Genomic DNA, 111,334 nt, shown 5'->3' with positions numbered 1-111,334 from the left:
GCTTTGGTTTTGATTATTAAGCAGTACATGTAATCCTAACTCCATGACCCATAAATGGATCTCTAAAGGGCAAGTTGTCATTGGACTGGCACCATAAACATGAGAACTTTTGAAGTTTTTGGAAGGAAAAGCCTGTTTCCAGGGGCAGATGGTGCCTGAAAATTCTCCACAGTGCAAAGTGTCCCACTAGTGCTGACACCTTTGTATGGGGCAGTGATGGGATGAAGAGACAACATGGGGATATGGAGTCAAAGCCACTGCTAAATCCAAGTGTCCACCAGTCCTCAGTCACCCACTCTCCAGTTCTACAACCCCACCAAGAGACTCAATTCTGACAATGGGATTTCAAAATTTGCAAACCTGAAGTCTTCTTTTATTTCCTCTGTGAGCTGTTAAGGTCAATGTTTCATGGAAGGCTGTGGAGACTTTTCTCCTAAAGTTGAATGCAAACCTGTGCTCCAGTGTGGAAGAGGGTGAAAAGCTGGAGTGTGATACAGAGGAATGATGTGTTCCTCATTATTCAGAAAATTGAAGGGCAAAAATCCCCTTTGTTAATATTTGCAGTGCCAGGGGGAGAAAGATCAGGTCCCCTGGGTGATGGCTGCTATGTGACACAAGAGCAGGACTTGCTATTTACTTAGAAAATAAATACTTCTGCAGTTCCCAGTGGGAGTGATCTGTATTCAGCCTGGGGCTCTGTTAAGAGATAAGATTTGACCCAGCCTGAGCCTCCTGAGGTCCTCCTGCCTTTGCATACCCCAGCATGGCTGCTCTGTAATCCTCCTGCTGCTGGGAACTGCATTTTTCCCATAAGAAACGCTTCATTCTTGTTGCCATCCAGGAGCTCAAATTATGACCCCATCCCCAAGGTTTGGGGCTTGGCAAGAAGCCAGTGATCTCTGAGTAGTTCTTTTGCACCTCTCTGTGCACATACACCCCCACATATTCCTGTGAACCTCATGCCACCTTCCTTAAGAACTGTTGCAATGCTGTGGTGAAAACGAAGACGAAAAAATTTATTTTTTTTTCCCCTCCCCTGCTCAGGGAGCAGCTCCTAGCAGAATGAAATGCTAACGAGTGCCTTTGCCTTTCCTTCCTGCTGTGTCTTACACTGAATTAGACCTGAAAAGCAGTATCACCAAGCTTGAAGTTCAATTTATCAGTGCAGTCAGGATTGATTTGTTACACTACCTATTCTGGGGAAATGAATGTCTCCATCGCGCTCCCTTCCAGTGCAGGCAGACCTTTGTTTTGCTCACATCAGCCATGTAATGTAGGAAGCTGACATTCCACAGATAAAGGAAAAAAACCTACAAAATCCTGACTAATTCTACCCAGGCTGGCAGTGCCAGAGAGTGATGCCACTCGTGAAGGACACCCTTGGCATTGTGGTGGCTGCAGATACCAGGCAGAAGTGCTCTCCACCTGGGCTTATCTGCTACTTTTTTGTTACTGAGTAAGTGTTTAATGCCATAAGTGTCCTAGAAAATTATTCTAGGGTGAATTACATGTCCCCATTATCACTATTAATGTTCTAGCTGGACCATTGTGTTGATCCTTGGAACTCAAATCCACAGTAAGAGTCAGGTTGAAAACGAACTTGTTTTTTGTACAAATTTTCAGCTGTTGTGTGAGACAAGAAAAATGGACTTTGCTACCGCTGTTGAGGAGGAAAATTTTCACTCATAACCCAGCACAGGGGATCTCCATTAAGAGAGCAGCAATTATAAATCCAGTTTTCTCTTGCAGGACATTTTGATGGAATATTTGCAATGAACCATATACAAATGTGGGAATTGTGTTTTCAGATTCGAAAGACCCAAAATGTGATTGCTATCAAGTATTACAATTTTAAATGACCCTTTTTTTTCCCCCTAACTTGTCATGCACACATCAAATGTGGAGGGAAGGGTTAAGAGCTAAGCACCCTGCAGAACCATGCAGAGCCCTTCATGCTCCTGGAAATGTGGCTACAAGAAGGATGTCTATAGCTGGTGCTCGTTAAGCGAGGTGAAATGAAAGAGGTAGTTGCTCTAAAGTAGCTTTTTTTCTTCAGGTAAAAGCAGGATTTCTTTCTCATAAATATGCTGCAGCTAGACATAAATGACTTATTGCTTGAAAGCAGCTCTGCACTGCTGAAGAGCTGGAGCATAAGAGTGAGAAATTTGGTCTTAAGCTAGCCTGAGTGGGTGCTTTCAGCCTGGCTGCTGGCAGCAGCAGTGCTGCTTTTTGCCTGGGCTGAGGCTGCTGGGGGCTCCTGGAGCCTGTGCAGCTCCATGCTGAGCTTCCAGAGGATGCAGGAGTGGGATTATGTCTGTGGTTGGCCCATTACCACAGTTTGCCCTTTCCATAGCTCCCTTCAAAACCAAAGTGTTAGTTTGGAATACTGCTCCAGCTGCAGGGGCCATGCTTGCTCTGTGAGTCTTTGGGTACAGCTCCCCCCCCCATTAATGGAGTGGGTGCTTTTTGTGCTCCTTTGGAACACCCACCCTTGTCGACCCTTCTCTGCAACTTGGGTGTTTATTGTAATTTACTGTGTTTCCTTTTAAAATTAAAAAAGAAAACAGTATCGACATCACCCACTCTTCCTAGCTGCTTCTTGATCTCAGAGCTCAGCAGTCATAACCCTAGTCTTAAAAATTGTCTCCTCCTGAAGTCTCCTACCCTTAGAGCATAGGAATGCCTGTAGCAAAAGACTAACACAGATGGCTGAGGTGTTCCCCTGATCCTCTGGCCAACATTAACTCCAGCTGTCCATCAGCCCCAGCTCTGCAAACTGATGTCTGCAGTCCTGCAGGAACTGGCTCTTGTGGGCCACATGTCCCAGGAGAGGGGTGGCACAGACCATTGGAGCTCTCATTTTATCTTGGAGCCATTGCTTGTCTCAGAGCCCTTTTCTGAAACCCAGGTACTGTCCATGCTGGATGCATCCCTTGTGCACAACTTCTACCTTTCAGTGAGGCTGGGGAAATGTCAGCCTGATGTTAAGATGCTCATCCTCAGGGACTCTGACTGCTGGCCTCCCAGCACTCACCAGGCAGATCCAGACAGGAGGAATAACCCTGAGCATCTCCAAAATAGTTTGGTCTGAAGGGCTCATTATTTTTGAACTGCTGAGTTGAACATTACTGAGAACTCAATTTCCATTTCAGCTTGCTTTTCTACTTTGTGCAGGGCAGAGCGTGGGAGCAAGGCTTGGGCACTTCACAGCCTTCCCCATATGGATCAATATTTTCCAATGTGCACAAGTTTTCCAAGAGTTTAAACCGCTGAGTTTTGCAGAACTTTAATTGTATCAAATGCAAAAAAGAAAGAGATACTCTATCAAACCAACACATAGCTAAGCACATAAAGAATTTAGGGGATGAATTACCAGAAAATAATTCATATGCTGCAGGAATAAACTGCTGAGTCCAGTAGAAGGAACTCCCATTTATTCTTCATTTTTATATTTATTTTTATGGTTTACAAGGACTTGGAAATACAAAATGGCAAGGGAAGTTTGGTGGTAAGGCCATGTGGAGGTGCCATTCCTCAACACTATTTTTTAAATTATGAAAAACGTTGCTTTAAATCTGTAGAACATCAAAGAACTTCTGTCAGTTCTGACCACCTGATGGAGCTGAAGGAAGCTGAGAAGTCCACATTACTTTGCTGAATTAAGGAGCCAGAACCTGAGCTAGATATACAGACACAGCTGTCACTGCAGAGCTTACTGTGACAGGAAATAAGCTCTTCCTGATGCAAGGCAGACATTCTTCCTTTCTCAAATTATTTAGAGGCAACAGACCTTCTGGTGGCCCATGCTGCTACATATGCCTGAAAGTTAAGACCAGCTGAGAATATTTCTTCTCAATGACCTGGCATATAGAATTGTAGAATAATCTTTGTTGGAAAGGACTTTTAAAGGTCATCCAACCCAACCCTTCTGCAGTAAGCAGGGATATTTTCAACTAGACCAGATTACTTAGAGCCTCATCCAGCCTGGCTTTGAATGTTTCCAGGGACAGGTCATCTGTCACCTCTCTGGGCAACACGTTCCAGTGATTCACCAATTCACCATCTTCATTGGAAAAAAATGTCTTCCTTATATCTAGTCTAAATCTTACCCTCATTCAGTTTGAAGCCATTCCCCCTTGTCTTACCACTACTGCTCACATAAAAAATCCCTCTCCAGGTTTCTTGTGTGCCCCCTTAAGGAACTGGAAGGTTCTCTTAGATCTCCATGGACCAGGCTGAACAACCCCAGGTTTCCCAGCCTGTCTTTGTAGGAGAAGTGCTCCAGCTCTCTGAGCATCTTCATGGCCTGCTCTGGACTCACTCTGACAGGTCCACATCCATCTTTTGTTGGGAGTCCCAGAGCTGGTTCTGTGACGGTGTTCACAGGGGTCTTAGGATGAGGGAAGAGATGAGGATCTGACTCCCCTGTTACAGAAGGTTTGATTTATTATTTTCTGATATATATTACATTAAAACTATACTAAAATAATAGAGGAAATAGTTTCTCAGAAGGCTAGCTAAGCTAAGAATAGAAAGGAAAGAATGATAACAAAGGCAGCTGCCTCAGACTCTCTGTCCGAGCCAGCTGGGCTGTGATTGGCCATTAGTTACAAACAAACACATGAGACCAATCAAAGATGCACCTGTTGCATTCCACAGCAGCAGATAATCAATGTTTACATTTTGTTCCTGAGGCCTCTCAGCTTCTCAGGAAGAAAAAATCCTAAAGAAAGGATTTTCATGAAAAGATGTCTGCGACATGGTTCCATAGTCCAGGTGGAATCACACAAGAGCAGAGTCTCACAAGTAGAGGGAGAGAATCCCTTCCCTGGACTTGGTGGCTTTGGTTCCTTTGATGCAGCCCAGGATGTGGTTGGCAATATACGAAGAGCTGCCTTTGGTTCACAAAGCCCAGAGAGAAGTTCTCCTGATTGCTGGTAAAGCTGCTTTCCTCAGAGGCTGTGCTGGGTGTTGTGCCCTTCCCAGGCTGTGTCCAGGGGCTGAGCTGGCTGCTTTGCAGGGCTGAATGGCAGGGTGAAGGCCCTGCAGCATCAGCTGAGGCTGTCTGCCTGCTCTTTGTGTGAAGCCAGTGTTTTCCTTTGGTGAATAACCCTGGGTATTGCTGAAGTGAGGGATGAGGCTGCTCTGATGTTAACAGGAGGTGGCTGCAGTGGGATCAACCCCTTCTGCATTGCTTGGGAAGCAGGGTGGAAGAACTCCATGGATGAGCAGGCTGTGGCTGGAGGGTGGGCACACAGGGTCTCCATCAGTAGCCCAGCTCTTGGTGGCTGCCCAGAATATCCTCACCTGCCCTATTCCTCCCAAACGGAGACCTCTGGACTGTGAAAGGATAGCCAGCCTGGGACCCAAGCCCTTCCTTGCATTCAGCACACGGAGGAGGGTAATTAAAGGAGTCATCCTTCCAAGTCAGGCTTTTTGTACAGCTCTTCAAACCTAGAAACCACTCCTTTTTCTCCTGGCACTAGGCTCAGCTTGCTGAAACAAAGATTAAAAGCCTGGATTCCACTAAAGATTCTTCAGTGGCAGCCCAAACAAGCTCCCTGGAGAAGATGAACTATCTCCTGCACTGTTTGAGCTTGAGCTTTAGCAAAATGGACTGATGAGGAAAACATAGGTAGTACTGCAAAGATGAATTTGATAAAGGTGGGCAGAGCACAGTGGAGGCATGAAAGGCTGGTTAAGTGTTTGCTTTTATGTATAGCTCAGTTCTAGGTCTTTAGACAAGACTTAATCTTTTCTATAAACAAATAACACATCCATTTACATGAATAATCCACATTTCTTATGCAAATCATTTGCCTGCTGCTATTTCTACTGAGAATAATATTCGGTATAATTACCACATTTATTTAGTGAATCTATTTACACAGGATAGCTCTCTGTCCATGAACGCTCTTCAACAGAGAAGCCCAAAGAGCAACAGGGGAGGCCAAGCTGCCAGTCATGTGTGCCCTGTGCTTTCTATTTTTGTTCCCATGAAGCATTCTGGGAGCGTTTGAGATGTCTGGGAGAGAGCAGAAGGATGCCAGCATCCTGCCTCCATCCCAGGGAGAGCACCTGCTGCTAATGGAAGGCAGCTCTCCCCTGCTCACCAGCCTGCTGCTTGAGCTCCAGCTAACTATAATGAGGCAAGGCACTTTGAATAATAACTTTCCTTTGGGTATAAGGCTATCTTAATTTTTTGTGTGTTTAAGTTGGTAATTGCCACAGAGTTTGAAAATCTTCCAGGTTTTACCACTCCTAATTATGTTCTCATGCATATGCATCCCCTGCTTGTGTGCTCATTACTGCGAGGAGATCAGAACCCCGAACGTTGGAGCAGTTCCCTCCAATTATCTTCCAGATGCAGAAGTTACTGTGAAATGCCTCTCCTGCATGGGATGGCCCAAGGTGTTTGGAGAACATCTTGCTTTCCAGAGCACATTTTGCTCTGGGTGGTAAAATCAAGATGGGTTTCATCCCTCACGTGTCTCACCCAGACTGCTCCTACCTGGGATGTCCCCTTGCTTGTAGCACCAGCCACTGAAATACTTGTTCAGGGGAAGTTATTAAGGTGTCCTAATGGAAAATATTTCAAGTTTCTAGGGCCCTGATTGCCTCTTTACTTGCTCTGTTTGCATCTATTGATCGTTCTGGTTCAACAAGACCCTCTGGGACTAACAAACACTAACAGGTTTGAATGCATTCATGAGGTTCTATGCAGGGAAAGAAAAATAATGCTGTTGGGCCTCTGACTTGTTCTTGCTCAATAACAGCAAAACAAATGTGTGCAATTAAACATTACTTTGTTTTCTAAACAGCAGCCTTGAAATTTTGTCCTCCTAGTGGGGGAATCAAGCTGCTGCTTTGCTGTCTGACCAACAGCAATGATTTGGTGATGGAAAAGGAGATGTTAATCCACCTGAGCACGTTCAGGGTAGAATACCATTCCCTTGTAGGTAGGCAGGATTTCTAGCACCGTGTGTGTTTTTGCGTAGGAGATCACAGTGGATCCTGTGAAAAGATCAACGTGGAGCAAGCACAGCCATTGACATCACTAAGTCTTTTTGTACAGAGTAAATGTACAAAAGTTAACAAATAGTTAACTGCTTGTTAACTGTTTGTCAGGGAGCTGTGGGGTTTGTAGTTGTCAGCCCCTTGGAACTTTTGTACCGTGAGAGAGGGAGGTTGCCTGATCAAATAGAAATCCCTGTCTTTATGCTTAAAGGATTGGATTGTGTATGAAGAAATGTCTATTCCTAGACACCTCACCTAAATAATTGGATTAAAATCTTAAGAATTAAGGTGATGTGTGGCTCCCTGTCTCCAGTTTTTGTATCCCCCAGGAGAAGGGCAAGATAAACAGGAGTTTTTTTCTGTGAAAAATTTTATAGGGGGAAGAGGGTAAAACTTTCCACCCAGCTGTGAAAACCCTCCTTCCCCAGAAGTGCCTGGTGCAATACTGCATATTGCCAGCTGTGTTAATAGATGCCTAGATCCCAGTTGGCATTGGGCCACGCTTACATATCCCAGAAATAGAGATTTAATTCTGAAGTCTGCTTAACACCTGCACACAAAAGGACAGAGGCATTAAAGGTGCTTTAAGGACAAAGCTTTATTTTAGCTAATGTGTTCTCTCACCCATCACATGACTTGTTCTTTATTCTGTTGAGTGTCACCTGTCCAAACCACAATTATGGGCTTCAATGTGTCTGAGAGACACAGTCCTGCAGCTGGCTAAAAGGGACTGATTTAGCACATTCAGAGCAACAAAAGGGTTTGGTCTGAATTCTGGCAGGGTTCTCTGCTTTTAGAGATGGATGTGGGGGTGGTGGGGGGGGGTGTGCATGTGTGTGAATGCACACAGGAGCACAGGTGAGCAGCTCTGCTTACCCTGGAAGCCTCGGCAGCACTGGGAACATGGGTATTACCAGAGCTGAGAGCTGCAGGGTGCCCAGGACCTCACAGGTTCAGCTGCTGCTGTTAAAGGTTCACCTGCCCTGTGCTCTGCTTATTGACTGTGTGCTGCAACCTGGCCCATAAAACCCTCTCTCTGCTGCCTTTGGTCTCAAATACTCCTTTGTGGCCATTTGCAGTGCCTGCCACTGGTGGTGGTGCAGTGACCTGGAGCTAGGCAGGCTACCCCACCAAAACACTGAATAAAACAGGTTGTGGCATCAGCAGCCATTGCTTATCCAGGAGCTTTTCCCAGAAAATAGGAGCATCAGGAGAGACTAACAAGCACCAGAGATATCTGGGGACAGACAGGATCCAGAAAGCCTTACTGTAGCAATAAAGCCCAGAGGCAGGGCAGGTCAAGGGAACTGTTCTTTGCTAAAATGTCCCTCAGTCAGACACTGAAGTCAACGTGTCCCCCATCAAATTTCCTGTTGCTCTTCCCCTTGTTCCCACACCTGCTTGAATTGGCATCACTGGGCACCTGGAAATGCTGTGAGTAAAGGCTGCATCTAGTCCAGAAAAACCTGTGCTCCAGCAAATGGAGACGAGGACTGGGGATCATGGGAATGAAACACAAGTACAAGTGGGTGCCCATTTGATTGCAGTTGCTGGGAATGGAAAATACCTTGAGGTAATCAAGAATTCCCCCAGACTTCCTCCAATTTCACTACAGAGAAGTGTTTGCAGTTGTTCCAGTGGTGAGGGAGCTCAGTGCTGCCTCATCCATCAGTGCCACAGACAGTAGCCTGGAGGTGGGAGCCTGACTTGTAGGAGCTGCAGGCAAATGTCTGGGTGTGTGCTCTTGCCCATCGACTTGGGAAGCAGCTTCTGTTGCTGCAGCTGACTTGATGAGAGTTTCAATTAACAAATGCTATTAAAGCAGCTCTCCTCTTTATTTTATTTTTTTTTTATGCATGGCATTTCCTGACAGCTTAAACGTTTAATTAACTGGAGATGCCGTCGTGGAAAGTTTGCTGGAGAAGAATGCTTGCGGTTTAATTAAAAGGAAAAAAAATCCTTCAGAGGTACTGGAAGAGATCTGCTTGCAACACTGATAGTGGCAAAAAGCCTGCAGGAAATCCTGCACTTCCCTTTCTAAGTGCAGCAGTAGGTGAGGAGGTGCACAGCAACATCATCACCCTAGAGGAGAAGGTGAGTGCTTCACAGCTTCACATTTGACCCTCCCACTTAAGCTGCAGATGTAGGACAAGCTACAATTCTGTTACCTCAGCAAGGGAGAGGAGACAGCCAATAAAAAGTTTTGGTTTTGTTTTTTTAATACTTTAACTTACAATTCTCCTGGTATTAGGCCAAAGCTCTCTCTCTCTAACATTTTTGGTGTTCTCCAAGGGCACACAGAGAGAACATTTTTCATATAAGCAATGGTCTGATTTTTTTGGCTTCTGTTACAGCACAAAGGCAGATCTTTCCTGCCACAAAAAATGTGGAATACTGTTCACATTATCTTCAACAGCCATCATGAACGCTGTTTTTTGAGATGGCAGAGCACTGCCTGAGGTGGCAGAGAGCCTTGGCTGCCCTCACAATGCTGAGGGCTGTGTGAGATTTAGCTGTGGGTAGGAACCATCAGCTCAGCACACACTTGCACCCATGCAGCAGCTTTCCACAGGGCCACAGCACGGCGGTGTCAAGTGCTGCAGAGCTGGGGACCCCCATGGCAAAGCAACAACCTCCTTGCTCCTGTGCAAGGGACTTCTGCCCTCCCTCTCCTCACACTGACCAGATGACCTGGAGGCATTTTGAACAGTTACAGGTCGGAAAAGGGAACTTTGTTCCTGTATTAAATATAAACCTGGAAGTCCCTGACATGACTGTTCACATCTGAAGCACAGCTCCACCCACAGAGGGGTATCAAATGGTTCTGAGTCATCTCTGGGAGCAGGCTGGGGCTCTGGGGTGCTGCTGGGCCAGGGCACGTGCTGGCTTGTTGTCCTGGAGCTTCTTCTGCACCCAGGCTGGCACCTCTGCTGCTGGTGACGAGGGACAGCTGGGCTCCTGCTGAAACAGGCCAGTGCTCAGCACCTGCCAGAACAGCAATTTGGGAGCACAGCAGCACACCTTCTGCCAGGTGGGGAGAGAAACCTCTGAATGAGCTTCTTCCCCTGAGCCTGGAGGATGCACCACTGAATGAAATCCAGCCCCCTGTGTAACCACCTATCACCATGCTGACCCTTTCAAATGCTGATGTCTTATTTTTTTGCAGAGTCTTTCTGATATATGTGCTACTGCAGGCAGCACCTCATCATGGGGAGATGGTGCACTGCCATGAACAGCACTGAGTGCTGCGCCACACCAAGCTGAACCAGACTCCTGGTTAAAGCTACCCCATGTTGAACCAGACTCTTGGTTAAAGCTACCCCTGCCTGATCCAGATCCTCCCCTGGCAGGGGAGCTCTGTCCTAGAAGCCCCTTTCAATCCAGAGCTCAGTGGAGCTCCCCCATCTCACAATAGCCTCCCATGTTCAGCTGAGACTCCTCAGTATCCTCAAGTTGGGGGTGGATTTTGATCCTTTCCTCTGATCACTTCTCGACTCTGTTGGAGCCCCTCTCAACTTTCTGAGAAAAAACTGCAAAGTATTTGTGATCCTTTTGGAAAAGAAGCATTCTGTGAATGGAATCTCAGATGTGAACTGAACTCAAACCCAAGAGTATTCCTAGTAAAAACTGCACTGAAGCAGTGTCCAGCTGGTTTGTAGACCCAGTGAGGTTAGATTCCCTTCAAATATGCTTTACACATGTCCTTGAAACAGCAAAGAAAGCCACTTTCCCCTCCCACCCATCCCTCAAAGGACCTGAAGGGCCACTGTCTGAAGCTGTGATTGTGAAGAGTCCCCCTCCCACTCAGAAATCATGTCCAAAATATTTTTCCTTTCACAAAGCAATCATTTTCATCAGCTTTACAACGCTGATACCAACAAATGCCAGCCACCCATTTCCCAGATTGTTTTTCTGTCTCTGGCTGTACTGCCTGTAAATTTTCTTGTGTTGGAAACAGGTTATACGTTATGGACCTCACTCGTGAAGCAGCTGAGATTGGCAGATAAAAAAAATTAGAGAAACGGGAAAGATATGGGTCAATAATACAACAGAAGACTTTTTTATTAATATTATTTTTTATACAAGTCTCTGAACCTCCAGATTTGTATTCTTGTTTAAATAGCTGTTTCCATCATCTGCATGACATATTATCTGTCCCAGCACACAGGCACACCGTCAGGAGGAAAATCCTTCCTTGAGAACGACGCATTGCCAGAGCTCCTGGGGTCTCCTGCCTCCAGAGGGACAGCTGCACAGAGCTGGGATTTGCAGTGTCCCCCCCTGGATGGAATGGTGGCAGTGCCAGCAGGGAATCATTGGCCCTTTGCCGGGATAACAGCGAGTTATCCATCACGGCACCGAGCCCTGCCAGTGAAGCTTTCCCTCAGCAGAGGGAGTTGTTTCTCAAGGTAATAAGAAAAGCATTATCTGATTGCATTTTTGTCAGGTATGTCCTATTTATTACCTTACCTGTAATCTAATTTGTAATGTATTTCCTTGATATTTTCTATACTTCCCCTCTGTATTTTGTAATAGCTTCCCCTGAAAGCCTGACCTACAAAAAAGACAAGGTTTTTAATCCAGCTTTGAATGATAACACCCTCCAGGTGCCTTTATCTGGAAAAACTCTCCTTGCACAGAGGGAGGTCTGGTAGGAAAAACTCAGCACCCTCTGAAAATGTGTTGGGGGAGCACTGTTTATTTACCAGCAGCCAAGGTCACTTTGTCCCAGGCAGGAAAATACTTGTGGCTATTTTCTACTTGTGGCAAGGTGATCTTTTTGGTCAGAAAGCCATTCCTGATCCAAAGGAGGGATGTGAGAGGTAGCAACCAGTCTGTCCCAACAGCAGGAAGGCAAGAAAACAACTATAAGCCATGTAAAAGCGATCACTGATGTGCCTCAGCTGCTGAAAGCTGCTCAGGTGTTTTACCTTGGCTGTCAGGAAGGAGCATAAGGCAGCACTTTGGAGAGAGCAGCACCTGTGGGTCCCAGCTAGGTTGGGCAGAGATGCCTCATGGTGGCAGAGGTGCAGTGTGATGCTCCAGCCACCCTGAATTTGGGGCTAAGGAAGGTTAATTGGCATGAGAAATGATGCACGGCGTGGGAACAGGTTGCGTTTCCAGGTTGGTGTGGGCTTCCCATGTGGCATCAGGTTGGTGGCTCACCAGGGCATGAGAGCTTTCTGCCCTCTTCCCACCTGGTTAGTTCTTCTCTTGCTTGGCTGTAAAGCAAAGTTCAAATTCACTGCCTGATGGACCTGGATTTCCTGCTTCTGGTAAAGGTGTTTCAAAGTCATACAGCTTTAAAACAAAGAAAGAGAAATGTCCCTTTTTGTAGATGCTAATGAAATTTTTATCTGGGCATCTTTCTGTGAATGTTGGGCCTGAGAGGCATGGATTATGTTAGGGTGAAGGGCTTATTGAGCCCTGGAAATAAATCAGAGGAGGACAGAGGATGAAGATCGCAAATGATAAATTAGCAAGTGACAGAAAACAACTGCAGGAAATAATAAAGCCAGGAGAAGTGTGTGGGGAAATGCATAGGAGAGGTTGTTTACAACATGTGCATTGGACTTTCCAGCATTTGACATCTTATCTCTATTTCATTCCATATGTTACTTTATGCATGGATTCCTGTTTTTATGGGGTTTGTTCTATAGTTTTTGCACTAACATGAATGACTCACATCTGCTCCAATACTTAATTTATTCTCTAATGTCTTCTGCAAAGGTTTGCTCAGCTCATGTAATACTTGTCAGTGGCGAGATCGGAGGAGCAGCTTCAGGCAGGTGAGCAGGGATAGCTGGGTGAGACAGCTCTTTTCTGTAGTTGTGTTAGGTGTTTTTTTCACCTGTAATTCCCACTTTGGCTGCCCTGTGTGGGCAGGCCTGCTGTGCTGGGGCTGTGTATGGAGTGAGCAGGGAACACCCCATGGGACAGGGATGACAGCTGAGGGCCGTCCTTGCAGGACCACGGCCCGGCACTAAGCTGCTGCCGGAATACCAACAGCTGATGATTATGATTTTATTTTTTAAGTGTTCTTGACAGCTCTGGAGACACACATCTTCTCTTCCAAATCCAGTAATTAAATTCCACCTACCTGAATTCCCCCTGCTGTTTCAATTGGTTAAATTAATCTTCCCATCATGTCTGAGCCTCCTCTGTGTGTTGTTGAACGGTGGCCTCCTCTCGCCCCGGAGTCGGGCGGGGACGGGCACCGGGACCGACCCGGGCCAAACTCGCCCAGCCCCGCGCATCCCTTGGCGTGCAAGCGGCCCGGGCTCGCTCAGGGAGGCAGGGCAGAGGGACGGGCGTCCCCGGTTACACACGGACACCCCCGCACCCCTCGCTGTCCCCGTCCCCGGGGCTGCCTCCCCGCCGGCGCGGAGCGAGCAGAGCGGCAGCTCCCCGGGGACCAGCCCGGCTGCCTGCGCGCTGCACCTCTCCCGGCGAGCGGCTCCGGCTCCAGCCCCCCTCCTCCCGGCGCCTCCTCCTCCTCCCGTTCCTCCTCCCCTCCCCTCCCCTGCAGAGCATGCACAGCCCGGGACTCGCATCGCCGGCTCTGAGGCGGGCGGGCGAGACCGGGCTGCCCGCCAGCCCCGCTGCCGCTGCCCCCCGAGCCGCCCGCGGCTCCCCCTCAGCGCCTCACGCTGCCCCCGCCGGACTTTTCGCTCCTGCCGAGGATGAGGCGGCCGACGCGGCGGCTGGCGCTGTCTCTGCTGGGGGTGCTATGGCTCGCCGCCCTCCTCCTCTTCTTCTTCGGGGCGCGGAGGAAGTTGGAGGCGCCGGAGCCCGAGGGACACACGCCGGAGGTGAGGAAGGGGCGGCGGGGCCGCGGCTGCTCCGGCGGGACCTGGGCGCGATGCCGCCGCCCGGGGAAGAAGTTCCCGGCGGTTTTCGGGACCCCCACCCCATCGCGTTCCCCTTCAAGTTTGGTACCGGACCTTTACAGGGGGGCACTGGGGCCCTTTCCGTAACCCCTGGGCTTGGTTTTCCCCCTCTCCTCCCTCCGCTCGGTCTCGGACAGCGGCAGCCCCAGCCGCGACCCCCCGGCCCCGCTTCACCGGGGGTGCCCCGGCGGTACCGGCCCTTTGTCCCGTCGCCAACTTGGAGCATCCCATGGGGAGCGAGGGGAGCGATGCTCCCCAGGGGAACCAGACGCGTGGTTCGTGTCACGGCTGGGGGACCGGCGGCTCCTTTCCCCCTGGGTCACGCCGTGCTCCCGGGCTCTGCCCTGGAGGAGAAGGGCTCGGTCCTGCCCGGGCTGACAGGACCGGAGGGGAGCACACTTGCATGGTCCGCGTTCGGCGTACGCGGGCTGGGCGAGCCCGGTTAAAGCGGGAGGCGTTCGGGGCTGGAAGAGCAGGATCGGGCAGTGCTGCTGCCCTGGGAGCCCCGGCCGGGCTGTGACGAGGGTGCCCGTGCATTCAGTCGCGGCTTTCCGTGTGGTGTCAGCGTGCCCGGAGTGACAGCACGGCAGAGATGCGAGGAGCATCTCCTGCACGCAGGGAACGAATGAATCGGAGGAGTTTCGCTGCCCAAAGGAAGAGCAGGCGAGCTGCGAGAGCTTCGGCTGAACGAGGTCCCGGCTCCTCTCCGGCTCCCGTGTCCTCTCCTCCTCGCTGAGAGCGGCTGGGGCTTAGCTGAGGGTTAACTTTCCAAAGGACATGGATTAGATGCTGCTTAGTTGTACTGTTGTAAATCTTGAATTAATTAATCCGGGTTAGAAGCCCAGCTCCTGAAAATACTCCGAGATTGGGGTTATTGTGGCAGTGGAAGAGTGTGAGCCCTTACCCCCTTTTTCTTTGCACCAGTGACACCCAGCAATGTTTGGCCCGCAAAATGTGACAACTTTACATGTTTGCCTCATCTTTGGAGAGTCTCATATATGTGTCTGTCACCTCAGCAACTGAATTAACGACCTGATTGGAGAAAAAAAAAAAGTCAGAACTCATAAAGCTTACTTTGATTTTTTCATCCTGAGGAATTATTGGTTTTCCATGTTTTTTCAAATAAAAATGATTGAGGAGGTTTCTTCAGGCTTTTGTAAATCTTTCAATCCTAGAAGAAGGGAATGAATCTATGTGACTTCAGGCCCCAAAAAGACATAATTATCTATACGTTTATTTATTTATTTAAGCTGGGGAAGGCAATAAATAAGTTACTGAAAGCAGAGTGAGGAGATGAGGGCTTTCTTAACTAGAACTGTGTTTTGGTATCGGAGCTGTATTGGTAAAGATTGCAAAAAAAAAAACCTCCCCTGTTTGACAGGGGCTACTATAATCTCCTTGAAATGAACCTTGCTTCTCCCTTAGCACCAGCTGCCGCCGAATCGCTGCCATTTTGCAGCCCATTTTGACTTTCTGCTCCCATTCAAGGCTCCCCCAGCTCGGGGTGTAGGTTGCTGATGCTGTTACAGGCTGGTCTTGGCTCCCGCAGCAGGTGAAGGGAACTTCTACCGCACAGGATCTGTCCCCACATTTTGAAGCTGCCACTGCCAAGTTGCCATAACTCCAGCAATCTGACTGCTTAAATTGCCTCTCCTTCATTTCTTCTGAATTTTCCATCCAAACAGTTGCATCTCCATTGAGATTCATAAAGTGCAGATTTTTTTTTTATTTTTTTTAATGCATTGAATTTTTTGGCTTTGCAAACTCCTTTGGAACAGTATGACTTATAAGCTGCTTATGAGCATGGGGATGTGGTGTCCCTTCAGTTAACACTTCTGACTGGGCTACCAGAGGCAGGAATGCTGTGCTCCAGAGAGGAGCCTGGTGCTGTGTCCTTTTGCCCTGGCCACTGGGACTGGCTGCTACTGATGAAAACTTGAGCAGTCCAGGGTTGTCCTCCCAAATTCCTCGGGAAACCAGAGGAGGTGATGGATTGCTAACAGCAGCTCAAACATCGTAAGACAGCTACAGAGGGGAAATGGAGCAAATCCACATAAACTTTCCTGGCAGCATTTTCCAAGCTGTTGCCTCCCCCCTCCTCTCCCAGTTGAGCTGTGTTCTGTGGACATGGGCACACCGTGCATCATGCCTTGTGCAGGTTTAACCTTTAGACCTTTCCAGTTAAGCTCCAGCTGGCATTGCTGCCCGTGCCTGTCCCCAGCAGGGCTCCCAGCACACATCCATGCAGGATGGCAGTGCCCGAGCTCCCTGGCTGGCTGTGGCACTTTGGGGGCTTGCTGAGAGCTCACAGAGCTGCTGCCCTTGGCTCCTTGGATGCCCATCAATCACTGTTATTTTGGTCTGCACCCTGCCCTCTGCTTTACCCCAAATCCCGAGCCAGGTCCAGGCTGCAACTTCCCAAAGGAAAGCTTGTGATGTTTTTCTTGCAGTCCTGTGCTGGGGTGGGTAGGGTCTCCAAGGGGCAGGACCTTGGTGTGAGGGGTGCAGTGCAGTGTTAGAGTCCTTGCTTTGCCCAAAACATGCTGCTGGCTTGGCATCTTAAGGACCTAGTTGTTATAGGTAAAAGTTAAGTTAAATTAGGGTATAGTTCAATTATATTGTATTAATTATGTTATATTAATTGTATTATGTTATGGGGGGGGGGCTTATTGGAATGTTCTAGGAGAAGGGTCTTAACTTTCACCTATAACATGGTGAAGGCAGGCGTTCAGGGAAGGTCTTGCACCAGTAGCTGAGCTTCCCTGAGCTGCTCATGCCCAACGAGGTGGGTGCAGCAGTCTGTTGTAATTAACTTGGCTTCAGCTTGCCCTGTAATTTTTTTCCCTTGTATTCCCCTGCAGTCCATCTCTGTGGATCTCTTGCTGCTGCCCAGTGGCAGGTAGGCAGGCAGAGGGCCCCCCCTTCTTGCCAGCCCTTGTTTCCCTCAATCCCTGCCACCTCCTTTCCCTCCTCCTCCTCCTCCTCCTCCTCCCTGCTGCCTGCAGCTGCTGGTGGTGCATGCCAGGGCAGCAGCAGCAGGTTGGGGCTGGATTTTAGGGTGTGGGACTCCCTCCTGGCTGGGGGGGTGTAGCAACCTTGCAGGGCTGGTAGGGTATGGAAGAACAAAACTGGCCGTGTTTAGGACCATGAAGTTGTTCCTGGGATAAGTTCATCAGTCCCTCCAGTGCTGTTTTGACTCTGTTACTTGGGGTTTGGGGGTTGTTTTTTCTCTCTTTTCCAAGGGGCAGATCAAGCCCTGTTAGAACACTCGCCTTTTGCTGCCCTTTGTGCAGTCCTGTGATTTGGCTGGGAGAAGGAGCTGTGGCAGGGTGCCTGCCCCTGCCAGGGAGCTTTACCAGCCCAGCCTGCAGGGAAGCCCAGCCTGATGGATGGGGCTGTGAGGACACGGGGCTGCCCCGGGTCATGGATCAGCTGGGACTCGTTGAGCCTCCCTCCTCCCCAGCCTTTTGGCGGAGGGTTTCCAAGCACTTTGCAAGCTTTAATTAGTTCCAGCCTGTCTCCTTGTCCCGGCAGTTTTCCAGCTGGATAAACCAGGACCCAGAGAGGCTAATTGAACTTTGTACCCTTCTGTCTCTGGTGGACTCCAGAGGAATTGGAATAATTTTATCCTCTTGGAAAATGAGGCTGCCAGTGACCCACCTGAGGTCCCCCAGGGAGGCCGTGGTGGGGCTTGGCATGAGCTCCAGTGCTCATGGCCCCATGTTGCTGCCCGGCATCTCCCCTGCCTCCCTCTGATCCATCCCCCTGCTCTGCTTTTGGGGGGGACATATAAACTAATAACTTAATTACATTAAGGAATAATGAGGGGAACTGATACGCGGGATTAATTACAAGCAAAATCCCAAATTAATTGTGAGGAGTGCTTGTAGCTGGCTCTGCGGCGATGCTTTGCTGGTGTGCTGGCTCCTGTGTCCTGTGCCAGGCTGTGGCTGGGGATGCTGTGAGGGAGCAGGAGATGAGCAGGTGAGTGATAAACCCTTGGTCATCTCTTTTTCTGCACCTGTATCAGACCACAGTGGCTGAGTGGCAGAGCCCTGCAGCAGGGAGGGATTTTGGGGGTCTGGGCTCCCACACTCAGGGCCAGCAATGTGTGTAGGAGGGGAAGGACTAAAAAAAAAATCTAGTTTTTGTTTGGTTTGGGATTTTATTTCCCTTCATTCCTTCCTGCATGCTAGCTTACTCCCTCTGATGAATGGCTGAAGCACAGCTGACAGCCTCTGGAGGGAAAGCGGGTCTGTGACGGGCTTGACTGCAGGAGAAAAGCTACAGAGGAAAAGTTTCCTTTATTAAAAAGAATGACCTGTTCTACTTGACTTGTACTAGTGTTTGCAATGCAACATCTCCTTTCTGAGTGTGCTCAAAGGCAGCTGGGGAACGGCTCCTGGGAAATGTGGAGAAGCTCAGCAGCCTCACTGCCTGCCCCACTGCTCAGCACCCTGCAGGGTCAGAGCTCAGTGCAAAGGGACCTTGCCCGCTTTGTGCTTGTGTGCCTTGCACCAGCCTGTGCTTCCTTCTGCATCATCGCCATCTAGAAAGCCTCAGCACCTGGAGCTCAGCTGACAGTCTCCAGATATTAAATTCCTGTCAGTTTTATAGCAGCAGAGCCACTTAACAGATTAAAATAACTGTGTATCCTGCAAAAATTCAGATCTTGACAATTAAGGGATTGAAGTGGCAAGGCTGTTGGGAACAAAAAAAAACCCCAAAAAACAGGCAGAGTGTTTAATACCCAGGAAGCTTGTATTGACTGAGGCTTGGCTGGGGACATGGATAGGTCCAGGATGTGAGAGAAGAGGAAACTTATTTCCTGCTTTGTTGGTGAAATCCCACTCTGAAATCTCTAGGAGCAAAACCAGGCTTTCTAGGATGTGCGGAGCTTTGCTTTTGAAGGAGCTGTGATGGAATCCAGTTCCTCTCTCTCTTGCTTGTGTGTTTAGTGCTGGATAAAACAGAAAGCCATGCCCAGGCAGCCCTCATCTGTGGGATCAGGCAAGACAGGTCTGGTGGAGCAGGGGTGAGGTGAGGAATTCTCCTCAGTGGCCAAACCAGCTGTGGACAAATGGTGAGCAGCCTGCCTGGTGCACCCCGATTAATTAACCTGCCTGCTGTGCATTACAGCGCTCCCTGGGATACCTGTGGAACAAAAACCAGTCAATGAAAACCCTCCCAATTTTTCACTGGTAATTGCAATGAATGAATTTTGCCTCCATTACGTTGTGGTGGAGCTCTGTGTTGCAGCTGTGACTGGTGGAGGTATAAATATTGATTGAACAAGACCTGTTTGCTTTGCAAAAGAGTGAACATTTGAATGTACAGGTGCCTTTCTTAGCTTGGTTCTTTTAAAAGAAGTATCAGGGAGGGAAGGAAAGGAGGCAAGGATTCTGCTTCTCTTCTGGTAAGAGTATAAATAAATTTCTGTGCAGGTGGTACGTGTTTTGTTGACAAGAACTGTTGAGCACCAGAAGAAGAAAAATACTTTTTATTGTGCTCTGAAAGGATAGAAGGAGTTGGAAGAGTCCTGCTGCTTCACTCTGAAGGGGTGTTGGAGGTGGTGATGCTCTGAGGGTGGGTTGGGCTCAGGAGTGTCATGGTTTCTCTTGTAAATTGCTTCTCCTGCCAAGGTCCCTGTAGAGCACCCTGCACATGGAATTGCTGCAGGCTGCAGCATCCCTCTTCAGCTGCTGTGACATGGTGTGGCATCATCCTTTCCTAGGTAACAGAGAAGGGCTCAACCCTTGCTGATGGGTTTTTATGAGGACTCAGCTCTGGCTCACAGCCTGGAGCCTTTGGTGACCTTTAGGGCTAGGCTTGACAAAAGTTTTAGTTTTGAGCAGGGAGGTCTCCAAAATCAGCTCTGTGTCTGGATGCCAAGGCTTCAGAGACACAGAACATATGTTGAAGTGTCTCTGTGCTTGAGAAAGATGTTGACTATCAGGGAAGATGTTTGGTCCTATTTATCCTTTCACCACCTCAGATATGCACAGAGTTGGATTGTTTACTCAAAAACTCACTGTTTTCTCCTCTCTCTTCCCTTCCTTGATAAGAAGGCATCATCCTGATTTATTCTGATGGGCTCATGGCCCAGGGCCTGTCTTGGCTGGGTTTATTGCTTGCTTCTGCTGAGGCATCTCTTGTCCCTGGCTCTGCAATGTGACCTGTGCCTCCCCACAGGCTGGGCACTCTGCACATGGCATGGCTGCAGGGTGAGAGCTATAAATGGGAATGCTGTGCCTGGGGAAGGCAGGTCCAGGGAGCATTTTATGGTGCTGTGACTGGAGATTTTTTGTGCCTCCTGAAGCTGAGAGGTTGGTTGTTTGTGTGGAGGGCACGCTGCTGAGCTGCTGTGGCTCCTCAGGTGTGAGCTTGGCGAGCTCCAGCATGGGAAGGGCACTGCTGGGAGATTCAGCCTTGCAAATAAAACTGTCTTGTGATCCCTCATGAATGCAGGTGCAGCGTTATTGTCCCAAGCTGACAAATCCCTGGGAAGCTGAATATTGGTGTTTTGTGTGCCCACTGTTTTCCTTGGGCCCATGCATGTGTGTGTTCTGTATGCACATCTCACAAAGACGCCACTTTGGTACCTCTGGCTGTGCTGCTCCGTGCTGTAATCTCTTTGCCAGTGGGGAAAGCGAGCCTGGAAGAAGTTGTGGAAACTCAGAAGCAGCTTACTCTGCCTGGGAGAGTCTCATCTGTGAGGGCAGGCCGGCATTTGGTGCAGTAAAACCAATTAAGGGGAATGTATCTGCGAGAAAGCAGGAGTAGGGTCTGTTTAAGGAAGACGTTTGCGTGAAGGAGTAATTACGTGCAGCCTAACGACAAAGGGTGCAGCGATTGACTATTAATTGGAGGAGCAGGAGCGGGAGATTGCTGGCATTAGCTCTGTGTTTCTTGCTGGCTTCCTCCTGTTTAAAGAAGGAAGGGGTGAGGAGCAGATGATGGGGGGGAGTTTGCTCTCAATCCACTTTGCCATGCAATGAAAAAGCCATTTCTCCCCCTTTCTCTTGCAGCAAAATGTTCGGATTTTGCCAGCGACGCTTAGTGCAGTTGCTTACTAAGCTGCAATTAAATTGATTTCCCACCCTCTTTACCCTTTTTGGTTCCAGAATCTCAGCAGGAATCAGTGTTACAGGAAGAGTAAGCCAAAGAGGAGATCTTGCTCCCCATCTCCTGCTCATCTAAGTCAGTATTACTCCACTCTTCCTACATATTTCCAGAGGAGCTGGGAAAGTGAGGCTGCCTAGGTGTAGGGTTTCCCATAGAGCTGCTGCTGGGGTGGGAAGGGCAGCTCTAGGTCGGGCTGGATCAGTCTATAGGGTACCTGGAAGGCCTCCTGCTGTGGGATGGGCCCTGGGTGTCCTGGGAGAGCCTGGGGCTCTGGGTGCCAGTGGCACAGAGTTGCTGGGAGAAGCAGGAGGAAGATTTCTTGTCTTTAACGTGTGCCTTGGGTGAAAATGATCAGTGGTGAGAGGTTCAGCAGGAGTTCACCCCTTTGTTCATGGAGGTAGCATTAGTTGTACTAATGGTTTGCCTCAGTCCTGCTGTTTGGAAACCCCTTGAGCACCTTGGTTAACCCTTTGTGCAGCCCGAGGGAGTGAGAGGTGGGATGATCCTTTGTGGGTCACTGGAGAGGTGTTTGAATATAGGACGATGTGCCAGTGTCACTTTTCCACGGGGGGACAAGGTGACATGCTGGATGCTGTACTGTCCCCAGTCAGCAGGTGCACAGATGGGTGGTGGTACTGGGAGGGTGTGGCAGGGCTTGTGTCCCCTGGCCAAACCCTGCCTTGCCACACACAGGAAGAAATTAGTGATGATTTACTGCACAGCAGCTCGAGCTCCAGCTTTGTGATATTATTTGGAGGAGCAAGTGAGCTAATGATTGCATCTCATCTCGGAAAGTACTGCGGGAAGTGCAGTGCCAGGAGAGAATTGATTCAGAAGCAAAACAGGTTCATTTTCAGATCAGGCTGAAAGACAAGGGAAAGAGAGATTCTCCTTTTTTTTTTTTTTTCTATTTTTTTTAAACTTTTGTTTTTTCCCCTCAATCCCTAGTGAGACTGAGGGTCTTAGCCTTTCCCTCTTTGGTTTTCTTGTGGAAACATCAGCAATAAACCTGATTGGAAAGTGATACGAGGAGAGCAGGGTTCATGCGGTGCAAAAACAAATGAGCTATGAAATCACCCTCTATTCTCCAAACATTATTCACAGAGCCAGGGAAATTGAGACGGATGATTCTTTTTCTTTTGAAGCCACTGAAGGAGCAAGTCCAAAGGATGTGATTTGGCCCATGCCAGGAGAGAAAGGCTGCTTTGTCCTGGCTTTCCAAATAGCTTTGCCTGCATTTAGACACACACCATTTCCTCCTCAAGGACCACCGTCGGCATCTGCCAGTTACAGCCACACCTCATAACCCATTATGGAGACACGTGGCTCGCAAATAAGACATGAATATGTTCAGTGGTGCCTTGGCTGCAGCCCCCCCCCGGGCTGGATGGAGTTCCTGCACATCTTTTCTTGCTTGTGCATTGAATTTTTAGTTGCTTGTTGTTAGGTGAGATGGAGAAAAGATGAGAGGGAGGAGTACAGGTGTGAGCAGACTTGCTTTCAACGGCTGGCTTAGTTCTTCTTACAAAACGGTGATTTAAAAAGAATATATTTTTATTTAAATGAAGTTTTTTTCATCTGGGTCTAGGTAATCTACTTTACCCAGTGGGTTGATTCAGGATCGTTGAGGATGGAATCCTATCCTCTGATATCCTTTGGGATCTGCCTTGGGGGATGCTTGGCATGCAGCCCTTTGCACTTTGACCTTGCCCAGATGAAATGCGAAACTCGGGGTCTGGTTGGGGTGGTAGCCACGTGGTTTTTCCAGTGAGGTGGACAGTGGGAAGGCACTGCTGGAGCTGGTGTATGGGAGCCAAGCTGGGAAGGAGACTTGTGTAGCATGGTCCTGCCTTCCACAGGAATGGAGCAGGGAGGAATCGTGGCATCCATAATGCCCATTGCATTTTCCTGGTGCCACAATACAGTGTAATTTGGAGAGAGGCAGACTCAAACATGCATTACCCAGCCATCTGCTGCTGCCGCTGGGATCCAAATGGATGAATATACACATAGTGCTTGGATTAAACCGTGTACGATGTGTAGGCTGCATATGGTTTGCTCTCGCTGGCACAGCAAAACACTTTGTGAAGAACGTCCTGTCCTGCCCTCCCATCCTGCAGGAAGATCTCTGCTTTAAGTCTCTTCAGAGAAAAAATAACCAACCCCTTGGGGATGTGCCCTCAGCCCAGCCGTGTGCTGGCAGCCTTGTCTGCTGGCCATGGCATGGGAGGAGCTCATTTTGGGGTGCAGACCCCTTGCAGAGGTGATGTGTGAAGGGCTTGGTCACAGGAGCATTAGGAACGGTGAGAAAGTGAGATATCTGAAAAGTGAAATTAGATTTGCAAGTGGTGAGAAAGGGAATTGAATGATGAGAGCAGTGTTACGTTGCCTGGTGACGTGGCCTTTGTTACTGCACCTGGGCAGGGATGTGCCTCTTCAGCAGGGACCCCCTGGATGCACCAGGAAGCGAAAATCAGACATAAAATATAAACACAATCTGCCTTGAGAGGTGAGAGTGAGCTCCAGCAGGCATCTGAATGCTGGGGAAGGTCGTTCAGATGCTGTTCTTCAGCAAGGTGAGGACACCGTCCCTCCTGAAGGCAATGTCAGCAAAGGAAAGGCAGTTTCAGTTTGGCTTTGCAGGCAGAAGCTCTGCTTTCATGGAGGAACAGCAGGAAATGCTGTTGGTGCTTTAGGGCACCAGCTGCTGGGAGGTGGAGGGCAATCAGCTTTCCCCAAGAGGCACAAGGGGTGTTCTGGAAAATGGCATTTCCTTGCTCTTGGTGCCTTCCTGCATCCTTGGGACCACAGCTCCTGCTGCCATCATCTGTGAATGAGAGAGAAGTTTCATTCACAGAGTGAAGCACATCTCAGCTGTGTAACCAAACCTTTGCACATCTTCTGTTTACCCAGAGCATCGTGCTGGGACAGCAGCCATGCCACTGGGGCAGAGCTGGTGCAGCAGCAGGTACAGGCCCAGCACGGGGATTTGCCCATGTGATAGCTGGAAATTAACTCATTAAATAAAGTAATTTGCACCTTTTAATCTCAGTGATTCCTGTGTGTGGGCACCTGTATTTAGGAGAAGAGCTTATTCTGCTTCAATTAATTTTATATCAACATAAGCTGAATAAATAAAGGTGTGTATGGAAGGCCAGGTAGCTAATTCCCTTCCCTCTGGTGCACAGGCTGCACTGAGATAACCTGGAAGAGGGAGCTCCTGGCAATGCAGATGTTAGTCCAGCCAAAAGAGCCAAACAGTCCTGAGCTTCTATGTGTAAATATCAACTGGGATCAACTATTTTTTGCTGCTGATCTCCTCATATTGATCTTGGTTTGTGCACTGGCACCAGTTGTGTGTGTGTGTGGCTTTGGGCAACCCAGCATTTCTCTGAATGCAGGCTTGGCTCTCAGGATGTTCTCCCCATCTTCAGGCAGAATCAGCAGCCATTACTGCATCTGAGAGATAAAGCAGATAAATTTGCACTTTTTCCCCTTGTTTCCAGAAGCTGTGTTTCAAGTCTGTAGGCCAGGAGTGGCTGTATTTCACAGGTGTTTCATTACAGTAGGATGTCATTGATGACTGGCTATTTTTGCCTCAAAATCACAGGGAACTTTCCAGAATTGTATTAATCCAATGAAAGAGTAAAAACTTCCTAAGTGTAAAAGCTGGGGACATTTCTTCTTTGAGAACAAACTAATGCTTGACCTAAAAAGTGTGATTTATCTCAAGTCCTGAGGCGCAGCTAAACTCATGCCATGCTCAGGATTTCCTCTCCTCCCCCAGTAATGCTTTCCCAGTGCATCAGAGAGGTACAGGAGATTAATTTGCTCAAGCTCCTAATGTTTGCCCCATGTTACAAGGACCCAAATTCCACAAGAGGCTGGCTTTCACTGAGGGAGGCTCTCAAACCACCCAGTTCATCCCAGTGTGTGCTTAAGGGCTTTTGCCCTGTGGGATTTTGTAGGAGGACACAGTGTGGGTAATGTGGAATGTAATCTCATCCCCCAATAAGTTGCAGCTGGACCAATTACTAAAGATTAGGAGCAGGCCTGATCTTAACAGGCCACACCTGTAGCCAGTAAGAACAGTGGTATAAAAGAGTGGACTGGTGGGAACTAGAGGCAGAGGAATGAGAGAAGTCAGATGGCTGCTGCAAGGACCAGGAACAATCATTGCTCAGAGGAGCTGCCTATGAGAAACATTGAGGAGGTATGAAACTCTGATATGGAATCCTTGCACTACAATGATAAAAGAACTCTTGATATATAAGACAACCTATAAATGATAATAGAACTGTTGTAATATACAAGACAACAGGATTTGGTTTGGAGAGAATGTTCAGGGAAGGCAGCGCTCGCTTTTCTGTGAGCAGGGCTGATTTCAGTCCCGTGAGGAGCACAGGGAAGTTTGATAACCCAGCAGCATGGTTCAGTGCCTTCCCTTGTGCTGCCTGGCTGTGTTCTTGCAAGGAGCCACAGTGTGATTACAAGGGCTGTTAAACGCCCTTAATATTCACGCTGCTGGAGGGAGTATTACTCCTGCCAGCTCTGCTGTCTGCTGCTGTTTGCAGTAGCATTGCATTGATGATTAAATCACCAATGCCACAGTGAGTAGTGTGTGAAGCCCCTCCAGCCAGGAGATGCAAAGGCAGAGTTAAATCCCTCCTATTTGTCCACTTCTTTTATTTTTTTGCTGTCTCTTAACAACATTTTTTTTAAGCAAACAAAGCACAGCGGAACAGTTTGGAGCTGTGAAACAACATGGGAAATGAGCCCCTTGCAGAGAGGTTAAGAGAACAGGGCACGGGAGCTGTGAGGGGAAGGAGCTGGAGGGCTCAGGGCAGCCCATGCTTGATGCAGCAGTGCTTTGCATGCTTCTCCTCCTCCTCTCTTCAGGCATAGGTGGCAGAAGCAGCAAACTGAGTAATACATATTTGTGTGTATACACTGGTACGGACTTGGGGTGCAGCAGAGCAGGGGGTGCTATGATTGTGGTGTGGGGAGGCTTTTGGAACTGAAGCTAGGGGCTGTTTTTTGTGAGAGAGCCGTGTTGCATCCTAACCTCTTCTGGGTGGGGAGCTGCTCCTGCTTGCTGTTGGGTTTGGAGAGTGTTTTTACCCCATCATGCCTGAGCCACTGCCACAGCTCCCGTGTTTCCATGTCTGGCACTGGGATGCAGCTATTACTCCAGCAAAGCTGTGTAGGGGGGACACAGCATGGGTAAATGAAGGTAATGTAGAATGTAATCTTATCCCCCAATGAGTTGCAGCTGGAGCCTATTACTGAAGATTAGGAGCAGGCTGGATGATAACAGGCAACACCTGTACCCAGTAAGAACTAGTGGCACAAAAGAGTGGATTGGTGAGAACTGGAGTCAGAGAAGTCAGATGGCTGCTGTAAGGACCAGGAACAGTCAGTGCTTAGAGGAGTTGCCTACAACAAATATCGAGGAAGGTATGAAACTCTGGCAATATGGAATCCTTGCATTATAACGATAATAGAACTCTTGCACTACTTAAAACAACAAAGCCGTGTCCCTCATGTGCAGCCTCAGCTGCCTCAGACCATCTTCAGTATGCCAGGTATTTGAGGGAAAAGAGCCAAAAGCAGATTCTTGGCACCCTGTTCTACTTGTTGATCTCTTCAGCACTCCTCTCTGTCCCCCAGGGCTCTGTTCATGCTTCCTTGTGTGCCCTCCTGCTCAGCCATAGGCATCTCCAACAGCTGTTTTATCTTGGAGGTGTCCCCACACTTCCTGCTTGGCCCAAAATGTGCAGTGTCCATCCAGCCATGAGAAGACTTGGATTTTCCTTATGGGGCCAGGGGCCTGGAAACTTCAGTGGTTGTTTGGGAAAGAAGTGCCGAGCATCCTGAGATGCTGGGCACTTCCCCAATGCTGGCTCCCGGTGGCACTGCAGCATCCCCCCTTTTTGTGCTCAGGTATTGCTGTGGAGGAGGCTGGCACCTCCACAAATGCCGTGTTTGCCTGGCCTGCCCTGCAGGGTGTGTGTGAGGAGGCCTGACAGGGCGGCCATTAGCGGAGCTGTCGGGCAATCGCTGCCGTCGGTTCGAGTTAGGGAGAGCAGGCCCGGGGACGCCTGGCTGGGCGCCGGCAGGAGCTGCGCTCAGGGCCTCCATTGATTTCTGAGCTTGTCACGCTGTTCATTAGGGGAGGGAGAGCAAACGAGGTGCTTAGCAGAAGTGCTCCAAGTCGATCCTGATGGAGTATGTTTCTCTGCTGCCTGGTTAGGGGGGAAAAAAAAAATAAATTCTTGCCTAAGTCTCTTCTGCTTGTAGAGTGTTCCAGGAGTGTCTGGCAGGATCTCCCCTGGCACTGCCCTGTCCTTGCAGACTTTGTGCACTCCCTCTCAGTGCAGCAAGTTGTGCTGCTGGTGCTTTTGCTTGTGGGATGATTTTGTTCCCTGTCCCTCCCTCTTGTCCTTCCAGGTTCCCACAGCTGGGTCTCTGTTGCGTGCTGAGCTTGTCGTGTCTCTTTTTCATGCTGGAGCTGCATTGATCGAGGCAGTAAATCAGCTGGCTGGTGCTGTGGATATAAATGATGGATGTAATGAACCAAGGGGGAGAAGAGGGGAAAAAAAAAAGGAGGGGAAACAGAAGGAAAAATTGGGAAGAAAACAGCATATTCAACAATGGATGGGCTATGAGATGAAAATCTACCACGGCCAAGGCCTCTCAGCACAGCAGTGTCTGGAGGTGCTGCAAGAGGACCTGCTGGGGGAAGAAAAGGGGGTTCTTGTGCATGCGGAGCTGTGCTGGCACCCCAGCTTGCCCCCACACTTGCTGACATCAGCTAATGGATGGTGGAGATAAGGATGGAAACTGGTATCTGCTGTGTGGGCTGGATAGAGGGCACCAAATGGAGCTAAATCAGAGGCCAATTTATAGTCCTGCTGGCTGCAGCTGCAGGGAAGGTTTGAGATACTATTGTTTGAATGTCTCTGCAGCTCTTAAGGTTGCAACCCTTCATTTGCTTTCTGCCTTAGCTGAGTTTCTTTTTTTTTTTTTTTTTTTTTTTTTGAGTTTTAAAGCACTTTCCTGCTGGTGAAAGGCTGAAAGCCCCCAAGGCTGAAGCCTTCTACTGATTTCAGCAGATTCTAGGTCTTTGAGCTGGCAGTGCTCTGTCTCCCTGAGTTTTGGGGATGTAGAAGGAGGTTTGGAGCTGAGTCAGTGGCATCTCCACCTGTGGGTTGTTATCCAGCTGAAGAGAGCCTGGCAGCTCCCTGTGGGCCACAAACCAGATGTTGTGTGACAGTGATTTAAAGTCTCCGTCATTTAGAGACAAATCAGTGATAATGAGTCTCTTTTTATAGAGAGGGACTTTGAGGCACGGGAAGATTTAATGGCAGACGCTCTGTAAAATTAGCTACTTAGCTAACTTTAGCAAAATCTTAGCCAAATTAACTAAAAATGAGCTAAATTCAGCGAAAATCATTGGAGAATTGTCAGTCTGGATGGAGGGAAAGCAGAAATTGAATGGGAAATTGAGGCTTTAGTAGCACTGATGAAGTTGTAACACCAGTTGGTCGTTCAGGAACGGGCCCCTGCCTTGGGGATGCTGCTGAGTTTTGGGTGTCTCATTTGGAGAGATCCTGGGTTGGAAAAAATTAAGGTGGATGATGAGAAGTTAGTTGCAGGGAGATGAGAGCAATTGTCTTGTGGACCTCACTGCTGCCAGGCTTTTGTGGCTTGGAGCACTTGGTGGCTGGCAGCAGGAGGGTTTGATGCCTTCAGCCACAGCTTTTGTGAGAGCAAAAAAAGATGGGGGAAAAAAGCGTCTCATGACTCAGGATGGTATCCTGAGGGCAGAAAAATGGGGCAAAGCATCACTCCTAGGGGAGCTGTGTGCAGCTGTCAGTGCAGAGAGGTCTGCACCTTCCTGCCCTGTGTTGGAGGCAAGGTGCTTGGTTGGATGGGTCAGGAATGATTGATTTTCTGAGGCTGGGTGTGGAGAAAAAACAGGGCTATTGTAGTCTTGTGCCCTTGGAAGTGAAATACGAGGAAGGAGAGCTGAAGAAAAGCCTCTGAAGTGGCTGAAGGAGGAGGTGAAAGAGAGTAAGATGAAATCCAATTCTGTGAGCCTGGCTGTTGGCCAGGAGGACGTGGTGAACTTCTGCTGTGTGCCTCGGGATCTGTCAGGACCAGGAGCACTTAGGAGCTATTTTTCCTCCAGCAGAGCTACATCTTTCTGCAGATGTTAAGTTGACAGAAACAAGATGGATTGTTGCAGAAGTATAAAGGGCTTGGATGTACATTTTTCCTTTTATCCCAATTTATGTTTGACATAGTTGTAAGCCCCATGGAGAATTATCCCTGGTAGAGGATCTGGTGATGTGCTGGTGGCTTTCTGGCTTTTGGCTTTTCCCAGAGACAATTCCAGTGGACCAGCCAAGGGTGTCAGTGATCCTGGCCAGCAGTGGTGAAGCCAGTCCATGGGGTCCCCATCTCCTCCTCCATGAGCTAGAAAGCTTATGGATCAGCAGAGACTGGATCAGTGGTTTTGTGGGCTGTGCTTGAGCTGGCTCTTCTCTGCCCAACTTTTTTCAGCCCTTAGAGCTGGCAGAGTTGTTTTATCCCAGTAATTTTTTCCAAGTGGTGCAGAGTCAGGAAGGCACGTGTGGAAGCATCCCTGTCTGCAGCAGTGGGGCTGGGGACCACAAAGTGGGACCTAAGGCAAAGCCCAGAGCCTGCACTCCTGGGAGGGATGAGAAGGGAATGCAGAGCTGTGCAGGGGTTTGCTCAGCATTCCCAGTTGGCTTCTGGGACAGGAATTACTGTGAGGTTTTCAGGAAATATGTAGAGGCAGAAATATAAGTAATCTCTCAGTTTGCAGACTGTTCTGATAAACTGATATCTTCAGGAGTGACAAACAGGTCATGCCGTTTTTGGGCTTCCTCCAGAAAAAAAACAACCCCTAAATCCCAAAAACCACCACCCTGCCATTTAACGTGGTGGGTAGTGCAAGGAAGAAGTACATCTCTCTGTTTCATGCACTTCCATCAAATATGTTATCAGGATGTTATTGTTTAGTTTAGGAATTTATTTCTCCTCTCTGGAAACCTGTACTGGCTGGGCAGTTTCAGTTCAATAGCCCTGTGCTGGGCAGGGTGGGCTTGTGTCCCATCCTAACCTTGATCTCAGTTTTCCTCCTGCAGCTCCAGTGTGCCCAGCAGAATGTGGGGCAGCTGGGACAGCTCTCACAAGCCAGCGTAGCTTTTTTGGGTTTGTGGGTAATAATGAGCTGCCATGGGAAATAGCAGCTTCTTTTAAAGCAATCTTCTCTACCAAAGTCCCCTTGAATTTAATGAAGACTTAGGAAGTTGTTCCTGCAATTTTGATGCTGGCATATAGATATCCATAAAAGAGCCCTCCCGTAAATGGAACAGAGAGGAAACCATTCATTTCAGCGTCTGTGCATTTATGGATTGATTTTTACAGAATCCTATTAGTTTCACTGCCAGTAAATGGCATGAGGACTCTATTTCAAACCAGACAATGTCAGGGTATAGAGGTGGGCATTAAATATCATCCCACCTGTTGCTGTTCAGCTATGCTGCTTGTGTCTGAGCAGAATATAATGGCAGGGGCCAGGAATGCCAAGTCGATCTCTTCCAGCTCTTTGTTTTGTAAAATCATTAGGAGCCACAGTAAGGTTAGAGGCTGGTATTACTCTGGTTCAACAGCCCATTAAATAGATCTGATCAGTTTTGTGCAATGCTTTCTTAAAAACAAAGGAATAAATACTCTCCTGTAGCTGTTTGTGGTGCTGCTTTTGAGAAAAAAAATGATTTATAATGCTCCTCTTAAATAGACAAGTTAGGTACAATGAAAAAGACCCCCAACCCCATAAACCACAGACTACTACTCTGCCCCAAAATGCAGACAATTTCTAGATTTATTTTTTCCTCCCCCTCTGTCAGGTAGAGGACAGAACATCCTCTCCCAACCCAGAGGGCTGCTGACAGCCCAGCTCTACCTGCCCATTTTGCACTCTTCCTTCACGTGGTGTTTGAGCTGCTGACAGCCAGATGGTTTCATAAACAGCCACCTCTCTCTGGGCCAAGGGTAGCTCACCTTCCAGTGTCATTACCCAGCTCTCAGATTATTACAAATGAAAACATGCTATTAGTGTAATTTCCATTTCCCCCCTCCCTCTTTAAGCTCTCTGCTTTGTGCATCCCACTTGATTTTTGGCGGTGTGATGCTTTGATTTTTGTTGGTGGGTGGTTTTCCTCTTTGATTTCGATTCCAGCTGCATTTAGTTTGCAGAATGTGGGGACTTTGCAATTAAAACCAAAACTGAGCCACACACGTTGAAGCAAGGCAGGAAAAGCACGAGGCTGACGCTTTGAGTGTGGCACAGCAAGTGGGGGGCATTGCTTAGCCGTGGCCATGCCAATCTCCTGCTTGGGCAAAGCCAATCTGTGATGCCTTACTGGACTGCTTGGAAAAGGCAAAGTAATGTGGAAGTCATACATGTACATATCCATATGTGTATTTTCCTATATATAGGTTTTCTGCAGCTGAGAGGGAAGGGGTTGTTGCCAAGATCAGTGGTGTAGCCTCAGATGCCATGTGCTATTTAGGGAGTTGATGCTGCTGGTTCTCAGCCATCTGATCACAGCACAAAAATGTGCTTTGGAGTTGTTTCTCCTGTTTTACCTCTGTGGGCTGACCAGGTCACCCCTGTGCTGCTGCTGTTGCAGTGGAGACTCAGAGGCTGTCACTTCAGAAAGAGAAAAGGACCTTTTTGAGGGTCAGAAAGAAGAGAAGTATGTTAATAAAAGAGCCTGACCCTGAGCTGATCCTCTCCCTGGCTGTTGGGCTGCTGCTCACATCCTTGGTTTGTATCTTGCAGGCTGTGGAAGTAGAGAGCTGTGAGGATGGACACTGGTGCCCCAAATCCCTGCTGTGCCCCTGCCCATGGCAGGCACCTGCCAGCACAGCCTTGCCAGGAGAGTTTTCCTGCCTCGCTGTTGGGAAATGGTTTCTAGGGTTGGAAAAGGCTCTTTCCTCCCTGGGCAGCCTTGGGCTGCTCCACTGGAGCTTGGCTGCTCTGCCCTGGGGCTGCTGAGACTTGTGGGGAGCCAGCTCAGCTCTGAGCTCCCAAAAGTGCTGCAGATGCTTCACAAGTGATGCAAAAGCTTGCCCTTTTTGAGATGTGTAATTTCTGAGTGCAGCAGATGCTGGGAGCCGTGTTTGGTGTGGGTTTGTGCCAGGGCACCTTTAAATTGCAGGGCTGAGTTCCTGGCAATAATAGGATTTGGCTGTAACATCTGTAGCCTGAATTTCATCCTGTCCCAAGGCTTCTGAGACTAGCTGGAGCTGGATTTTAAAAATTTAATTTAATTTTATTCTTTTATGCTTGAATTGGACCGAACCCAAAGAGCTGCCACATACACCTGCAGCTCTGGGATAGCCCAGCATCTGGGCTGACAGCTTATAGCATATTCCCAGTGGGTTCACATCCCATGGGGAATTTCAGGGTCTCTGTGGGCCAAGCAGTCGCTGTTCCACACTTCAGCTGTCCCATCAGGACATGGAGAAAGGATGGGGAGGGCTGGGGGTACAGAGCAGGACACCCCGCACTCAGGTCACTGCTCAGTACTTCCCTTCCTCAGTGGGAAGCCTGGGAATGTGGCCTAGAAGCATGGCACCAGCTCACTTTGCTTCACCCAGCCTGATGGTGAAAAGCATCTCCCTGGGTAAGGCTATAATGAAAGTTCTGCTCAAAACAGGGCTAAAATCCCATTTCTTTTGCCCTTTAATTATTTAATTTATTTTCTATATTTAACGTGCTTGCTCTTTGTGAGTCAACTGAATTTTCATGCCTTTTTTTTTTTTTTTCCTCAAATATTTATCTGTGTTGGCGGAGGGAACATTTTAAAATGAGCTTCTCAGAACTTACCCTGGATGCGCTAGTGTCTCTTCTGGCTGCTTCTGCCATGGAGTGGTTACCTGCTTCACATTTCCCACATTTCCCCTGCTGCTTCCAGCGCAGATAAAATGTTAAAGCAAAACACAACGAAGAATTTTAATTTTATTCCTCATCTTCACCACTTGGGAAGTAAAAGGCTGGTGGGCTTAGCCTGGTGCTGGCAGCTGAGCCCTGCTCCAGCAGTGCTGGCTGCCCATTCCTGTTTGGCATTGCTGGAGCTGGGCAGGAGTGAGGGATAAGCCACAGCGAGCCTGCTGGAGCTCAGCTGTGACATGTGAAATAGCACAGCCCCTGCCAAATGCCCTGTGGAGGGGAAAACCATCTTGTCCTGCTCTACCAGGATCCTGGTGCCTTTTAGCAGCCTGGATTGGTATTTTAGAACGAGGAGGCTTTTGCTGCTTTTCTTTTTGTAGTCCCATTTGAGTAGGGAGGTGGAGGATGGGGTTGTTGAACAGCCTTTCCTGGATAACTTGTGAGGACAAGCAGGGTGCTGCCATGTGAATTAACAACAAATCCTGCCTGCTTTTGCTCCCTGCCATCTTGGAGAGCTGGAAATGGTGCAGGGGGGGACACAAGGTGATGGCTTCTCTGCAAGAAGCAGCCTCAGGATGCTCAGTCTGGGATGGAGGACAGGGGTTGTGCTGGAGGTCCCTAAAGTCATTAATGGCAGACAAATGGTGGATAGGAAATAGCTCCCATCTCTTTCTGGACAAAATCTGGGATTGTCAAAGGAAGCTGGCAGGGACAAGTTCAGTGTGCTGGGACACAAGCAGCTTGTGGAACCCCCTACAACTGGATTTTCTAGGTGCTGAAAGTCTGGCTGGGTCCAGCAGTGGCTGGACAAGATGCACGGGGAAAAGGTCTGGACAAGAGTTAAATGAGATCTTCTTTTTCCCCTGTTCCTCTGAGCACCACCTTCCTCAGCTCAGCAGTTTTAGAGCTGGGTGGATCCAGCTGAGCCCCTGCCAGTGCAGGCAGCTGGGCAGATGTTTGTGTGCCTATCTAGGACAGGGAGGAGGAGGCTGCATCCCTGCTGGGGCTGCTGTGCATCCTGCTCAGGAGCCCAAAGCAGAGCTTCCCAGGGCCAGAGCACAGCACAGACCATTAGTCTTGCTGAGTACAGCTGTGATTGTGCTTAGCACTGCCTTCCTATCTCTCCTGGCTGCACCACAGAGCACTTTGCAATGATTAATTCAGCATGAAACTCTTAAGTGAGCATTATTGCCCCGTGTTAAAGCAGACATAAAGGTTGCTGGCAGAGCAGGAGCAGAAACTCTCTGCCTTACAGATGTTCACCAGCCTGGCTGTCTGCAGCCACCAGTACATCCCACTGGCCTTCTTTTGTCTCAGCACATTTTTAGGTCCATTTTGTTGCCCTTGAGATATTGTTCCTTTTGCAGCAAAAAAAAAAAAAAAAAAAAAAGGGTGGAGGGGGGATGAATTCAGATGCTGAGCCGTACCCAGTAGTTTGGGATTAAAACTCTTTTTGACTGCATAGATGAAAAGTCTTGGCTTGTGTAACCAGTTATTTCTGGTGCATCTCTCCAGGCATCTGCCTTGCTGTGGGCAGCAGCAGCAGCATATGCTGCTGGCTGCACAGGGACCGGTGCTGTCACCATCTGTGTGCAGGCTTGCTGGGGCAGTGGCAGGCATTGCTGCTGGGGCTCTGTGCCCCTGCCTTGCCTTCTCTCCCCAGGGCTGTGCATGGGCCAGGGCAGGTCATCGAGCTCAGAGCTGGGAGCCTGTGGTGCCGTGTCCAGAGCTCTTCACGTCTCATGAGCTTTTTCTTCTTCGGGCTCTAGCGAGGGTATAAAGATTATGAAAGCTCTCCGCTGGAGCTTTGTGCTCTGAAGATGCTTTTACAACAGTAAATCAAGTATAAAAGCAGCCAGGTGGGGTTTTTTGTAGTGCTGGTTGAGATGCCTTATGCACAGCTGATAGGACCTCTGCACTGGCTGCTGTGTTTTTGGGCAAGATCATGGAATAGCATGTCTGCTGCTTGGCACATCTTCTCCATCCACATGGTTTCTGCTCTTCCCTGAGGTGGTGTGGCTTTTGCTTGCTCCAGCATGCCTCTCAAAGCCTCAGTGTACCCCCAGGCATCTTCTCCCTCATGTTTGAAGACTGACTGGTGCTAAGGGCTGGGGAAGTGAGGGGAGATAGAGACAGGCCTGGAGCTGGAAGAGAAGAGCTGCTGGAGTGTGTGGGAGAGGGTAAGGATGGAAAAAGGTCTGTGAGAAAAAACAAGCCCAGTGGATGCCTAAGAGAAGCATTAAGAGAAGCAGCATCACCAACCTGGTATTTGCCTTGTGCTTTCAGGACCATCCAGAAAACAGAAGGTTGTGTTTCATTTCTGGTTACACAGGCCCAGAAGGAGTGGTGTGAGACACTTCCCTCCAGTGGCATGAGCCTCCTTTGCAATTTCTACTCCCTTGGTTTCCACCAGGAAGCTCAGCTAAGGAGGCATGGCTCCTCAGCAAGGAGATTCCCTTCCATCAGACACTATATATCTAAACCTGCATGCATTAACCAGGTCTCAGCCATATCCCTCCTTTCCTTGCCTGCTTGGCCAGAGTTTGCCAGCATCTTGTTTCCCTCTGGCTGGAAAGACTGGCTTCTCATTTCCTTGCAGCTCCTGCCAGCAGCAAACACGACCTGATTTGTATTATCCCGTGTCTGATCCCACCTAATCCTTAATGCAGCTCTGCAGGCAAGGGCAGCGTGGTGCTGCTGCAGCAAGAGGGATCAAAGGCATGTGGGCTGGGATGTGGCCCAGATGGGTGATGGGACTGCCTAAATGTGGGTCCAGCCTCTGCTCTCCTCTCCTTGTGTCACACAGGGGACTCTCCTCCCTTCCCACAATTTTCTGAGGGCAGGGAGCTTTGCCTTCAGCAGATAGTGCCCAGCTGCTGGTGGAGCTGATGTGTCCACCCAGCATGAGATGCTCCCTGTGGAAGAGAGCGTGGGGCTGTTCCAGAGCTGACTCTTTGGGTTCAGATGTCCTGGAGGTGTTGCCTATCAGCTTGTTTGTGGTGTTGGGTGTGCAAGCCTTGTGTGGTGACCCCTCTGTGCTGCCCAGGCCACTAAGTGGGACATGTGTTGTCTTGCAACCTGGCCATGCTGCAACAAGCTGGACTGTGCCCATGACCATTGCCACTGTCCAAGCCTGATGCTGCCAAAGCATGAAAACCCAGGAGATTCAGGGCAGCTTATTTCTGCCTGGATTTGAGCTTTGCTGCTGGCTTGTAGTGTGATTGCTCTGCTTGCCCACGTGCATCTTGTGACAGAATGTCATCCACAGGACTGCCCTGGTGGCTGCATGGGGGTTTGAGGATTTGAGACACTGAGATACATGGCAGGGCTTGCTGCCCCCACAGTGTGTGGAATTGTGGAGCTTAATGTGTGTATGCCATGAGCCACACTGCCTGGGTGGAGGAAATCCCTTCCTGTATCAGACAAGGGGACTGGTCCAAGCCCAAGCAGGAGATGCTCACCAGGACTTCCACACTGAGTTTTTGTGACTGAGGACTTCAAAAATGCTCTTTTCCTTATTGCAGTCAAACATGTGTTTGTATGTGAGAGAGATGCCAAATGCAGATTGGGTTTTTTTAATGATGATAACAGCAAAACTCAGTGCTGGTTCCTGGTTTCCCTCCAGATCCCCATGCTCTTGGATATTTTGAGTTTGCTGCATCAGGAGACTTAGTATGGGTTTGGCTTTTAGGCTTAGCATGGGTTTGGCTTTTAGGCTTAGCATGGGTTTGGTTTTTGTGATGCCTGTGCTGCAGCTTCCGTGCCCAGACGTGGCTCTGCTCAGGGTTTTCCCATGCAAGCAGCAGAGCTGTGCTGCTGGAGGATGGCCAGAGCCTGGAGATCTGCCTGGCCAGGCCACACCAGCCATGTCCTGCTTCTGTTTTTGCCCATCCCCAGCCAAGCCTGCATCAATCCCAGGCACAGCACTCGAGGCTCCTGCAGCGCCTGTGCTCACAGCTGGCCAGGACCCACAGCCCTTCCCCAGCAGGCTGGATTATTTTCAAACTTGACATCCCTTCCTAGGGTGCATTTCTCACTAGCCAGCACTGTTGTTTTTTTTTTTTTTTTATTTCCATTACTGAGCTGAGATAGAGGAAGGCTGGGCTGACACATGTGCTCTAAATTATGCTGCTGTATCTCCAGTGCTGTCAGTCATGGTACACCCAGGCCGAGGATCTTGCAGGCACTCCAGCAGCAGGTACCCGAGGATCAAAGGTTTAGATCCGTCCTTGCTGTCACAAATGTTTTATATCTGCTTTCTCCTTGAGGGGAGTTGGGGGGAGGATGGGCTGGTACATCTGAGGAGTACACACACCCTGGAGCATCGTTGCTGTGACCTGAGCTTCATCTCCCTGCACCTGTGTGTTGAGGACCAGCTCTGGGCTACAGAAACACCTTCCTCTGCAAAATGTGTGTGTTGAGATGAGGACATGGGTCACCAGTGCTTAATGACAGGGGCATGGTGTCTGACAGGAGGGCACTGGCGGGTCCTGAGCTCCAGCTGAGCCCTGAGAGTTTGCCCCATAGGTCAGCGCCCCACAGCCTCTGCTGCCCCTGCATCCTCCTGCATCATGTGTGTTAGGGCAGCTCTCATGTCTCCCAATGATGCTTTTAAATCTGTTGGGGAAGTCTTGCTTTGTCCAGGAATTTCTGCACTGCTGCCACCATAGCTGCTTGGTATGCTTTGGGCTGGGCTGCAGCACATCACTGCACAGAGGGCAGGAAGGCTCTCTGCAAGGGCCCTGGGCATTTTGGTTAGTCACCAGCAAGGGTTTTCCTCTGCTCTTCCCACTCTGCCAGAGGTGAGAGGTGGGAAAAGGGAGAAGAAGCCCTGGTACTGTACTGGAGCTGCTCAGCACAGCCGTGCTCCTGCCCAGTGGGAGCCCTGTGACTGAACTGCAGGAGCAGGGAAGCTGAGGCGTGGCTGCAGGGAGCCCAGGGCTTTTCCACAACCAGAAATCAAGTGCAGAAAGGGAGAGTTTGGTCTAACAGCATTTCTTGTCCTTGCTGAGGTCCTTCCTTGGAGCAGGTTGTGCCTTGGTGCTGTCTTGGTACATCTCTGCTCCCCAAAGCAGTTAGCTGTCAGAGGGAGGGGGAAAGGTGAAGCTGGTGGCTTCTTAAAGGCAGCTAAAGCCATGCATGCAACTGTCCTGTGTGTTTGCAATTATTGTATTTTTGTTAATACCTATTTTTATGATCTATGTGGTTTTTTATAACCTTTCCCTCCCTTGGAGACACTTCACATTCACATGCTGCTGTTACCATCACTCCTGTTGCTGCCTGCCTTGGGAGGGTGGCTGCTCAGGGAAGGATACTAGCATTAGTTTCTAAAGCTGTGTAAAGATCCTCATGGAAGCAATTACCAGATGGATTACCCCTGGCTTTGCTGCTGTGAAAAGGCCATGTTGGGTCGAGGATGCTGACTATATTAACAGCACATCCCTTCCTTCTTGGGAGGAGTGCTTGGGATTAACCTCCTGATTTTTAAAGGGCTGGGTTCAGAGCAGGACATTCAGAGCAGGGATCTGCCTGGCTGGCTCCTTTATTCTTCCCTCCCTGTTCCCTTTTCCCTTTCCTTTGCCCTGATGTGCCCTGTCCCAGGCTGTCCTCTGGCACGTGGGAGCCACAGCTCCATGGGGAAGGGGAGGACCTTCCCTGACCTCTGAGGTGCTCCAGCTCTGTGGTTTGGTGGGAGTTTTGGCTGTTCTGCGGGAGGAGGAGCAGAGCTCAGCTGGAGACTGAGCACAGCTATGGGCTCCTAAGTACTAAATCATCTGCTGCTCCTGCTGAAGCTGGGAAGGCTGGTTCGACCTTCATGGCTGGGAAGCAGCTCATGTCTGTCCTGAAAGGCACAGGAGGAAAACAAAACACTGTCCATGTAGGAACTCCCTTTTGCCACTTTATTTACCCACCATCGCTCTGGGCTCTTCTCAGTATATTTGACCTCTGGTGATGCTGGGAATGTGGTGAACGTGGCTGGTGTGGCGCCATGGCCCCAAAGATGCTCTTTGGCATCTCCTGGCACCCTGGTGAGCCCAGAGAGGGTTGCTGAGGGGATCCCCTTCGGCAGGGGGCAAAGGCATTTTTGGGAATTAGCAGGTGGAGAACAATGAGAGGGGCCAAGGGTGCTGTGGGCATCCCAGTGCTGATGGGAGTGGCAGTGGGAGTACTGGTGAGGGGCTGCTCCCATCAGCTCAGGGGACTTGGCTTGGGAATTGATTCTCAACTTTTCCACTTATTTTGGGTTTTTAAAACCTGAAATCTTAAAAAATGAGAATCTCAGTGAAAGCAGAGATTCTTAAAACTTATTTTGTCTGGTTTGCCATCCAGAATTGCCATTTGTAAACCCCTATAGAGGGATTCACGGGTGCCAGTGGACTTGGACTGGCATTGCTCATCCTTTTCTTGGGTCTGTGGGAAAACCCAAAGACCGTTTTCAGGTAGAAACCTGGGGAGACTGATGCAGCCCAAGCACAAGCAGCTGAACTGAGAAGCCCTGCAGCATCCCAGGAGAGCTGTGGGCAGGCGTGGGAGGAAATGACCAAAAATCCTCTCCATCCTTCTGCTTGACTCTCAGTACAGACAGAGCTGGGTCTCCTCTTTTGTCCAGTCAGCAGCTTGGTTTGTGCTGACCTCCTAAATATTCAGCTCATTATACACTCGAACGTATAAATAAAACAGAAGCAGGCAGCAATATTCTCCAGGAGGATATAATCGGCTTCCTTTCCTTTTTAATTACGCAGGATTTGTCTCCATGTGTCAGGCTATCCTATGGGCTAATTTATAATTCTAAAGAGTTAAGATCTGTGTTCTTTATGTAGTGAGACTGTTATGAACACACCTGATTTTGGGGGTCCAAGATGAAGGAGCATCTTTCTAGGTGTAAATGCGAGGAATTTTGTTGCTGGATGTTGTTTTTAGAGGTCAGTGGCGTGGATCCTGCATTCCTTTCCATTGTCACAGAGTGGAATGAGGTTTTTCACTATGCTGGAGATGGTGAGGGTCACCATGGGAATTCCTGGGGTCTCTTTGGGTGTGATGCTTCTGCTGGCATGCTTTGTCCCTCTGTAGGGACATGGTGGCCTGGTGCTACAGCCAGCAGGTAGGAGCATTGTCCATGTATGGAGCTCTGGCTGCCTGTGGGAGATGTGAATATATTTTAACCTGGCACCATTGCCAGTGCAGCAGTTGCTTGCTGATAAGTGTGGTGTGAACTCCGAGCTGACTTGTTTTCTCCTAAGGGAAGCCCTTGAAACAAAATTTGGCTTTTCATCAAAGCAATGAATCTGTCATCTTTCCCTCTGTGCAGCTCGGAGTCCCCTGCTCCTGATTTGCAAATAAATTCCCCATTTTGGTGCCTGTCCTGGCCATCCATTTTAAAATTAAGGCTTTGGTGCCCTTACTGGAAAAAGCATCAGTAATTCTCCAGCGGCTTTTCATGCTGTTGTATTTGGCTGGAGACTTCAACAGATTTAAGCCTCTGGAGGGTGTTTCAGACCATGTATATTGTTTGCCACAGATACAGGCGAGAAGATAAACAGATTGCTGATTCGATCTGTGATTGCCTTAATGGTGGCCCAGATTCCTTAGCCTTGGGTCAGCTGCTTGCACTGACTCAGGGACCAACAACCTGAGCTGACGTCTGAGTGTAGGGACGACAGGAGGAGGATGCTGAAGAGCCTTCTCCAAGGCCTTGAGGGGGATGTTTCCATCCAGGCTGAAGTTGCAGCTGTACTTTGTGAGGGTCAAGTCTTCTTCCAGTTCTTGAAGGTCACATCTTCCTTGGCCCCTTTCTGGCCTTTGTCACTCCTGTTGCCTGATGTAGCAGGTGCCTTGCTTGTGTAAATGTGTGTGTGCATCACCAGGCTCTGCCCACGCAGGAGGTGTGAGCAGCAAGGGCAGAAAAGGTGGGGACAGTGTGGTCTTGGCCTCAGGGCCAGGTGAGAAAGTGGGACGCTGAAAGGTCCTCAAGGACTTGTGCTCCCTGCTGAGCCAGCAGAGGAGCAGGAGATGCTCCATCCTTTGAAGATGGAGCAGAATGCCTGTGGATGTGCATGAGCAGGAGAGGGTCAGTGGCAATGAGAAGCTTGATGGTGAATGTTCAAAGCTTCTCCAGGGACCCCAGCTGGAGGGCAGGCTTTGCTGGAGAAGTGCTTTGCTTTAATTAGGTATCTGTATTAATATTTTATTTGATTTTTCTTTTGTTTTGTTCTTACTTCCTCCAAAGTGGGGTCAGAACAGACTCAGATCAGAAGCTTTTCCTTGAGAGACAAAAAAAAAATCATCTCCAAGCAGGGGGAGGTGCTGGTCCTCCTTGGAGCAGGGTGGGATCCTGGATCTGCTGTGTGTCCCCATGGGGTCACGGAGGAGCTGCCACCAAGGTGCTCATCATGTTGTGCCCAGGGACCAGTGCAGGAGGAAGAGGAGTTTCACAGCCCTCAAATAAATGATCTGGAGCTAAAATATCCATGGGTCAGAAAAGTAATTAGGGCAGATCATGGTCAGGGCCCAGAGCTGCCTCCATTCCCAGTGTGTGGTTTGTGTCAGCACAAAGCAGGGCCACTGAGCCAGTGAAGCACTTAAGCAAGTACTTAGCTTCAAGCATGTAAACAGGGGTTTGTCTTGGTTCCTACAAATGCCTGGAGTCACTTAAGTTTGTATTTAAGTGCTTGATTGGCTCAGGGATTGTGCAGTTTGGGGAAGGAGGGTAAGAGGAGAGAGGCGACTTCCAGGGTTGGTGTGAATCTGGTGCTGAGCAGTAGCTGATGCACTGAGGATGTGATGCAGGATGAGTACAAAGCCTGTTTTCCAAAGACCCAGAGCCTGCTTTTGGCACCACCACCTCCTCTTTGGATGGGACAGAGGCTGGCTGTGGTGCTGCCTGTCTCCCCCTTGTATCGTGGGGCTGAGGCCCTTGGGATGCACAGCACTGCTCACTCAGGGCTAAGCTGAGGCACTGGGCTCTGGGGTTGAGAAAAGTACACCAAAACTTGACTCAAGGATCTTGTACCTCAGTGCTCCATCTGGGTTATTCGAGGATGAGGACAAAGGCAGTCTGACACTGTCCCACTTCTTTTCCCTCTGATGCTGCTGACCCTCTTAAGTGCACGTGCTGGCACCGGGGGACGAGGAGGGATGAGCCCTATCCTGTTTGAAGTACTATAATCCTTTCAGATGGCATTAGCGCCTGGGCCAGCAGCAGCTCTATAATTAAACCTCCTGTTTGCAGGGCCCCTGCGCTTCAGTGAGACTCCTAAATCTCATTTGTATAATGCCTGGTTGCAGCTCCTGCTGAAAGATTGCCCTCTGCCTCCAGTGCCCCCGAGCCTGCTGAGCACAAGGATGTCCTCGCTGGCAGAGGAGTGACAGAGCATGACTGGGCAGCAGCAGAGTGCTGCATGGCATCTGAGTTTCCAGAGCTTTCACCTGCTTATTGGACCTTGTGATAGGCTGATGCAATTTTTTATTTTCCCCCCAACCTCCTGTTTTTTAATGCCTGAGTCCCAGGGAATAGGCTCAGTGGCAAGTGCTCAGTCAGGTATTTTGTAGGGATGAGATTTTCCAGGGCAAGCTGGGTTTGAGGGGAATCGAGGTAGAGGCACATTTGGCTGCTGCCAGACTCCTTTGGGGTCATCTTTACACCTGCACAAGCAAAACCCTTTTTGTGGCCAAATGGTTTCCCTGGAAAACCCTGTCAGCTCTGCCAGCCCCCTGGGCTGGCTTGGGTTTGCTGCCTGCTGAAATGCCATTTGTGGCATTCACATTCTGTGAAAAAATGCCTTCGCACAGGGTTTTGCTCCTGGGAAGCTGAAAGGCAGAGAGAGGAAAAGAAAAGAGAAAAGAAAAACAATTCTTATCTCATTTGCTTCTCCTGTGTTGTGCTCATGTAGAATGTGTTTGGAAATTGTTTACCACAGGTGATTGCTTGATTGGATTCTGGTGTGAGTTGTTTTCACTCTTTGGCCAGTTGGGGCCAAGCTGTGTCGGGACTCTGGAAAGAGTCGCGAGTTTTCATTATCTCTTTAGCATTCAGTAAGTATCTTTTCTGTTTTCTTTAGTATAGTATAGTATTATTTAATATAGTATCATAAAATAATAAATTAGCCTTCTGATAAAATGGAGTCAGACGCATCATTCTCTCCCCTCGTCGGTGGCCCTGCATTTGCAATAACCATGCTCATGGCACTGGTCTGATTCACTCTGGTCTGAAGGCAGAACTCAGCAGCCCCAAAAGGAAAACAGCTTTTATTTTAGCAAAGGCTTAAGTTCTCTATGTTAAAACAGTGCCACAAAAGAAGAAAGTGAGTCAGAGTCTCCCTTTGGCTCGCACTGCCCACTCCTTGTCTTGCTGGGCAGCTGGAGGCCGGCCCTGGGGCCCGGTGTGACCTGCCCGTCCCTGTCCCTGCTGGCTCCTCTGGGGAGGCTTTTCACCTGACATGCCCTTGCAGTGCTGGCTGCCTCTGGGTGCCCAAAGTGCTGCCACAGCTGCCCTTTCCCTTTCCCTGCCAGTGTCCAGCCTGGCCTGGCCTCCTGTGCCCTGACAGGGGACACCACGGCCCCACAGCAGCAGCCGCCGCTGCTTGTTCCTCCTTCCCGCTCCAGCAATCCCTGCTGTACTGTAATCACACAATTATTATGCCGTTAAAATGTCATATTCGCAGAAATCCACATAAACAAGGCATTAGCAGTTGCCAGGAAATTGTAGTTTTACTGCTAATGACCCATTTTCCCCCTGCAGCACCACTTGGTTTTTTTTTTCTTAAATATTATTTTTTCCTTTCTTTGTTTCTTTGGGATTTTTTTTTTGTTTTGTTTTGTTTCTGAGCTGTGATTTAAGAGGCAGATGACAAATTACATCTTTGCAGTGAGAGGCTTTTAATCTTTAATGTACAGTTACAGTGAAAAGCTGCCTCTGTGCCTGCTCTGGGCTCTGTGCCCTTAGCCAACAAGGGTGATGGGTGGTTTTGGAGGAGGTGCCTTTAGTGGGTTATTTTTTGGGGGGTGCTTTAGTGAAATGGCAGAGAAAGCTCTTGGTGACCCCTGCTCTTGGCTGGGTGCTGGTGTGAGATGGAAGCTTCTCTCCACAATAAGTTTTGTCAGTGTCTTTTTTGGGTGTCCCTGTCCTTGAGCACCCCTGGGGGAGTCCCCAGTGTGGTGGTGTTGGAAGAGGCAACACTTGTTTGCCAAGAGCAGACAGCGCCTCCTTGGATGTATTTTTCTTCTCTTTCCTTCTGCTCATTGAGTCCCTCGAACTCTTTTAAGCGTTGACTGTGTTTCCTATAATTAATACCAGTCATTAAACTGCAGTGTTGAAAGAGAAATTACCTAATTCCAAGAAAAAAAAAATGAAAATTTATTACTAGTACGTGAGAGAAAATGAATAGGAAACTTGGAGAGATGAGCCCTGTGGAAGATAAATAGAAAGGCAAGTGGAATATTGACTTGATCCTTTTCTAGTGCAGGGTAATTTGGCCTCTAAAGTGAGTTAGATCATAATAAATTAAATTTAGATTTCTGCACATCAGTTAAATAACTCCCAAGACAGAATTCTGGTGTGAGGAAGAGGTGATTATACATTGTGGAAATATTATAATGAAGACCTTATCTGGTAACCTGTAACCAATGTGCTGTCCCTGGGTAAGCAAAGGGGATTTCTCCTGGTGCTTTAACTCTCATTCCCTGTCTTGGATCAGGTGCAGGTGAGAAACAGGTGAGTCCCTGTGTGCAGGTTGGTGAGGTCTCCTGCCTCCTGCTGCTTGCAGAGCTGGGAGCTTTTCATGCTTTCCTCTCCTGCTTTGAGCAGCTGTGTTTTGCAGAGGTCAGTGTGCACCTGTGTCCGAGCTGAGCATTCTGCTCCAATTTCAGTTACCCTTTCAGGGAGGCTTGGGATGGAAAGAACACCCAGAAGATTTAGGCAGGTGATGCAGATCAAAAGCAAATGAACAACCCCCAGTATCTACCTCTGGCTGAAAAAGTGAACCCAGTCCCTGGTCTTGTTTTGTGGCCAGATAGGGATTAAAATAAGTGTTTAATCTCTGGCATCTAGTTACTGTAGATCTCAGGTGTGTATTTAATTACCCAATATTTATTATCCATCCCACTGGTAGCTTTCCTCAGCTCAAAAAGGAGAACCTGTGTGAATCAAGGTGGGCTGGTGTCTTTCAGGTGGAGATTGCACAGGAGTATTAATTAGTCACTGCAGAGTGAACAAGGAATGCAACCCTGGAATGCAAGGTATATCCTGGGCAGGATGAGAGGTGGGGTATGGCACTGGTATTTGTCCATTTCCTGCTGGGACCCCACCCCCGGTAACAGCACATGAGTGGAGTTAGATGGAAAATGCCATCCCACACCCTGGAGGACCCTGCCACATGCCAAACCCTGCTTCTGCTGCCAGACCAGAGCATTGCTGCTCTTGTAACAGGTGCAGAAGCTCCAGTTTTTTGAGGGAATCCACCAGCCCTCCCTTCTGAGCCATCAGTCAGATTCTGGCCCAGCTGTACCCTCCTAGCTGATCCAATGCTATTGGGTGTAACTGACATCACAAAAACCAAAACAGCACACACACACACACCTTACAGCCTTAAGTGCTGTGTGGCCACTTTGAAAAGCCATTTCTCTTCTTATTAAGTTGGATAAAACCAACATTTATTTTTCTTCACAGCATTAAAATTTAGGGACTGCAGCTCCGGTGGCTGTTTCAGCAGCGCCAGGCCCTCCTGGGGTCATCGTGAAATCTTATAAACATCAGGCTGTCGCTGGCTGCGCCATGCAATCGCCTCACTCTTCCCTGATCTTTTACTGCCGTGCTAAATCGTGTTTTGCAAGATGCCTGAGAAAAAACCCAACATAAACAGCATTTATCACCCTGTGCACGTCGGCCCTCCCGAAAGTCCGCGGCTGGGTTATGTGTGTCCTCCTCGTAAAACTCCTGCAGGGACCTTACTGGTTTTGTAACTTTCTCCCAGCCTTGAGTAACTTTATTCCAGTCCTGAGTAACTTCCTCTCAGTATGGCTGGTGACTCAGGGGTTTCTTCTGATCTCCTCACACTGGGGAAGGTGCTGGAGGAGGTCCTGGGGTCACACATGGGGAGGATGAGTACAACCCTGTATCTGGAAACCCCTGCATCCCTGGAATTTGTTTGCTCTTTGGGAGTGCTCATGTTGCCATAACACAGGGTGATGTGGGGTGTCCTATGGCTGGAGGTGCCTGGCTTGCTCCTGTGGTGGTTTACTTGCAGGAGCCAGTGCTCCCTCCTCCCCTTCCTGTGACTACAAAAAATGCACTGCCAGATGCGAGTAAAATCAATTATGGGATAAAAATCGCCCTTTTCAAAAGCTTCATTTTGCGCTATTAGCAGGCAAAATCGGCTTTGAGGCGGTGTGAACTGAGGAGGGGGGGGAAAAAAAAGAAAAGCAGAAGAAAAGATCAATTATTGGATAAGATCACAATTTTCTTTGGGGCTGAGATGTGTGTAAATGTTTGCATCTCTCAGTGTTACAGGTAGGCTGAGATCAAAGAGGTTGTGCTGCTGTAGCGATGAGGTCTTATCGGCGCTGTTTTGTGCTGGCTGCCTCAGACACTGCCAAAGGATGCTTAACCCCCTGACAGCTTCTGCTGCTCAGGGATGCTTCAACCCCAACAGCAGCGAGCCACCAAGAAATGCTTAAACACCCCCCAAGGTTGTTGAAGCTGCTGGGTAACCCCAAAATGCAGCTCTTCCATCCTTCTGGAGTGGGGGGGAAGTGTTTCCCTGCTCTTCTCCCTGCAGTAGGGCTGAAGTCCTCGGTGGGAGACGTGTGGTGGCAAAGATGGACTGAAATTGGGCTGGGAGCATGATGCCCCCCTTCTTCCAGGGTCCTGTTGCTGGAGCTGGGGCTAGGATGTGGCTGTGGAAATGTAGGATTGCTCCTTTCCTACCTGAAAGGTTATGGGGGCAATGGGTCATGTGTTGTAAAATAACTTTGTTTTTTGCCTAGAGAGACATTAAAACCTTTACAAAATGTTTGTGCTGCTTGAGAGGGGCATCCACCAGAGACCTGAATTTGGATTCAGATTAGTCCTTTTAATTCAAATTGACAGGCTCTCTTTGACATATTGTTTCAGAAAGTAAGGACAAAAAATAAACCCTGGAGACCTCATAGGACTCTATAGGAGTATGCCTCTTGTTGATGGAGTGGCAAAACTATCCTTTGTCCCCTCAAAAAGAAAAGAAGCCCAGAAGTTTCTCTTCTCGATTAGGTGAAAAAGCCACCTCATAGGCCTGGGGGACTTCACCTCAAACTTAAGGATAGCCAATTGGACAGAAACCAAAAAGTCCCACCTTTAGGGCAATTTACTAGAAAAAGAAGTGAACGAAGAAAGGTGTTTTACCAGGAGCAAGGACCTCTAGCACCTGGCTGGGTTTTTCTCTGTTTGTTATTTTGCCTTTTTGTTTCCAACACTGCAGCAGAAGCCGTCCTGCTGATTTTTTTGCCTCCAAAGGTAGCTGAGCCATCTTGGGTGTGTCATAGACCTCTGAGAGCTTATGAGACCTGGCTGGAAGAGGCTGCTGTAGCAGAACTCCTCGCTGGCCGCTCTTGCAGCACTTGCCCGAGTTGTGGGGCTGATGGAGCTCTGGTGGGGCTTGGGAGGAGCTCTGGAGCGGGGTCAGGCGCGCTCCGGTCTCTGCTGTGTCTAACGGGGCTGCCTTTGTGCGCGCAGGAGCCGGAGGCGGACTGGGACGACCTGTGGGATCAGTTTGAGGAGCGGCGGTACCTGAGCGCCCGCAGGTGGAAGGGCGGCGAGGACCCGTACCGGCTGCACGCCTTCAACCAGCGCGAGAGCGAGAGGATCCCCAGCGACCGCGCTGTCCGCGACACCCGCCACCACAGGTGCTGCCTCCCCCTGCCTCCTCCTCTTCCTCACCTAACTTCAGTTATTGGATAAGATCACATTCATGGCACGGGGGCCGTGAAAAACGCGAATCACTTGTTTTTAAAATTTTCAAAGTTTAGTGGTAATGAAATGGTTATAAAAAATAGCAATACAATTAGAGTAATAATAATTTGGACAAATTGAATTAGGACAATGTGAGACAAGAAATAGAAAGCGTTACGGACATCCAGGTACCTTTTTCTGGGCAGCACGAGCCCAAAAAAGGACCCATGTTAACAGAGGATTAACTCTTAAAAGCAACAGCCTGTTGCATATTCATACACCTCATACATGATGCATAAATTCCATTCAAACACAGGATTCTGTCTGGTCATCATCAACTTCTCCCTCTGAATCCTAGCAGCGCCTTTGAGGCGGGAAGAAGTTCGTTTCTTCTGATAAGAGGGCTCTAAATTTCTTTTTCTCTGAAAGATTTATGTATCCTATGGCTGCTATCTCAGTGCCACTCCTTTCTTTAGAAAAGTATCCTTCATAGTATAGTTTCTATTTTAACACTTTTTATAACCTAAAACTATATTTAACACAGTATTTTTACAGCATTACTTTCTAACACAACACATATAATATTCATTTTAATATTTGTGAAAAGCCAATCATAAAATACATGCGTTTTTCACAGGGGCCTAGTCCCGTTCCCCTCCAGGGATGTGGTTTTGGGTGCTCTTGGGATTGGGTCTGCCTGGGTTGTATTTTTGGGATTGAGTGTTTCCCTTTGCTCGATTTCTTGGCATGTCTGGAAGTCTTAAACCTGTTAATTGAAACTGTATACATTATTCCAGGACCATAGGGAAAGAAAGGAAGGGCTTTTATTTTCCCTTCCAGAAAGTAATGGGTTTGAAAGAGCAAGTCTCACTGTTGGGCAAAGTCTTCACAGGTGCTGAGAACTCCTGCTCTGCAGATGCAGTGAGGTGATGCAAGGGGGTTAAAATAACTGCTGAGTGCTGAAATTGCTCTGCAGAGAGAGGAGTGGGGAATGAGGGGCAATTGCTGAGTGAGGAGGAGAGAAGGCTAAGAACTTGTTGGGTTACTAGCTGCTCCAGCGCCACTGAGGTCAGAAATATCCTTTGGTGCCAAAGGAGCTCTTGGGAAAGGCAGGGAGGATTGCAGCAACAATTGCCTTGTAGATGGAGCTGCACTCCCCTGTCAGTGTGAGAAGGGTGGGGTGGGAGTTTTGGTGCACCCTTGCTTGCTGAGGTCTCAGCTTTAGTCTCCCTCTGGCTGTCTTTCCAAACTCGCTGGGGAACAGCTGCCCTTCCAGCTGAAGGTCAGTGGGGTTAATTGTTAGTTTGCTGGGTGGGGTGATGTGAGGATGTCCCAGTGGTGAAGGAAAAGCTCCCAAGATCTCCTCCATGCAGCTTTCCTCCTTGTCACCTGAGGACACAGTGTATGCCTGGCCCCTGCTGTCAGTCACCAGTCCACAGCCAGTGCAAGCTCTTTCCATGGAGCTGTGCCTGGCATTGTGTCCCAGCTTGCAGGCAGCAGCTGTCCCTCCTGCCTTGTCCTGGGAGCCCTTTTGGGGCAGTCCTGCTCTGGGGGGAGCTCTGTGCTGGACCCAGCCACAGCACCCTGCTGCCCGTGCTGCACCCTGCTCCCAGATCAGAGTGACTCCACTCCTGGCATCTGACCCAGCTCTGAACTTCCCCCGTTCCAGTTCAAATGCAGCACTTGGGCTGAAATGCTGAAACAGCACCAGCTCCCCAGCCCTCTGTAGCAAGCCATGTGCTTATTTATTTATTTAGCTTCTTTTTGTTGTAAGGACCAGATGCTCCTTTCTCCGGAGAGGAGCTGTCAGCCCTGACGGACGCCTGTTATAGCTGAGCAGAGAGCGAGTGTGCTATTCCTGGAGAGAATTAATGCCAGGGATATTAACCATCTGCCCTATTAAAAGGGAAGATTGCCTTGCTTGCCCCTTGCCTACCCTCAGTGTGCAGTGGCAGCCACCTTGTTCCTGGGCGGGCAGATGTGGCACTGAGTGCTCCTGTGAAGGAAAAGTTCTCATTAAGGAGGAACAGAGGGCGCAGCACGTGGGAGGGGCTGGGGCTAATTTAATTTGTTTCCAATTTCCTTAACCCGGTAATTGGACTCTGATTTATTGAATGTGCCTGAGGAATGCTGTGGATGATGCACCATTAGCCAAGCATTAGAGTAGCCACGGAGGAAATGGAGCTGCCGGCAGGTCTGGGGGAGGCAGGCGCTGATGGAGACGATGGAGGAGGGAGAAGGATCTGGGATTGGTGGTTGAGGGAGAGAGGAAAGTGCAAAGCTGAGCCCTCTCTGGAAAAATAATCCTTACTTACAGCACAGGTGTCCTGGGAGCTGCTGCAGGTGATGGTCAGGCCCTGCCGTGCAGCCTGGAAGCTGGTCTTGAACTGTGCAGCAGAAATGTGTGGGAAAGCATGGATAAGCATGGCCTGCTCTTGGAGCAGGGAGAAGTTGCTGGTGGCTGTGCAAGGACATATAAAGGGAATGCACCATGGGGTTGACTAGATGCCCTCCTGTGAAGGGGAGAGCAGGGTTGTGTGGAGCAGGCTGTTGAGGGAGAAGGGACACCTGTAGTACTCCTGCTGCATGTCCCACTGGAGGCTGTTTTTAGAGGCTTGGTTTCAATGGAAAACTCAGATTAAACTGCTCAGAGTGAACCCAGAGAGTCAGGCCTCAATTCTACTCCAGCTGACTTTGGGGCAATTCAGGACCCCACACTCAGGGGTGTCACTGTGCCAAGAGGCTCCTGCCCAGGTTGTGCAAGGGTTTTGGAGGCTTTGGGGAGGGTCTCATCCATCATTTCAGCCCCTTGCCATTGATAAGCAACTTCTCCCTCAGCCTCTCGGTGAGATGTTGTGCTCTGCTTTGTGACAAGGTTTCCAGTATGTTGGCTCTCCATCCTTTTTGCCTGTGGATGATGTGTGACAGCACTGAGATGGACCTTCAGACCATTGTAATGCCCAGAGACCCACACATTGGATCCTAATCCTAGGGACTGGGATATGGGAATGCTGCTCCTCACAGCTTCTCTGTGGGGTGTTTTTCGTTAGGATGGTTGCAGAAAGTTTCCTGGTGTTTTCTCTGCTAATCCAGCCAAGCATCTAGACTTGCCAGCGATAGCTGAATGTACAAAATCTGGCAAGGGCTGAGCAGCAAGCTCCTTGCCAGGAGGTCATGGAGAGGGCAAATACTTTCAATGGGATGGGTTGTGGCACTGACAGCCAGTTGCTTAGCAATGTTTGCTAGATTGATTTTGTTTTTAAATTGCAGCCAGTGGAATAGTTTCAGATGGAGAGGAATTGCAGTGTTCCAAGAAATCAGAGCAGGAGAAACCGTGGTGGCTCTCTTTGTCTGCCTCTGGCTAGTGCAGAGCTATGAACTTCAGCTTGGTTTGTGATTTCAGCCAGGGAGCAGTCGTGCTTTCTGAGGACTACTTTGTGTCACTTGGCCTGGGAGATCTCATAGCTGGACTGTTGCTCCTGCTGACCTCCTTGTTTCACTGCATTCCTGGTTGCACATTGACTAAGCTCTTTGTTGAAGATTGCAATGCAAGATGTTTTCCATCACCATCTGTGTGGCAGATTACCTTTGTCAAGTGGGCAGTTTGCCTTATCTCTCTCTTTGAGTGACCACATTCACACCTCCCTCTGGAGGGGACCTCTGCTGATAAGAGACTGTTGAATGTCACTGCATGTCTGATAAGAGCTATAACATCCCATTGGGAGATGTGAGCCCAGAGGGAGGAGCCAAGCATTCCTACCCAGATATAATCCAGAGGTTTTTGAGACACCAGCACAGCTTCTCCACTGGATTCCCCAGAGGAACAGCAACTGTCTCTTCTTCCACTGGATCTTCAGAGGAAGAATACATCCTTCTCTACAGATCCCCCTGCTCCAGCAGAACCACACCTGACACTGCAGGAGGGCTGCAGCCACATTTCCAATGGGACTGCCACCAACACCCTGACCCACAGGGTGTCAGGTTGGGTTCTGACTCTGTCAGTGTTGTTCTAGTGTACTGCATTGCTTTTTTTATCCTTTTTTTTTTCCTTTCCCTATTAAAGAACTGTTATTTCTTGCTCCCATATTTTTTGCCTGAGAGCCCCTTAATTTAAAATTTATAACAATTCAGAGGGGTGGGGAGGGTTAACATTCTCCATTTCAGGGGAGGCTCCTGCCTTACTTAGCAGAGTCCTGTCTTTCCAAACCAAGACACCCTTGGACCACATAAAGGGCTGCCTTTCTCCGAGGAGGAGACCTTGGATGCTCCTGTGGTGCTGCACCCCATCTTGCCCAAAACTCAAGGTTAAAACATCCCTGTGATTGCATCGGCACACCGGACCTGGAGCTTGGTGGTTATCCAGACTGTGCACAGCCAGCTCATTCCTCCAGAGTGGGTGGCTAGTCTCCCTCCACCAGGATAGCCACATGCACTGGGAATTACCTCATCCCCACCTCCCACAGCTCCCACCGGCACACTGCGGGACCGCAGCGGCAGCGAATGAGTCAGTGCCGGGGGAGAGGAGCGGCGCTCTCCAGCACTGCTCAGCCGCTCGGAACGCCGGCAGGAGCCGGGACGTGTCGCCCCCAGCCAGAAGATTTCATCCTGATGGCTCCTGGGCTCTTTCCATCTGTGGCAGACAGCTCCTGGGGAGGCTGGTGCTCGCCACGCCAGTGCTCCATATGCTGCTTGGGCTGCCCCCCGCCTCGCCGTGCCCCGCTGGCTCTGATGGATGCGCCGATGCTGTTGTGGCTGCCAGGCTCGCTGGGACCGGCCTGGGCGGGGGTTTGTGCAGGCTGAGGGGGGAAATTGGGGATAAGAGAGGAGATGAGAGGGGAGACCCTCCAGCAGACTTCTCCAGCTACTGCAAATCACATCAGCCAGCTTCAGGCATCTCCCAGCGTCTGTTTTCCTCTGTTTGTTTTGCTTCTTACTTCAGTGATACATGTTTAGTAGTGCTGTCTCAAGAGCTGATAAAGCAAGAAGGCCAAGGATGGAGGCCTCTCAAATTCTAGCACAAGACTGCATTTTTGAAGTTCCCTCCTTCCCTGAGTCTCAAGTGCTTTACAAGAGGTCCTACCTACCCAAGTGAAGTTTAATTTTGCAGCTGCTTAGAGGTGTGTTTGTGTATGTGTGTGTCTGAGATAGAGAAAGCAGCTGCTAAGATCAAATTGTGATGGAAACACGATTGAAATATGCTGCAGGCACGAAGATCAGGTGTTGCATTGTCTGCTGAAGGTGAGAGCATCCTGGCACCCCAAAAGCCAGGTCCTGCCAGCTTGTGCCCCCCTAGAAAACCTCTGCTGTTAGAGTGTTATAGTCCTGTTCTCTTTGAGAGCAGCCGCACACACTCTTAAGATTTCCTCCAGGATTCTTCTCTTAAATCCCTGTGCTAAGCCAGCTGGAGAGTGCCCCCTGAGTAGGAAGGGAGCTTAGGACTGGTTGCTCTGCTCATATGGACAGTTTTTGGAGGGATGGGAAGATGCAGGTGATGCCTGTGAGGTTTCCTTAAGGCAGAGAGCTGCTGTCTTGTATTCTCAAGGTCCAGAAATGCCAGGATTTCAGCCCTCAGGCAGGAGCATTACACACTGCAGTGCTGTTTTGACCCATTAATTTCAGCTTGCATCCCAAGGGTGCAGAGCTTGCACATTTCACGTCACAGTGGTTGGGGTAGGCAAAAATACCTGGCTGTGCTGAGTGTGGGCATGACTGGGAAGAACAGGTGGTCCTGAGGGTCACCTCTGCTGGGTGTGGTACCTGTGGGCATCTGGGGCTGAGCATGGCTCTGTCCTTCCCCGTGTCCCTCTTGGGCATAGCTGGCACATGGGAGCGCATGTTGGCATCCCTGTGCAGATGGCAAGAGGGCAGCTGGGGCACGTGCAGGCTTTGGGGTGGCTCTGGTTTTGGGTGAGTTGGTGATTGCCACCCAGGAGTGGCTCTGGTTTTGGGTGAGTTGGTGATTGCCACCCAGCAGTGGCTCTGGTTTTGGGTGAGTTGGTGATTGCCACCCAGCAGTGGCTCTGGTTTTGGGTGAGTTGGTGATTGCCACCCAGCAGTGGCAAGCACTGAGAATGTGGTGATGTCTTCTTGGGAATGAGGAGTTGAAGGGGGAGAAAAGCTGGCAGCATTGCCTTTGGTTTGGCAGGTTTTTGATGCCCTTGGACTTCTCACATTGCCTTGTCTTCTTCCAGCTTCCTTTCCCACCAGACACAAACCACTTTGAGGTTGTTCTTGAGGTGGGCACTGGGTCTCAGCAGCCAGAAATGTGGTTTTTGCCCCACATAGGAATTTAAGCATTTTACCTTTCTTACTTGGTTTCTTGAGAGTCCCCAAAGGAGGAACTTGATGTCTGGATGCCAATATGTATGGAAGAGCCCAGGCAGGACAGAGTAGGGGCTCTGCTCTGCTGTCCTCAGTGATACCTGAACATTAGACCTGCAGAAGCAGCTAAGTCCCTAGGATCCCTAGCAGGTGACCAAACCCACTTTGAATTTGAGGGAGGGTTTGTAGGGACATAGATGGATCTTGCACAGTTGAGAGCAAAACCAAACCCATAGATTTTTGAGGTCTCCTGTTACCTTTCACTTTGCTGACTTCATACATTTCTTACTTTGGCCTCTGGACTGTAGCTGGGCTAATCCACTTTCCTGTGTAATGCAGACTAAGTCCTGGGGGATTATTATTTTTAAAATGTGCTTGCTCAAGCAGTGTCTCATGAGTTGCTGGCTCGGGGGGTGCTGTGTGGTAGAGCAGGGCAAGAGTTGGTGTGGGCATGGGTGCATGTGCTCGTGGTCTCCCTGTGCCTGGTGCTGCTGGGAGCATCTGCTTGGGGCAGGTGTGAGCAGAGGAGCCTTGAGTGCAGGGCAGATGGATGGACCCTGCCCATGAGGTTGGATGAAGGAGGGAGCCAGGTGAGGAGGATGGGAGAGGGAGTGTGACTGTGTTCACAGGGGTCTCAGGTTGAGGGAAGAGACGAGGATCTGACTCCATGTTTCAGAAGGTTGGATTTATTATTTTACGATCTATATTACATTAAAACTATACTAAAGGAATAGAGGAAAAGGTTTCATCAGAAGGCCAGCTAAGAATAGAATAGCAAAGAATGATAACAAAGCTTTGTGGCTCGGCTTTCTGTCTGAGCCAGCTCACTGTGATTGGCCATTAATTAGAAACGTCCAACATGAGCCAATCACAGATGCACCTGTTGCATTCCTCAGCAGCAGATAATCAATGTTTACATTTTGTTCCTGAGGCCTCTCAGCTTCTCAAGAGGAAAAATCTTAAAGAAAGGATTTTTCACAAAAGTTGTCTGTGACAAGGGAGTGCTCAGGGATGCTGCCACATCTCTGGACATGGCAGTGGTGAGGGCTGGGGGAGGTGTCCTGGTGTGGCCAGGTGTCTGTGCTGCTGGCTCTGCTCTGTCCTGTACCCTCTTGTGTGGGTGTTCCCCCATTAGAAGGATGGCAGCACCCTGAGTGAGCTTGGGGTGGCTGGATGTGAGAAGGTCCAGGTTTCTTCTTGCCTTTGGGGCTCTTCATTAGCTGCTTGGTGGCTGTCAGCAGTGTCCTGAGGAGTTTTTCTGTCACTTGATTTATTATTCCAGCTGTTACTCTGTTTTCTGGGCAGAGCCAGGATATTTGTCATTTCATTGCAAAATAAGATTTATCACATTTCAGCGAAATCCTGTATGTGTGAGGGCTGTCCAGATCTTTTGCCTGCAAAGCATTTTGGGGCTGAAACAGCTGGGTAATGTGAGATCTGGGATACCCCTGCCTTTGGTCTTGGTCTCCTTATTTCTAGTGACAGCAAGAGCAGAGCACGACCCTGCAGGTGAGCAGGTACACAAATCAGTGGCAGAAAACACATTTTACACAAAAGTATTTCTGTTAGGAAACAGCATGATTGCTTTTTTTCCTTGGACACCGGACCCCAAGAGGTTAGCTCTCAGTGCTGTGTTTTTCCATCATCTCCCTAGGCTGAGATCTCTCAGGATAAATATATGAGAACAATCCTTTAAGCAAAGTAGTCTGGCTTTTCCCTTTGGGATAAACTAGAACTGCCTGCATTGGTCAAGGTCTTGGTTGTGCCCTTGATCAGATGGCTTTTGTGGTCTAAATCTGAAACTTTCATGTTTATGTGGAGTGCTCACCTCACATAGTGGCATTTGCACTTGTTCTTCTGGGTGCATTTGGACTCAAAACTGCAAGGGGGTTTGAGGAACCATTGTGTGATCAAAACACAGAGAGATTGTTTTCAGGTAGCACAGAGAACAAGGAGTATTGAGGTTGGCAATTCTTGGCAGCTAAGCAAGGAGAGCAAGACAGCTATTAATCAGAAACTGGCACTTCATGAAATCATAGAATAATTTGGGCTGGAAGAGACCACAGGAGGTCTCTGATCCAGCCTCCTGCTCCAAGCTGGGTCAGCTCTGTAATCAGCCCAGGTTTGTCTCAATGCAGAAAGCAATGAGCCCACTGGCACTCCTGCCTCTCAGGCTTGCCCCAGCATTTTGTAAAAGCTGATGTAGTTTAAAAACCCTGGTTGCAGCGCGTGGAATTTGTAGTTCTTTCCCCCCAGCTTCCTGTGTTTGTGAAACAACTTTGAAGTTGCTTGAGGTGGTGTTCATCACTTTTGGGTGATTCACTTAACTACCATGCTCATGTATGTTCTCTGGCTTAACACTGCAAGCCTTTGCCAACGGTGGGGTTGAGACAGGCTTGAGAAAACTTGGTCAAAAACAAAAATCCCATGGAGTCTCCCCTCCATTACGTTGCTTGAAAGTGGACAAAAGTATTCACTGGACCGCTTTAGCCCTGCAGAAATCCAGTATTTGGTGTTTTCCTGCTTCTACTGGAGCTGGTGTCTGGTACAGGTGTGGGAATACCTGCGCTGAGGTGCCTCTTTCTGATATTTGCACCTTCTGTTCCTGGAGAGTTCATGCAGAACTGTGATGGGTCTCTGTGGGGGCTGCAAACTGAGCTGGACATGCACAATCCTGGGAAACAGCTGGGGAGTGTCAAGGTCCCCATACTGGAGCATCTGTGGCCACCCCAGTATCTGTGACATTTGCTGCCCCATGTTTTTCCTGTTGGAGTTGGAGGGCTCAGCTGACCTGATGGGTTCTGAGGCGGGGACAGGTGGCTTCAGGGGACAAAAACAGATGAATGCACTGGTCTTTTTTCAAATATCTTTCTACATACTGTCCTCTTTTGAAGCCTTCTGGGTTTGGTGGTTTTTTGAATGTGGTAGAGGAAGAAGGAGTAGATGAGAAGGGTCTGCATGAAATGGGATTATTGTGGGCTTGAGCGCGGAGAGAAGTTGCATTCCCTGGGGATGGCTGCCCATGTTTGAGCTGGGATTTCTGTTTGGCCAGCACTCCTGGCTAGACAGCATCCCAACATTCTCTTGTCCTGAAGTGAATCCATTCTTCCCTCCTTGGATGTGACAGGGCTTCTGCCATTGCCCATGTTGGATCTTCCTGTGCCTTTCCAAGGAGCTGCTGTGCTTCCTGGGGCATCATGGACACCCAAACCACCCTGTGGGACTTGCACAAACTTCCATGGAAAGGAGAGAGGCTCTCAGGCACTGAGATCCCTGTCCAAACCCAGGTGCCTGAGGCAGCCTATGGTACTGCTCTGTGCCCTCCAAGCCCTGCCTAATCCCTCCCTGTAGCTAGAGATGCTGGGCTGGCTCACTCAGCATTGCCTCCTTGGCAGGGACACTAGGTCATTGTCACCATGCCAGGAAAACGAGCTCCTGCCACCCTCTTGGTTTCAGAGGTGCTGTGTCCTCCTCACCCTGGCAGTGTGGTGGCTCCCCTCAGGCTTTTGGAGCACAGCTCTGCGATCCCAGGCTGTGAATCGTGCCCTGGAGTCATGGGCTCTGGATGCTGGCTGTGACCAAGGGGCAGGAGCTGAGGTGGAGTGAGATGCTGCAGTTTTGTGTCTTGAGGGGCTGCCTAGAGAAAAGGCAGGCTGAGGAGCTTTCATTAAAAATGGTTCTGGGAAGGAATGCTGGGCCTGGGGGAGGCTGGTGTTTCTCCAGGAGCAGGGTTGGTTGTGTTTTGGTTGTGTCTGCTGTAGGGAGGTGGCAGACGTGACAGCACCTTTTCTGCAGTGGTGAATTTTCAGTGCTGTTCATCCCCTCTTCTTTTTCTTGCGTGAGCAGGATGAGGGTAACTTGAGAATCAGCTGAGGAGTGAGCAGGGCTCTGTGAGGAGCTGATGGAAGTGTATGGGCAGGTGTTTGGGATGCAGGAGGATGTGCCAGTTAAGTGGCTGTGTTACTCTTTTTTTTTTTTTTTTTTCCTGTAGGGCAAAGCTACTTCCATGTGAATGGGCTGTGCAAGGAGTGTGAGTTATGGCACTTTGCACAGCAAGCAGAAACCATTCCTGAGCTGTATTCTTGGCTGAAAGGTGTCTGCAGGCCCAAGGGGATTGGCAGGGTGGGTCTGGGGGAGTCTGTGGGGACTCAGTGTCTTGGGGCCTGGCTGCAGGCAGTGGGGATGACTGCACTGTTCCAGCAAATATCCTGGTATAATACTGCATTTCTTACTGCTGAGGTTGGTTCATCCAAGTTGTCCCTCCTCCCAGCCCCTGGGTGGGAAAAGCATCTGCACGGGACAGGCACCCTCCCAAAGAGAATCTGAGGGGCTCACAGGGGAGTGTGCACAGCTTCCATCCCAGCTGTTCTTTCCCTGAAGAATACCTTTATTTTGTGTTCCTTGCCAAAAATTGCAGTTTCAGAGAGGGGAAAAAAGCTGAGAACGTCCCTCTCCCCTCCCTCCCCCCCACATAGTGATGTATTTCTTTCCCCTAAGTCATTTTGGCTTTGTTTCCCTATGAGACAGTTTTGATTTCATTTTGGAAATTCCCCACTCACCCGTCCACTGCATTTTGCCAAGAAAAACTGCGCACACAAACCAGTTCTGGGTCGATTTGAAATGACCCTTCCCTCGTCCTTTTTCAGTCCCTCCATTTCCCCTGCTTGCATCCCAGCCCTGTGGAGAGACGTTGCGCATTGTGCTGAGGATTTCTGTGCAGGCACTGGGGGAGCCTCCTCCTGCACAGTCCCTGTGGGAATTTACTTCAGTCACTGGTTCCCCCATGAGAACAGGCTTGGTTTTGGGATGGAAGAATTTCCTTTTGTTGTGCATGGGATTTTCCTTTTGTTGTGTAGAGTGGGGTGCTGGAGCAATAAGGGAAGAGAGTGCCTGGGGAGAAGGGATAGGGACTGGTGCTCCAGTGTCAGTACTCTTGGCTGAGTCACAGTGCCTTGGTTTTTTAAAGCATCCTTGCCCCAGAGGGCGTGGAATGGACCAGAAGAATGTGTACAGCCTTTGAAGAGAGGGTTTTGCCTCTGTTATATCCTGTGGCAGGTTGGTTTGTGTTGAGGAGTACCTGCTGGTGAGATGCGCTGTTAGCCCAGAGTGGAGCTGGACCAGAAGAATGTATACAGCCTTTGAGGAGAGGGGTTTGCCTCTGTAATATCCTGTGGCAGGTTGGTTTGTGTTGAGGAGTGGCTGCTGGTGAGATGCACTGTTAGCCCAGAGTTGAGCTGCTGTCTGTCCATCAATACCACGTGTGTCTCTCTCCAGCCTCTTGCTCAATCCCTTGGGAAATGGCAGAGCTGCTGCTGCCAGGGCTAATTATTCCTCGAGACAGAAGACATTTGATAAAATATTAACCTTTTTCAAAAACAGAGCCCCAGTTAATTAGCTCCACTTTTGTGACACACTCACCCAGAGATAAAAGCTCGTTCCCCAGATATCTGTCTGTGGAGCAATGATCTTTCTGCATGTCCCTGTCACCATGGGGGACACAGAGGAGTGGAGGAGTGAGAGCTGGGAATTTAATAAAAGACAGTGACCTGCCAGTCACTGTGCCCTGAGGACAAACTGCTCCATTTCAAGGTGAGCAGTGCCTGGGGAGAGGCACTGCTGCTTTTGTTCAAGAGCCAGGAGCTGGAAACAGAGACAGAGTGGGTGGTGGGATCCACCTCGCTGCCCACACCTGGGCTGTGTCTGTGTTGTCAGTGCCACATCTCTGGAGCTGGAGTTTGGGGGCTATGTGGGTAGGTAAGGCTTGGTAGAGCTGAGTGAATAACAGTGTTGCAGTCCTTTGGTTATTTAAGAGAAAGAAAAGCCAGGAGATGGCAATTTCAGGATAAACCAAAAGCAAAGCTGTTGGTGAATCTAAAAGTAAAAAGGCAGGAAAACTTGGAGCCAAAGAGATCTGTTTTTCTCATCCTGAAAAGGGAAAAATTTCATTTAGATCTCAAATGTTTTTGACATTTGAGTCATCTAAAAATGACAAGCTGTATTTAAAAGCAAGTGATTTTGAGTATCAGATGAAAAGTATACACTGGGCTCCTGAGGAACACGCGATGTGCTGGAGTGGAAGTGATGCTGCGCCGTGCGTTGGTGGGTACAGGAACCACTGGTGGGAGGCATCACTGCACCAGGGAGAGGTTCCTTCCCAGTGGATGGAGAGAGGGAAGGGAGGAATGGCGGTCTCTGACACACCAGGACCGACTTAAGACCCAGCCATGGCCCTTGAGGTGGCTGTGCCAGCATCAGTCTGTGGTATTTTCTGGGTCCCCGTCATAGGGAAGAAATGAATCTGACTCCATTTTCTTAGAAGGCTAATTTATTATTTTATGATCTATATTATATTAAAGAATACTATACTAAAACTATACTAAAGAATAGAGAAAGCTTTCTGTCTGTATCCTAAAAGATGATAATGAAAACTCGTGACTCTCTTCTCAGTCTTGACACAGCCTGACCATGATTGGTCATTAAGTCAAAACAATTCACATGAAACCAATGAAACAATGACCAGTTAGTAAACAATGTCCAAACCACATTCCAAAGCAGCAAAACACAGGAGAAACAAATCAGATAATTATCGTTTTCCTTTTTTCCTGAGGCTTCTCAGCTTCCCAGGAGAAGAAATCCTGGCGAAGGGATTTTTCAGATAATATGACAGTGACATCAGTCAGTCCATGGGGGCACAGGATTTCCTTTTAAAACTCCAGGTGCCTCCTTCCCTGCAATGGACTGATCCTGGTGTTTTTATAGGGAAGAGAAACCCTTGCCTGTCTCGGTGGCCTTCTGGGGCTGCACCCACCTGAATCACACCAAGGCCCAGTGATGATTTCATGGTGGCCATCCTTTCATCAGCAAGTGCTTCAGCATTCCCAGGGTGTCATTGATCACCCTCTGCTAGAACCATCCTCTGCCTTTGACTGCTGTAACATATTGACCACTTGTCTTATGGTTATTATGTGCCATCGATTACTTTGATAACTTGCTCCGAGTAATTCTGACAGAATGAAGTTGTTTGTTTAACTCTCGTGCTTGTCTCGCTATTTCTATTGACCTAATACGTTTATGTAGGCTGAAATCAAAGTCAGGTATTAGTAAATAATGGAACTAATTCTCCAAGACTCGCTCCTGATGATAATTTAGGCCATGAGACAGTTTCTTCCATCAAGCTCTTGTTTGTTTTTTTCTTCTAGCCAGCACCTTAAATTCCTAGTCCATCAGCTGCAGCAAAAGGGCATTTTGTTTTGGGGCCATTTGAGTGGATTTCTGCTTTGAGCACTGCAGATGCCTACATGCTGGAAGTGTTTTTGAGCTGTCACAGCGTGGAGCTGGGTTTGTGCTTCCCCAGCTGTGACTGTGGAGGTGTTGTGAGGATGGGGACTTTCTCAGCTTTGATTTGCCACGTGATGCCAGGAAGCTCTCTGGTCAGAAAGCATCCTCCCTAAGGAATCTTTACATCGAGGGTTCTAACCATCTGAAATATAATTTCAGGTTTTCCTGGCTTCTGAAGGTCTTTAATAATGGATTGGTGGTTGTCTATGAAGGTGCAATGTACCAGATCTTGCTTTTACTTCCACTAAGTGAAAAACTCTGCCGTCAGCTCTGGTATTCCAGTAAAACTGGCATCAGTTTAAAATTCTACTGAATTGTACTGGTTTTGCTTTCTTCTTTTCACTTTTGTTGGCTCAGTTTTTCTTTTTGCCTCAGTTCTGAGCAAGGAAGGGTGGAGGGAGTCAAGAAGCAAGACAGACCCTGAGTCTGTGTGGAGGGCCCTAGAAGTCTGAATTATTCATGAACTGCTTTGAAAATCAAGACACACAATCTGGTTTAACTTGTTTTTAAAGGCAGCCATGCTATTCTTTCCTTCCTTCTTAGTAAATTCCCTTTCTTTTCCCTTCTCCTTTTCTGAAGACAAAAACCCAGCAAATTTTTAATGAATTATAAATGCATCTTCTCATCAGTTTTGAGGTTCACAGGCAGCAGCACGTCATGTGCACAGAAGGTTATTTTTGCCTTCTTGCATTTCCCCTTTTCTTCAAATTTAGTCGTTTGATTAATTTTTTAGATACCTATCTTGCAGGGAGAAGAAAGAAAGAGACTGAAAGAGGCAGCAGTTAGAGGAAATATTAATTGCATGCTAGCCAAATCCAGCACTGCTTCAGGTTCCAGAGGCTGTGTAGAAAAATGTATTTCTTGGTCAACCCAAGGAGACTGATCTCAGGTCATCCAGTGGTTAAGCTGCACCAATTTGCAGGACTCTAGTCTTTTGTGCATTTTCTAGTATTTTTGTGGGGAAGGAGCAGACTTGGACAGGTTCCTCTGGACATCTAATCTACAGCCAGAGCTGGTTCACAGCCCCAGCAGATTTTTCCTCAGGGCCTTCTTTGCAATTTTATCAAATTACATCTAGTTCAAGCCTGCTGAATAATTCCTTGTGAGGAACCACCAGTGAGTATTTGTTGCAGATGTGCCTCCTTACCCTTGCTGAAGCCCTTGTACACCCTGAAGTCATCTGCTCAACCAGGGATTCCTCTCTTTGGACCACCACTGTTTCTCCCAGCCCGACAGCGTCTGTTTCATACCACCCTAGGGATTTTTCAGTCCCTTTTTGGGAATGCAGACCTGAGGCACATGCCAGTCCAGCACAGAGAAATCCTTCTGACCTTTCTCAAGGGTATTTTTTCACTTTGGCAAGCCAAACTTGAGCTGGCATTCCGCGGAATCATGTGGCACTGCCATCTGACTCCGTGTCCTTTCTTCTTTCCTTCTGGCACGGCTGCTTTCCTTCTGCTGAGCCTTCCAGCTGTGTTTCCAGCCTCTCTTTGCTCTAGGCCTTTGCTCTGGTGTTTCTGTAGCACCAACCTGCCCACAGCCATGGCCAGCCCGAGGTGGACCTGCAGGACCAGAGGGTCTGGAGCTGGTGGCAATTCCTGCGCCGCTGGTTTTCCTGTTGTGCTGTGACAGTCACATCCGTGCTCTGAGCTGCCACCTCCACACTCAGATTGTGTCCTGGTGGAGCTTAGAGGCAACACCAGAGGGAATCCCAGAGCTTTCTCAGTATGTCTTTGTGCCAAAGTTGACCCCACATGCAGGATGTGCCAGCAGCAATTGTCTCACTGCTCACAGCTGTGCCCTGGGTGCCATGGTGGTGCTGGGGATGCACAGGCCATGGCCAGCCCTCTGTTTGGCAGCTTCTTCCTGGCTAAGGAGGGGCAAAGCAAACCCAGAGAAGGAGCAGGAGATGCTGGCGTAACTTGGATGGAAAGGAGCATTTTGAAGGTCTCTCAAAGCTGAATGAAAAACACTTTGAGGCAACATGCAGAAGGGGTGGCTTGGGGAGAGCCAAGAAGCAAGAGTATTGATGGGAGGTGAATGCCACGGAGATCACTTGACCCCTCTATGCGCTCTGGTCAAGCAAATTCTGAATTGTTGTGTCCCATTTTTACTCTTGTATGGGACTGATGCACTGACTGTGGAGTGAGCAGGACTTCTTGGATTTTCCATCTCTGGAGGTCATCAGGTAATGATTTTTTGAAAGGTACTCTGCAGTCAGGCACAAGTCACTGGACTTAATGCATGAATAACTGCAAAATGCAGAAATAACTGGGAGAAATGCCAGAGGTTGTGCTTCCCAGAGGTCAGGTGAGGTGGTGCACAGTCCTATCCAGCAGTAAGCTCTATGAACTTCCCAGATTCCATATGATTTGGCACATGCATTGTTTTCTAGCATGGCCCGCCCACATGACCATATTTGAGCATGCCCTGCCCACATTACCATCTTTGGAATTTGGCCACTCCCATATGACCATATTTGGAATTTGGCCACGCCCTATTTCCTTATTTGGGCATGCCCTGCCCATGTGACCATATTTGGACTTTGGTCACGCCCCATTTCCTTAATCAGGCATGCCCCACCCACATGACCATATTTGGAATTTGGCCACACCCACACTACCATATTTGGGCACACCCCATTTCCTTATTTGGGCATGCCCCGCCCACATGACCATATTTGGAATTTGGCCACGCCCACACGCCCATATTTGGGCATGCCCCGCCCACATATATCAAATCATGTCTCGCTCCATATCAAACCATAGCCAGGGTTCCAATTTTTAGAATATTTTCGTATAAGTCTCCTCAGTTAGTTTTTGGGAACAAGTTCTTTACTGTGAGGGGGATGAAGCACTGGAATAGGTTGCCAAGAGAAGCTGTGGAATGTCATCCCTGGAGGTGTTCAATTGTTGCATGGGATTTAAAGGAGCATGTTCCAGTGCAAGGTGTCCCTTCCCAAGGCAGGGAGTTGGAATGAGATGATCTCTAAGGTCCCTTCCAACCCCACATGAAAACATTCTATGTTTTTATGATCTATGAATTTTGTTTCAGCTCAAAGACAGGTTTTAGGCACAGTAGTTTTCCACCGTTGTGTATGCCATCCTGAGAGGTTGTCCTGAGAGGTGTGACCGAGGTGCCTGCACCCATCCCTACAGGTGTGCAGAGCCTGTTTAGCAGTGTTTGCTGTTGGCCAGGACAGCTGGGGTTCTGATCTTTTCCTTTCCACTGACAGCTCTCTCCTTGCCTGTGGTGGGTAGTGGCTTCCTTTCTCACCAGGGCCGTAATTTTCATTTTCTTTCATGGGAGCAATTTTTTAACATTCCTTGGGGAATGTCATCTGAAATCAGCGTGGTTTGTCCATCAGGGCTGGTGTGAACCTATGGAGACAGTCCCTGCAAGATCTGTGTATTGGATAAGTGGGTCCTAGTTACTCCAAATGAGCTACAGCTGCAAAGTCCTTAGTTGGGCAGCAGCTGTAGCTTATGAAGGTAACTGGAATAAAATGGAGTGGGTCAAGAGCCTGGGAGGAGCCCCTGAGAAGCCATGAAGAACTGTGCTGCTTGGTAGAAAACCAGCCAAGAAGGTATGGACTTTAAGAATATAATTGCAACAGTATGGGACTTGAGGAATATGAATACAACATGAACTCATCCTGTTGGTGATGGCAGGTCCTCTGGGCTGGTGTGACAGCCCTGTGGCAGCAGAGTGCACACAAACCCAAATACCCTTATTTTGGATGTGTGGTGGCAAGACTGTGTTCTCCCATGTGTTTCCAAGGAGAAGAGAGGAGCCAGCAGGGAGGTGAAGGATGGTGTAGCTCTGCCTGGTGCAGCTGCTGTTTGAAATAAATATGCAGAGAGTGCTTTGGAAGTGGTGAGCTGAGTTGAGGGAGAGTTTGGACTTTGTGGAAAACATTAAAAATTCAGAGCAGAGCTGTTGGCAAGTGATGGCTGTTGAAGTAGAGCAGAGGAATGAGCAGAAGCCTGGCAGGGGGAATCCAGGGGATAAGGATGATCATTTATTGATAGAATTTAATGAGGTACAGAGAGGGTGAATGTAAGAGGTGGGTTTTGAAAGACACAGCACTGCACTCTGGACATGTGGTGTTGGATGAGCCTTGGGGCACCAGAAGAGGCTGTGGAACAGGGGCTGATGCCTAAAGAGGCTGATCTGGAACAGAGGCTAGACACAGTTAAAGGAATAAAGAAGATATTTATTAAAAGGCCTTCAAAGGTTACACCTTGGGCAGTACAAGAGCCTGGCTGTGGCTCTACCCAAGATGGATGGAGAATGGATGAACGGTCATACATTTTCACACTTTTATAAGTTTTGACCCATTTACATATTGGGGTCAGTTGTCCAATTACAGCTTCAGGTTGTGAAGTCTCATCCTCCCAGATTGCTCTCCTCAGTTTGCTGTTGTTTCTACTTCTTGAGCCTAAAGCTGCAATGATGTCCTTGGTTCTCAGGCTGAAAAAGGATTTTTTGGTCTAACCAAACTGTGAAGAGAGCTTGCTAACACTTTATATGAAGTTCAGAGTCACACACCAAGGCAGCACAGAATCTTTTTAGATATGAAAGTTAAAACTAAATAGCATCAGGTCTTATCTTGTTCACACTGTTAATCTTTACCATTGTGCTGTGCAGCTGTGGTGGCAAGGTGGGCTCTGGTTTGGTGAGGGGCACTGAGAGTGAAGTTTGCCGTTTTTAAATGTAAGATGGGTTCAGATTCCCTGGGAATGGGCGTGTGCTGCCCTGTCAGGAGGATCTCTAAGGATGCAGGGGCAGCTCTGTGTGTGGAGGCCACCAGCTTGTGATACCCCTCTGCTCACCAGCAGCACGAAGACTGAAGATCAAGAAATTATCTTGAGAAAGGGATTTTGGGAACAATGCTGGCGTTTCCGGAGTTTGGGACTTTTCAGGAGAGCTTTGCAATTCCTGCAGTGAGTGCAGGGCTCTGGCTGTCTGCTCCATGTCCCCACAAACAGGCACTGCATTATTTATTCCTCAGCAGTTAGCAGCACATTGGGAATGTGCGGGCAGATGTGCTGCCCTGTCCAACCTGGAGGAAGTGTAACAGGCAACCAGTCCAGACTGGGATTTTCCAAGTGATTCCTAAGGTGTTTGTAGCCAGACTACCCCTTTCAGAACTTCCTGATTGTGAAATTATTTCCATTTTAAATGGAAAAAAAAAAACTTCAATCAAAAAGTGACTCTTCCCATCAAATGAATTTTGACATCTTGCATGAGGAAATAAGAATTTTTCTCCATCTGGATGTTCTCCCTGGGGTTTTTAGGGCAGGCCAGCATAACTTCTGTCTTCTTTCACCCCACCCAGATGCTGGGAACCTGCAGAGCTGCCTGGCAGCTTTCCTGCTTGCACTTGCTCTCCAGTCCTGCTGCAAGGTTTCAAAGCATCAAACTTTAAATGGCTTTAGCCAGTGAGTTTCAACACACTGCAAATACAGGCAGTGCAGTTACTACTTTTCTTTAGTCCTTTTTTTTGTTTCCTTTTTTTTTAAACAATCTAGAAAAAAACCCAAACTTTCATTGGTTTCCTGAAAATGTTGTGGGTGTTGGTTTTGGTTTTGTTTTGTTTTTTTGCTGGCAATTGGGTGACCTATGAAATACCATCAGCAGCACAAAACGTTTATCCAGTGACAGCCTGAGGTAGCACAGGCAGCTTTTAGCAGGTTTATTTTCATTATTACAGCAATTTTAGGGCTGCATGCTGCAATTTTCACTTGCAGTGAGGTATTAAATTGAAATTACCCCAGATGTAATTGTCACACAAAATAATTCTGGACATGCTGGATTTAATGCTTTTCCAAGCTGTGGTTTTTATTACCCAAGTAAGTGCCAAAAAAAGACACTTGTAGTCAACAACTTAAACTGAAATCTGCCTTCTGGGGACCCAGGATGTTTAGTTGCAGTTACATTGGGTGAGGAAGGGAGGGGAAAAAAAGGGACCAAGTGGAGGAAACTTTGGGAGGGCTCCTTAAAGAACCCAGGGGTAAAATCCTGGGCAAGGAGAGAGTCAGAGCCATAAAGCACTGTGATGGTGTTAACAGGGGTTTGCAGGTGAGGGAAGAGACAAGAATGTTGACTCTATGTTCAGAAGGCTTGATTTAATATTTTATGATATATATGACATTAAAACTATACTAAAAAGAATAGAAGGAAAAGTTTCATCTCAGAAGGCCAGCTAAGCTAAGAATAGAAAGGAATGAATAATAAAGGTTTGTGTTTCGGTCAGAGAGTCTAAGCTAAGTGGGCTGTGATTGACCATTAATTATAAACATCTGAGATGGGCCAATCACCGATCCACCTGTTGCATTCCACAGCAGCAGATAACCATTGTTTACATTTTGTTCCTGAGGCCTCTCAGCTTCTCAGGAACAAAAAATCTTTAAAGAAAGATTTTTAATGAAAAGATGTCTGTGACAAAGCACTCAGGAGGAGGAGCCCTGGGAGGAAGATCCAGCAGCTCTGCCTCACCCTTTGCAGGCAGCTTCTGATTTTGGAGAGGTTTTGGAGGGGCAAGTCCCAGTTTTGGAGAGGTTTTGGGGAGGCAAGTCCCAGCTGTGGTGTGGTGCTGGTCACATATGGAGACAGTCCCTGTAAGATCTATGTATTGGATAAGTGGGTCCTAGTTACTCCAAATGAGCTACAGCTGCAAAGTCCTTAGTTGGGCAGCAGCTGTAGCTTGTGAAGGTAACTGGAATAAAAGGGGTGGGCTGAGAGCCCAGGAGGAGCCCCTGAGAAGCCATGAAGAACTGTGCTGCAGAGAAGAACTGCCTAGTAGAAAACCAGCCAAGAAGGTATGGACTTTAGGAATATAATTGCAACAGTATGGGACTTGAGAAATATGAAATACAACAATATGAATAACAACGATTGGTGACCCCGACGTGATGGAGGCATGCAGCCTGAGAGCTGTGGAGTTAAGACAGCCTGAAGAGCTGTGGAAGATAGGTGTAGCAGCCTGAGAGCTGTAGGACTGTGGGAAAGGCAGCCTAGAGCTGCAGAAGAACATAGCTATTGAATCAAGGAGCTGTGGCAGCCAGGAGTTGCAAGAAATGGCCTTTGAGTCAAGAAGCTGTGTGTGTTGTACATGACCTTTGAGTCATGGCGGGATATGTATATTGTACTTGTATGATGTATGAGGCCCTTGAGTCTCAGGGAAAAACATGTATTGTAAGGAAATTATTATATTGTTCTTTGTATTTGAATATATCTGTTAAGTAATAGAAAAAGGGGGAAATATGGAGAGAATCCCTGTAAGATCTGTGTATTGGATAAGTGGGTCCTAGTTACTCCAAACAAGCTACAGCTGCGAAGTCCTTAGTTGGGCAGCAGCTGTAGCTTGTGAAGGTAACTGGAATAAAAGGGGTGGGCTGAGAGCCCAGGAGGAGCCCCTGACCCTGAGAAGCCATGAAGAACTGTGCTGCAGAGAAGAACTGCCTGGTAGAAAACCAGCCAGAAGGCATGAACTTTAAGAATATAATTGCAACAGTATGGGACTTGAGAAATATGAAATACAATATGAATAACAACAGTCACAGAGGCAAAGCGAGGCTGGAGCTCCACAGCAGCATCGTTCCTGTCCTCGGGATGTGACAAGCCTCACTAGACACGAGCCAGAGGTGACTTGCAGCTCTGGAGGTGCCCCTGTGTGACATTCCAGCTTCTCCCACACGCACGCTGCCTGGTTGGGCCGGTCTGGTGTGTCAACATCTGGAATTTTAGGAGCAGGTTGTTGCTCAGGAGGAGTCTGAGCCAGCCTGCAGCAGCCCCAGCACTCCCACCTGTGGGAGGCACAGACACTCCCAGCTCCTGTTTTCTTTACCAGCTCCTGGGCTGTTGTAACAGCATAAGTAAAGTATTGATGACTTTGTACTTTCCACTGCCGCTCGTTCTCTGCCAGAAATAGCTTCCCTTGTTGGCTCCACAGAGCCCTGCTGGAAGTGGGTGGAAGGACACGCATCTGGGAGCCGAGTATAAATAGCACAGGCAGAGCAGCTGCCTTCGTCTGTCCCTGCAGCTCCGCAGAGCAAACGGGAGCCGAGCCTGGGCATGGCAAAACCCAGCAGCAGCAGGAGCTTGGGATGGCTGGGACACTGGGTGGTGCCAGTGATGCTGCAGTGACCCAGAGGAGCAGCTCAGGGCACGACCCAGTGCTGTTTCATAATTCAGAAAGGCTCTGTTTCCAGCATCCCTGAGATGCAGCATTGATGGATGAGGGTGCTGTCGCACGGGGCAGCGCTGCTGAACTTTCTCCTGCATATGGAATAGCTGCGCGGCCTCGGCGTCCTTTGGGATGGACCCAGAATTAGAATTGGCTCCAAGGTGAATTCCTGGTGTGGATGACTGTGCTGAAGGAGCAGGGGAGTAATGAGAAACCTGCTTTTGGTCAAGTTCAAGCAGGATTTGGAAAGGGTTTTGAGTGAAACAATGAGAGAAAGCAGCAGCTAATTTAGTATGAGCTTGCAAATATTTTGTCCCACCCAAGATACCATTTTTTCTTTATCTTTGGAATTGTTTCTCCTGTTGTGCACTCTTGTTCACTTTGTAAATAATCAGAAATACAGTTTCAAAATTAAAATATGTAAAACCACCTCATTTAAAATAGAGCATTTTGGCATTTGAGAGGTGCAACATGCTGTTCTGAATAGCATAAATGAGCAATATCTGGCTGCTCTTACATGCTTTCTCCTCTCCATATCCAATTTAATTTTTCCATCTGTTTTTACTTCACCTTGCAGGTTCTGTGGTCCAGAATTTTTGGGGGAGTGAGCTCATGGTTTGTTGGAGGAGTGGTTGCTCAGAGCTCTTTCCTGCTGTGTTTGAGGATGGTGGTGGTAGCACCTGGGCAGTGACACAGGAGCGGACAAGTGGCATGAGGATGGCAAGGGACAGGATGGCTGTGGTGGAGAACTACTGTTGTGCCATCTTAAGGGACTGATAGGACCCTGGAAAGGGCAGCATGGATGTAAGGGGTATCTGGATTTTCTGAGCTGGGAATATATTGGTGTGGGTCTATAAAAGCCACAAATTTAATCAGCTAAAGGTCAAAGTAATTACAGAGTCTGTGACATTTCCTCCTGGGAAGGAGGCAGCAGGGACTGTGGCTGCAGCTGTGGGTTTTCACCTTCTGAAGGCTGGCTTGGAAAGTTTGAAATCCTAATCTTCCCTGTAGTCTGTTTATGTAATTAAGGCAGAATTAATAAGGAAACAATCAATTTAGAAACCGGGCTTGGTTTACCTTGCAGCTGGCTGGTGGGAAATGCTTCCTCAGGAGGCTGAGAGTGAGGTGGATGGGAGATGGAGCTGCAGGGATGCTCTTACCTGTCGTGGTGCCATGAGAGAAGCCCTGGTGGGCAGCTGGGAAGCACTGGTTAGAGGAAAGGGCCGTCAGCTGTGTGCCTCCCTTCTCATCCCTTCCCATTAATGACAGTTCTTTGCTGCTTTAATCCTCAATGGTTTACTTGGCAGTTCCTGGATTCCTCTATAAATTATTCACACAAAAAAAAGTCTTATTTATTTCTTTGTAATAACGGCTGGAGACCATTTACTGTTGGGCTGTGCTGCCTGTCTTGGTGAAGTGAGCTCTGGCTTTGAATTCCAGCTCCTGAATTCAGCCTTTTCTGCCTTCTCCCTCCCCAGGTGTACGACCTTGCACTACAGCCAGGACCTGCCGCCCACCAGCGTGGTCATCACCTTCCACAACGAGGCCAGGTCCACCCTGCTGAGGACAATCCGCAGGTAAGAGCTCCTGGGAGCCTCTGAAAAGAGGACCAGTGGTCATCACAAATGAAAAAGGCAGAATCTGTTTGCCCTCACCACAGCAACAGGAGCAGACCTGCCAGCTGTGGTCTCAAATGGAGGCTGGAAGAAATTAGCCTAAAAGTTGCTCTCTGAGAGGCAGGTTTTACAGTGGGATGCTGAGGAAAGGGAGGAGCTGTGCTTCCCTTTGCAGGGCCTAGCATGGGAAACTCTTGAGGGCTCATCAGCAGATTAGACAGAGTCTGGGCTAAGAGCTTTTCTATCCAGCTGGGTAGGAGTGCTCCGCTGTGTTTTGGCCCAGCTCTCTAGGGACAGCTATCATTCTGTGGATATCTGCTCCAGTGCTGCTCTCTGAGCTTCTCCAGTGCCAGAAAGGCTTGCTAATTGAGAAGCCCTAATGACACACATGCAGAGCAGATTCTCAGGGATGGTTTCTGTCCTCCTGCAGCCACACGGTGCAGCACTCTGGGCATGAGGCCATTCCTTCATTTGTCAGTTTGTTCTTGGCTGTGTTTTGCTGTCGTGGATAGACTGAAGGCTTCATTTTCACTGCAGGCTTTTTGAAATCTGTGTTTAATCCCAAGGTGTGCCTTGAATCTGCAGGTTCTCTAGTGGGAAGGTTGTGTCCAGCTCTGGGCTGGTGGGTTGCTCTGTAGCAAACCTGTGTGTGCTGTGCTCTGTGCCAGTGATGCACATCTCATGTACCCTTAGTGAAGGTCTGTGCCCTGCTGCAAGTCTTGGCTTTCAAATTTAAGCCCTGGCATCCCCAGGGACCCCTTGCCATTGCTGGTGCTGGTCAGACTGGGGTTGCTGGTTAGGGGGAGGCTTCAGCTGTGCCCTGTTCACTGTCATGTCATTGCTGAGCTTTTCTCTCAGCATCCTTCTTCAGGTGAGTGTATCCAGGGCCACAAGTGAGTTTGACAGTCCTGAAATTGAATTCCTGCTCTGCTTTATGGTTTCATGCCCAATCCTGTCTCCCTGCTTCACACTCAGTAATCTGTCACTGCTTTCTCTCTCTGGCTTGTGTGAATTTTGGGTGACACTGATGCTTGGTGCTGTGTTGGTGACACTGATGCTGGTGCTGTGCACCACCTCCTCAGTCCTGGACCTTCCCTTTCATCTTTACAGTGCCTTGCATAAGTTTGCCATTCTCCAGAACCAGCTGTATTTGTAACAAAGGTGGCAAGTGCAGTCCTCTAGCTTCTGAAATATAACATGTGAAGTGCAGGGATGGATTTTAACCTCATTTCTCCCCATAACTCAGCACCTGACTGTCCTGCCAGGAGTGATGGTGTCACATGAGAAATGTTAGACCCATGGTACACCTCTTAGATCTGGATCCCCCATATCTGGCTTCATTAGAGAACTGTTCATTGCAGTGATGGCAAGGTTAGAAGTGCAGGTACATTGAATTTTTACCTCTTCCTTGAGGTGATTGCCCTTTGAAGTTTCTTATTTCCAGCACAGCAAGACTTTCTTTCTTGTTCCTCTTTTTTCCAATTTGCTTGACTTGATTAATTGACTTTACTGCCTTCCTTACCTGGTCGTGTGTGATTTTCACCACAGCTTTGCCCCTTTACACTGCTCCTTGTTTCTTATGGGCCCTGGCAATTCCAGGGCTCATGTTTAATCTGTGGGGAGGTTTTCCCCAGCTCTGGGGACCCTTCTGAGCCCTCTTTCTTGTAGGTTCATCCCTCAACAGTTGCAGAGCCCCACAGAGCACCCCAGAGGCAAGGCCAGGCAGTGAGGAACTGAGATGACAACCCCATCTCCTTTACCTCTCCCTGGGCTGAGGTCCTGAGCTCTCCTGGGCTGTTTTCTGGTCCCCATGGTTTGGAGGTGGCCTTTTGGCATCAGGGCTCCCCATTTTCCCCCTGGATGCAGTGCCTAGAGGCTCTCTTTGATGCAGCCAAGCCTAGGGATACTAATCCTTGGTGGCAAGCTGGTGATGTGGCTCCTGCTCTGTTCTCTCTAGATGTGGTTGTGCAATATTGCCACCTCCCTGCCTCTTTTTGGACCCCAGCTGAGGGCTCATCTGCCTCTTTAGCCTCTGTGGGTTAATTTGCTGTGCCTTCTGACTGCTTCAGGCTTTTTCCCTCTTGCTCGCCAAATACTTGGTTTAATTAGATCTTCCAGATGACTCCATCCCACAGTGGCTGTAACAACATGGATCATTTTCCTTGGCCATTTAAAACAAACTCTGTCCTCCTGACAGTGCTTTGTGCCTTTTGGGGCAGTTTGTGGCCAACTGCTTTTAGCATCGTGGTGGGTAAATTTGGCACCTCTTCTCCCCAGTACATGTCTACAGTGGTATAACCCAGGTGACAGATGGACAGGCTGAGGAACAGAGAGGTGACTTTTCCATAGCTGGTGGAAGATTCTGAGTTGCAGACCTGGTTTCCTGAGTTCCAGTACGTTGGATTTTCCAGCCTCATTGAAGAATCAATGTTCTCATGTTAATTGAGATTCTCGGTGTTAATCAGTTAATTCTCACTGTCCAGGAGCACGAGATAGGACAAAGGGACATTTCTTGGCTTGCCCAAAGCCATGGGTGATGGGGCACTGTCCCTGCAAAAGGGGCACTCCCTATGTAAGCACAGAGGAGAGCCAGAGGGAAGTGCTGCTTGGGGGAATGCCTCTTGCAGAAGTGACCACGTACCTGCTGAGCAGGGGGATTTTGCTATTCCTGCTGTTTTCCAGGATTCTTGACAGCTTCAGTTGAGGCTGAGCTGTGCTGCAGGCTCAGGGTGCTTCAGGCTCTTGGTAGGAACCAGCAACATGTGGCTTCCCTGGCACCCCTTACTCAGGTCACGTTGGGAACACTTGGGACAGTTCATTTATGGACATTTTGCGTTGTCGGAGTTATTGAGGGAAGCTGGTGGATTGTGTTGAATAATGTATTCATTTTAAAGTTTCATGCTCTTTTCTCTGAGCATTTGCGAGCTGGAAGTGAAGCAAGGGGGGGCAAAAAAAAAAAGGAAAAATTAAATTTATTGAAGGCCCACATCTCTGGAAATGGTGAGGTCAGCATTTATAAATGCTTGTGAATATGTACAGCTGTCCAGGGAGTAGGGGATGGATGTCATGAGAAGGGGGAAATAGAAAATAGGAGAAGATGACTAAGAGGAGGAGATGGTCAATAGCAAAGTAGCTCTGGAGAATTTTTTTAAGGTTTTTTTTACTATGCAGAAAGTCTCATTGGGTTGTTTCAACCACTGACTTTTTAACAAGTTCCTTTTCCCTCTGAGGTTCAGTTTCACATATTTCAGTCCCTAAAAATGGTGAGAGTCTCCAACAGTGCATGAGATGGGACCATGTGAGTAAACACAAGGTGGGAAGGCAGGAGCAAGGGTGAAAGTAAGCAATACAGAGGCATTTAAAATAAAAAGTAAAACCACACCAAAACAACAATTTCTTCTTTCCTGTCTTTCCATCCTATACTAGCCTGGATTTAGCAAGGGAATCCTAATCCTGTCATGTGGATGACCTGCTGGGCAGATGGTGAGACGGTCCCGTTTACTCTGCTGAGTGGTTTTTATTTATTTATTCTTCAAACTTGCGGCTGGGGAGCTCAGGGCAGGAATAAGAAAACTTAAATTATTTACCTCTTGCTGACAAACCAAAACACATCCTTTGGCAGGAGTCCTGATGCAAGCATTGTGAATACCACATCAAATATTTAGATCATTAATTAGCAGAGTGAATATCATGCCTTTCATTTTCCAGTGCACATAGGTGAAAGAAGTGGTGTCCTGGGCAGCCAACACCTCTCACCCACCCCTCGTGCCACTGCCTTGTCTGCATCCAGACACATCTGAGGCAGGGAGGTGACAAAGCCTCCTTGCTTAGGCACCATATGGAGTCTGTGCCATAACTGAAATGAGCCTGATTAAAGAAGCAAAAACAAGCCAGGTGTTGCACAGAAACGGTATAATTAGCACTTTGTGCTGACTATTTTTTCATTTCTTCTTTTCTTTTCTGCTTTTTGCTTAAACCCTGGACTTTTTTTTCCTCTCTTAATTTGCTAATCATCTCTCGCGGTGACTGAGTACACAGCCCTCCGTGCGCTCTTACCTTTTGATGTTAACATAAGAGAACTCTTGAATTTCAAAGAGCTTGGTGGGTATTTGAAAGAATAAAATGCAAAAGCTGCAGTGTAATCAAAGCTCATTATGGTTATTCTTGGTGTGATGTCTTTCTTCCTACATAATTAGCCATTTGGGGTTGTTGAAGCAGTTCATTTTGGCGGGTATTTTCTCTCCATACTCAGTCTGATTTCGATAATTGTGACCCTTGGCCCCTTTCATACTTCATTATCCTCCTAAAGGTGTTTTTTTCCTCTCCCAACAAGTCCTAATATGTTGCCATGGAGAGAATTAACAGGTTCATGAGTTCTCAAGGATGGGTGTCCACAGTCACCTCCCTATAGCAAGTGGGTGATGGCCAAAACCACCCTGACTTGGTCAGAAGGTCGAAATTCCTGCCTGCAAACATTTTCCATGTCTTACATGGTCTGTGTGACTTTTGCACTGGTATTTATTTGGAGATGAAATTGCTGGATCCATTGCTTACCTTTGGGTAGGTGGAAAAGGATCCCAGCAAATTCTTGAGGAGGATGAAAATTTAAGGTGAAATTCTCCATGGCTATGTGTGCATAAGGTAAATAAATCAGAACAAAGAAAGTTTCAGCATTGTCAAAAGATAATTCAGCAGCAAACCTGTTCTTATTAGGGTGAGTAAACGCTTTCTGGACTGGAGGCATGAGCTTTCATTTTGATGGTAACAGGTCTTTTGGCAATTTAAGGGAGAAAATGTTGTGATCTTTGGCACAGCAAAACTTAAAAACTGTTTTGATTTGTTCAAATATATCCATCACTGCAGTATATATCTACCTATGTTTGATTTCAGGGAAAGAAAATCTATAATAACAGAGGGACTTCAAAGCACTGTAATATTGTCTTCTGATTTTTCCCATATAAAAGGGAAAAAAAAAGCCATTCCCAGACATAAAGAAAGAAAAGTATTAAAAAAAAAATCAAAGCTGAGCAGAGGCACAAGTAATAGAAAAGCCAGCTTTGAATTTTTAAAAGTGCTTTTATGGTCTAGCTGAAAAAAAAAAAAAAACAAACCAAAAACTGTAATGTTGAAAACATGGAGGATTTGATGTCTCTTTTTCCCATCCTCCCTGAGGAGTGCTGCAGGAGGGGTGCTTATATTGTGTGTTCACAGTATTATGTGGTTAATAGAGCACCAGGCAGAAAATGCACTGGAGACAGGAATTTGGCTTTGCTGGGCATCTCTCTGTGCCTGCATCAAGTGGCCCCTGGCTTAGCAGCAGTTTTGGGGCTGGCTGGGGTCAGTGCTCTGACTTGCAGGGGCAATAATGAGCTCAAAGTGTGCTGAAACAGCAGGGACCATAGAGCCTCTGGACTGCCCTCACCAGAGTGAGTTGTTCACTGGAATTTGGGAAAAGTGTTGTGTGGTGAGTGAGTCCCACAAGGGATTTGCTGTGAAAGGGCTGTGGTGGTACAGGTGAGGAGGTGTGTGCCACCCACAGTGATGGTGTCTGTCACTAACCCCATGGAAGGGTGACAGTTTGTGGGAGAGAACTTGGAGATGGCCTTTCCTCATGGGTCAGTGTGCTGGCCTGTTCCCCCTTGCTCTGGTCAGTGCCACAGATGGACCCTGTTGGCCCTCAGGGGTCATCTTCCCTGATTTATGGGGTGGGAGGCCTAGGCACAGAGTTGGCAAATCTGGGGACAGCGGGAACCTGCACTGAACTGGGACTGGGCTGCACCTCTCCCCAGCCCAGGGCCTTGGAAGTGGTCCATTGGAATGGGAAGGGTCATTGGAATGGAAGTGGTCCATTTTCTTCCATAGATGTTCTCTGGCAGGAGATCCTTCAAGGCACTGAGTACTGCTCAGAGCCCAGGCCTGAGCCTGCACAGCCCAATGCTTTGGTTGAGTTCTAATGGCTGGTACCAGCAAAAGCAGCAGAATCAGCCCCTTTGCAGCCACCTTCCCACAGAGTTTAGCCCTGCAGTGCATTTCTGGCAGCCAGATCTGGAAGAGAGACCAGGCAGAGGCAGGCCTTGAATGTTCCAAGTTTCCCGCTGCCTTCCGTTCTCGGTGGGTTATTTATTTATTTTCCTGGGTTTTTTTTTACAAGTCTGCTTCTTTCCTGCAGGTTGCACAGAGTTAGGTTTCCAGGCAATCAACACTTGTTAAATATTCCACTGAGCATGATATTGCTCTCCTGTCTCTCTCCACTGGTGCTCGGCTACGGTAATTTGCTGAACTCAGCTCTGGCGTACGGGGATTTCTAAAAAATAACAAGCCTATTAATAACAATAATTAAAAAACACTTGACAGGTGGAAACAGCACATCTAAATTGTTCTGTGTGCCCCAGTGGGAGGAGGGGCGCTGAGCCACTTTTTCCCAGTGCTCCTTTCATGCTGTGGGTGTTGGAGAGGTGTTGTTTAACACTGCTTGGCACAAGCCAAAGTGTTGGGGTGGTCACAGCAGCTCCAGGCTGTTGCTGAGGGGACAGTGGCTTTCTCTTCCTTCAAACCTTAGCATGCAAGGCATCTGAAGTGGGGGGAAAGAATGATTTTTTTGCCAAGATCCTGGGATTGTCTTTCCAGAGAAAGTAATTCTTGGAAGTGGTTTTTGAGGTGCTCCACAAGGGAGGTGCTAGGCTTACCTACTCTGGTCTGAGAGGAAAACTCCTTTTTTCAGAGGATTTCTCTCCAGGGAGAAAAAAAACCCAAACAAACCACCATGGAGTAAGTATTGATTATATATGGAAGAAATTCTTTCCTGTGAGTTGCTCAGAGAAGTTGTACATGCCCATTTACTTGAAGTGTTCAAGACCAGGTGGGATGGGGCACTGAGCACTCTAGTGGAAGTTGTCCCTTCCCTGTGGCACTGGGATTAGAACTGGATGGTCCCTTCCAACTCAAACCATTCTCTGATTCTATGATTCTATGTCGTGCATCTGCCTTGGGATGTCCTGTATGCCTTCCAAAAAGAAAAAACTGGTTCAACTGTTTCTTTCTGCGGGCAGAAGGCACCTGGCAAAGGGGAACCCCCTGGGTGGGGTGGGCTGCATTTTTGCCAGCTGGTTGGGTGGCTTCCAAGTTCCCTAGGGCTTCCCATAAGTAGCTCTCCTTGCTGTGGTCTGGGCTAGGGATGTGGTTTTTTTGGGTTTTTTTTGGGGGTTTTTTTTTTTTTTTTTTTTTTTTGCAAGAGTTTTGGAAGCTTGAGAGACTGAGAGAACGTGTTAATAAGGATCTGGCAGGGGATCTGGGGCTGCAAGATTGTTAGGTGGTTGGGTGACTGCCCTCCTGTGCCAGTGGGAGGTCTGAAGATTTGAAATTTGGGGGGACTTTAAATGCTTTGTGGAAGAGGAGCCATGCTCAGGATGAAGGCAAAGAAGTTTAAATGCTGTGAAAGCCTGTACCATCTGACTGGCATTATCAAAGCCCAACTCAAGCACTTTAGGAGGCTTGTGGGATGCTCTGGGGCTTCTGCTTCAAGCAGACAGCCTTGACCCTTTGCTGGGGCAGGATTTTAAGCATGTGTAATAGCAACTGCAACTCCATGTCCTGCGTGTCAGGGTGACTGCTGCACTGCTGTTTATTTGAGATGAAGTTGCTGGAGCCTGTGCAACCAATCCATGACCTCTGCACCATGAGAGAAAGGGAAAGAACAGGTGTAGATTTTTTAATAATAACAATAATAACCTTTGGTGGCTTAATTAAGGGAAGATTTTAGCTTTGAGCCACGTTTCAGTGTCTGTCTACACGGAGGGAGCTGTGAACCACATCCTCCTGCCTCTCTTTCATTACCTGGGTGGGCTCCAACCCTGCTCTTATCCTCTCAGCAGCCTCTGCAGCACAATCAGCCCGTGGATAAAAACAGGAGTTGTCCTGCCACAGCTGTGAGCTGTGTAAAGATGTGTTTGAGCTGGGTAATTTTCTCTGTGTTGGCCCTGCTGTGGCTGGACACCATATCATTAGCCCCAGAGGAGGTGGAGAGGTGATGGCAGCTTTGCTGTAAGTCCAGTTAGGAATCTTGGTGCAATTTGGGGGAAAAAAATAAAACCAGGTTTTCCTGGCTTTATGTGTGGCTCTGCTTTTGCTCACAAAGGTGAGAAGGGTGAATCTCAGCTATTTCCTAGGAATACAGAGCACTTAGCTCCTAGATCAGGCTACAGGGTGATAGCCAGGCACTGTAGATGACTGGGGGGTGGTTTCTGGGTTCTTATCCAGTATATCCTTTCTGGAAATCCAAGCCTGGTCTTCTGTGCTTTGGCAGGGGGTCGGTTCCTTGGCTTTTCCACTCCATTTGCTGGGTTGTTAAGTTGGTCAAGCACTGTCATGGATTTTCTCTCTTCATCCCTCAGCGTGCTGAACCGCACCCCGGTGCACCTCGTCCATGAAATCATACTCGTGGATGACTTCAGTGATGACCGTAAGTGACTCTTTCCCTGTTAAAAGCAAAGGGCCCAAAGGCCTGGGAGAGACTGGGATTATCCCTGAGACAGGGGAGAGAGTTAGTTTGCTGGAGTGGAAGGAAATTTAAAGCTCTGTAGCTGTGAAGAGCAAACCCCGCTGTGCTGGCTTTGCATCGCCATGTGTAGAATTCAAATTCCAGATGATCCAACCTCTTCCCATGAAAATAATGCAAGAAAAGCTCTTGGCAAATCGTTTTTATGCCCAGCAGACGTGAATCCAATCCTTACACGGCTGTATCCCACCACAGCTGCAGCCAGGAGCAGTTCTGGGTTGGCACCACTGGAATTCCACAGGACAATGGCAGTCTGACTCTCTTGACCCTATGTGTACATTCTGCATACATTTATGTAGGTTGTCAGCAATTCTTGATTTTTATTTTTTTTTCCACCTTCTTTTTCACTCCTGGAAAGAGGACTCCCTGCATGGGTTTTCCCATTTCTGAGGTGCACCATAAATAGCATTGTGCGCCACACAAACAGCCCACATCCTCCTGCTGTTCCCTCCCAGTTAATAGTGTGACTCAAGGGAAATCAATAGCTCTGGTCTCCACTAGAAGAGAGCTGAAGCCCCAGGGGCTCCCAGGGAACCACCCCTGCTAAAGACCTTGCCTAGTTCGATGGGAGAGTTGAAGATCTAAGTGCTCAAAAAACACTGTCTCAGGCATAAAAAGGATGATAAACTGCCTGAGTGGTCTGTGGCACTTATGTTTCAAGGAGCTGCAAAGTAAAGCTGTTTACTTGGAAACGTGAAAACAAAGCCAGATAGGTTTCTTTTAAGAAATGGATCTGGGCTTTGCTCTTGGATGTTATAAATAGGCACTGCCTCGGAGAGCATTAGGGACAGATTTCACACAAGACCCACTTCTTGGCGCTGGCACCTCCCTGGGAAGTTGCTGAAGCTAGGGGAAGGAGCTGCTGTGACTGTGGCGAGCCCTGGAGCAGCTCCAGCACAGGGGGCAGGCAGGCTGGGCAAGTCTGGGATCTGGCAGAATGGCTGTGAAGGGGAACAGGAGCAGGTGCAGGGACTGGAGCTGCCCTGCAGAACAGCAGAGCAGGATTTTTGGAGGGTGGAGGAAGTAAATGGCAGGTGTTTGGCTAAATTAGGCAAAGCACTTGCCTTCCTGGAGGGAGGCAGCTTTGTAGGAGCCCAGCTCCCCTTTCCCAAGGGAAAAGGAGCAGGGCTGGGTTATAACTCATCCCAGGGCACCAGAGGGGAGCCTGTCTCCTGTGTAACTTAGGGCAGCCCCTCAGCTACTCAGTACTTCTCAGCTATCTGACATCTTTGCTGTGATAGTCTGAGCCTGCTGGCATCTGCTCTGCATGCATTTACATAAAATACATGCATTTGCATAATGCACTGCACACACATGGTCAGTTTTTTCCCTGCAACCCACCCCAAGCAATTAGTGCTTTTATCTCGTGTCCAGTTGTGTCTCATTTCTCACCTCCCTCTGCCTGCTGACCTGTTGTTCACTGCGATGCAGTTCTCCAGCACGTGAGTTCTCACTATCCCCAGCAGATTTTCACTGTGGGTCCATAGCCAAGCCCTGCCACTTCTGCTGCCCCGTTCGAGCTCTGTCCTGGGTGTGGGTACAGTGATCTCTTGCTGACAGAGATTTCTGGAGGGGGTGAAGGTGGTCAGGGTGGGTGTGTGGGTTCAGGGGTTGGGGCAGAGGGAATGGGGCACTCACCTCTGTGTTTGTGGTGCTGAGGAAGAAGAGGCAGAGGAGTGAGAGGTCAGGTGTACCCATCACAGCCCCTTCCACCTCTACACACCCACACTATGACTTCCACAACCCATGAATGATGGTTACACCTGACATCCTCCACTTTGCAGAAATCTGTGTGAGGACAGATCCTGGGGCTGCATGTAAGCTTGCAGAACCTCCCTAGCTCAGGTGTAGGTGGCTGTCAGGCCTTTCTGCCCCACAGAGCTCTTGCCCACGGCGTGAGGAGCCCCCAGCTGCCCCACAAGGCTCTCTTTGAGCATCCCTTTCTCCTTGCTGAAGGCTCCAGGCCAGCACAGGAAGCTCCTGCCCCGCCAGGCAGACGCGCATCAACAGCTTGCGCGTTGCTTTGCAGCTACCAAAAATAGTCATTTGCATTAATGTGCAGAAATTTAGATTCTGACCCGAACCACAACTTTTCTGTGCTGATTTTAGAGCATAATTCAGCTGCTCTCAGTGTAAATCTGCTGAATTTACACTAGTTCTGTGAAAACTGCTGCTCTGCCAGGCCCAATTTATGCTCCACGGGCGGAGGGGCGAGGCTGTCGTGACCCAGCAGCTCCATTGCCCTAACAAACCATCAACCAGAACAGGGCAGGGTCCTCTCCCCTGCTGCCAGTGTCTCCTGGGAGTGCCCATTTCTGCTGCCAGAGGCACTGTGGGGGTGACTTGTCCTCCCTTTGTGTGTCCCCAGCTGATGACTGCCGCTTGCTGGGCCAGCTGCCCAAGGTGAAGTGCCTGCGGAACGGCCGGCGGGAAGGTAAGAGCTGCCTGCCCTCAGCCCACGTGGGAAACACAGATTTTGGGAGGTGGGAAGCACAGATTTTGGGAGCTGGGACACTCATGGGGCCATGGGGATCCCCCTCCATGCAGTGGTCAGCAAGGAGCTCAGTGGCTCCTGGGGATAAGGGGGACCCTGATTAAGGAAAATGTGATAAAGAGCTGGGATTTGAAATGGATCTCCCCTCTCTCGCTGAAAAAGATGGGGCTATTAAGATTTCCAGTGAGGCTCAGCTGTAGCTTATTAGCCAGAAAATTAGAACAGGCAAAACAAAGCCCCGGGTCTTATTTGTAAAGATGTTAGCTCTAATGAAAAAGAGAAGATCTGCTCCTGCTGCTTCTGTGGGATTTTTTTGGTAATAATTAATTATATTTGAGAGATTAAGAAGGGCTATATGGAGGATTGAATGCATGTCCTACTGAACTGCTGCTGGCAACCTTTGGAGACATCTCCCCATTCCCCATAGCCTGAATGTGTTTCAAATCCTGGTTTGCAGTATTAGGATAACTAAAGACAAAGAAGTTTTTTGGTGCTGCAAATCCAGGGTGTGCATCCAGCTCAGTGTTGGGTTGAGGAGACTGAGGAGTGGAAAAGGTTCTTTCCTCTCAGGATTCTTTCTGCAGAGGGTTTCAGCTCTGCAGGCCTGGTGACAGGGTGGCATCAGGTCCCATGGGTGTAAGAGACATCCTTGCTTTGGCAGGAAATTAAGGGAGATCTCCACAAACCTGCACCTCCTCCTCACCTTTCTCCCCTGCCTTATGGGGGTACTACATGTGTGCTCATCTCCAGCTCCTGAGGGACCTGCACTTATTGGTGCTCTATAAATCAGCCACAGTATGGGAGCTCAACCTTACCTTGCTGAGTTCATCACTTAAACTGTGTCCCTCAGGGGCTGCCAGGGTTTGGGAAGGGCAGGGGTGGGTGAAAAGAACATACCTACACACAAGATCTTAGGAGCCACAGAGAGAGATACAGGGAGATACAAGTCTGCATTGCAGGAGGAGACCTTGGCAAATTCTGGATGCTCCAGGCTTTGTTCACCAGCTCAGAGGCTGTTGCTTAAGCCCTTTCCCCTAGGGAATTTTAGTACGAAAGACAGTGATTCCTGCATTAACCTGATGTGTGGCTGTTCCCTGAAATCCTGTCTCTTTTTATCTGCTGATATGTCCCCTTGTATTGACACTATTTCTCCTTCATAAAGACATTCTGCTCCCCTTGAGTCACCTGTTTCTCCTCTTGTTTGATGCGTGCAGCAATCCATTCCCATCTCCAAATTATTCCAAATTCACCATCATGACCGTGACAAGTCAGACACCTCAAAAAGCCAACCCTCTTTCCTTGGTGGAAAATGTGTTCCCATTGAGCAGTGCCCTCAGGGTGGGAGAGAGATCTGGGGATCACTGGGAAACAGAAGGGGTTGCAGCAGGAAAAATTAGTACTCTGGGAAAAGCTTAATTCTGAGGTGTTCCCACCCTCAACTCCTCTGTCCCATTCCCCACTGCCTCACATCTGCGTTGGATTTGTTGCCTGCAGAGAGACATGAAAGCATTTTGACTCATGCTTTGCCCCAGAAGGTGACAGCAGAATTAATTGTGCAAACTGCATATTGGCATAAATGCCATAAATCAGCAACCTTGGTGGAGCCATTTATTTCTTTGGGGATCGTAGGAAATGCTTGGCATACCTTGCAGCACCAGAAAGGAGACAGTGAAGCTGGGCCATGCTTTATCTGGGTGGGATTTGGGCAGGTTAAAACCCAGGAGAAGCACAGGTGGAGGAGGCTGGGGATGTTACCCAGGTGTGTGGGGAGCAGCTGGCACGGCGTGTCCCCGAACAGGTCTGATCCGATCCCGAATCCGAGGGGCAGACGTGGCCAAAGCAGGTGTCCTGACCTTCCTGGACAGTCACTGCGAGGTGAATAAGGACTGGCTGCTCCCCCTGCTGCAGAGGATCAAGGAGGTGAGTGCTCCTGAGACACCTGAGTCACCCTCAGGGGATGCATCCCCTTGTCCCCCTCCTCTTCCTCCTCCCAGTGGGCATGACCATCCCACCATAACCAGCTGCATGCAAGCATCCAAGTAAGGGGTACAGAGAGGCCTTTTGGGGTACAAAGTGGCCTTTTTGGGGTACCAAGTGGCCTTTTCTGGTCTTCCTCCACCCAGCAGGCAGGTGGGGTGTGTGTGTGACTGGAGGAGCACGTAGGTGGGTGGGAGAAGGTGTCTCTGGGGCAGTGGGACTCTAACGGGCAGGCACAGGTTGAGTGGTGGTAGGGGAATACGTGGGCAGTGTGCCAGCAGAGATTTTAATTAGGCTCATGTAAAATGCTCAGTGATGATGATTTAAGGGAGTGACGGCTCCTTGAATAGGGGCCGAATTTAATTTCATGCAAATTAAGCGCTAATAAATTGATTTAATAGGATTTAAATTCTGCTGATTTCGGAGCAGACAATGACATTCCCCTTTCTCTGGCGGTGTCTCTCCTGCCAGACGTGCACACAGAGGCTGCTGGCGCCTTGTCACTCGAGTCAGGGGAGCTCTGTGCCCTGACCTGCTGGCAGCAGAGTGCAGGGATTGATCCACCATCAGCCAGGGTGTGGATGCACCATCCTCATCCTTTCCCTTCACCCTTGCTGCACCTCTGGCTCCTGATGGCCACTGTTAATTACTCAGCAATTTTATAGCTCCTGAGTTGCATTGATATAAGGGCAGCTGAGGTGGTGGGTCATGGAAAAACCTGCCTGGCTGGTGTTCACAGTGCCCCTCACCTAAGGCATCCTGCTTTTCACACCTGCAGATGTGGCAGCTGTGATGGCTGGGCTGTGCATCCCCTCTGTGTGTCAGCAATGGGACCAGGGCAGGTCCCTCCACACGGGTGAGGGCAGTCAGTGCTGCTGGCACTCATTGCACAGCCAGCACTGGAGAGGTCCCAGCCTCTGTTTGCAGGCTGGGCCACAGAGCTGCAGATAGATGGAAATGTGATGGCAATGGGCTGCTCATATCATTGATCATGGCTCTGGTAGAGTTATGAGAACACATGCTGTGACATCCCACTGGAGCCGCATGGCTCGCCTGTCCAGGCTGGGATTTACTACTGAGCTTTACAGCATCACTTGTTCCTCTGGGCTTTTTAAAGGCAGGCATTCCCTGCTTTGTGCCAAAGCCCTGCTTGTACTTCAGTAAGGAGTATCCAGAGCTTTTGATGTGTTTTGTCAGGAGAAGGGCAGTGAAGGCAGCAGGAAGGGGGTTGGCTTTCCCACACAGCTCCAGGACAGTGCCCCATGTCCAGCATCCACAGGATGGGTGAATGTGAGTGCCATGTGCAGCATCACCAGAGCAGTTCCAGTGCCTTGTGGTCTGAATGCAGCATCAAACACACACATCACCTCTGTAAACTCCTCTGGATTGAATCTTTCCCCAGCTGGAAGTAAGGTTGTCTGTGAGCTTGCCGTGCTGCTCATGCTGCCCTTACCTTGCCCAGCATCTTGCAGCCTCAGGCAGCAGGGGAGATGTACTACAAAGAGTGCTGAGGAACCTGCAAAGCCAGAGGGGTCCTGCATGCCTGCTTTTTAACTGCTCACAGAAGCTGCAGGATAAGGGCAGAGTTCCCAATCTCCTTCCAGGCCCACCGTACCCATCCCTGCCAGCAGGGTTAAGGTATTGATCAGTGAAGTGTATGAAATGTTACTGCTGCCACCTTCAGGCTGTGCTCTAGAGATGGGCTCCCTGGCCAACTGCTCCATGAGGATCAGCTGCCAGGAGGAGCATTTTCTCACTCTGTTGCTCCCAGGAGCAGCCTGTTCTGAGCTGATGTGCTTTAAGTTCCAAGCAAACGAGCGGTGAGTGCCTCAAGGCGCACCCATCACTTTTGCCACCAGAGCCCAGCCACTCTGCTCTTGGCTTCTCTTATTTTCTCGGCCAGAGCAGCCATTCCTGCCCCTTTCCATGGTGGGAAGTGCCAGAGCCCATGTGTGCCACCAGGAACCCATATCAGGCTCTGCCTCGAGCTTTCCCAGCAGCTGATGATGGTTTTCCCCTCCTCTGGTGGGCATGGGCAGCACACAGCCAGCACATGGATTTGGAAATAAGCAGGAAGAGCAAGTGATGGAGTGTGGAGAAAAGAGAGAGGGCCTGGGGGATCCCAGCCCTGTGCCTATCTCGGGAAGCATCGGTGATGGTCGGTGTCTCACACCCATGTGGGCCTGGGCTCTTATTTTTGCTTATGGAACAAATATCTCTAAAGTTATTAATGGTCCATTTCAACCGAGTAACTTTTCTAAAAATGTAATTATCCATCCTGAGGTATTTTTACAGTATAACTCAACAAGCTCATCCCAAAACTGGGTTTGCAAATGGGATGAACCAGTGAATGGTGAATCCCCCCACTCCCAGCTCAAATACCCCCAGTCTGGTGCTTTCCTGGGAAAAAGGAGATCCATGAAGGGCAGCCTGCTTAATCTTTGCCTAAGCCTGCTGTGGGGCCAGACCAGCAACTGTGGCCCTTTTTGTTGTCCATTACAAGGTCAGGATGTAGAGGCTGAGAGCCACTTTGCTGTTCTCCAAGGCTGAAATATCTCTCTTATCTTCAGGAGCATTTTCAGAGTTTTTTCCTGTTGGTTTAGATCCATACATCAGTGTGTTTGAGAACAGCATTGCAGAAATTAATGCTCAGGTTTGTGAGAGAAAATTGAAGGTTTGGCTGTTGTTAATATTAACATGCCCTGGTATGGGTGGGTAGCAAAAAAAAAAACCCAGAAAGATGAAGCTGCCTATAATAAGATCTGGTGCTCAGCCCAAAATAAATCATAGCAACAGCACTGTGCTCTTGAGCATGCCGTGCTTTTCTTGTGAGGGTCAGAGAGACCTTCTTGAAAGCTGAGCAAATATATATATATGTTCCCAGGACATGGCAGGGAGAGGACAGCTCTGCTCAAGGTTAGCACCTTGCAGTAGTGCTCTCAGCCCAGATGTGGAGGGGATTTTCTGACAAGAAGTTGTGGCATGCAGTGAGCAGAGTGGAATTGAAACCAGGGGTGGGTGTCAGCCAGCTAGAAGTGCTCCCCAGTAAGATGCTTGAGGGGCAGGTTTGAAATGAGTGGATGCCATCCTTCCCCTGCATTGCTCAGCACACAGAGCAGATGCTTTGCTTAAGTCCTTCCCCCTGGCCTCAGGCAATTAAAGGATGTTGGCTGTGCTGAGCTGTGGCAGGCTGGGGGGCACTGTGCAGCAGCCAGGATAGGTTTGGAGGGTTTGAAAGGCTCACCCTGCCTGGATGTGGCTTGTGTTTCCCTGTGCAGCACAGAGGTGCAGCAGACTTTGCCCTTTTCAGTGAGATGTTTGACTCACAGAAAGTGATGGTGAGACCCCTGGCTTGACCCTGTTATGGAAATACCAAGTATTTGTCATGCTCAATTGGAAAATCAGCTCTAGTCCAGCTCCCAGCTCATGGCCTTTGGTTGCTTCTTCCCACTGCATTTGAATGCTTCTTTGTCAGGACTAATTTCTAAAACAAAGTCTTTCCCCAGTGAGAGAGCAAGCCCGAGTGTGCTCAGATGCTTTGCTTTGTATAGCTGTGAAAAACAATTTGATCTGGTGAGGGTAAAACCTTGAAGTTTGAGCTATAATTGGAGTTTGGGATTTTTGAAAAGAAAAAGGGAGATAAGAGACCAGTCAAAGCTGTCAGAGTCTCTTCCTCCTGTAGATATTTTTGTTCATAACTGTTTGTATAATCTCTTTGCCCATAACAAGATGTTAATTAAATCACCACCAACTATTTTGAATAAATCAGGTCTTTCTTTTTTAACCCTTTCACAACTTCTGCAAAACTAACTGTGCTGCTGTTGTTGGTGCATTTAAAAACATTCCCATATTTAAGCTTTTTGGCTGTGTTTTTCCTCTGTCATTTCAATTGCCTGTTTGTCACTTGACTTCTGAAATCCTGTTAAAAGTATTTAAGGGAGGTGAAAGGGGAATATTTTGGTGGATTTGTAAAAGGCAGAAGGAGCTTTGCATCCAGCCCAGCTGGCTGCCAAGTACAGGCACAGTCTGAGGAGGAGGAGGAGGCAGTGAGGGACCCTTGTCCCAGGCAAAACTGAATGACACCAATGTTTGCAGGCCCTTGGTGTCTCCAGGAGTTTGGAGCCCCTTGCCCGGGTTGGATGGTGTCACCTGAAGTCAGGGGTGTTTCTGCTTCTGCTTTGCAGGATCCCACCCGGGTGGTCAGTCCCGTTATTGACATCATCAACCTGGACACTTTTGCCTACGTGGCAGCTTCCTCAGACCTCAGGGGAGGTGAGTCCAAGCTTTGTGCATGTCCTGTGGGCATCCATTCCATGCTGGGAGTGTGCACTGGCCTTTGCACCACACCTCTGTCTCCTGCTGCCTCACAGAAAAGCACATGGACGCTGCTCAGTGCTGCTGCTGCACAGACAGAGGGTGTGCTGTGAGCAGTGTGCTTGCTGCAGTGGCTGAGGTGGTCAAGCAGCAAAGAAGGGTCACGTCAAAGCCACCCTGGGCAGCCCTGGAAGCGACAGGAGGAGATGGGAGATGTCTAGGCAGCAACTGGAGGATGCAGGTGTAGTGCTGATTAGTATGCCTGTGCTATTTGGAGCACACAGCGTCCATCAGAGCGTGCACAGGGGGACTAGGTTTCAACAGCAGCTTTAATTCTGACTTTTCCTGCCTTTGGAGCACTTGACTTTGAAATTGTAATGCAATGTGCTGTTTCTTGTCCATTTGTAGTGGTGAAATATGTTAGGCGTTGGACATTCCTCTCAAGAGCTGCATCTCTGTGGCTGAAGTCATTTGAAAGTGGGGAAAACGTTCCATCAAACACAGCTTCTGCAGCCTGCATTGCCTCCTAACCCATATCAATTTCTAATTTCCCCCTGGCACTTCTCTGCTCTGGTTTTAGGTTTTGACTGGAGTCTGCATTTCAAATGGGAGCAGCTGTCCCCGGAGCAGAAGGCCAAACGACTTGATCCCACCGAGCCCATCAAGTAAGTCAGGAGGGGGAAGGAAGCACCCCAGGGGCAGGACAGGCTTCTCATGTGACCTCACATGCTCCACAGCAGTGTGGAATCTCTTCCAGGACAGCTCTGAACTTCTGGCACCTCTAGCAAGCTCCTGGGTTTTGCAGTGCAGCTTCACCCTCCAACACTGAAGCCTGAGAATGCCACACAGAGGGAAGGGGTGTGTTTATGGTTACTGGGGTTTTGGTAGTGCTAGGGATTATGGTTAGGGGAAAAAGCCCAGTGCTGTGGACAGCTACTTCTCTCAGTTCAGCTACCACTTAAAAATAAGGCAGTGTCCTCATGATAAAATTGGTGTCTAGTCAGATCAGCACTGCTCTTCTGTACCTCACTGAGGATTCCTCATGGGAATGGGGAATGTGCAGGGGAGGGAGCAAAGCTGAACAGGAGCATCTGTCCTCATGACATGGGATGGAGATTTCTGCTGGAAATCTCTGCTGGCAGCAAGCCTGGTGCTGGTGTCTGCAGCCCCAGCCAGATGTGAGGCTTGGAGGACCCCAGGTGTTGGGGGAAGCTCAGGGCCTCAGAAGGCTCCCAGGGGAGCTTCTCCTTAGGATCCTGCTGTTAACAGGAGCTCTCACTGGCTTCCCAAAGGCTGACCTTGCATTCCTGATCACTGTAGGGCACTGTGGAGATTAGCCTGGGCACAGCAATCACCCCAGTTCCTCCCAAGCATCCACACTGTCTCCAACTGAATGGAGAAGGGACTTGTGCCAGCCAGCAGCAAGTCTCCTCAAGCTCTCTTCTGGGCCTGCCCTCCCGTCCTCCACGGGCCTTCTCTGTGCAGTTTCCTTAGCTAATCCAAAGGAAAAAAAAAAAATAACCCTGGTTTGAAATAAAGATCACACAGCTAGTGATGGCTTTTAAAAAGCCCTTCTGAATTGGCTCTGCCTTCCTCTCCCCGGTGGAATGGTGCTCTTAATAGGCTGGCTCCAGGCAAAAAGCCCTTCTGAGTGAATAACCCCCGAGTGCTAAGTGCATTTTTGATGCTGAAGCCTACAATCAGGGCTGTCAACTTTGGGCTTGTAGGAGTTGTGCTGACGGGTGCATTAGCCAGTCATTAAGTGCCAGGCAATTGATGATTGGCAGCAGAACACCAAGGTGGCAGAAAGAAAGGTTCCAGATGCATTTTGGGGTGTTTTGTCCTTTTCTTGGTGAGAAGGTGATGTCCTGGGTCATGGAAGGGGAGGCAAAGGGAAGGGCTGCTTCTGTGCGTCCAGGTGCTGCAGCAGCACTTGAGAGTGTGTCCTCTTGTCCTTGTGCCTTCTTCAGGACTCCCATCATTGCTGGGGGGCTGTTTGTGATGGACAAGGCCTGGTTCAACCACCTGGGCAAGTATGACAGTGCCATGGACATCTGGGGTGGAGAGAACTTCGGTGAGTTGTTCTTCATCCTCCTGTGCCTTGCTGTGTTGGCTTTCCTTTCTGAGTCATGCCAGATGGACACCAGGTCATTTCAGGCTTCCCTTTGAATGTTCTGGGTGGTTTCCCTCATTTACATTCATAGGTTGTGGTCTTAGGAGAGTGAGAGATCCAGCAACCACGAATGATGGGAAGCGAGCAGTTGTTGGCACTTGGGATTGCCTGCCTTCCATGCTGCTTTATTTCCTGTAGGTAAATACCCTCAACCCCACAGTTCGCAGCTTTGGTGTTACCAACAGATGAGAGAACACTACATGCACCCTTCTATTCCTTCCTGATCTTATTTTTGCTTTAGTAAAGCAAAGAATTTGTCTTAATCCATTAATGACAGCATTTCCAAGCTATGAACTGAGGTATCAGTCCCTCCTTGAGTTGGCAGAGTACCTGAAGCTGCAGCTCCATCAGCATGCAGCAAGCAGGTGGCAGAGCACCAGGGCTGCTTATCCATTCCTGTATCCCTGGTGGCTGAGGGCTGCCCAGCTCTCTCTGACACTGTCACTTTTCCTGCGCAAAAAAAAAAAGAGTTGAGCTCACTTAAATTCTGTCACCTCTGGCCCTTACCGTGAGACAAGAGGGACATAAAGAAATCTCCTGCAAGCACACTTGAGAGGGCACATGAAAGAGGTAACAGCCTGTCCCTTGTCCAGCAGAGCTGGATGGGGCTGTGCTGTTCTCCCTTTGAAGCTGCAGTGATGCTGTGGATCAGAACAGCAGACTGTGCCCAGGAAAGAAGGGGGAGGCACTCAGTGTCAGGCAGACAGATCAGAACCTGGCTTTAATAGCTTTGCACCTCTGGGGAGTGGGGCTGGCCAGGAAGGAAGGCTCTTGTGTCTCAGCACACACAGCCCTGCTGTCACTCATCCAAGGGAGCAGATGCTGCTGCCTCGCAGTAATCCATCCACTGCCTGGCACTGGTGTTTCCTTCACATGCCTTGCCCCTCTGGATATATTTTATTTATTTCTGTCTTGTTATGCAGTAAGAATCTCTTTCTCTTTCATGCTTTCTCTCTGTATTGCCTTTGAAGTGACCCAAAGTATCTGAGTGGAGTGGCTGTGAGGAGACCTGGGAGGGGAGTGGCAGCCCTCCCACCTTCCCTGCTGGATCAATAGCCCAAACAAAGCATTCAGGAAGGGAACTGGACAGGAGAAGAGCAGGAGAGGAGCTGCCATGCTGTGCCTGACCTGCTGTCTGTCTGTCTGTGCCCACCATTTGTGTCTGACAGCAGCCAGCAGGAGCTGCTCCTGGGAGATGAGCAGTGACAGGACAGCCTGCTCCTGGGAGAAGCTCCATCCTGGCTCCATCCTTGTCCCGTGCCCTGTAACAGCAGGCATTGTGCTCCTTGTGCCTGGTTGTGACCCATCCTGCAGAGGAGGGGTTTCCCTTGCTGGTGCTGTGCCCCAGCAGGCTGCTCCTGACCAAACATGCACTGGCAGTGCTGCAGGGCTGTGGGAATCTACAAAATTAGAGAGTTTTGGGAAAACTGCAAAAGGCAGGCCTCATAGAGAGTAGAACTGTGATTAGAGCTAAGCAGCATCCATGAGATAGGTCAGCAGAAAAATTATTTAAACTGTAGAAAAGCAAGGACAAACAGAACAATGGTCTGTGTATTAACGCTTGTCTAGAATAACTCTCTAAGCTACAGAAAAGTTTATCTAGCAAGATATTAGGAAGTTTGAAGGTTAATAATTGAGCTCTGTGCATGGTGTTTTAAGGCTCACAAGCAGGTATTGTATTTGAAATACACAAGCATTGTTTTAACCAAAGGTACCTGTGCTTTTGGTGATTGGGTAGAACTACTGTCAATGTGCTTTTGCTTTGTGTGATTGGTCAAAAAACTTATAAAGTAAGTTGTAACATTAAGTTTTTTGTCTGCTGCCTGGGATGTGAGCTGGTGGCATCTTCTCATTGTCATAACTATGTAATGAGACTGATGCTGGAAAATAAAACAGCTCAAGGCACGTTCCCAGCCGTCCCATCCCGTTTGTGATTTGTACATAGACCCTGGCCAGCGATACAGGGGTACCATGGCCTCCTGTGGGAAAGCAAAATCAAGGTTAACATTGCCACAACAAAGTGCAGATCTGCTTAGCAGCAGGGCAGATCCCATCTTGCCCATTTTCCCGGGAGCAGAAGCCCAGGAAATGGGCAAGGAGCCCAAGAATGCCTGGCTCACAGCTCCACCTCCTGCAGGTGCAGCAGTTGGGGGCAGAATGTCCCATCAGGCAGAACAAAAGTCAGCGTGTTTGCCTTTGAAGGAGGACACAGTAGGTGTTTGGATCTTAAATTTACTGAATTCCCTGTAGATGAGTAGTGGCAAGAAGGACTTGCAGGCCAGCAAGAAGTGCTAGAGGTATTTTGCTGAATGAAGGCCAAGTCCAGCTCACCCCAACATGTACTGCTCACACCCCCTCCTGGGGTACTGGCAACATCTCTTGAGGGTCAAGGGAAGCACACAGCTGGTTTCTGCTCCCCTGGCTCCTCTGAGCTGACCGTGTACCATACTTCAGTTGGTGCTTCAGTCTGCCTTCCCTTGGGGCACTTAGCTCTTGGCTGCCTGTCTGGAGATCTTGTTTGTTACCGGCCATGGATGGCTCCAGGGGTGGAAATCTGGCTCCTGTGGAAATCTGTGCTTTTGTTGTTTCTTCTGTACCTGGAGCAGGCTCTGCAGGGTGCAGAGAGCTCAGACTCCTCAGCATCTCCTTTGTGCTGTGTCCTCATTCCAGTTCACAATGCACAGAGATGACCTCTTCACTAGGCTTTGAAAAAACCAGGCAAGGAGTGAATGCTGTGAGTCTTTCAGCACACCAGGGAGCTGCTCAGCTGGTTGTCCCCTTGTATTGGGTGCCCTTATGACTGACATAGCAGTGCCAGCAGAGTGGCCAGTGCTGTGACACACAGACAAGTGACAGCAGCAGGCCAGTGCTGTGACATACAGACAAGTGACAGCAGCGAGGAGAACCGAGAGCAGCAGCAGCTCAGAGTGGCCACATCCTGCCATAATCTCATTTCCCTGCAGCTGTGATGAAGCCAGCTCCCAATATAGCACCAGGACATGGCACAAGGGCACGTTTTATTGGCCTCTTAGTACCCAGCACTGGGGAAAGTGGTGAGGCTCCAGCTGCTGTTGGCAGCTCTTGCATGTAAACACGGCGGTGGAGGGAAGGGGAGGGAGTTTCTGGGAAGGAATACTGCTCCCTGCTGTGCTTTCCCACCCCTGCCATTGCTTGTCCCTGCTGCCAGGGCCAGCTGTTGGGGATGGGATCAAAGCCTTGAATTTTGGATCCAGGCATTGAGGCAAGAAGGTTCTGCAGCTGTGTCAGCCTTCCCTTCCCATCAGAAGCAGGCGGGTGTGCTGGGAGCGGGATGGGAGCAGCATGGACCTGGCTCCCACCTCCGCAGCAGCTCAGGACTGAGCCCTGTGTGCTCAGGGGGATTTTGGGGTCCTTGCTCCAATTGGCCTTTGCTCCCTGATGCTGTCAGCTGTTCTTGGAGGGATGGAAGCTTTGTAAGCCCTTGGAGGAGGAGGAGTCCTGTTGGCACTGCCCCATTCCTGCCACAGGTGCTTGTCTTGCCAGCATCCGACCTGGGGACATGTCATCCTTGTGCTGGCATACGTGAGGGGACTGCTGGGAGCACAAGTTGGCAAAGACAATGGGTGTTCTCCTGTCTTAATTCTGTAGTCAAATGGGGGAGGATGTGTGTGAAAAGGAATTACTAGTTTTGCAGTAGATACATGCTACATATAGCTCTGCACTGTCAACAGATGATAAAATAGGATTCAGAGAACTGCAGGAGCCTTTTCATTTTAATTTCATTTCTTTTCCACGCTGGTACTGTCTGACAGTAGAGCTACAGATTCATGGCTTCATAAGCATCAGGAGCAGATGGACCCATTAGATCAGCCATGCTGCTTACCCTTCCTACCTCATCCAGCTCCCTGCCAAGGGCTTTATAACTTCTGCTGTCAGTTGTGCCACATTTTCCTTGACAAGGGCCCTGTGGGCAACCACAGAGTGGCTTGGAGTGACTGGGAGACATTTCCCACACTGATAACTTATTCAGATTTTTGGGATAATGCCTCTCACTGCTGACCTTTGCTTGTGTGAAGGTGTGTGCCTTGATTGCAGCATTGCACTCCAGGCCCAGAGTACCTGGGCAGGGTGAGCTCCTGTCCATTTTGGGACAGGCAGTGCATGCACAGCTCTCTGTCCACTTTGCAAAGACAATGCTGGATTCATGAAGATAATGACACTTGTAGTCATTAATGGAGAGAATTCACAGCTTCTCCTGGTGAACTTGAGAGCCCTTTGGAGGGAAGCGACTCTGAAAGAGGCAGTGCAGGAGTAATGAGGGAGGCACAAAAGCGTGAGAAGATTCTGCAGTGTATGAAAAGGGACCTGCTTATGGTCCCACATTGTGAGAGCATTGTGACTGCACCTGCTGTGCTGGAGGCAGGTTTCAAGTGCACTGACTTCAAACACCTTGCAAAGAAGCTTTGAAATGTGCTTTTAAGGCCCTTGCACCTAGGAAAGCCAGTCTGGTAATTGATTTAGCCCAGTTTAATATTGCAGAGGATGAAGTAAGAGCTAACACCGGGATTCAGAGTGCTCTAGGACAGAAAGACAAAGTGCTGAAGCTGCTTCTCTTACAGAAATCTCTTTCCGTGTGTGGATGTGTGGGGGGAGCCTGGAAATCATCCCCTGCAGCCGTGTTGGGCACGTCTTCAGGAAGAAACATCCCTACGTCTTTCCAGAGGGAAATGCCAATACATACATCAAGTAAGTGGTTTGTACTTGCTTTGTTTTTTTTTTTTTCTGTGAATTACCCTTGTAGAGAGAGAGGGGAGCAGAAAAAACAGGCAGGAAAGTTTGTTAGGAAAACTTTGAAATATCCTTGGGCAGGAATTTCTTGAGCTGAAGAAAATGTAAGTCAATACAACTGTCCCATAGGATTTCTCCAGTGTTGAGAATATGACAGAAATAGGACATTTATGTGGTAGCTTTCATCAGCACAGAAATGGAGGGATGGCCCCAGCACATCCCTGAGAGCTGGCTGCTGGGACAGCAAATGCTGGTTTAGACCTTGAGGTCACCAGAACACATTTGCAATGACCTGAAATGAGGCTGCCAGCAACGCCTGTCAGTAGCCAGTGACCTCAGCTGAGGGCTCAGTGTGGCTCAGCTGAACCAGAAAATTTGTTTCCCAGTGCCTCTCTGGGATGGGAGCCACACATCCTGCTGGGCAGGGTGGTTCTGTCTCCAGGCTGGTGCTCTCTGCTGAGCAGAGGCAGCAGAGGGCTGCACCTGGCTGGCATGGACCAAAGGGACTGCCAGGGCACACCAGCTGAGGGGCAGGCACCTCTCCTCACACACAGCAACACAGGCTGAATCAGGCACTGAAAGGGCTGCCTGGAATGGGCTGAGATCCTGGAAACTCAGGGAAAGGAGGAAATCCAGGAGTGGGAATAGACATAGGAAAGATGATCAGAGCAGCTAGTGAGGTCAGGAAGGATTTCCTCCATTTTTAGAGTGTGAGGCTGAACATTGTTGCTTAAGTGAATGACAGAGAAAAGCACTGGGGGCACTTACAGTAAATGCAGGGTTGATTCTGGGCTAACCTGCAGCTGTGAGTGCTTACACAGCAGGCTTTCCTTTTAGTGTGGGCTTCACACTGTCAGAAAGCAGCATTTGTGAAGACCCAGCTGTCTGCCACAGGGCTGCTGCTGACCCAGGCTCTCTGCAGCTTCCTCAGCCTTTGCTTCAGACAGGGGGGAGTGCAAATGACACATCTTGTGGTGGTGGTGTTCACAGTGGTCCCAGGACGAGGGAAGAGATGAGAATCTTGACTACATGTTTCAGAAGGCTGATTTATTATTTTATTATATATATGATATTAAAGAAAATTATATATTAGAACTACACTAAAAGATAGAAGAAAGGATTTCATCAGAAGGCTAGAAAAGAAAGGAAAGGAATGACAATAAAATCTTTTGACTGACCAGAGAGTCTGAGACAGCTGGACTGTGATTGGCCATTAATTAGAAACAATCACATGAGACCAATCACAGATGCACCTGTTGCATTCCACAGCAGCAGATAACCATTGTTTACATTTCATTTCTGAGGCCTCTCAGCTTCTCAGGAGAAGTAATCCTAGCAAAAGGATTTTTCATAAAATATGTCCATGACAGCATCTCACTAACACCTGTGATTTCCAGTCACACAGTGGGTGAGGCAGGAAGGGGATGGCTGTGACAGGCACAGGCGTAATCAAGGAGCAGAGCACAGATTCAGAATCACTAGGAGGGTTCTTGCTTTTGGTAGTGAAGCAAGACTACTTCAGAGGGGCTGGGATGTGGCAAAACCTCCCCTGCAAAGCCGAGTGAGAAGGTGGCACCTGCATTGCATCACCTGCAGGAGGAGCAAGGGGAGCTTGGATGGGTACAGGTTTGTGACTCCCTGCCAGGCACAGGCCCCTGGGGACCTGGGGGATGGCTGTGTCATGCCTGGGTGTGAGCCTTGGCCCTTACTCCCGCGTTTCTTGTAAACTCAAATGAGATCAGGAAGCCAAACAAAGCAGCCCTGCGTGCTGGGCAAGGTTAGGTACAGATGTAGACACTGATTTAGTCATCTCTTGAGCAGGAGCACTTAGACTATTGCCTTAGAGAGAGAGAGGAGGGAGCCCATGAATCAGCAAGGAGCTGAGAATCAGTCTGGAGAAATGTACCTGTAGGCATCAGGAGCTGGGATGTTATTAACCTTAGGGAATCTATCAGCCTTAATGTTACAGGGTATAGACTGAGAGGAGAAGCAGCTCCTGGCAACCTGAGGCTCTGTAGCACTTCTGTTTAAATAGAGGTGTTAGCAAAAAGTATCTCCACCTTTCTGCCAGATACTGATTGCTTTTCCACAGAGCCCCTACTTCGGTGTGAGAGACAGCTCAGGCTCCAGTGCAGTGCTGGCTTCATGTGCACAATAATCCTTTCCTGGGCACCTGGGACTTGGCTGGGTCCAGAGCCTGCCCACAGCAGCTCAGTGGTGTGGCAGCAATAGCTTGGAGGCACTGGCCTGTATTGGAGCAGGAGGCTGGAGAGCTCCCCTGGGCAGGGCAGGGACAGGCAGATAGGCATGGGGCAGGAAATCCATTTGCAAGAGGAGTTAGAGCCATCTGAAGCCAACAGAAGATTTGCTGAGGTTCAGAAACCTTCTGTAGAAACCTGGCTGGTGTGGGAGAGTGGTGTTCATGCTGCAGCACTGGGGTGGGGCCACTTTCTCTGTAAGTTTTGAATGCTGAGGTTTGCCTCAGTGAAATCCAGGAGTGCAAAGCAGGAGAGTCCATTCAGGATTGAAACAAAGGAAATACTTGCAAATCTTTGGCAAACTTTTCAGAGCCGCATCCCATCCACTAAATAAAACCCCAGGCACTCCTGCCTTGGAGATGATACTTGAGACAACCTTCAGTTCTGGGTCTGGTGGATGCAAAGCATCCAGCTGAGTTTGAAATGGTGAATTCTTCATCCAAGCTTTATTTGGCCTGATATGTTTGGAGTAATGGGAAGGAAAGAGCACCTTCTGTAGTAGTGAGGGATGGGCTGGCTCAGAGGGGGTTTGGGTGAAGCTGAGGCTGGGAGGAGGGCAGATGGGTCACTTGGTGCACTGCGGAAGATGTCCCCCTGGTTTCACATGTCCCCTTGCCTTCCCCAGGAACACCAAGCGCACGGCCGAGGTGTGGATGGACGAGTTCAAGCAGTACTACTATGCTGCCCGGCCTGCAGCTCAGGGGAGGCCTTTTGGGAAGTAAGGATCCTTCCCCTGCTGCCTGAGCCCTGCCTGAGCCCTGCCTGCTGCAGTGGGTGCCCACAGAGATGTCCCTGCTGTGGAAAACCAGCTGTGTTGCTTTATAGCTGTGCTGAGAGGGCCCTGAGGAAGGAGGAATGATGAGGAGGACTCCATCGATATCAGGAGGCTAATTAATTACTTTATTAGACTATATTATTCCATACTATATTGCATTACATCTAAACTGAATCTGCCAAGCACTCAACCCTGCACACGCTGCACAGAACTCGTGACTGTCACCCAACAGTCCTGAGACACACACACACACACACCTGGCCCTGATAGGCCAAGGAACCAAAACACCATCACTGTGGGTAAACAATCTCCATATTGCATTCTCCTTTTGCACAAACACAGGCACAGCAAATGATAAGAATTGTTTTTCCTTTCTCTGATGTTCAGAGAATGTGAAACCCAGAAATGTTCTTGGGAAGAATTGTGCCTTGCTTTTCTCTGTGAGGAGAAATGTGGCTACATCACTTCTGTAGTGACAATAAATCACTGATGATAGGCATGTGCTGCAGCAGTGAAGTTGATAAAGTGCCAGGTTAAATGCTGTGCTGGTTTATTCCAGTGAGTGAACCAAACCCAGGTGGGGGAAAACCCTCTCTGCCTCTGTCCTGTCCTTTGCATTACATAGAACTATTTCTGATCCTGGACTGGAGTTTGGTAGGAGAGTCCAGAGGTGTTGGTGGCAGCTGACAGGCAGGAAAATCAAGTTTTTGGCCTGCTGATGCTTTATTGGAAGGTAACAAGTGTTTGTGTGCAGGGAGTTTGCCATTCATTCTGTGAGGAGTGAGATGCCTGCCTTTCAGGAGGACTGTAAATATTTGTGTTGCATTTCTCGTTTTCACATTTTCTTTGCCTTAGAAAGTTTCCTTCAGACTCCCGGGGGTTCTGAGTCCAGACTTGAATTCCTTGTGGCCACTCTTCAATCTCCAGGATAAATAATTTGAAGTCCTGGGGACTCCCTTGTTTCCTCTGAATTAATATCCTCCTCCCATCCATCAGCACAGAATGAAGCAGCAGCTCTGTCCTCTGCCTAGGGTATAGAGAAGTTGACCTATGTGAAAAGGAGGTGTACTGGTGACTTCTGGCTATTCCATAAAAGCCAGCTCATAACAGCTCCACAGGTGGAGGCTGGCCCAGGGAAGAGCTGAAGTGTTGAAAATATCACTGTACAGCATGGTCCCTCAGCAGAAATTTTGTCCTGATTAATAAAAGAAAAAAGGTTTCACTGTGTGATGAACTTCTGCTGGCTTACCAGCATGTTTAGGTGCTCTTGCAAATCAAGGCCTCCTGTAGTCCTGCAAACCAAGAGTGACTTAGAATAGCAAACAGCATATTTTAATTTCCTAATATGTTAATATGTTCAGGTAAGAGTTATTGAATAGTGGCATACATTTTTTACTAATAATTTTTAAATGACTGTGCTCTTCCCTGAACCTTCTCAGCTCCAGACTCCCTTGTTAAAATGACAGTATGTCATCATGCCATTTTACCAAGTGAGACCTCCAAAGAGATAGAGATCAGAACAACTGCTCAAGCTCACACAGAGAGAAACTGCTGCTGATGCTCCTGCGTTTGCTGCCTGTGCATTTCTGATGGGTTTCTCTCATCCTCCCTTTGTGGTGTGTTGGGTCTCACCTTCATTACTTCCACTGTATCTCTGTGATATTTTCTTCCCACAGCATCCAGAGCAGAGTGGAGCTGAGGAAGAAGCTGAAATGCCACAGCTTCAAGTGGTACCTGGAGAACGTTTATCCTGAACTTCGGTACGGATGTGCCACCTCCACCTGCATCCAGCAGGCCAGTGGGATGCTCCACCCCTCCCTCCTGCCCCCAGAGACATGGGCACCCCTCCCCTGGGCTTCACAGAAGGGCAGAGGGAGTTTTGTGCTGCACAGCTTGCTCACAGGGTGACACTCTGTGATATCTGCTTCCTCCAAGCTCTTTGCAGCAGGGTTGGTGAGGGACAAAGCATCAGTTATTCCCATTTGTTCCTAGGAATTCATTAGGTGTCCTACTGATGCTGTAGAACAGGTTGTGTAGGGAAATAAGAGAGTTTTCCTTACAAAAGTATCCCAAGGCAGAAAATCCACCATAGCTTCTGCTGGGGTGTTTCAGTACTTAATGACTCCTCCTTAAAGAAGCACCTAATTTTCAGTCCTTTCACACTGCTCTGTGGCACTCAAGGCTTCTCTGTTGGGAAACCATTCACCCTAGGGTTTTATTACTTGTATTTAGATTGCTCTGCCTTGCTCCTAGCCCAGTGCTTTTTGATGTATATTGTTGCTTTTGCACAGACATCTTTTAGCTACCAATTTACTCCAGAAACCATTGCGTTCATTCCCCTGGTCCCTATCAGGAGCCATCCTCAGAAAGGATTGTAAAGTTCTAGAGACACCTTCAGGGACCTGCTGGTGCAATAGCTGAGTGCAGAATCACTGTGTGAAAATGATGATTTATAACCATTTCCTTACTACTTCTTTTTTTTTTTTTTTTTTTTTTTTTTTTTTGCCATGTGTGGCATTGCACAGCAGCACTCACAGGCAATGCCAGGGCTCTGTGACAGTTTGTTATAAAGTTCCCCTCTCCTGTAAGCTGAAAGCTGCTCACAGCCTGACTCTGGCTGCTCTGTTTGCCTGGTGCAGTTATTTATTTTTTCCTCTTACAAAGGTCAGCCATCCATCTCCGAGCGCTGCTCCTGCAGCGTCCCTGTCCACGTGCTGCTCTCACTGCTTCACTATTGTGGTAGACCTTGCCACCCCTCATTTTCTGGAGGTGAAATGGGGCAGCCTTACCCCACAGAGCCTCCCTGTGCCTGGGGCAGCTGAGCATGGGGCAGCTGTGCCTGGGGCAGTTGTGCATGGGGCAGTACAATGTGGTTTTCACGCTGTTCCCGCAGGATCCCCGAGGAATCGCTCTATCAGACCGGGATCATCAGGCAAAGGCAGAGCTGCCTGGAGTCACACAAGTCTGAAGAGCAGGAGTTCCCCATCCTGAGCTTGAATCCTTGTAACAGCAGCAAGGGCATGGTGCCAAAGGCACAGGTAAGGTCTGTTGTGTATCCTCATGGCGCTGGATGGGGAGATGCCGTGGGGGCAGCTTCAAGATGATTTCTTAAGGTTGCTAGAGCTCTGTTGGAGGATTTACCCATTCTGCCAGTGTATTTCCCTAGGCAGCCTCTCATTAAACCCTGGCAGCTCCACCTGACCTTGGTGGAGGCCCTGGGCAGCAGCAGGGACTGGTGCAGGAGCCACAGGACAGTGTGTCCCACTCATCTCCATGGGAGCCCATGCTGAGCTCTTCCCGCTGCCCAGAAACACCACGTGCTGCTCATCTGCACAGATCAAAGGCAAAGAGAATTATAACTTCCTCTCATCTCTCAGCCTTTTTTCTTTTAGAATGGACTGAGTTGCAGTGGCATTTGTAACTTCATAGTCTGCATTCTCTCAGTATTGGATTGCCCATTAAACTAGCGAGGATTTAATGAGGATGATCTCAGTTTTTTTCAGTCTCACTGAGATGAGAAAAAGCTGTATGAATTGATGTTCTCAAAAGCACTCCCTGGGAGATTTTAGAGCCAAGAGCAGGCACATGTGCCTTGCAAGAGGGTTTCTGGAGCAAGACCCTGAAGATAGACACAGCTTCAAAATTCACCTTTGCAACTTTGGACATGTCAGTAAGTTTTGTGCTCCCATCTATAAAAGAGGGAGGATAACAATCCCTTGCTTCTCCATGGTTGCCATGAAATAATTCAGTAGGAAATGGTGTGGTGTGCATGCTTCCTCTCAACTGTACATCCTTAACCCTCGTGGTTACATATTCAAACAAGGTAGCTGTGCATATGAAAAGCCCAGCTTGGGGAGACTGCTTAAAATACCCCTGATTTGTGTGTGCAAACAAAGCATGTCATTATGTGCATCTCTTTCAAATGCAGTTGCATGCCTGTCTGTAGGCAGGAAATTAATATCTGTTTCACAGCATGGCAAAATCAACAATGACTACTTGAATATTAGTTCAGTTCAGAAGATGTAGTTAATATAATTGCAAGTGCCACACAGTAACACTTCTTACAGTTTCACTGGTTTCCATGTTTCAGAATTGGGTTTTTTTTTCTTCCACTGCTGCATGGACTTTTCACACAAACAGCAAGCTAGTGAGAGCAGGTCATCATGTTTTTCAGGGCTAACTCTGCAGAAGAAAGGAAAAGTATTCTAACAACAATAGCAGCTTCCAATGAATCTGCTGTTCTAAAAAAAAAAAAAATCTGGGAAAATCAGAATGAAAAATGCTGCAGCAAGTTAGTGTTTCAAAATGAAATGGTATGGGTCTTTCTGAAATACCAGTTTGATGTGGTATTTTAAAATGAGAAATGTCATGCCAACAAGTTGGATTGTTTCATTCCTACCAAACACATTTTGTTTTGACATTTCTGTGCAGTAAATTTTCGGAATTTTTCACGCCACGAACTTTTCATCTTCCTGTTCTGATTCTGCAGCAGTTTGCAATAGGTCAACACTTCCCACTGGATGGCAACTCTATTTCTTGTGCACATCCAGGACTGACTTTGCAAAGGAACAGAAAAATGCACTACAAACAGATTGCAGGATGACTGCACTCAGTACACAGCAGGAACAGAGAAAAGCCTTTTCCTTTTTATCTTTCTCTGTCTTTCTAGGAGAGTTCTTTGTTACTTCTACCCGTGGAGAATAGTTCAGATTAAAGCAGGATATTTAAACAGCAGGATATTCAAACTTTTTTTGTGAAACTTATATTTTAATGACTCAGTTGCCACAAGAGCACCTGAACTTGTGGATGACGTGGGTGTTACAGTCACCAGGCTGTGTAGGATTGATTATGCGGCAGTCCTGAATGCTACTTGGTTTTGCATTTGATATACCAGAATAGAGCAATAATCTTCACTTTTAACGCACTGAAGTCACGTCTTGTTTACCCTAAGCTTCATTTTGTGAAAAATAGGCTTAGCTAAATCAAAGCTGTGCTTCCTTAGCACTCAGTAAGTACCGTGAAAATATCCTGGCTGTCCAAGTTCTTTATTATCACTATTACAAGTAGCAATAATTTGGTTGCTTTGCTTGCCTTTCTGTAGCTGTCTCCCTGCTGGGCTGCCCCAGACCTTTACCAACATTATATGCATGAAGTCTTGAGACTGGGTGTCAGAAGATCATGGTTTGAGGAGAGAGGCACAGGACTGTCAGATGGCAATCAACTGCTCTTTATTTTAGGATTTTCTAGCTGTAGTATAGGGGAAGGGTGTTGTGAGACCTCTGGTTACGTCCATAATTGGTGTAAGTTGAGATGAGTGGTGAAATCAGACTTACACCCTTAGCAGGTCTCAAAATACTTCCCTGGTGGTGTCTGGAGTTGGTCCTGAATTACTGAAAGGGGCACTGGGGCACAAGGAGACCCCTCATCTTTGTGTAGGAGAGAGCTCTGTCTTCCCATCCTGGGCATCCACGTGGCCCTTTCCTCCCTGTGCAGAAGGCCTGGCAGCAGTCAGGGTGGGCTCTGTCCCCTGGGATGGCTCTCAGAGGGGTCTTGAGGTGGTTGAGGAGCTCAGGGTGGCTGTCAGGGGCTCCTGAGTTAGTGACAGGCAGAGATGTTTGTGCAGGGCCCAGGGCACAGCAGGCTCTGCCTGTGCTCCTGCCCACTGGAGCACTCCATGCCTTGTTGCGTCTCGTTTGCTAAATGAACAGATTGATTTAGTTTTTCACGAGGGAAATGCATCTGAGGGAAAATAATTGATCATAATTTTGTCCTCATCTATCTAATGAAGATGTGAATAGTTGGGGTTTTTTTTTTTTTAAACCAAGTGTCAGCTGGTATTAGTTCATAGAGTTTGGAAAAGACATCTGACTGGGATTTATTTAAGTCATTAGCAGCTTCAGGAAACCTGACACACTTCAGATAAAAAATCTGAAGATGCTTTGACCTGGATACAACACACGTGTAAGCAGTTGCTGCAAGAGGAATGTAAAGCTCAGGCATCTTTTAGACAAGCAAGGAAACAGGGGAAAGGCTGCAGCATCCATTTCCTGGGCCTGCACCCCAAAATACCTGGGCTTTGCAGCTGAGTGGCTGCCACTGCATTTGAGTGGCATGACCTCGGCTCTTCTTGGGAAGGAAAGTCAGAATGATGGAAGGAAAAGCAGTGTGATGACCAGCCTGGTGTGGCTTTGATGCTCATCCCAGTTGGCTTGAGGTCCTCTGTGTGCTGAGTAAATTTGGCCTTTTTCTGGAGAGCACTTAGCATCTGTCCAGACTGTGACCCTCCTGAGACGTCTCAGCCATAAACATTCTGTTCTGACCCTCCTCCCCTCAAAAGCCTTTGTTCTTCTCCTCCATGGGCATGACCTGCCCCAGCCGTAGGCTGGCTGGAGCTGTGGGAGCCAGGCTGGGTGAGCAGAGCAGGGGACAGCAGTGCCATCTCTGCACCTAGCTTGTCCTGAGTCACAATATGACACAAAGTGAACGACACTCGCACGTTGAGATGTCCAAGGCAAAAAAAGGCACATTTATTTCTGGACCTCGGTATTTATAGAATTCTAAAAGTGACTGTGGATTGGAGGATGAAATTGCCACCTCTCTAACTACACTGGTCAAACCAACAATCCATCAGTTCTCTCCTCTTCCAGAAAGGAATGCAAAACAATTATTATTTACATGAAAAGTGCATGAGAAACTCCATTACAAAACTGTAAACATCAGAAGAACTTTAGAAGAACAGGGAGACAGTTCTGTGCACCTGGTGTACTTTGCTTTCCCTCTCCTGAAATGTGTGGAAGTGCCAGTTGTATGCCAGGGTCTTTGATGAGGGCAGCACCTCGGTATCCTCTGGTGTCTCCTGCCTTGGCAAGTCCTTCCCTGGGATTGTTGAGGATAATTGAATAATTAGAATGCTCCACCTTTTTCAGAAAAGCTTTTCTCTTGCTCCTACCCCTGCTTTAGGGCACGGCTGACCTCTCTCTGAGCAGCACAGGCCTCGCTGTCACGGAATGCTGGGCTCCTGTGGGATTGCTCTTTCTGGGCTGAGGGGCTCCTTGCTCCATCTGCCAGCCGGGCTATGCCAAGCCAAAGGTCACTCTGGAAAATAATCTCCTCAGTTCACAGTAAGGCTGAGTAGCAGTGACAGGTGCCGGCTCAGATGATGCTGAAGCCTTGAGAAACAGTCACAAGCCCCAGATGAGGGGTTGGTGTTATCTGAGGCTCTGGAGGAAGGGGGTTGCTGGTTGTGCTGTGCAGCTGGTGATGCTCTCTTCACCGAGTCCACCCTCTTCCTCCTGGCTCCACCACCCCCCCATCTTTGCCTTTGGAAAGGCAGGAAATCTTGTTTAAGCTCATAGATCTGTTTTTCTTTGGCCCTAGGTCAGCTCTAAACCCTGATGGCATCTGCTCAGGCAATTCTGCAGCCCTGGAGCCAGGCTGGCTCCTTGCAGGGCTCCTTAGGAGTGCCATGGGCTGCCCCATCCACCACAACCTCTGCTGTGCTGGCCACGTCAGTGTGCCAGGGATTAGGAGATAAAGTAGTTCCTCATGGGAAAAAAAAAAAAAAGAAAAAAAAATTCATCCCAACTCATAAAAATAAGGGAAGAGAAGGGGTAAGATAAAAATTTGTGTGGCCATGGGCATGTATTTTAACTCAAAGTCCTTCATGGATTCTGTGATGCTCAACTGATTTCCCTCCTCCTTCCCCTTCAAATTTCTTCATTTTCTGCATAATTTTCCTTGGCTTTCATCTAGGGCTGAAAGGGAAGAAGACATGATTAGAGCTGGATAAAACATTTTCAACAGGGCTGGCTTCCATAAAAAGCCATTCTGCCGAGATAGATGAGCTGTGTGAAAATCTGTCAGCTGAGATAAAGACAGAGGAAGGACAGCCTGGGGGCAGGAGGGTAGGATCCAGTGTCAGCTGTGGAACTGCTGCTGGATGTGGAACATCCAGCTCTGGAGCCCTCACTTGTTAGGATGAACAACAGCTCAGGGAAAATGGTTATCACCACCCTTCCTGTCCCATGGCCCAGTGCTGGGTGAGAGGATGGCTCTGCCTTGAGAAAATGTGAATATTCTGAGGGTTTGAACATAGCCTGGTCTGGAAAAAAAATAATGGAGAACCTCTGGTAGGAGCAGTCTTCTTCTGTGAGATAACCTCAGTGAAGCAAGAAGGTAGAGATGTAAAACAAAAAAGTCCCATGGCCTTGGTTAGTTGGAGAATTCAACATACACACAAGTTACAGCATTAACTGGCTGCTGCTGAAGGAGCCTCATGGGTGCAGCTCCAGCCCTGTCCTGAGCTAAAATGACCAGCAATTGGTTAAAAACGTAAAGCAGGTTTTCAGAGCAGCTTGTAGCAGCGTGGGTGCCAGGAACAGATGTTGGAGCTTGCCCCGTAGGGTTTGGTTCTTCACAGATGCTGGACTAATTTGGCACCAGATTTCCCAGGCTGGTGGTTTACACAGCAGCTGACAGCCTGCGTGGTGGGGATGTCTGGGACGTGTTCACTGTGGGATCAGGTAAACCCTGCTCCATGTGACAGGGAAAAGTGGTTGCCAGGAGGGTGTGGATTACAGCTTTGGAAATGAATGCTTGTTATGTACCCAGATCCTGGGCAGCTCTTGCTGAGGAGCCTGTGGGCAGGCTGTTCAGAAAGCCAGGCTTGATTTCCATGAGCTGCTGGGGAATAGTGGGCTGAGAAGCACAGAGTATGAGGATCACAGTGTGAAGTCCTTGTGGAGCTGGGTCTGCTGTGCAAAAGCATGTTTTCCCTTCCAGGTGGCTAAGAACCTGAATGGAAGTGGGATTTATATTCCCAGGAGTTAAATGCCTGTAGCTGTCTGTTTTGAAGCTGAGGAGAGGAGTTAGAGCTGCTGACTGTGACAAATACCAAAGGACCAGGAGCGTGTCCCTGCTCTAATAACTCATGCTAATGCAACCCAGAACCTCCACCATTCATAGTCAGGGGCACTGCAGGCATCCCAGCTCTGAGAGCAGGGCAGCCATTCTTCACATTCCCCTCCAGCTCTCAGAAAGGCTTGAAGTCTCCCAGGAGCCCCATTTTTCCAGCCCCAGCCTAACAGCCATATGTTTGAGCACTGCCTTCCCCTCCACTGCCCACACTGCTGCTCACATCACTTCTCATGGAGCTCTGACTCCTCCATAGCTGAGCTCCCAACTGTTCTGCTTCCCCTTTGCACCTTTACCTTCCCAGCAGGTTCAGAGTTTTCAAGCCTGCTAAAACATCTGCCACGGCTCGTGGGGTCTCTTGTGGGAAGCCTTGTGCTCCCTGGCCTTGCTGTCTCTGGCAGGGTTATTGCAGTCTGACACTGAAGCCACCCTGCTGCTGGTCCTCCAGCCCTGCTCACCTGCCCTGCCACAGCTCAGAAACTGCTTTCCATTTGCTGATCCTGCTTTACACCCTGGATGGGAGCCCTCACAAAACCCTTCCAGCCCTGCTCTTTCTAATTTCCAAGTTGATGCTCACAGAAAGTTACAAGCAAAACAGCTGGTCCAGAAGTCCCTCTCCAGGGTTATGTAAAAAGCAGGGCTTGTGGTTTCCCATCAGCCAAACCAGTTCTTGTTTGCTTGTGCACACACACAAATGTCACAGACATCTTTTTATGAAAATCCTTTCCTTAGGATTTTTTCCTCCTGAGAAGCTGAGAGGCCTCAGGGGCAAAATGTAAACAATGATTATCTGCTGCTGTGGAATGCAACAGGTGCATCTGTGATTGGCCCATGTTGGTTGTTTCTAATTAATGGCCAATCACAGCCCAGCTGGCTCAGGCTCTCTGTCTGAGCCACAAACCTTTGTTATCATTCCTTTCTATTCTTAGCTTAGCTGGCCCTCTGAGATGAAACTTTTTCTTCTGTTCTTTTAGTATAGTTTTAATGTAGTATATATCATAAAATAATAAATCAAGCCTTCTGAAACATGGAGTCAAATCCTCTTCTCTTCCCTCATCTGAAAACCCCTGTGAACACGGTCACACACATAAATAACAGGGAATAACAGACATCCCCCTTGGCTGGGATCCTCTCAGGAGGTGCTTTTGGGTAATTCAAGCACAGGTGAGTGATAGAAAATGTTCAGCTGGAGTGAACTTCTGTGAAGCACTCCTGGGCTAAGCAGGGTGTCTGTCCATCCATGGTGCTTTGTCCAGTATATTTGCAAATCAGTCTATCAGCTGCTCCTCTTCTTCTCCCAAAAACATCCACTGGTGAAAAAGATGGTAATCCCAGAGATCTCCTGTTGTTTGGTAAGCATCACACAGGACAAAGAGTCTCTGCTCCTCCAGAGTTTATTTCTGGGGCTGACAAGGTGATAAAACACTGGTGAGCATGAAAAAGCAGCAAAAGAAAAAAACCTCCAGGACAGCCCAATGGAATGAGAGCAGCAATGGTTACAGCCAACCACTTCAGCAAACCTTTGAAATTTGGTCCCAGTGCCTTGATAGAAAGCAGAGCTTTTCCTCTTTTGTGATATTTTTGTGATATTTGGGAACAGAACCCCAGGAGTTGCAGGCATTTGCTGTGTATCACCTCCTGTCTCCCACTGACAGCTGCAAAGCATCTCTGCTGCTCTTCCCTGAAAAAACAGGATTGCACATTGTGTGGCTGGGAGTGTTCCTGCCTCTCTTCTGGTTTTTTTCCCCCATCCTTTTGTTCTCCAACCACAGCCCAGTTCTGGCAATGGAATCTTTTGTCTCATGAAACATGTTATTCCAGCAGCTTTTGTAGGCATTTTCTGGGGTACCTGCAGTCCCTCAATGACAACTGCAATACTGGGGAGGCTTGAAGCATCCCAATGACTTCTCTTGGTGCCTCTTGAAGTCAGTGAGGTTTGTGTTTGATTTTGTAAAGTGCAGGATCCAAGCCAAAGTGTTTGTTTTCCAGGTAAAAGAACAGAAAGGATCAGCACTGCTCTCTCACCACCTTTCATTTTCTTCCTCTGTGCAGGAGTGGACATACACATACAACCACCACGTGCGCCAGCAGCAGCTCTGTCTGTCTGTGTACACGCTCTTCCCTGGTTCCCAGGTGCTGCTGTCACCTTGTAAAGAAGGTGACAACAAGCAGGTGAGCCCTTTTCACTGATCCCCCATTTCCTTTGAAGTTCCCTTTCTTTCATCACAGTATTACTGCACATTAAATGGCCTGTGCTCTGACTTCATCTGGGAAGCACAGTCAATTTGGGAGTACAGACTCTGGCCTGTTCAGCCCTTTGCCTCTTAAATGAGTGTGTTGATAAGGATGTCTATTAGTGAGGGTGGTGATCTGGGCACTTCAATGCAGAAGTCAAACCCAAACTGGCAATTTAGTTCACATGGGCTGCCAGTCAGGCAGCAGATGCTAACATTTCCCTGCAGTTAATCACTGAGCTGGCATTTGAACCAGTGACCTGGGGAAAAAGCTGTTAGTAATATATTATCTCCCTGAAGCCAGGCAGAGGCTGAGTTAAATGAATGTGCTGCTGATGGGAGAAATGCTCTGCTTGGTGTGTGCTGTGGTGTTGTGAGGATCCCCAGGACGAGGTGGGAGGTGAGAATCTGACTCCCAAGTTCTCAGAAGGCTGATTTATTATTTTAAGATATTATATTATATTATATTATATTATATTATATTATATACTAAAACTATACTAAAGAAAGAGAAAGGAGACATCAGAAGGCTAGACAAGAATGAATACTAAAAACCCGTGGCTGACCAGAGAGCCCAACACAGCTGGCTCTGATTGGTCATTAATGAAAAACAATTCACATGCTGGGTAAACAATTCCAAATCACATTCCAGAGGAGCACAACATGGAGAAGCTGAGGCTTCTCATCTTCCCAGGAGAAGAAATCCTGGCGAAGGGATTTTTCAGAAAATATCACAGTGACAGTGTGGGTTTGGGGACCTCGTACTTGCCAGCATCAGGCCACAGGGGCTTGATGGCAGCTGTGTCCTTGATGTTTTGAAGTTCAGCAGTGCAGGGAAGGCAGGGTGGGCAGGCAGCCCCTTCACCTGTTTCTCCTGTCGTTGTCTCCCCGCAGCGCTGGGGCAAGGTGGGCTCGCACATCGAGCACATAGCCACACGCTTCTGCTTGGACACTGAGACCATTGGGGACACCCACGAGAGCATCAGGGAGCTGGTGATCAACCCCTGTGAGAGCACAGCCATGAGCCAGCGCTGGGACATGCTCATGTCGTGACCTGCTGCAGGACGGGCACCGGGACGTGGCCACGCGCGGCTTAGGAGGCACCGGATGGGGGGCTCGGATCCAAACCCTGCAGGAGAAGCATCCAAATAAAAATGGGACACTGCACTCCAGGTGGAACAGCGGATGGTGACCGCCGGGCGTGCAGCTGGTGTTGGCCTGGTGATGGTCAAGGAGGAGGGATGGCAGAAAAACAAGCCTGAAGTGTTTTAGAGGGGTATTGGGGTACACAGAACCTCAGCGTGCACAGCGTTGATTAATCTCCCTGGAAACGCAGGTAGAAGAGCTATTAATGCCTAAAGGAGACTTGGGCTGAGGAAAACAAGCATCTCAGTAGTTCTTGGGGCTTGAGGTGGGTGCACAAGGTGAGATGCGCCAAGGGATGCTCAGAAACATCGCCAGGGAT

The 111,334-nt window shown here is 48.7% G+C and overlaps 1 protein-coding gene across 1 annotated transcript; it reads left to right on the top strand.

Annotated features, from left to right (window-relative positions):
* The first annotated feature begins 13,672 nt into the window (after positions 1–13,672).
* On the top strand, positions 13,673–111,080 carry GALNT14 (polypeptide N-acetylgalactosaminyltransferase 14). The gene is made up of 15 exons (XM_054290326.1): positions 13,673–13,829; positions 47,729–47,898; positions 71,273–71,371; positions 79,801–79,868; positions 82,333–82,398; positions 84,257–84,378; positions 88,620–88,707; positions 89,330–89,414; positions 90,720–90,823; positions 95,521–95,647; positions 98,573–98,665; positions 100,399–100,482; positions 101,616–101,760; positions 109,688–109,807; positions 110,764–111,080. Exons 1-15 carry the CDS (start codon positions 13,701–13,703, stop codon positions 110,920–110,922), a joined length of 1,659 nt encoding a protein of 552 aa, XP_054146301.1. The 5' UTR covers positions 13,673–13,700; the 3' UTR covers positions 110,923–111,080.
* The last annotated feature ends 254 nt before the right edge of the window (positions 111,081–111,334 follow it).

Source organism: Melozone crissalis, unplaced genomic scaffold (genome assembly GCF_028551555.1).
Source record: "Melozone crissalis strain CALT ecotype California unplaced genomic scaffold, PUWL_Pcris_2 ptg000081l_1, whole genome shotgun sequence".
Lineage (NCBI taxonomy): Eukaryota > Metazoa > Chordata > Aves > Passeriformes > Passerellidae > Melozone > Melozone crissalis.
Note: the sequence above shows the minus strand (reverse complement) of the source record. Positions and strands in the feature narration are given on the sequence as shown.

What these genes read in the sequence shown, in the direction of transcription:
- GALNT14 (XM_054290326.1), top strand. Translation starts at nt 13,701, where the DNA reads ATGAGGCGGCCGACGCGGCGGCTGGCGCTGTCTCTGCTGGGGGTGCTA. An exon ending in GGATGACTTCAGTGATGACC is followed by an intron (nt 79,869 to 82,332) that starts GTAAGTGACTCT and finishes GTGTGTCCCCAG; the next exon opens with CTGATGACTGCCGCTTGCTG. An exon ending in AAGAAGGTGACAACAAGCAG is followed by an intron (nt 109,808 to 110,763) that starts GTGAGCCCTTTT and finishes GTCTCCCCGCAG; the next exon opens with CGCTGGGGCAAGGTGGGCTC.